We start from the raw sequence: 130,347 nt of genomic DNA, 5'->3' as shown, positions 1-130,347 counted from the left end.
TCCATACATGACCACAGGAAAAACCATAGCTTTGACTAGACGAACCTTTGTTGGCAAAGTAATGTCTCTGCTTTTGAATGTGCTATCTTCAAAGCAAAGAAATTGTTTACTTGGAATGTAGATTGCAAGAAGGAGAATTTGAGTATGATCAACTGACTAGAAACAGCTAGACATAATGAAATATCATCATTGGAGTGGAAAGAGTAGAAACCTAAACAAATCAATGTTAATTGCACATTGAATTATGATACTAAGCAAGCATGTCTGCATTAAATGGAATGAAAAGGACAGAATTAAAGAAAAATGAAACAAAGGTTAGAAAGGCTAGAGACTACAACAAATGAAACTCGAGAAAATGGGTAGGGACAAAATTAAAATGTAGAAAAGGGTAAGGGTGGTTTAAAGCTGAATTCAGTACAAGATGATCAACAAAAGTAAAATCATCTGCCTTTTAGATTGTGGGAATATAGGCAAGCTAATAAATGCTAGAAAGAAGGCTGAACAGCCAAGGTTTTCTTCTACTTCTGTCTTATCTGTCAGGGAAAAAAAATAGGTGAGAAGCTGTTGAAGTCTCAGTATAGAAAGAGAAACTGTGGTGGTAAAGGCAGGGATTTATGAAATTATTCTTTTTTGATTGATGATAATGTCAAGTGGTAAAATGCACAGATCTCAAGTGTGGGGTTTAATGGATTCTGATAAATGTGTACACCTAGGTAAACATCACCCCAATCAAAATTAAGAATATTGCTATTATTCTAGAATGTTCCCATATGCCCCTTTCCAGTCAATCTCCATCCATTCTGTCCTGCTGAGGAAATGACAGTTCTGATTTCTATCACCATAGATTAGTTGGCCAACTCCTAAAACTTATATAAATGGAACCCTATTAGCATGTACTCCTTTGTAATGTTTCTTTTGCTTAAAGTAATATTTGGAGAGTTACCCTTGTTGTTATAAGGAGAGTTGTGTTTGAGGCCCAGCTCAAGTAATCCGATTATGTGAGCACCACACAGAATTCAAGATGCATGAGGGCAAGAATTATTATCTCTTTTGTCTCTTTTGTAGGACAAAAGAGTACCTACGATAGAATCCAACACATGGTAAGTGCTCAATTTCTCAACTGCAAGATAAAAATAAAATTTATTAATCTCCAATCTCCTATATCCATACATAAAGGGATTTTTGAGGCATAAGTGCAGAAAAGTATCTTAAATTGCTTTTCAAACTCTATGGTACTAAAGGCTAACTTTTATTACAAGTAGGCCAGGGGTTCCTTGAAGACAGCAACCATATCTTACTGAACTTCAGATTTTTCACATCTAGCACAGTGTTAGATATACAATGTGTGGCCAATTTGTGTTCAATTATGTTCCTTGTCAATTTATGTTCCTTGAGTAAATTTCAGTTGTTTTCCTGAGAACCTCATTAATCTGTGCAGGTTTGGGGGCAACCAGATAGTACTGATGTTCACTGAGTATCTACTGAGAGTGAGAATGAGAGTGAAGTCACTCAGTCGTGTCCGACTCTTTGTGACCCCATGGACTGTAGCGTACCATGCTCCTCTGTCCATGGGAGTCTCTAGGCAAGAGTACTGGAGTGGGTTGCCATTTCCTTTTCCAGAGGATCTTCCTGACCCAGGGATCGAACCTGGGTCTCCCACATTGTAGGCAGACACTTTACCATCTGAGCCTCCAGGTAGACACTTTTTTAGTGAAGGTACCTCATGTGAGCAAATTCCTAGTGCCATAACCACTGGCAATAAGAAACTCTGAGGGTTCATACTAGGTTAATGTTGGACCCACTGGACTGAGTGTGGCTGAGAGATGGGCTGCCTATGGAGCTGGAGGTGCACTAGAATGAGTCCTCTAGAAATGGATGTAAAAATGGCATTATATATTAAATGTGCAAGAGATTTATTGGGGGGAACACTTGTAAAAGAAAAAGGAAAGGAAGCCTAGAGGTGGTGGAGAGGATTGTCAGATCACAGTGCAGTGTGAAAAAAGAGGAAAGGAAGAAGCGTTATTTAGGAAGAGTCTCAGACTGCAGCAGTTATAAGAAAGCTTGGGTTGGCCTCAGTATCCCCATGCTCAGTCATTGCTTGGGACAACCAGTGGGAACTGGAGTCTCAGCAGGAGCCGGGTGGTAGGTTCAGAAAGCATCACTTAGGGCCATCTGTCAATTACACTTGCCTTAGCAATAGATATGAGTGGTGCCTTTTTCAGAGCCACAGCAGGCTTTTGGTGTGGTTGAGATTAGAAGCAGTATTGACAGTGAGCTGAGACAAACCCATTTTAATCTAGCCAGCTGACCCTGAGAAGTGGGTAGAGAAATAGTAAATCAGTAAGGAAGACTGGTAATCTGGAAGCACGGGTTAAGGAAGAACCAGTCTTTTGGGGGCTGACATAAGTGAAGTATGGAGTGACCAGAAGAGACTCACATGCGTTTCATTCTGAGTGAAGCTAATTGAACAATGAGATGCAGAATATACTTAATGATAAAAAATTTGAACCTTCATATTATTTTCAGTGTGTCAAAATGATTGTGCATTAAAAAAAAAATGGTTATTGGAATGTGCTATATTAGAATCTGTAGAAAGGGCATCAAAGAGATTAAAAAGTGGAAAGATCACAAATCTATCCCAATAGTATGAGAAGAGAATTAAGTGGAAGTTTGGTGAAAAAAGTTTTAAAAAGTTAAGAGAAGTGTTTTTATTATTTCTATTTAAGTTCCTGCTAGCAGTCACTTATACTTAGTTACTTCTCACAGAAAATTAATATAAATCTTTTATATTTTATTGACATAGAAGCTCATCATTCCCTACTTTCAAACTATTTGGAGATGCAAGTTTGGTCACATCCCTTTGATTGTGACATTTATATACTCCAGGTTGTGATAAATGATTTTATAAGGTGAATTATCTAATCATATCCAGAACAGGGTATCCTCTGGTTGTACTCTTTTCCTCCAAGTACTTAAAGTAATTGTGTGATGACCTTTCTTGTCACAACCTGATTTATCAATTAAATTATTTCATTTTCAAGTGTCAATATACTAAGCTTACTCACATTTAGGAGAAAATATGTTATTATAAATTTCCATTTTCTTGACTTAATTAACTCTGTAGGTGAATAAATGACCGTAGTTTTTTGGGAGTTTAGTTCAGTTCAGTTGCTCAGTCATGTTGGACTCTTTGTGACCCCATGGACTGCAGCATGCCAGGCTTCCCTGTCCATCACCAACTTCCAGAGTCTACTCAAATTTAGGTCCATTGTGTCAGTGAGGCCATCCAACCATCTCATCTTCTGTCGTCTCCTTTTCCTCCCACCTTCAATCTTTCCCAGCATCAGTGTCTTTTCCAATAAGTCAGTTCTTCCCATCAGGTGGCCAAAGTATTGGAGTTTCAGCTTCAGCATCATTCCTTCCAATGAACACCCAGGACTGATTTCCTTTAGGATGGACTGGTTGGATCTCCTTGCAGTCCAAGGGACTCTCAAGAGTCTTCTCCAACACAGCTCAAAAGCATCAATTCCTTGGTGCTCAGCTTTCTTTATAGTACAACTCTCACATCCATACATGACCACTGAAAAAACCACACCTCTGACTAGGTGGACCTTTGTTGGTAAAGTAATGTCTCTACTTTTTAATATGCTGTCTAGGTTTGTCATAGCTTTTCTTTCAAGGAGCAAGCGTCTTTTAATTTCATGGCTGCAGTTACCGTCTGCAGTGATTTTGGAGCCCAAGAAAATGAAGTCTGTCACTTTTTCAATTGTTTCCCCATCTATTTGCCATGAAGTGATGGGACCAGATGCCATGATCTTTGTTTTTTGAATGTTGAGTTTTAAGCCAGCTTTTTCACTCTCCTCTTTCACTTTCATCAACAGGCTCTTTCGTTCTTCGCTTTCTGCCATAAGGGTTACGTCATCTGTGTATCTGAGGTTATTGATATTTCTCCCAGTAATCTTGATTCCAGCTTGTGCTTCATCCAGCCTGGCATTTCCCATGATGTAGTCTGCATATAAGTTAAATAAACAGGGTGACAATATGCAGCCTTGAAGTATTCCTTTCCCGATCTGGATCCAGTCTGTTGTTCCATGTCCTGTTCTAACTGTTGCTTCTTGACCTGCATACAGATTTCTCAGGGGGGAGGTAAGGTGGTCTGGTATTCCCATCTCTTTAAGAATTTTCCACAGTTTGTTGTGATCCTTACAAAGGCTTTGGCATAGTCAATAAAGCAGAAGTAGATTTTTTTTGGAATTCTCTTGCTTTGGGAGTTACCATTTTTCAAATTGTGGCTAACATTAACAGGGGAATGGGAAGTTTTATTTAAAAGAGTTTATGAGTTGTAAATTTTTTGTTATATGATGTTAGTCAGTCTTTTTCATATTTTACATAGCATGGTAAATTCTGGTATTTATCTGCTTTGATTATTGGCATCAAGGAGCCTGGTAGGCTATAGTCCATTGGTTTGCAAGGAGTCGGACATGACTGAGAGACTTCACTTTCTTTCTTTCTATAGTTCCTTTTGGAGAAGGAAATGGCAACCCACTCCAGTGCTCTTGCCTGGAGAATCCCATGGACAGAGGGGCCTGGTGGTCTACAGTCTGTGGGGATGCAAAGAGTTGGACATGACTAAGGAACTAACACACAATCAGAATTTATTATGTGGCTCACCAGAAGTTATTTTCTGTTACATATTTTTTATATTTAAAAAATATTTTAACTTGTGCATTATGTAACCCATTATAGTCATTTGTATGATACCATATGAATACCTAAATTGCTTATTCTAAGGATCTTAAATTGGTAAGACCCTTACAATGTTAAAGGTATTTAAAAGAATAATTGTATTATGAAATATAAAATATGTAGGCATCATTTTGATGGCCTCTGAAATTTTGATGAATATCTAATGCCCTATAAAAGGGTCTTTTTCATTGTCTTGATTGGGATGCAGGTGTTTATGAAATATAAAACATCTATAACCCCTCTCTTGCCCTCAGTCAACACACACACACACACACACACACACACACACACCCCAGTGTGTCTGCAATCTGTTGGCATGCATGGAGATTTTTGTTTTTTCCCTAAACTCTGAGTTTGTTGAAGGAGTCATAGGAAATGGGATGAGCAGGAAGATGGAAAGGATGACATGGCATATGTTCCCAGCCTGGCTCTTTGGACTAGAATTGAGACCTTGGAATTAGAAGGGAAGAGCTTGAAGTTGGAAGAACTGTTTTCTTAAAAGATGTAAAATTCTGGGTATATTAGAGTTACTTTGGGACACATGCTCTCAGGATCTTTGTGGATTCTAGTCCTGCTCTGACATCCCAATGTTTAATGGCTTTGAGAGCTTCACGATTCAGCATGTGGCACAGATGTTGGATTGCTGGGTGTTATTCATGGGAGCATTTAGTGAGGCTCAGTGAAATGTTGGGAGAGAGGATGCTGGGTGTCACTAGGTGTCTAGAGCTTAATAAACATCTATGGTCAGGTGGAAGTATTGGTGGGACCCATTGGGTCATACCCAATAATAATAATTATTATTATTTTTGAAATAATTTTGGAATAATCAGAGAACACTTTCAATAGGTTAGCATTCTTAATGGAGCTATCACAATTTGAGGATGTATAAATAAACCCTGGTGAAATAAAGTGGTGATTTGTTTGCACAATAGTAAGTTTATATGGGTGTGTGAAGTGAAATTCGCTCAGTCGTGTCCGACTCTTTGTGACCCCATGGACTGTACAGTCCGTGGAATTCTCCAGGCCAGAATTCTGGAGTGGGTAGCCTTTCCCTTCTCCAGGGGATCTTCCCAATTCAGGTATTGAACCCAGGTATCCTGCATTGCAGGCAGATTTTTTACCAGTTGAGCCACAAGGGAAGCCCATATAGGTGTGTATAGAACCTCAAATTATGAATTTATTTGGAATAATACATTTATTATACAATGACTTTCAAGTCAATTAATTTCAAATGGTTATATTTTTGTCTAGGATGAATGGGATTTTCTTTCTTTTTTTTTTTTTTTAAATTTTATTTTTAAAAAAAAAATCACATGCTCCCCATCCTGAACCCTCCTCCCTCCCAACCTCCCCATACCATCCCCCTGGGCCTTCCCAGCGCACCAGCCCCAAGCATCCAGCATCGTGCACTGAACCTGGACTGGCATCTCGTTTCATACATGACATTTCACATGTTTCAATGACATTCTCCCAAATCTTCCCACCCTCTCCCACAGAGTCCATAAGACTGTTCTATACATCAGTGTCTCTTTTGCTGTCTCGTACACAGGGTTATCGTTACCATCTTTCTAAATTCCATATACATGCGTTAGTATACTGTATTTATATTTTTCCTTCTGGCTTACTTCACTCTGTATAATAGGCTCCAGTTTCATCCACCTCATTAGAACTGATTCAAGTGTATTCTTTTTAATGGCTGAGTAATACTCCATTGTGTATATGTACCACAGCTTTCTTATCCATTCATCTGCTGATGGACATCTAGGTTGCTTCCATGTCTTGGCTATTATAAACAGTGCTGCGATGAACATTGGGGTACACGTGTCTCTTTCCCTTCTGGTTTCCTCAGTGTGTATGCCCAGCAGTGGGATTGCTGGATCATAAGGCAGTTCTATTTCCAGTTTTTTAAGGAATCTCCACACTGTTCTCCATAGTGGCTGTACTAATTTGCATTCCCACCAACAGTGTAAGAGGGTTCCCTTTTCTCCACACCCTCTCCAGCATTTATTATTTGTAGACTTTTGGATCGCAGCCATTCTGACTGGTGTGAAATGGTACCTCATAGTGGTTTTAATTTGCATTTCTCTGATAAAGAGTGATGTTGAACATCTTTTCAAGTGTTTGTTAGCCATCTGTATGTCTTCTTTGGAGAAATGTCTATTTAGATCTTTGGCCCATTTTTTGATTGGGTCATTTATTTTTCTGGAGTTGAGCTGTAGGAGTTGCTTATATATTTTTGAGATTAGTTGTTTGTCGGTTGCTTCATTTGCTATTATTTTCTCCCATTCTGAAGGCTGTCTTTTCACCTTGCTAATAGTTTCCTTTGATGTGCAGAAGCTTTTAAGTTTAATTAGGTCCCATTTGTTTATTTTTGCTTTTATTTCCAATATTCTGGGAGGTGGGTCATAGAGGATCCTGCTGTGATGTATGTCAGAGAGTGTTTTGCCTATGTTCTCCTCGGGATTTTCAAGCTTAATGTTTTGGTCAAAGGTGACTGTCCACAACCAGTTATAACATGACAGTAAATGTTTCTCTTGAAACATTCAAATAATAATTACAACACGTTGCTTCAGGTAGCAATTTCTAAAAGAAGTTTCCATAGAAACTCCACGTAGTCTGAGTCTATACCCATTGAGTCCCACCCAGGAATAAATCCTGTACCAGGGCTACGTTAAAAACCAAGTGTCAAAGACCAGCTCTAACCTCCCCAGTAAACAATTCAGAAACTGAACAAAGTAATGAAGCAACTGTTTCTAGTGTTTGGAGAATAAGCACTATAGAATTGTGATCCTTTTAAGAAAGAAAGCAACTGTGAACCATATAGTCTTGATTCTCTGCCTGGAGTCAAAACCAAGGGAAGGAACACAAGGATGGAGACTCAAGCAGATCCTGGAAGCCTTGCTGACTTGAGAAGATGGAGCTCAGAGCCTGGTGAGTCAGAGGAAGCTGGAAGTTACAAGGCAGAGTTTGGAAAGTGGGCACTTTATAAGACAAAAACTGTAAATTTGCATGGGCTCACCTGTAGTCTTAATTGAGTACTAGACTACCCACATAAAGAATAAAGCTCCAGGAAGATGGAGAAATAATTACTATGGGTCTGTAAGTAGAAACATTCAGAGCTCATGAAGGGCAGAAAGACATCTGAGCTCTGGCCATCAAGAATGGAGAGTTCTCAGTGATCGTCTGGGAAATTTGATGGAGACCCCAGGAGTCTGGCCTTAGAAGTAAAACTGAACCAATATTGGAATCAATGCTATTGTAGACTCACCCTAGCAAAATGTATAAAATAAATGTATAGACCTCAGAGATAATGGAACTGATTTGCAAGTTATTTAACTGTGTACAGGAAGAACGCAATCTGAATACTTAACAACATAGCATTCACAATATCCAGCACCCAAAAAGAAATTAATAAACAAGCCAAGAAGGAAAAGGGGACCTTTAGCCTGGAAACAAATTAATCAATTGAAAATGCATGAAATGAAAATGTTATTAGAATTATCAAAGATGTTAAAAACAGTCATAGAAAGGAGAGAAATGTAAACTATTAAAAAAGAGGTAAATGGTATTTATAGAAATAAAAAAATGCAGTATATGAAAATAAATGATGACTTCAAATTTGATGAATATTATAAATCCACTGACTGGTTCTAAAAGCACAATGAACCCAAACAGGATGAATGCACACATGCTACATGGATACATCAAGGCCCACCGTAATCCAGTTTCTGGAAATCCTTGAAAAAGAATATTTTAAAGTCAACTAGAGAAAAAAAGACATTATAAGAGAATTAAACATAGAAGTTACAGTAGATTTCTCATTTGTAATTACATAAGCTAGAGAACAGTGGAATGACATTTTTAAAGCGCTGAAAGAAAAAAAAGTCTTCAATCTAAAAGTCTGTCAACAGTGGCGCTCCTCTACAAATAAAGATATTTTACTGAAAACAGAAACAAACAAAAAAATGTTTTCAGCAGAACTGAACCACAAGAAAAGTTAAGGGAAATTTGTAGTATGAAGAAGAAATGATACCAATGAAACTGTGGAATGGCGAACACTGATAACGCTAAATATATACTTAAATATAAAGATGTTTCCCCTTAATTCTTTTTGTCTTTTAAATGTTTTTAATTGATTAAAGTTAATTGATTAAAGTAAAAATAATACAATGTATTTTGGAGTGTATAGCATACTTAGAAGTTCAGTTCAGTTCAGTCACTCAGTCATGTCCGACCCTTTGAGACCCCATGGACTGCAGCATGCCAGGCTTCCCTGTCCATCATCAACTCCTGGAGTTTGCTCAAACTCATGTCCATTGAGTCGGTGATGCCAACCAACCATCTCATCCTCTATCGTCTCCTTCTCCTCCTGCCTTCAATCTTTCCCAGCATCAGTGTCTTTTCCAATGAGTCAGTTCTTTGCATCAGGTGGCCAAACTCCAAAATTGGAGTTTCAGCTCCAGCATCAGTCTTTCCAATGACTGATTCAGGACTGATTTCCTTTAGGATTGACTGGTTTGGTCTCCTTGCAGTCCAAGGGACTCTCAAGAGTCTTCTCCAACACCACAGTTCAAAAGCATCAATTCTTTGGCTGTAAGCTTTCTTTACGATCCAACTCTCGCAATACATGACTGCTGGAAAAACCATAGCTTTGACCATACAGACCTTTGTCGGCAAAGTAATGTCTCTGCTTTTTAATATGCTCTCCAGGTTTGTCATAGCTTTTCTTCCAAGGAGCAAATGTCTTTTAATTTCATGGCTGCAGTCACCATCTGCAGTGATTTTGGAGCCCGAGAAAATGAAGTCTGTCACAGTTTCCATTGTTTCCCCATCTATTTGCCATGAAGTGATGGGACCAGATGCCATGATCTTTGTTTTTTGAATGTTGAGTTTTAAGCCAGCTTTTTCACTCTCCTCTTTCACTTTCATCAACAGGCTCTTTAGTTCTTCTTTGCTTTCCGTCATAAGGGTGGTGTAATCTGCATCTCTAAAGTTGTTGATATTTCTCTGGACAGTCTTAATTCCAGCTTGTGATTCATCCAGCCTGGCATGTCACATGATGTACTCTGCATATAAGTTAAATAAACAGGGTGACAATATACAGCCTTGATGTATTCCTTTCCCAATTTTAACCAGTCCATGGTTCCATGTCCTGTTCTAACTGTTGCTTCTTGACCTGCATACAGATTTCTCAGGAGGCAGGTAAGATGGTGTAGTATTCCCATCTTGAAGAATTTTCCACAGTTTCCTGTGATCCACACAGTCAAAGGCTTTAGTGTAATTAATGAAGCAGAAGCAGATGTTTTTCTGGAATTCTCTTTCTTTTTCTGTGATCGAATGGATGTTGGCAATTTGATGTCTGGTTCCTCTGCCTTTTCTAAATCCAGCTTGAACATCTGGAAGTTATCAGTTCACATACTTTTGAAGCCTTGCTTGGAAAATTTTGAACATTACTTTCCTAGCGTGTGAGATGAGTGCAATTGTGTGGTAGTTTGAACATTGTTTTGATTGCCTTTCTTTGGAATTTTGGGATTGTAATGAAAACACCTTTTCCAGTCCTGTGGCCACTGCTGAGTTTTCCAAATTTGCTGGCATATTGACTGCAGCACTTTAACAGCATCATCCTTTAAGATTTGAAATCATTTTACATAGAAGTAAAATGTATAATAACAATAGAATAAAATAGAAGAGAGAGAAGCAAAAGAAGACATGCAAATGACCAAGAAATACATGGAAATACACTCAAAATCAATAGTCACTAGAGAACTGTAAATTAAAGCCATTGTGAAATGCTACTACACACAAGCTAGATTGTCTGCATTTATAAAGACTGCCCATACCAAGTGGTCATCCAGATGTAGAACCATTGGAATTATCATACAATGATTTGGGCAATATAAATTAAACAAAGTTAATCACTTAAATCAATAACAGTCTATAAATAGAATAAAATAGATACAAAATATCTGCTCTCTAAATAGAACAAAAATAAAATAGTCACACTGGAAAATAGTTTGATGATTTCTTATAAAGTTAAGTGTACAGTGTACACTTTAGAAATTCCACTCCTAGATTTTTACCCAAGAGAAATGAAATTCACATTGACTTGCACATGAATGTTCATAGCAACTTTATTCGTATTGGCCAGAAAATGAAAATAATCCAGATGTCCATCCAAAAGTGATGGATAAACAAATAATAGTATATTATAACATAGCATGTCATTCATCAGTAAAAGGAAATAGAGTAATGGTTCATGCAACAACATAGACGAATCTCAAAAATACTACACTGAGTAAAAGTAAGCAGATTCCAAAGAGTATGCAGTAGTACATGATTCCATTTATATGAAGCTATAGAGAAAAAAAGACAACAATAATTTATCACTTCATGGCAAATAGATGGAAACAGTGACAGAATTTATTTTCTTGGGTTCCAAAATCACTGCAGATGGAGACTGCAGCAGTGAAATTAAAAGACATATGCTCCTTGGAAGAAAGGCTATGACAAACCTAGGCAGCATATTAAAAAGCAGAGACATTACTTTGCCAACAAAGGTCCATCTAGTCAAAGCTATGGTTTTTTCAGTAGTCATGTATGGATGTAAGAGTTGGACCATAAACAAAACTGAGCACCAAAGAATTGATGCTTTTGAACTGTGGTGCTGGAGAAGACTCTTGAGAGTCCCTTGGACTGCAGGGAGATCCAACCAGTCCATCCTAAAGGAAATCAGTCCTGAATCAGTCATTGGAAGGACTGATGCTGAAGCTGAAGCTCCAATACTTTGGCCACCTGATGAGAAGACCTGACTCTTTAGAAAAGGCCATGAAGCCTGGAAAGATTGAAGGCAGGAGGAGAAAGAGATGACAGATGATGAGATGGCTGGATGGCCTCACTGACTCAATGGACATGAGTTTAAGCAAGCTGTGGGAGATGGTGAAGGACCAAGATGCCTGGTGAGCTGCAGTCCATGGGGTTGCAAAGAGTTGGACACAACTGAGTGACTGAATAACAGCAACAAATTTATAGTGACAGAATGAAGATCAATGGATCACCCTTGGAAATAAGGTGTGAGAGTGGGGGATTCATTGACTTTGAAGTTCCACAGGAACTTTCAGAGATGATGGACATGAACTATATTTTGAGTGCAGTGGTTGTGTACTGTACACATTTGTTAAAATTGATTGAGGGACTTCCCTGGTAGTCCAGTGGTTTAGAACTTGCCTTTCCAATGCAGGGGATGTGGGTTCAATCCTTGGTCAGGGAACTAAGATCCCACATGCTGCAAGACTACTGAGTCCACACACTCTGGAGCATGTGAGCCTCAACTAAGACACAACAGAGCCAAAAATAAATAAATATTTTTTAAAAACTAATTGAAATATATACATAAAATGGATATATTTTATACATGTAAATTGTACTCAATGAAGTTGATTAAAAATGTGTCATCAATAGAACAGAAAGGAATTTAGTTCCATTTGGCTGAAGAGTGGAACCATCTTGAATGATTCCTGTGGTAGACTTGGCTAGGCCTGTTTTAAGCTTGTTTACTGCAAAAAAAAAAAAAAAAAAGGTTACAAACATCTGTAGCTACAGCAAGGAAGAAATTACGTCCATTCACTAAACTGTATCTTTGATCTTCTGTATCTTTTTAGCACTTGCTTCTGGTTGGAAGTGAAAACACCCTTGAATCAATCTGTCACTATCATTCTCGTTTTAGAAACAGGTCCCATTTTTTGTAGTCTGTTCTAGCTTAAGTGTCTATTGCAACATGTGTTTTAAAACAGTAAAATAATATGTGAACATAAGGATAGACATAGTGGAATAATTATGTAATGAAATCTTAGAACAGTAAAACACCTAGGAATTACTTTTCCCAATATCTGAAACCAAGGCAGATGAAATCACTGTCCCAAATCATAAAACTAGCGAGAGGCCAAAGCCTTGATTTTTAAGCTGAAATGGCTATTTTTAATTGATACCGAAATGGCAACCCACTCCAGTGTTCTTGCCTGGAGAATCCCAGGGACCGATAAGCCTGGTGGGCTGATGTCTATGGGATTGCACAGAGTCGGACGACTAAAGTGACTTAGCAGTTTACAGTATAATCCTTTCTCCCTGCTTCTTGTTGCTCTGTCCCTGTCCATTTTGCTCTTATATCTCCCTAGATGGAACTTCTTGCCTTTCTTGTTCTTGTTTTTCCTGTTCCTATCTCTGTGCCTTTGCTGACATTACTCCCTCATCTGGAATGCTCTTTGGATTCTCAACAAATATAGATGATGAATAAAAGTGGCCATGATGTTAGAGAACGACAGTGTGTCTTTTTTTAAGACAAATATATTAATATACTTAATACATTCATCTCTATCATTTTAACCTCAATTTTTATGCCAGTCATTTGTGTTGTGAACTGAACTTTATTCCTCCAAAATGTGTATCACCTAACTTTCAAGGTGATTGTATTTGGAGACAGGACCTTGAACAAAGTGGTTAAGGTTAAATGAAGTATTAGGAGTGAAGCCCTAATCCAGTAGGACTAGTGTTCTCATGAGAAGACACACCAGCAGTGTACATACATGGAGAAAAGGTCCTGTGAAGGCGTGATATGAAGGTAGCTATCTACAAGCTAAGGAGAGGATCTTCAGAAGAAACCAACCCTTCCAGGACCTTGATCTTCCACTTTCAGTCTCTAAAAAAGTAAATTTCTTTTTAAGCCACCTAGTCTGTATTATTTTGTGGTGGGAGTCCTACCGGACTAATATAATTACCCTTAAACACCTTCTTAGACTCCATCTACTCTAAGAAAATATTTCTAACCTATAGTTAGCGAATTTCTTCTATTCTTAGTATCTGCTTTGCAGTTTATTATGTTTTGTTAGCTTTCTATTTTTTTAAATACATAATTACATTATAAGCATATCTAAAATAATGCTTTTAGAAAATTTATTATTTGGTGTCTATGGGCATTGTAAACTAGAATTATTTACTGATTTGACCTGAGGTCTATGAAGGTCTAATTATAGGTATTGCTCTACAATTGTAAGAAAAATGCACTTAAATTGAATAGCTATGTTTGAATTGTACTATTGGTTTGCCTTTTAAAAACTCAATCTCAATCAATACTTAAAAAAATTCTCCAGTAAAACATGAGGTCATAAATAGCAAGTTCTTATTTTTCATAGTATGAGGGAGGGCCTAATTAGTATATTTTTCTTCATTAGTCATTTGTAAACAAATACTTTCAGAATTCTTTAGACTTATATAGGCATGTCTCATCTCCCGTGAAGGCACATATCATGTATTTTATTTCTTTTATATTACTTATAGAAGGGAGGAAGGAACGAAATGATAATTCTATGCAACAACAATATTTTTGTTTTTTTTTGTAAGTATGAATAAATTCCAAATCCAGAGGTAGGGGTCAGTGAAAAATCCAGCTAATGTGCAGTATTAGGTAGAGGTGCTTTCCTGGTAGCTCAGGTGGTAAAGAATCTACCTTCAGTACAGGAGACCCTGGTTCGATTGCTGGGTTGGAAAGATCTGCTGGAGAAGGGTTAGGCCATCTACTCCAGTATTCTTGGGCTTCCCTAGTGGCTCAGATGGTAAAGAATCTGCCTGCAATGCAGGAGACCTGGGTTTGATCCCTGTGTTGGGAAGATCCCCTGGAGAAGGGAAAGGCTACCCACTCCAGTATTCTGTCTTTTAAATCTAAATCTATTTCAGCTTGTTTGATGGAAAAGTTCCATGACACTAAAAGAAAACTCATCTTAATTATATTAACCTACAAAATCAGGCTTTGTTTGATGACATGCTAATGTTTGAAATTAAACAATTGTTTTAGCTCAAATATCTTTTCACTCCTAATTCATTAATGGGTTCTCCTGAAGTCAGAAATGATCCATTCTTCTTTTGTGCTCTGAAAACCCCTTTAAGATAACACTGACTTTCTTTTCTGTTAATTTGTATGTATGTATGTGTATATATATGTGTGTGTATGTATATATATATACATACACACACATATATATATCTGTTTCCACAAAAGGTTGAAGTTTTTGAGCCAAAGGCTTAATAATGTCTCATGCAGAATCTAGTTCAAAGATGTAACTTAATGAGTCAAGTTTATGCAAAGACTAAAAGTATGAGTATAGACACAGCTATTATAGAACATAAACATTACAGGAAGACAACTTGGGAACCTCTATAATGTTATTCTGTGCCTCCTTTCCCTCCAAGTCCAGAATCTCATGAATCCAATACATGTCATTATTAGAAATGCAAATACAAAGGTATAAAAACCTGTTTCTTAGCTGTGTATTAATTATCTTTGGTACTTGTTTGTATTTATGTAATTTTTACTGAACTGCTAGGGAATAATGTTTATGTCTTCCCAAAAAAGCCAATACAACTTTTATTTTTTTTCTCTTTTCTTACACTTAAGATACTTGGTTTTATTTATTTATGTTCTTATTTTTATTGTTTGCTATTGTTGGTTGAACTTTTGTTAGAGAAAATATTTTTTCCTTATTTTAAATTTTGTCTAACAAAAGCTGTATGGAATTAATTGAATCAAGTTTTTTTTTCATATGAGTGAAGAAATAATTCAATGAGAAGTCTGAAAAACATTTTGCATATGGCTGACATATTTAAAGTCTTCTTTTGCTTTTTACTTTAATCTTGGGTATAAGAAAGGCATCATAAAACCCGAGGCTTAATAGATGTATGATCTTCACATGTGGTTTATTAAGCACAGATCACTAATGACCAATATGAAATCATTTCCATTCCTTGTGAAAACTTTGATGAGTAGAAAGTTAGATCATGAGCCAATTGTAGCTTTACCCAAAATGAGAAATTTGTATTTGATACAAGAAATAAATACATAAATTTGTTTAATGCAACTACCCTGCTAAATTTGTCTTGAAACTGTTTTCTATCTACATCAGAATCCTCTTTGATAAATTTAATTGTTTAAGCAAATATCATTCTGGTATATTAGTTCAGAATATTAAAGAAGCAAATTAGGTAAGTTCTTACTCAGTATTGGGATGAAACTACAAGATTTAAACTCTCCAGTAAATTTAGAGAACATAGATGCTGATTTCATGGTGTGGGAAATTGTGTTTTATATATATATATATTTTTGTTGTTGTTGTTGAGGATATATACTTATTAACTGGAGTGATTTGGGGCAAGTTCCTACATTGTCTCTGTATTTTTACTTATGAGATGTAAAAACATGTCTGCCTCACCCACACTAGTTAATCCGGTAAATATTTATTTAGCTTTTACTATGGGACATATGGGCTTCCCAGATGGTGCAGTGGTAAAGAATCTGTCTGCCAGTGTCAGAACAGTGAGAGACATGGGTTTGATCCCTGGGTTGGGGAGATCCCCTGGAGTAGGATATGGCAGCCCATTCTAGTATTCTTGCCTGAAAAATTTCATGAACAGAGGAGCCTGGCAGGCTGTAGTCCATGGGGTCACAGAGAGTTGGATGTGACCGACTGAAAATACACACATGGGACATACACTGTCCGAGGCATTTCTATTACATAACAATAGAGAAACAAATGAGTTAGGAGACACATAGTAAACACAATAGATAAATCATAGAGCAGATTAGAAGATGAAAATTAGTAGAAAAAATAGAGACGGCTCTTGAGAAATTTGTATGCAGGTCAGGAAGCAACAGTTAGAACTGGACATGAAACAACAGACTGGTTCCAAATAGGAAAAGGAGTACGTCAAGGCTGTATATTGTCACCCTGTTTATTTAACTTATATGCAGAGTACATCATGAGAAAAGCTGGACTGGAAGAAACACAAACTGGAATCAAGATTGCCGGGAGAAATATCAATAACCTCAGATATGCAGATGACACCACCCTTATGGCAGAAAGTGAAGAGGAACTCAAAAGCCTCTTGATGAAAGTGAAAGTGGAGAGTGAAAAAGTTGGCTTAAAGCTCAACATTCAGAAAAGTAAGATCATGGCATCCGGTCCCACCACTTCATGGCAAATAGATGGGGAAACAGTGGAAACAGTGTCAGACTTTATTTTTCTGGGCTCCAGAATCACTGCAGATGGTGACTGCAGCCATGAAATTAAAAGACGCTTACTCCTTGGAAGGAAAGTTATGACCAACCTAGATAGCATATTCAAAAGCAGAGACATTACTTTGCCAACAAATGTTCGTCTAGTCAAGGCTATGGTTTTTCCTGTGGTCATGTATGGATGTGAGAGTTGGACTGTGAAGAAGGCTGAGCGCCGAAGAATTGATGCTTTTGAACTATGGTGTTGGAGAAGACTCTTGAGAGTCCTGTGGACTGCAAGGAGATCCAACCAGTCCATTCTAAAGGAGATCAGCCCTGGGATTTCTTTGGAAGGAATGATGCTAAAGCTGAAACTCCAGTACTTTGGACACCTCATGTGAAGAGTTGACTCATTGGAAAAGACTCTGATGCTGGGAGGGATTGGGGACAGGAGGAGAAGGGGAGGACAGAGGATGAGATGGCTGGATGGCATCACTGACACGATGGACGTGAGTCTGAGTGAACTCCGGGAGTTGGTGATGGACAGGGAGGCCTGGCGTGCTGTCATTCATGGGGTCGAAAAGAGTCAGACATGACTGAGCGACTGATCTGATCTGATAGGCAGAGAAATTTCCTAGTGAGAGGGGTGGGTTCATTGATGCTTAAAATAGAATTGTCAGAGTAGGCTTCATGGAGAAGGCATCTGAGAAAAGACTCAAAAGATATAAGGGAGGCAACCACTATCAGGGAACATTCCAGGCTGAGAGATTCACTAGGGCAAAGAACCTGGATCATGTTTAATGAGTTGGCAGAATAAGACCCGTGAGACTAAAATGGAGTAAGGGGAAGAGTAATAGAAATAAGAGATATAAGCAGGACTGGGGTACAGGTTGATTATAAAACATCTTGTAGGCCACTGTAAAGACTGCTTTAATTTTAGGGAGAGATGAGAAGACTTGGAAGGGTTTGATGAGAAGTAATGTGATTAGAATTGGATTTTAAAAGGACTGTTCTGACTACTGTCTTGAGAGTATATTGTAGGGCAAGAGTAGAAGAAAGGATAATATTAGGAGGCTGTTGGGGTAATCTGAGAGAGGTAATATTGGCCAATAGGCCACACTGTCAACCTAAGGTGCTACTGAAGTTTCTGGTTCAATCACTCCCACAAAGTTGTGTAATCTGAGTTTCCAGAGCTGAAAAGCCTATGGTTGTTTTGAAGACTCAAGTATTAACCTTTGATAAAAATTTCCCCTCCCCCAAAATTAAAAACACCTAAGATGCTAGAACAGGAAAGGGAGTGAAGTGCTCAAATTGTAGATATGTTTTCAATCTGTAGCCAACAGCGTCTCTTCATAGACTGGATATAGGATGTGAGAGGAAGTGAAGATGTCAGAGTGGTTCAGATAATTTGACCTGAACAACAGGAATAATAGAGCTGACATGAGCTCACATAGGGAATTTGCAGGTAGAGTAAGTTTTAAGGAAGAACATCAAAAACTTCAGTTTGATTACATTAAGATTGAGATGTTTATTTAGCGTCTACCTTAGAATAATCTAAATTATGCTAAGTCTCAAAATGTCAATGGCTTAACGCATCAGAGGGTTTACTTCTCAGTCATGGTACACATGAAATATAGGTAGTGAGGGCTCTGCTTCAGACATATACTCAGGAACTTAAAGCTGATGGAATTGCTGCTATAATATAACTGTATTGGAGACAAATGGTTTCCGGGTCATGAAACTAGAGAGAACTAGAGCTAGAGAGTCATATGTTGTGTCTTAATAAATGAACCCAGTGATACAATCTGTCAGGCCCAGAGTGCTACCTAGGATCCTGACAATCTGTTGCAATTTTGTTGCCTTAGGGATTGTCATTTTTCCTTGGGAACAAAATTGAATGGCACAGGATTTGTTTTGGTGATTGTGATAGTGGTGGTTGTGGTGGTGGTGTGTGTGTGTGTGTGTGTGTGTATTTTATTCATTAATTCAAATTGGCAATAATTGACCGATTAACTTTATGCATTATTGGAATTTTTCTAACTTTCTGGACCTATAAAAACCATTTCTCTTAAATTATTAGATGCTGTATGGTAGAACTGCTGTGTTCTGAAAAATCAAGCTATTTTTGCTGTTACAGTTCTAAAAATGTCCAAAAATAGTACTAATCGTAGAAGCACAGAATTATTCAGAGTGTTCCATAGTGTAGCAATCTGTACCCAGTTCAGTTCAGTTCAGTCACTCAGTTGTGTGCAGCTCTTTGCGACCCCATGAACCACAGCACTCCAGGCCTCCCTGTCCATCACCAACTCCTGGAGTCCACCCAAACCCATGTCCACTGAGTCTGTGATGCCATCCAACCATCTTATCCTCTGTCATCCCCTTCTCTTCCTGCCCTCAATATTTCCCAGCATCAGGGTCTTTTCCAGTGAGTCAGGTCTTCTCAGAAGTGGCCCAAAGTATTGGAGTTTCAGCTTCAACATCAGTCCTTCCAATGAACACCCAGGACTGATCTCCTTTAGGATGGACTGGTTGGATTTCCTTGCAGTCCAAGGGAGTCTCAAAAGTCTTCTCCAACACCACAGTTCAAAAGCATCAATTCTTTGGTGCTCAGCCTTCTTTATAGTCCAACTCTCATATCCATACATGAACACTGGAAAAACCATAGCCTTGACTAGAGGAGATGGGCCTTTGTTGACAAAGTTATGTCTCTGCTTTTTAATATACTGTCTAGGTTGGTCATAACTTTCCTTCCAAGGAGTAAGTGTCTTTTAATTTCATGGCTGCAGTCACCATCTGCAGTGATTTTGGAGCCCAGAAAGATTAAATCAGCCACTGTTTCCACTGTTTCCCCATCTAGTTGCCATGAAGTGATGGGACCGGATGCCATGATCTTCGTTTTCCGAATGTTGAGCTTTAAGCCAACTTTTTCACTCTCCTCTTTCACTTTGATCAAGAGGCTCTTTAGTTCTTCTTCACTTTCTGCCACCCAGAGGAGTGAAGAAAAGATTTTAGAGGCCATATAGTAGCCCACTGCCATCATCTGTACTGCCCAACAAAGGAAAAGACTGTGAAATGGAATTGCCAGTAGAATCCCTCTCTGGTTTTGTTGGCAAGTCTATGAAAAACACAAATAATTAATTCTTCCACTTCAGACCTTTTAACAGGGCAATAGTTTGCAAGCTGCCAAGCTTTATTGGCCAGAACACAAACAAACATCACTAGGTCATAACACTTATTATTATTATTATTTTTCGAACAGCCAAGAAAAAAAGAACTGCCATTGATTAAGATTCAACAAAGCATTGTACTTTTGAAAGCAACTTTCAGTGCATTTTCTTCAACGATCACATTCTGTGAGGAAAAACATTAAAAGCCACAAACTTGTCTTTTAATCTCAGCATTACAGACATCTTTAATTCAAAATAAAAGGTAAAACAAAACAAAACAAAAAAAACAAAACCCCAACAAATCCCACCCCAACAAGAGCTTCTAGTCTACATTCTCTAATTTGAAGATTCTGAATTTTTAATGCATTTGCCTAACTTTCCCATCTTGTACATCAGGCTTAAACTGGTATGTTGAACATATAGATATTCACAGCATCTTATATTTTCTTACATACATTAAAAAATCTTATGTTTTTTATTGTATGTTTATTTCCATGTTTAAAAATAACATATAGAAGAATTTAGAGTTAAAAGCAGCAGTCCCTTGCCCATCTTTTCCTACAGTTATTCTGTTTCCCAGAGGCAAATTTTTTCTTCTCTCTTGTGTTCTCATCTTAAACTTCTTTTCTAGTTCAGTTCAGTTCAGTTCAGTCGCTCAGTCATGTCCGACTCTTTGCAACCCCATGAATCACAGCACGCCAGGCCTCCCTGTCCATCACCAACTCCCTGAGTTCACTCAGACTCACGTCCATCGAGTCAGTGATGCCATCCAGCCATCTCATCCTCTGTCGTCCCCTTCTCCTCCTGCCCCCAATCCTTCCCAGCATCAGAGTCTTTTCCAATGAGTCAACTCTTCGCATGAGGTGGCCAAAGTACTGGAGTTTCAGCTTTAGCATCATTCTTTCCAAAGAAATTCCAGGGCTGATTTCCTTCAGAATGGACTGGTTAACTTCATATATCTATATACTATGTAACTATCTCTTAGTTTTCCACACAGACATTACTGACTCTGATAGATGAAGATCAGTCTATACCCTTGCTACCACTACCACCTTCTAGTTGTTTTTTTTTTTTTTTTATTATAGCACTATCTTATGACATTTGTTAGTTATTTTTGTTTTCTACCAAATGTAGACTGTCTCTCTAGACTCTTCACTAAATAAAAGAACATTAGTGCCCCTACTCTTGATTTAAATTCTCCTCCTTATTTCTGCTTCCCAAATTATGTTATTTATACTGTTAATTTATACATATCAGGTTTAAAAGCATTTGCATTCTGTTCTCAGAGAAGGCAATGGCACCCCACTCCAGTACTCTTGCCTGGAAAATCTCATGGACGGGGGAGACTGGTGGGCTACTGTCTATGGGGTCGCACAGAGTCGGACACGACTGAAGCTACTTAGCACTTAGCAATGTATATGTATATCTAACTAACATGTTGCAGCAGCAGCAGCATTCTGTTCTGGGCCCATAATTAACATCTTTCTAATGTACATTTGGGCTGATTTGAGAATCATCATATTCTGGGCTGTGACTTTTTTTCTGGCCAACTCTACTATTTATCCCATTTCATTTTGCTTGTTGTCTGCTGAAAATTCATTGAAACGTCTTATTTGCTGATGGTTCATCTCTCGTTGTCTCTGTTTTTGTGTTCCTTTGGTTTAATGCCGTCTTTATTTCCTTACTTTTAATAAGATCTAAGAAGGAAAGAGGATAAGCAAATGTGCTCAGTCTACCATCTTGTACAAGAAGCTACCTTTTTAACTGAATTTTTTCCTAATACATATGCAACCATAGAAAATGTTGCACCAACAATAATCTAGCTAAATGTTCATATTTTCGGTAATGTACTATTGAATAAAACATTTTACCCATATTGTCTTTTGACTTCTGCAGTTTAACATTTCATTATTGCTTTAAATTTGGAAGAATAACATTCTAATCCAAAACACTCTGAGAAAGCAAATTGGAAAAGCAAGTCCACACTTAGGAAAATTTAAAGAAGCCTATAAAAACTGACCATCAATTTTAATTGTCTATTTACTTTGACATTTTAAAAATATATTGAAAGCAAAGATCCTTCCTTTTAAAGTATTGGCATGATATTTTGAGCCTTTATTTATTCTTCTCTAACTACAGTTTATAATACACCTGGCAGGCAACTGCCCATTTGGATATCTTCATCTGCACTGCAGGATGAGATACTAAAGTGCTTTCCTCTTGTCTGTGTCTTTTGTAAATCCTGGTTTAGAGTTTCCATAACTCCTTGGAACAAGTAACTGTACAACATAAACATATATTCCTGTTTATTCAGAGTGACAGTTTTGTTATTGCTGTATTATGAAAACAATTGTGATTCCAAATAAAATATACTCATAAATTAAAAGCAAGAGATCAACATAACTACAATCTAAACACAATTTAAAGTCCCAAGAATTTTGTTTCACGAAATTCAGCTAGTCTGAAACATGTAACCTACAATAAAAGCAACATCTGCATGACTCATTTTTTAAGTATGTCAAATTTATATCTCCCTATTTTCTTACTATTTCTAATAGTAGTCCTCTTGGTTATTTTCATTACAGTTTTGTGAAGTTCAGGGCATGTCTTGATGTGCCAGCTTTATCCTGGACTGAAGGTGATCTTTTGAAAAGCCCACTTCAAAAACAGAGAGGCAGTGCAGCTTAGTGGTGAAGGGTCCAAGCTTGGAAAGCAGACAGTTGGTACCAGTCCCGGCTCATCCTCTTACTGACTAGGTGACCTCAGGCACTTGACTTACTCTCTTGAAGCTTGTGAAATGGGAATAATGATAGTATTTACCTTAGAGAACTGCCAAGAGGCTAAAATAATACAATACATAAAAAACATAGCAAAATGCCCACACTTATTAAATACACATTGTTAGTTATTTTTATTCTTAGTAATGATAATTACTCAAAAGTATTAATTCTGTCTGAGCACACAGAAATACCCCTTAAGTTTTTGAGGACCCAAAATACGTTATAAGGGTAGCCTTTCAATATTAGGAAATTTTCCTGTTTCACTTAATGGGCATGATTTGTATTTTGGGAACTATTTGCACTAGGTAGAAATATTAAATCCAACTCTAACTTTTCCCTCTTTTAGGAGGTCAGGTTTGTATATAGCTTGCTGCTGCTAAGTCGCTTCAGTCATGTCCAACTCTGTGCGACCCCATAGATGGCAGCCCACCAGGCTCCCCCGTCCCTGGGATTCTCCAGGCAAGAACACTGGAGTGGGTTGCCATTTCCTTCTCCAATGCATGAAAGTGAAAAGTGAAAGTGAAGTCGCTCAGTCGTGTCCGACTCCCAGCGACCCCATGGACTGCAGCCCACCAGGCTCCGTCCACGGGATTTTCCAGGCATGAGTACTGGAGTGGGTTGCCATTGCCTTCTCCGTGTATATAGCTTATTTATATCTAAATCCTGTTTTTATTAAGTTGACGTCATTGATTTAACATGTATATTAGTTTGTTAAAGTCTGTTTAATCTTCACTTGACATAGCAAACAAATTTCTACATTTCTAAGAGGCAACTTTCTTTGTCTCTAACCAGGTAAAGAAGATAAGATGAAGCAGAGGCAGGAAAATACTACACACTCAATTAAATTTTGGCTCTGCCATTAAATTTCTTTGTAACTTAAGTCAAGACACTTTATTCATCAATTCATGCATATTTATTCTCTACAATGTAATGGGTAGAGACACAAATAAAATCCCTTACCTTAAGGAAACACATAGCTTGGTTTGGAAGGCAGAGCTGGCACAATACAACATATGCACCAGTTACATACACAATGACAATACATATGCTACCAAATGATACGTATGCGTATGTGATGTGTACCAATGCATGTGGTATAATATGTATAAAGTGAAATATTTTTGTTATATTGTATTAATTTTTTTTCATTTTTTAGCTTTTTGTGTATATATCTCACTTGCTATTTGCTGAGTTTCTGAAATCTTTAAATTTATACATTTGACAAAATTTGGAAAATTTCATCATTGTTTCTTGAAATACTTTTTCTGCCCAATTATCTTTCTCCCTTCCCTTCTGGGATTACAAATACACACACACACACACAAACACACACAGGAAATCTTTGCTATTCTCCCACAGATCCTTAGGGCTCTGTTAAGATATTTTTCCTTTTCTTCAGATTAGAGAATTTCTATTATTTTATATTAAAGTTCACTGACCTCTGTAATCTAGAAGTATTAAACATTAAAGTTAATGTGTCATTTCTAATCTGCTTGAAGTTTTATTTTAGATATGTAGTTTTCACTTCTAGAATTTTCATTTCTTACATTTTTATAGTCTATTTCTCAGATAAAATTTGTTATGTTTCTTCATTCATCATAAGCATATTTTTTTTAATTGAGCATAGTTAAAATACTTACTTTAAAATACTTGTGTGCTGACTCCAATATCTGGGTCATCTCAAGGTCTATTCCCATTGACTGACATTTTTCTTGAGCCTGGGTCACGGTTTTTCTGTTTCTTTATAAACCTAGGAGTTTTGGATTGCATTCTGGACTTTACAGAAGCTGTTCTAGAGACTCTGAGATTCTCTTATATTTTTTCAGAAGATGTTCAATTTTCGGTTTTAGCAGGCAATAAACTTGTCTAGATTCAAACTTCTAACCCTGTCTCTCCTGTTACGGATAACAGTTAAAGTATCTATTTAGTTCTTTCTTGTTGTTCAGTTGCTCAGTTGTGTCCAACACTTTGCAACCCCATGGACTGCAGCACAGCAGGTTTCCCTGTCCTTCACTATCTCCTGGAGTTTGCTCAAGTTCATGTCCATTGAATTAGTGATGCCATCCAACCATCTCATCCTCTGTCGTCCACTTCTCCTCCAGCCTTCAATCTTTCCTTTTTAGCCCTAATCGAGCTGCCTGCAGTCTGCACTATGTTTGTATAGTACAGGGTTCAGCCACACATTTGGGTAGAGTTTCAGTTCAGTTCAGTTCAGTCGCTCAGTTGTGTCTGACTCTTTTCGACCCCATGAACCGCAGCACATCAGGCCTCCCTGTCCATCACCAACTCTTGGAGTTTACACAAATTCAAGTGCATTGAGTCAGTGATGCCATCCAGCCATCTCATCCTCTGTCGTCCCCTTCCCCTCCCGCCTTCAATCTTTCCCAGGATCAGGGTCTTTTCCAATGAGTCAACTCTTCTCATCAGGTGGCCAAAATATTGAACTTTCAGCTTCAACATCAGTCCTTCCAATGAACACCCAGGACTGATCTCCTTTAGGATGGACTGGTTGGATGTCCTTGCAACCCAAGGGACTCTCAAGAGTCTTCTCCAACACCACAGTTCAAAAGCATCAATTCTTCAGTGCTCAGCTTTCTTTATAGTCCAACTCTCACATCCATACATGACCACAGGAAAAACCATAGCCTTGACTAGATGGACCTTCGTTGACAAAGTAATGTCTCTGCTTTTGAATATGCTGTCTAGGTTGGCCATAACTTTCCTTCCAAGGAGTAAGCGTCTGCAGTGATTTTGGAGCCCCCCAAAATAAAGTCAGCCACTGTTTCCACTGTTTCCCCATCTATTTGCCATGAAGTGATGGGACTGGATGCCATGATCTTAGTTTTCTGAATGTTGAGCTTTAAGCCAACTTTTTCACTCTCTTCTTTCAGTTTCATCAAGAGGTTCTTTAGTTCTTCTACACTTTCTGCCATAAGGGTGGTGTCATCTGCATATCTGAGGTTATTGATATTTCTCCTGCCAATCTTGATTCCAGCTTGTGCTTCTTCCAGCCCAGCATTTCTCATGACGTACTCTGCATATAAGTTAAATAAGCAGGGTGACAATATACAGCCTTGACGTACTCCTTTTCCTATTTGGAACCAGTCTGTTGTTCCATGTCCAGTTCTAACTGTTTTGCTTCCTGACCTGCATACAGGTTTCTTAAAAGGCAGGTCAGGTGGTCTGGTATTCCCATCTCTTTCAGAATTTTCCAGAGTTTATTGTGATCCACACAGGCAAAGGCTTTGGCATAGTCAATAAAGCAGAAATAGATGTTTTTCTGGAACTCTCTTGCTTTTTCGATGATCCAGCGAATGGATCCTTAGACAAGGCAGAGGAACCAGAGATCAAACTGCCAACATTCACTGGGTAGAGTTTATAAACAGGATTTGGAGCTCTCACCCTCTTGCTCTCTCCTTTTCAGAACTTACCACTCACTTTCCAGCTTCTGTGGTTGCCTGCACTCTGTTCTCTCATCTTTACACCAGAAAGACCATTGAAATCTATGAGGGTTCTAGGCATCCAACATTGAGCCACACTGGGTCCTCTTCTCAGCTAAAAGGCTAGAAAAAATGGAAAATCCAACCAGTCCTGATATCTTCTTTGTCTAGGTCCTCTGCCTTTGCTTGTTCTCCAGTATTTTCAAGCAGTTATTTTCTGTGTGTGTGTGTTTTTCCAGAGTGTATAGTTGTTGCCTCAGAAGGATTGCTCCCTAGCCATTACCAGAAATGGAATCTTTGATTTGTATCTTCATACATAGAGCTAGAGTAATTAGTTTGCTTTTATAATTAACATTGTACTCAATGAGTAAGCAGCAAATTCTTTGTGTTCAATTTATCTATTTTATAAGTACTGAGTAAATCCTTTACAAATGGTCTGCTGCTATAGATCTAGAAGTTTAGCAATTATTAGGGTTAGTTGATTTAAATATTTACCTATATCTATGCTGGGTGTTGTAGTGTGCTATAATTTAAGAGTGATGCAAAGTACTTAAACTCGCCTTTAAAAAATTTATTTTTTTGGAGTAATGTAGAGTGGAGAAGGCAATGGCACCGCACTCCAGTACTCTCACCTGGAAAATCCCATGGATGGAGGAGCCTGGTGGGCTCCAGTCCATGGGGTCGCTAAGAGTCGGGCACGACTGAGTGACTTCACTTTCACTTTTCACTTTCATGCACTGGAAAGGGAAATGGCAACCCACTCCAGTATTCTTGCCTGGAGAATCCCAGGGTGGTGGAGCCTGGTGGGCTGCCGTCTATGGGGTCGCACAGAGTTGGACACGACTGAAGCGACTTAGCAGCAGCAGCAGAGTGATGAAAGATGTTTGTTTTTAATATATGACTTCAGTGTGCTGTTTATTGGGTGCTTCCATTGTGGTTCAAATGGTAAAGAATTTGTCTGCAATGCAGGAGATATGGTTCAGTTCCTGGGTTGGGAAGATCCCCTGGAGAAAGGAATGGCAACCCACCCCAGTATTCTTGCCTGGAGAATTTCACGAACAGAGGAAGCTGGCAAACTATGGTCCGTGGGGTCACAGAGAGTCAGACACGACTGAGTGACTAACACACACACACACACACACACACATGCTGCTTGTTTATGTCATTCTGTAGGTTTGCTATAGATTGCTGTTTTGTCTAAAACAGTAACCATAGCGCATGTGACTACTTAAACTTTTAAAAATAAAGTGAGAGTCCAGTTCCTCACTTGCACTACCCACATTCCAAATACTCAGTAAGCACATGTGGCTAGAGGCTGCTGTATTAGACACATAAAAATAAAACGTTTTCATCATTTGAAAAGGCTCTGTTACTTAACACTGTCAACAAAATGCTGCTCTATGAACAGACAAGTATATTTACTCGGAATTGCATTTGTTCAGTTTGTCATCTGAAATCCACAGTTGTAGAATCCATTACTAATTGGAGTCCTATCTTGATGGACACAGAGTTTACCGTCTTCTGTCACATTGGCTGTCCTTTCCCTTCACCGGTTGATAAACTGTGTAGATCACTGCTTGTTCCTGTGCAGTGTCTCTTAGACTTAAAGCCAGTGATAGCTTGCATGGCTTAACTGTATTCTAGGCCCTGTGCTCAGCACTTTATCTGTATTATCTCATTGAATCATTATAACAACTTCATGTTAGAGGTGCTCTAAGTCTCTCCATTTTACTGGTGAGGAAGTCAAGACAGGGAGACTAAGTAACTTGCTCACAGTCTCATAACAGGTGGCAAGTGAAACCAGGATTTAATTGTGCAAGAATAAAGAAAGTGGAAGAATATACATATATTATATTCCGTGTGAGAAACTTTCTAAATATTAAAGTTTGGAGATGACATTGTTTTACTTTCATGAATAGAAATAAAGCACAAAAGGATTACACAGAAATTAGTCATATCTTTTCAGACTCATATAAAAAAAATTCAGTTATGTGTCACTCCTTAGTCACATAAATTCCTGATCTAGGAGTGTTTGTGGAAAATATTTATACTCCCTTCACTTTTTCAGCTCTCCCAGATGCCAAATTCCTTTTCAAATTACCAGCTTCTAGATCACAGAGTATCTTTTAAATTCTAACCCATATTGCTCTTCAGGCCCTTTAAAAATTCTTTTTAAGAGTTTAATTTTTTGTTTCCTTTTATTTACCATTTAAAGATGATTAACATTTTGCTATCTCATATCAAATGCACATTTCTACATTTTAAAATTCTTTCTTCTACATAAAAGAATTTTTTAACTAAGTTAATTTATTTTCATTTAGGAGGTTTCATCATTTTATTAGCATGTATTGATTCTATTTCTTTTAAAATTGATTGCTCCTCCAACCATTAACCTGTCTTGTACTCACTAACATATGAAAAATGTCCTACTGGTTTTGAACTCTTAACTTTAATGTTAGAGTAAAAGTTTCCTTTTTTATGGAAATGATCCATGCAAGAGAGGCAGCATGGTGATCACAGTGCCCAAGCTGGAGCACAGAACCACTTTCTTGCTGTTTTCTATCTCCCCAATACTATGCCTTTCTTGCTACCATTACATGTGTCTTGGTGGTGTCACCAACTTAGATTTCATCAGCCTTCTTTGTAAACAGAATGGACTGGACTGAGCACTTAAAGCTCTTTTACATCAATATTTGTAATAAAAGAATAATATACGTAAAATATATTTGGCCCAGAAAGGAAAGCTGACATAATTATTATGACATACTTTTTCTTAGATATGAGTAGAAAAAAAAAAGCTCTAAAAGATCAAGAAAGATATTAATAAAGAGTATTTAATAAAATTGTATAAAATACTAAAAAATCTGATTATAGTTAGAAATACAAGTTTAAAAAGTTTTTATAGTGGCCTGGCCTTCGGTTTAAAGTAAATGGAGTGAACTTGTCCCTATCATCAAAATGTTCTTTGTTTATTCCATAGCCATCATATAAAAGTCTGCAGGGAGATCCTGTAGGTTCAAATCATTTAATTCTACTTATTTTTATTTAGAGACAAAATCTGGAGAACCCTCATAATTCCATCATGAACCACAAGAACAATAGTTAAAGAAACATGCAAATTTCCTTTGATATTCAGCTGCAAGGAGCTCTTTGAGAGAACTTCCCAGCCATACTTATTTTGGAGATGCAGCTCGATAATTATACACATGTGGCAGAAACAGGAAGGCCTAATTTCCTCAGCATTTTTCCACTCTGCTCTTCAAAGGGAATGTGAACATATTTTTGTTAAAGGATGGGATTCCCTGGGTTTCCTAAAAGTTGAAATTAGTTACTCCTCATTAAAGTGTTATATTTTCCTCCCTGGATGGAGCACCTGTGCTTCTGCTAACTTATTTTTTTTTTAATTCAAAGGAATTTTTTAATGATTACCTAATGAATGTGCATATTAATCTGTAACATTATAGTAGATTTTTGTGAGATTCACTGTAAATCAATTTATTACTTATTGAAAAAGTCAAAGGAAAAAGCACCTTAAACAGAAAACTAGAGGAATCAATAATTACTCTATTTAGAAATGAATTTCTACATCAAAGTAGCATCACCCAATTTAGACTGATTTGTGAATTTCTTCTTCTTCTTTTTACTTCTTTGTATTTTACCTTAGTCAATAATATTTGTTACTTGTGTGGTAAGAAGAATAAGAAAATGAAGCATTTACTTATCTCATTTTATTATAAAAATATAGTATCACTATGCTTATACCTGTAATTAATATAATATAGTAAATCAACTATATTTCAATAGGGTATTGTAGCGCTATTTATGATTACCCAAACCTGCATTTATTTACAGGTTGTTCTTTTATTTATAGAATTCAGCTTTCTCTGACACACACAAGTTCCTCATGGCATATGTGAACAAGCAAACTGAGGATGGTTGTTACCAACAGATGGAGGAGTGGATAGTAGATAGGGAGCCCCAGTGCTCACTACATCCCTCATTTTAAGTGTATCAGCCCTCAGAGATATGGTGAGTTATCACTAAATTGCTTAGAGATTCATATATCTTTGGGCTATAAACTTCTAAATTTTAATAACCTCTTCAATGAATCTTTAAAATCACTTCTTATTGGAATGCTTCTGGTAAAATAGCATTTATCTCTAGATAATTTTTATAAAATATGAAATAATCAAGATTAGCATCTTTAATTATAAAAAAGAAAACAGTCTGAAATTAAACTGATAACTATCTAATTATAATTGCATATTTAGAGATTATATATATTATATATAAAATATGTTGTATACTGTATATTACTTTTTAATGATAAAGACAATATATTATACTACTATGTAGTACAATCAGCAACATAGATTATTACTTTAATTTTAATTTTTTTGTGAGGCTATATATAACTAAAATGATGAAAAAAAAACAACTCTGGAAAGTAAGCAGTTAAGATATGTCTCAGTATCTGTTTAGTTCAGTTCAGTTGTTCAGTCACGTCTGACTCTTTGCGACCCCGTGTACTGCAGCACACCAGGCTTCCCTGTCCATCACCAACTCCCAGAGCTTGCTCAAACCCATGTCCATTGAGCCAGTGATGCCATCCAATCATCTCATCTTATCCCTTCTCCTTCGGCCTTCAATCTTCCCCAGTAGCACAGTCTTTTGTAATGAGTCAACTCTTCGCACCAGGTAGCCAAAGTATTGGAACTTCAGCTTTAGTATCAGTCCTTCTAATGAATATTCAGGATTGATTTACTTTAGGATTGACTGGTTTGATCTCCTTGCAGTCCAAGGGACTCTCAAGAGTCTTCTCTAACACCACAGTTCAGATTAATATCTGTTAATCAGATATTAATATTAACAGATTAATGTCTGTTAATCAGCCCATTGCAATCTCAGTTCTCTGTTTCACTAAAACTGTATTTACCATGTTTAAAACTGATCTCAAAGTTAACTACAATATACCTGAATTCATCTGTTCCTTCACTTAGTGAATTCTATAGTCACTGAAGTTGAAGCACTTGGGAAAAGACCAATGGATAACTGTTAGTTGTATTTGAATTTTTGTGGATTCTCAGGCTTTCTTTTCTGAGAGCTTTTCTCCTAATGTGCTCCTCTGTCCATAACTGAGATTTCTTATATTCTACCAGCAGAGTAAATGTTATAAAACTCAAATTCACTAATACTTCATTTCTGCTTATGTAACTCCAATGGCTTCCTGAGAACTATAGGAAAATGCTCAAAATCTTTAGAATGCCTTAAAAGTTTTTTCACAAGACAGCCTGCACCTGACTTCCAAGCCACATCTATGCCACTTTCTAACACAAGGGTCACCCACAGTACTGGTCCGTGGCCTATTAGGAATTCTACTGCACAACAAGAGGTGACACTTCGGGTGGCACAGTCTGACATCACCCCCAGATTGGGCCTATCTAGTTGCAGGAAAACAACTCAGGGCTTGCACTGATTCTGCATTTATGGTGAGTTGTATAATTATTCCATTATCTATCACAATGTAATAATATAGAAATGAAGTACACGATAAATCCAGTGTGCTTGAATCATTCTAAAACCATTCCCCACCCCTGGTCCGTGGAAAGCTTGCTTTCCACAAAACGGGTCCCTGGTGCCAAAAAGGTTGGAGATCACTATTCTAACACACACCTCTAAACCTGCCCTACTGTGCTTTGAGTAGAAATATTTTCAATGCTAAGGCTTTGTACGTGCTGACCCTTCTTTCTGGGAGATTCTTTCTTGCTCATCTCCATCTACCAACATCTGTTCTTGCTTCAAAACCTAGCTCAGTTACTTGTTCTGTGACTATTTCTGTAAACTCTCTAGGCAGAGTTACTTAACCTTTATTATTTTTCCATGAAACTTGATGTGATGTTATTGTTCCATTTAATATGTTGCACATTTTACTTTTGAAATGAGAAAGTAGTATTGACCTTCAAACCCAGAGTTATCATTTCCCAATGTACCAGTCTGATCAATACATTAACCAATGAGCATTTTCTTTCATTGTTTTTAAAATATGTATTGAGTACTTTGAATATTTCAGAATTTTTTCTGGACCACGTACTGACTTGGTATTTAGCTCCAAAATATGGCATAGGGTGTTTATTTTTAATAATCTATGTACTTTTTTTGACAGTTTGAGGTTTATTTTGGGCTTGGTGATCTTCCAACATGTATCAAAATGAGAATTACCACTGCCAGAAGTTGATTGTGTACTAGGTTTCCCCCTGTGTATCAGTTCAGTTCTATCGCTTAGTTGTGTCTGACTCTTTGTGACCTCGTAGACTGTAGCATGCCAGGCTTCCTTGTTCTTTACCAACTCATGGAGCTCACTCAAACTCATGTACATCCAGTCAGTGATGCCATCCAACCATCTCATCCTCTGTTGTCCCCTTCTCCTCCTGCCTTCAATCTTTCTCAGCATTAGGGTCTTTTCCAATGAGTCAGTTCTTCACATCAGGTGGCCAAAGTGTTGGAGTTTTAGCTTCAGCATCAGTCTTTTCCATGAATATTCAGGACTGATTTCCTTTAGGATGGACTGGTTGGATCTCCTTGCAGTCCAAGGGACTCTCGAGAGTCTTCTCCAACACCACAGTTCAAAAGCATCAATTCTTTGGCACTCAGCTTTCTTTTTAGTCCAACTCTCACATCCATACATGACTACTGGAAAAACCATAGCTTTGACTAGATGGACACATTTGTTGGCAAAGTAATGTCTATGCTTTTTAAAATGCTGTCTAGGTTGGTCACACCTTTTCTTCCAAGGAGCAAATGTCTTTTAATTTCATGGCTGCAGTCACAATCTGGACTGTGATTTTGGAGCCCCCCAAAATAAAGTCAGCCACTGTTTCCACTATTTCCCCATCTATTTGCCATGAAGTGATGGGTTCAGATTCCATGATCTTAGTTTTCTGAATGTTGAGTTTTAAGCCAGCTTTTTTCACTCTCCTTTTTCACTTTCATCAATAGGCTCTTTACTTCTTTGCTTTCTGCCATAAGGATGCTGTAATGTGCATCTCTGAGGTTGTTGGTATTTCTCTGGACAATTTTGATTTCAGCTTGTGCTTCATCCAGCCTGGTATTTCTTGTGATATCCTCTGCATATAAGTTAAATAAACTAGTGGCAATATACAGCCTTGATGTACTCCTTTCCTGATTGGAACCAGTCTGTGGTTCCACATCCAGTTCTAACTGTTGCTTCTTGACCTGCATATAGATTTCTCAAGAGGCAGGTAAGGTGGTCTGGTATTTGCACCTCTTTAAGAATTTTCCACAGTTTCTTGTGATCCACACAGTCAAAAGCTTTGGTATAGTCAAACAAGCAGAAGTAGACGTTTTCCTGGAATTCTCTTGCGTTTTTGATGATCCAGCAGATGTTGGAAATTTGATCTCTGGTTCCTCTGCCTTTTGTAAATCCAGCCTGAACATCTGGAAGTTCACAGTTTATGTGCTGTTGAAGCCTGGCTTGGAGAATTTTGAGCATTACTTGGCTAATGTGTGAAATGAGTGCAATTGTGTGGTAGTATGAGCATTCTTTGGCATTGCCTTTCTTTGGGACTGGAATGAAAACTGACCTTTTCCAGTCCTGTGGCCACTGCTGAGTTTTCCAAATTTGCTAGCATATTGAGTGCAGCACTTTCACAGCATTATCTTACAGAATTTGAAATAGCTCAATTGGAGTTCCATCACCTCCACTAGCTTTGTTCGTAGAGATGCTTCCTAAGGCCCCCTTCACTTCGCATTCCAGGATGTCTGGCTCTAGGTGAGTGATCACACCATCGTGGTTATCTGGGTCGTGAAGATCTTTTTTGTACAGTTCTTCTGTGTATTCTTGCCACCTCTTAATATCTTCTGCTTCTGTTAGGTCCATACCATTTCTGTCTTTTATAGTGCCCATCTTTGCATGAAATGTTCCCTTGGTATCTCTAATTTTCTTGAAGAGATCCCATTCTATTGTTTTCCTCTATTTCTTTGCATTGATCATTGAGGAAGGTGTTCTTATCTCTCCTTGATATTCTTTGGAACTCTGCATTGAAATGGGTATATCTTTCCTTTTCTTCTTTGCCTTTCACTTTTCTCAGCTCTTTGTAAGGCCTCCTGAGACAACTATTTTGCCTTTTTGCATTTATTTTTCTTGGGGATGATCTTGATCGCTGCCTCCTGTACAATGTCATGAACCTCCATCCATATCTGTAGGCACTCTATCAGATCTAATCCCTTGAATCTATTTCTCACTTCCACTGTATAATTTTAAGGGATTTGATTTAGATCATACCTGAATAGTCTAGTGGTTTTCCCCACTTTCTTCAATTTAAGTCTGAATTTGGCAATAAGGAGTTCATGATCTGAGCCATAGTCAGCTCCTGGTCTTGTTTTTGCTGACTGTTTAGAGCTTCTCCATCTTTGGCTGCAAAGAATATAATCAATCTGATTTTGGTATTGACCATCTGGTGATGTCCATGTGTAGAGTCATCTCTTGTGTTGTTGTAAGAGGGTGTTTACTATGACCAGTGCATTCTCTTGGCAAAACTCTGTTAGCTTTTGACCTGCTTTGTTTTGTACTCTAAGGCCAAATTTGCCTGTTATTCCAGGTATCTCTTGACTTACTATTTTTGCATTCCAGTCCCCTATAATGAAAGGGACATCTTTTTTGGGTGTTAGTTCGAGAAGGTCTTGTAGGTACCCTGTATATAGAAATGTACTAACAGGGCAAGAGTGATTTGCTATCATTCCAACATACTACTTATGATGATGGCAATTCAGTGCTACAGTAGTTGGCATCTCTCTCTTTTCCTCCCACAAAATTTTTATGCCTCTCATATAGTGAAAGTCTTAGTCCGTCCATCTTGTCAAACTGTTTGCAATGCCATGGACTGTAGCTGCCAGGTTCCTCTCTCCATGGAATTCTCCAGGCAAGAATACTGGAGTGGGTTGACATTTTCTTTCCAGGAGATCTTCCTGACCTAGGGATCAAACTTGGGTCTCCTATATTGCAGGCAGATTCTTTACCATCTGAGCCACCAGGGAACCTATCTCATATAGTAGAATATAACAAACTTTTAAGTTTTCATACTCCTATCTGCATATTATTGACTGGAAAATTTCAGGTTAAAAAAGTGAGAGCATATTTGTTTGGAATTAAGTCTTTAACTTGGCCTCCAGATTATAAAATTTTATTAGAAGCTTTTTAAAATTGCTTCAAAGTTTTCTGATCTATTAATATGAAAAATATATTTCATGAAAGAAAAATTGTGGTACACTTAAGTGATTTTTTAAAAATTCCACTAAAGAACAAACTTTGAGATCATAACTCCTGATTCTGAATCCATAAAGTCATGCTCCTTTTCTTATAAATATTCTTATTTTAAAATGTAAGAAGTATGAAATGATTACACCATTTCTCTATCAAAAATAATTAATTTGAGCATCATACTGAAAAGTTATTCAATGATATTTCAGAATTAGCTCAGTCATTTTAAAGTTATTATGGAGTATATTAATCTTCTTTCTATTAGTTAATAATTTTAGGAGTGGAATTGGATTTCCTTTGTTAGATTTTCTGGCAGTACTTTGTTGTTTTCTTACAAAGGGATAAGAAAACTCTTCACAATTACTGGTTTTTTGCCTAGAAGATAAATATATTGATATTCCATTGAAACATAAAGTAAAAATGCTATCCTTACCAGGTAATTTTTGTATTAAGTAAAATTAAGACAACACATGCCATGCTTTTGGAGAAATTGATATTCTAAAATAATCCAAAGCTAGATTAATGCTGAGTGATCATTTCCCAAAGAATATAATATTTCTCCAATCATCAGCAGAAAGTCTAAGCAAGGTAGTCTGAATTTTGATGTTAAGTAGAGAGAATTTAATCTTCCTATTGTTGTATCATTCAGTCATGTCTGACTCTTTGCGACCCCATGGACTGTAGCCCACCAGGCTCCTCTGTCCATGGAGTTCTCCAGGCAAGAGTACTGGAGTGGGTTGCCACTCCCTTCTCCAGGGCATCTTCCTTACCCAGGGATCAAACCTGAGTCTCCTGCATCAAAGGCAGATTCTTAACGTTTGAGCCATCAGGGAAGCCGATCTTCCTATCCCTCTGTAAATAAATTTGAAATACAGTGCCTGTTGAGTTTTGTATTTGTTAGTCCTGAATATTAGAGAATTAGGATGTGGCCTTTTGGGTCTCTGTCTCTCTTTGCCAAGTGCTGAGGAATGTAGTCTTACTGTACAAGGTGAAACATTAGGCAATGAAAATCAGTGTTAAAGGCATGATTATTTTAATTTGTCACTGCCAATTTTCACTAACAGGCATTAAACTGCACCTGTGTTTCTAAAAATTGGACTAAGGATCTCATCACACACAATAAAGAGTTAACTATGTGAAGTGACGGATGTGCTGATTATCTTGAAAATCATTTCACAGTTTACATGTACCAAATCATCACATTGTACACTCTAAATATATGAAGTTATGTTTGTCAATTTGTCCTTAATAAATCTCAAAAAATGCAAAGATATAAAATTAAAAAAAAGATACTGAGATATTGAGATAAAGGAAAGGTCCTTCCAGAAAAAAAAAAAAAATAGAGAAAAACTTAACATTATATCATTGAGTTTCATCACAAAACATCTCAGCCTTTTCTGAGCTGGCCACACTTGGCTTCCTCTAAGTACTAGCTCTGCTGTCCTGACAGGAAGACAAACTACAGCATACCATGCAGGTTGAAGTTTATGATTCCAGCCTGATTCAGACCAAAAGCCCACTGGGCAATCCTACTCAGTCTCATTACAGAGACAGGAAATGTATGCAAGATGGCATAGGGAAGTATTAATTTGTGGTAGGATAACAGTTCAAATACTAACTAATATCAACTTTGGTGTTTTCCCTGTTGAACTGCCACTTTCTTCCTACTGGGCAGTGAGGGAGGGATGTGCCTGCAACTCAGAGAAGAGCCCATGCATGAGAACAAAGAGCTTCTACATCCTATATTCTAAGCTATATCTTAAGCTTCTACAGTCAAAAGCTATCTCAGCTGAAGACCAAGAAGATTTGATGTACTTGCACATCTTGCAGCAGAGAGAACAGGTGTGTCTTTCTTTCTGCCCTTTACACCAGATAAAGAAACCTCACAGGAAGTGGAGAGTTTAGGAAATCAATTAGTTATGTGTATTGTAGGGGCCATGAGTTCTGCCACTTCCCCACATAGGAGTGTAGTATGTGTGTGGGGGGGTGGGGGGCGGTGTGGTGTGGGCAGGAAGTTATATACCTAACTTTTAAGTAGGAATATGAGGATAAATGGTCTCATGCCCACTACTCATAACATCTCTGAAGGCAGCAGCCTTATAGATGTGGTACATTCTACCTGGGCACTCTAGTAGGGACAGTGAAAGGATGTATCCACATTGGAGAGAAGGGACAAGTTGGCCAAGAGGTCTTGGGACTGGGAAATCAATAAGTAGAGATGTGATTGGACCATCCCAGCAACGGATAAGGATTGGCAGTGCTAAAGTGACAGGTGATCCACTCACCGCATTTGCCCTCTGAGTATAATATATGCTTCACACATGCCATCAAGTTTCCTTTGAATCAATTTATATCATTAGAAAAGTTCTCAACATAGGATGGAGAAAAAGAGAGACTGAGAGAAAGACACCCTGTTTCTAGACCATGACTGAGTAGCCATTCTCTAATGACCACTTGCCCTCTTGACCAAAGAGTATTGGTTAGGGATTAATCAGATCAGATCAGATCAGTCGCTCAGTCATGTCTGACTCTTTGCGACCCCATGAATCACAGCACGCCAGGCCTCCCTGTCCATCTCCAACTCCCGAAGTCCACTCAGACTCACGTCCATCGAGTCAGTGATGCCATCCAGCCATCTCATCCTCTGTCGTCCCCTTCTCCTCTTGCCCCCAATCCCTCCCAGCATCAGAGTCTTTTCCAGTGAGTCAACTCTTCGAATGAGGTGGCCAAAGTACTGGAGTTTCAGCTTTAGCATTATTCCTTCCAAAGAAATCCCAGGGCTGATCTCCTTCAGAATGGACTGGTTGGATCTCCTTGCAGTCCAAGGGACTCTCAAGAGTCTTCTCCAACACCACAGTTCAAAAGCATCAATTCTTCGGTGCTCAGCCTTCTTCACAGTCCAACTCTCAGGAGCACATATACCTTAAATGTGAATGAATTAAAATTTGAAATTGGTTAAAAGAAATCCTCGGATTGGATTGAGAAAAATAGAAGTTTACTAAATTGAGATTTTTTTTTTAACATCACATAGATATGGGAGCTCATGGTAGATAATAAAATTGTTAGTGGAAATAAAGTTATTTTTACAACACTGAGGATTTTTTTGACCTTTGTGTCTGAAAAATGTACTCACAAATCGAATGATAATCAGCAGAGTAAGATGGCAGATTATGTGTGTGTGTAGAGAATAATCCGGAGAAGGCAATGGCACCCCACTCCAGTACTCTTGCCTGGAAAATCCCATGGGCGGAGGAGCCATAGGCTGCAGTCCATGGGGTCGCTAAGAGTCGGACATGACTGAGCGACTTCACTTCCACTTTTCACTTTCATGCATTGGAGGAGGAAATGGCAACCCACTCCAGTGTTCTTGCCTGGAGAACCCCAGGGATGGTGGAGCCTGCTGGGCTGCTGTCTATGGGGTCGCACAGAGTCAGACATGACTGAAGTGACTTAGCAGAGAATAATCAACTCTGGAAAGCAAGGGTCTTGTGAAATTCATGTCAGGAATGCTGTCAGAATCAGATTAAACCCTGGCATTTTTAAAGTGCATATTTATAAAACTGTTTTTTGGCACAGCTGAACCAGTTAACTATTTTCCTTCTCCAGTGTTTCTGCTGAAATGTGAGGGCTTTTTTCTTTTTTTTTTTTTAAGCCATGTTTTCCCCCCAACAAAGGAAAATAAGCATACATGAGTGCAGAAGACAGAGAGAGACAGAGACAGAGACAGAGGGAGACAGAGAGGTCCTGGGAACAGCAGGAAGCCTCCAAACTCAAAGGATATGCACAGTGCCAGCTCTGTCCTCAGCTTGGCAGCACAGGCCACCCTTCCTCTGTGATAACTAATTGCAGAAGCCTATAATAAGTGCCTGTAATCACAGAGGGGCAAAAGGAATTCTTAAACACATCAGGAACAACCAAAAAACAGAAAAATCAATTTGAGGAAATAGAACTAATGGGAAAAAAAGAGAACTTAAAAAATATTAATACCCTTAGAGATACGCAAGAAGTAGCATATCGATAAAATAAGAACAAGAGGTTCTAATAAATAAACATAAGATTTAAAAAAATAAAAAAAATTGAGGATCAGAATATCTCCTTTAATGGATCATGGCCTTGTCATGGTGAAGGGGCTTGCTTAACTCAGTGAAGCTATGAGCCATGCTGTGCAGGGCCACCCTGGAAGGACAGGTCATAGTAAAGAGGTCTGACAAAATGTGGTCCAATGAAGAAGGAAATGGCAAACCACCCCAATATTTTTGCCACAAGAACCCCATAAACAGTATGAGAAGACAAAAAGATATCACACCAGAAGATGAGCCCCCCAGGTTGGAAGGTATCCAATATTTTACTGGGGAAGAGTTGAGGGCAATTACAAATAGGCCCAGAAAGAATGAAGTGGGTGGGCCAAACCAGAAACAGCACTCAGGTGTGGGTGTGTCTGGTGGTGAAAGTAAAGTCTAATACTGTAAAGAATAATACTGCATAGGAACCTGGAATTTTAGGTCCATGAATCAAGGTAAATTGGACGTGGTAAGCAAGAGATGGCAGGAGTGAACATTGACACCTTAGGAATTAGTGAACTAAAATGAATGGGAACGGGCAAATTTAATTCAGATGGCCATTTTATCTACTAATGTGGGCAAGAAACCCTTAGAAGAAATGGAGTATAGCCCTCATAGTCAACAGAGTCTGAAACTTGGGTGCAATCTCAAAAGTGACAGAATGATCTTGGTTGATTTCCATGCCAAACCATTCAACTTCACAGTAATCCAAGTCTATGCCCCAACCACTAATGCTGAAGTTGAACAGTTCTATGATGTTCAAGACCTTCTGGAACTAACACCAAAAAAAAAAAAAAGTCCTTTTCATATAGGGGATTGTAATGCAAAAGTAGGAAGTCAAGAGATACCTGGAATAACAGGCAAGTTTGGGTTTGAAGTACAAAGTGAAGCAGGGCAACATATTGGTCATAACACTTTTTCCAACATAACAAGAGATGACTCTACACATGGACATCCCCAAATGGTCAATACCAAAATCAGATTGATTATATTTTTTGGAGCCAAAGATGGAGAAGCTCTATACAGTCAGCAAAAATATGAACTGGAGCTGACCGTAACTCAGATCATCAGCTCCTAACTGCAAAATTCAGGCTTAAATTGAAGAAAGTAGGGAAGACCACTAGACCATTCAGGTAAGACCTAAATCAAATGCATTATGATCATACAGTGAAGGTGATGAATAGCTTCCAGGGATTAGATCTGGTAGACAGAGTGCCTAAAGAACTATGGACAGAGGTTTGTAATGCTGTTCGAGAGGCAATGACCAAAACCATCCCAAGGGCAAAGTGGTTGTCTGAGGAGGCCTTACAAATAGCTGAGGAAAGAGGAGAAATGAAAGGCAAGGGAGAAAGAGAAAGACATACCCAACAGAATGCAGAATTCCAGAGAATAGCAAGGGAGATGGAGAAGGCACTGGCACCCCACTCCAGTACTCCTCCCTGGAAAATCCCATGGACAGAGGAGCCTGGTGGGCTGCAGTCCATGGGGTCGCACAGAGTCGGACACGACTGAGCGACTTAGCAGGAGCAGCAAGGAGAGACAAGAAGGGTTTTCCAAGAACAATGCAAAGAAATAGAGGAAAACACTAGAATGGGAAATACTAGTGGTCTCTTCAAGACAATTGGAGATATCAAGGTGACATTTCATGCAAGGACAGGCATGATAAAGGATGGAAATGGTAAGGACCTGAGAGAAGCAAAAGAGATTAAGAGGCGGCAATATACAGAAGAACTATACAAAAGAGGTCTTAATGACTCAGATAACCACTATGGTGTGGTCCCTCATCTAGAGCCAGACATCTTGGACTGTTAAGTCAAGTGGGCCTTCGGAAGTATTACTACAAATAAAGCCAGTGGAGATGATGGAATTCCAGCTGAACTATTGAAAATTCTAAAAGATGATGCTGTTAAAGTGCAGCACTCAGTATGTCAGCAAATTTGGAAAGCTCAGCAATGGCCTCAGGGCTGGAAAAGGTCAATTTTCATTCCAGTCCTAAAGAAGGGCAATGCCAAAGAATGTTTAAATTACCATAAAACTGTGGTCATTTTACATGCTTGCAAGGTAATGCTCCAAATCCTTCAAGCTATGCTTTAGTAGTATGTGAACTGAAAACCTCCATATATACAAGCTGGATTTAGAAAAGGCAGATGAAGCAGAGATGTAATTGCCAACATTTCTTGTATCATAGAGAAAGCAAGGGAATTCCAATAAAACATCTATTTCTGCTTTGTTGAGTACACTAAAGCCTTTGACTATGTGGATCACAACAAACTGTGGAAAATTCTTAAAGAAATGGGAGTACCAGATCACCTTACCTGTTTCCTGAGAAACCTGAATGTGGTCAAGAAGCAATGATTAGAACTGGACATGGAACAATGGACTGGCTCAAAATTGGTAAAGGAGTACGGCAAGGCTGAATATTGTCACCCTGCTTATTTAACTTCTATGCAGACTACATCATGTGAAATGCTGGGCTGGATGAAGCACAAGCTGGAACCAAGATTGCTGGGAGAAATACCAACAACCTCAGATATACAGATGACACCACTCGAATGGCAGAAAGTGAAGACTAAAGAGCCTCTTGATGAGGGTGAAAGAGGAGACTGAAAAAGCTGTCTTAAAACTCAACGTTCAAAACTCAACGTTCACAAAACTAAGATCATGGCATCCATTCCCATTACTTCATGGCACACAGAAGGAGGGAAAGTAGAAGCAGTGACAGATTTTATTTTCTTGGGCTCTAGAATCACTGTGGACAATGACTGCTACCATGAAATTAAAAGATGCTTACTCCTTGGAAGGAAAGCTATGACAAACCTAGACAGCGTATTAAAAAGCAGAGACAGTATGCCTATGGCTGCTTCATGTTGAGGTTTGACAGAAAACAAAATTCCGCAAAGCAATTATCCTTCAATTAAAAAAATTAATTAAAAAAAAAAGCAGAGACATCACTTTGCAGACAAAGGTCCATATAGTCAAAGCTATCGTTTTTTCAGTAGTCATGTATGGATGTGAGAGTTGTACCATAAAGAAGGCTGAGCGCCAAAAAAATTGATGCTTTTGAATTGTGCCACTGAAGAAGACTCTTGAGAGTCCTTTGGACAGTGAGATCAAACCAGTCAATCCTAAAGGATATCAACACTGAATATTCATTGGAAGGACTGATGCTGAAGCCAAGCTCCAATACTTTGGCCACCTGACGTGAAGAGCTGACTCACTGGAAAAGACCCTGATGCTGGGAAAAATTGAAGACAAAAGGGAGCAGCAGAGGATGAACTGGTTAGATAGATTCATCGACTCAATGGACAGGAATTTAGCAAACTCTGGGAGACAGTGGAGGAGAGAGGAACCTGGTGTGCTGCAGTCCATGGGGTTGCAAAGAGTCAGATATGACAGTGACTGAACAAAAATAATGGCTATTTAAATAAAATGTAAAAGTGTTAATGTAAGTAAAATATAATGTAAGGAATACATTTATTTAACATTGCTTTCCATTTTATCCTGTTCTAAATTAATTTTTCACACACTGTTGTACACCATGGTACATGTTTCACTACTATATCCTAGAGAATAGCCTTATACTTAATATGTATAGTGACTATTTCTGTCATTGAATTGAATTTAACCTGACTCACAAGATCTCTCTTTTTAGAGAGCTAGACTGAGGAGGGTGACATATAACCTCAGTTTTGTGTGTGTTTGTGTGCAATAGTGAGATAAATGTTAGTGAAAATTTCAAACTCTTTTGTAGTAATTTCATGTATATAGTAATGATGTTTTTTCAGTTCTATGCCCTATCCATATTTATTCACTTTTTAATGGAGTGTCAGCTATCTCCTGGAATGCTATTTTAAATTTATCTTTGTGATTATACTCCTGAGGTCACAAGAGTCACAGCTACACTGGATCCATTAAAGCTATGGTATCATTGGCTTTAAGCCCAGATTTAAAAAAAAAAAAAATTATGCCTTTGACTTTGAGTGAATGGAATTTCTGAGTCACACATCCTTGCCCTACTTCATATGCAGATGCATCCTCAGAAGATGAGAGCCATTTCGAAGAGGCATTTCCCTGTTTTTGTGAAGAGTGTACAAAACAATTAATGAACTGTGGCTCCAGTACCTTGGCTACCAGATGGGAAGAGCTGATTCATTGGAAGAGACCCTGATGCTAGGAAAGATTGAGGGCAGGAGGAGAATGGCGTGATAGTGGATGAGATGTTTAGATTACATCACTGACTCAGTGAATATGAGTTTGAGCAAACTCCAGGAAATAGTAAAGGACAGGGAAGCCTGGCATGCCACAGTCACGGGTCACAAAGAGTCAGATACAACTTAGCAACTAAACAACAATTATTTGATTTATTCAAAAGGGTTTTTTTTTTTTTTTTTTGGCCTCAGTATTGTGTTAGAGATTCATTTTAGAGCCCTTGATATATTTATCATATTAAAAAAATAATACAGTTCAAAAGTCCTTAAGAAACTTTTATCCAGGCCTTAACTTTCTATTCCCTGGGTGGCCAAATATTACCAACATGATTGTGGGGGAATCCTACAGAAGCTAACTATGTGATAACTTTATTGTGACAATGTGCTGACTTCTCTTGAAAGCCAAATCTATTCAGTGAAATTCTATCACATACACAAAGGGGTAAGGACTAAAAACCATACCTATCCAGTAGAGGCAGGCAATCTCTGAAATCTAGACAGACTTTAAATTTATGCTTAGTGGGGCTTTCATTGCTCAGTTAGTAAAGAATCTGCCTGCAATACAGAAGACCTATGTTCAATCCCAGGATTGGGAAGATCATCTGCAGAGGGAATAGCAACCTGCTCCATTATTCTTGCCTGGGAAATCCCATGGATGAAGGAGCCTGGCAGGCTACAGTCCATGGAGTTGCAATCTAGGCAGAGTTTAAATTTAAACACTCATATACTATGTCAAAATACACTTAATAGCAGATTTGCAGGTCCCTACTCTACTGGTATTATAATTATGACCATATATATAAACAGTATACCAAAACTTTTTGACAGATACTCTTTTTCCAAATCTCTCAGACCTTGACATTTCTATTCATTAATCTAGATTTATTGAGGGTGTGCTATATGCCAAGCATGGCTGTATGCACAATGGATGCTACATTGAGTTAGAAATACCTCTGTACCAAAAAGCTCATATTCTAGGGGGAAGCAGGGAATCATAAACATACACTTAGAAACAATCCAATGGTAGTTTGTCATAGAAGTACACTCTTGGAAATATGGAACTACCAAGTAGGAAAACTTCACTTGACTTGAGAGCTTGAGGAAGACCTCCTGATAGATATAACAGAGGTGAGTTAGTTAGGTAAACAGTAGGCAGGAGGCCATTCTAGAGACAGAAGACTGTGTGTATTTGTGCATAGATGTGAGAAAGCATGGCATGTGAAGGATTTACAAGCACTTCTAAGGAATAAGGGCGGAGAAGGCAATGGCACCCCACTCCAGTACGCTTGCCTGGAAAATCCCACGGGTGGAGGAGCCCGGTAGGCTGCAGTCCATGGGGTCGCTCAGAGTCGGACAGGACTGAGCAACTTCACTTTCACTTTTCACCTTCATGCATCGGAGAAGGAAATGGCAACCCACTCTAGTGTTCTTGCCTGGAGAATCCCAGGGACGGGGGAGCCTGGTGGACTGCTGTCTATGGGGTCACACAGAGTTGGACACGACTGAAGTGACTTAGCAGTAGCAGTAGCTAAGGAATAAGGGAAGGCAGGAAGTGATGAATGATAAACTGGAAAGATGGAGGGCCATATGTGAAAAGGGAGCTTTATCCATATCTTGTGAGTCAGATGGACTAACATGATCATATTTTTATTTTAAAATATCCCCAGATTTATGTGTAGAGGATGATTTTTAAGTACAGTTCTGGAGCTAGGGAAACCATTTAAAAGGCTCCTGCGAGGGACAATGGGATACTAAACTAGAGCTAGAGAAATGGGATAGATCTGTGATATTTTTAAGGTGTTAAAACAGCAGAACTTGATATTTATATGTGGGGTTCAAGGCAGAATATGGTCTCAAGGACACTGTGATATTTTTAGTGTGGGTGACTGGATGGATTGTAAATTATGTATTTGAATATGGCGCTCTAAAGGTAAGTCTGAAATGGAATACAAGTTTAAGTTTCATAGATATTTAAGTTTTACTAGAATTCAGCACCAAGAAAAAGAAAGATATCTCTGTGTTTCAATATATTTTCTAGAATTTAGATCCACTGGATCTTGATGCTTATAATTTTAGGAAAACAAGGTTATTCTTCTATCCAACTCTCATATGCTATTGGTGGAAATATACAATGATACAACCACTTTGGAAAACTAATTGGTAGTTTTTTAAACAGTTAAACAAACTTACCATGTGATCCAGTCTTTCTGTTCCTAGGTATACCCAAGTGAAATGATAGCATGCTTGTGCTTGTGCTCGTTACTCAGTTGATCCAACTCTGCGACGCTATGGACTGTAGCCCATGAGGCTCCTCTGTCCATGGAATTTTCCAGGAAAAATACTAGAGTGGGTTGCCATTTCCTACTCCAGGAGATCTCCCTGACCCAAGGATCAAACCCTCATCTCTTGCGTCTCCTGCATTGGCAGGCGGATTTTTTACTACTGTGCTACTTGGGAAGCCCCAAAAAAGACTAGCTAACATCTGTGCAAATAAATAAGCAATCTCAGAAAAAGACGTTGGGAACACTGTTATCTGTGCCACTAAGCAATTACTTAAAACTGAAGGGAACTTTTATTTTTGTGGGAAGAGTAAAGGCGGGCAGGTGGAAAGTTGTATTTTAAGAAATAGATGTGGTGAGTAGAGAAAGAAGAGGATTCAGAAGTTGGTTAATCTTGTCTGTTCTTTGGTTCCACACCCACTCACTCACTCCTTTTGCATTTATGTAGTTTCTGTGTCTTGAGCTCAACTATCTTGCATTGCTCTATCTACTACCCACACACTCTTAAAATAAACTTTGTGTTAGCAAGTGTTTTCCTCATGAAATGATTTCTAGTGAAAACTTTAAAAGGTGACACTGGATTCCTTGCATTTCTTTTGTCTACACCCTGATTTCTTTGGCAAAGCATCAGTTCTTAGGTTTTGAATATTAAAACATATGTTAATAATCATTGATTAGACTAATCTGGCAAATATGTCAAAAGATGACTAACTTCCTTGCAAATGGGATAATGAACAAATATAGGAAATATTTAACATCTTTCTAACGAGAAGTGAAATATGTTTTGATGGTTATTTTAATCTTTCCAAATAATAGGATATTGTTAGATTTTTCAATTCTTCCTCCTCCTCTTTTCATATTTAAATTGTTAAAAGTGATTTAATGAATTTTAGTCTGAGATTTTGTTCTGGAACTTTTTACAAGACCTCTTTGAATTCCTCCCTCTTTGGAGAACTATTTTGGCAATAGTGGTTGTTCTCTGATGATAATACTTTTCTTATCTGCCTATCTCATAGTAAAATGTGAATAGTTCAGGTTAGTCCTGTCATTTAAACACAAGGATTATTCCTTTGCATGAGTACTTCTAGTGTGCCAGGCACTGGGTGAAATATGTTATCTTTCGGATATTTTTTCTTTGTTGATATCTTTTCTATGGGCTTGTTAGCAGCATCTGATTTGGAGGAAGTTTTGTTGTTGTTTTTAATGGATATTTCACTTCCTAGGACGATGGCCTTTTTAGTGGCCTTCTGCCCAAATTCCTGTGAATGATGATTTAGGCAAGCTTTATTTTTGTCTTAGGCTGTAGAAGTGACTGCAGCCATGAAATTAAAAGACGCTTACTCCTTGGAAGAAAAGTTATGACCAACCTAGATAGCATATTCAAAAGCAGAGACATTACTTTGCCAACAAAGGTTCGTCTAGTCAAGGCTATGGCTTTTCCTGTGGTCATGTATGGATGTGAGAGTTGGACTGTGAAGAAGGCTGAGTGCCGAAGAATTGATGCTCTTGAACTGTGGTGTTGGAGAAGACTCTTGAGAATCCCTTGGACTGCAAGGAGATCCAACTAGTCCATTCTGAAGGAGATCAGCCCTGGGATTTCTTTGGAGGGAATGATGCTAAAGCTGAAACTCCAGTACTTTGGCCACCTCATGCGAAGAGTTGACTCATTGGAAAAGACTCTGATGCTGGGAGGGATTGGGGGCAGGAGGAGAAGGGGACGACAGAGGATGAGATGGCTGGATGGCATCACTGACTCCATGGACGTGAGTCTGAGTGAACTCTGGGAGTTGGTGATGGACAGGGAGGCCTGGCGTGCTGCGATTCATGGGGTCGCAAGGGTCGGACACGACTGAGCGACTGATCTGATCTGTAGAAGTGGTTTGGGGAGATAGCAGGGAAAGGGTTGGGCAATAGAATCCATTGGGGCCTGTGCAAAACATGCTTTCCTCTTGCCTTCCATGGCTAGTGACTTAAGGCATATTAACAATTTTTGCTAAAGGCGCACTGGAAGACAAAACAATAACCAAAATATGTGCGGAATGCTTTTGCAATTCCATGTATGATTTAATTGTTCAGGTAGTTTGTATATGAGCTAATTACACATGTAACTGTATATTAAGACATGGTTTTCTTCTCTAATACAACTCCCCATCACTTGGTAGGATGGAATATAAACTTCTTAGCAAAATAAAATAACAGTTCCAAGATACGCTACAAGGCAGTAATATTTACAAGAGAAAGATCTGTTTCTTGTCCATGTGTCGCTCTGAAGATCATGTGGTCCTCAGGTCCCTTGTAGGGATATGCAGAATCTGCAGAATCTGATTCTCCAAAATAGAGCCAAGACCCTAGAAGAAGAAGAGAGTGGAGTCATTCAGGAGCTCGTGCTCCTTGGAGAATGATTATTACACATGGAGACACATAGTTAATTTGGCTCATGTGTTTTATATCTGTATTATTCTAACAAAGTCTCTTCCTCTTTAATCTACTTTACTGAAGACTGGTGTGGAATTGGGGTTGGAGAGATGGAAAAGAAAACGAAGTCCTTTCCACATGTTTAATGTACATAAAATAACTTTATCCAACATGGTGAGGAAATTGCTCTGACATTAAAAAAATTTTTTTTAGTTAATGTTATCATTATAATCCTGCAATTTATTTAAGTGCTATACTTATTTGGGAATAGGTTTTATACAACATGATGCATGGTTCAAGTAAGTACATACCCTGAATGCATCCTATTCTTTAACAGTCAATTCTTCTAGGAGTGTTTTGTTGCTGGTTTAACATTCAATAAGATAAGATAAATAGCTTTTATAGTATGAGATATTGGAATTGTTTGCTCTGAATACAAACACAAAAACATATTTCAAATTGGCAGAATGAATATTTACAAACACTTTGTGCTTAGTCACTCAGTCATGTCTGACTCTTTGCGACCCCATGGACTGTAGTCTGCCAGGCTCCTCTGTCCTTGGGGATTCTCCAGGCAAGAATATTGGAGTGGGTTGCCATGCCTTCCTTCAGGGGATCTTTCCAAGACAGGGATCAAACCCAGGTTTTTCCCTCATTGCAGGCGGATTCTTTACTGTCTGAGCCACCAGGGAAGCTCAAACACTTTAAAAGAAGGACTTTATGTTTTCCAAGCCTCCATCACATGAAACAAAAGCCACTTCTTTGTAAATACTGATCTGGTAGGTGGTTCCTAAGTATGATAACTGAGTGAACAAATGAATAAGATTTGAGAAACAAAGAGGAGAGTGAAAAAGTTGACTTAAAGCTCAATATTCAGAAAACAAAGATCATGGCATTTGAACCCATCACTTCATGGCAAATAGATGGGGAAACAGTGGAAACAGTGGCAGACTTTATTTTTTGGGGCTCCAAAATCACTGCAGATGGTGACTGCAGCCATGAAATTAAAAGAGGCTTACTCCTTGGAAGGAAAGTTATGACCAACCTAGATAGCATATTCAAAAGCAGAGACATTACTTTGCCAACAAAGGTCATAGTCAAAGCTATGGTTTTTTCAGTAGTCATGTATGGATGTGAGAGTTGGACTATAAAGAAAGCTGAGCACTGAAGAATTGATGCTTTTGAACTGTGGTGTTGGAGAAGACTTTTGAGAGTCCCTTGGACTGCAAGGAGATCCAACCAGTCCATCCTACATAAAGGAGATCAGTCCTGGTGTTCATTGGAAGGACTGATGTTCAAGCTGAAACTCCAATACTTTGGCCACCTGATGTGAAGAATTGACTCATTGGAAAAGACCCTGATGCTGGGAAAGATTGAAGGCGGGAGGAGAAGGGGACAAGAGAGGATGAGATGGTTGGATGGCATCACTGACTCAATGGACGTGAATTTGGGTAAACTCTGGGAGTTGGTGATGGACAGGGAGGCCTGTCGTGTTGCAGTCCATGGGGTCACAAAGAACAGGACATGACTGAGCGACTGAACCAAACTGAACTGAACTGAAGGACCTGAGTAAGTCAGAAAAGGATTTTCTTTGAGTAAGCATGCTTTTAAAAGACCCATTATCTAACTCATCTTTCATTAGCAAGTTGTTTCCAATTTTTAAAGCTATTCTAAGCAGTATTGCAAAGAATATTAGTAAGCCTTCATGCACATACATGATGATATCCTTAGAATGTATTTCTTGAAGTAGCTTTGCTGGATCAATGGGAAATTAAAATATTCTAGGTTTCAATAAAAAAAAAAAAAAGACCCATTAGTTATGCTGCTGGTACAAGTCCTCTGAAAGTGTTTTTCAGCTACAGTGGCTGCAAGGCAATACTTTCCTTTATCCTGCTTCACTTTACCACACTGTTAAAATAACCTGAAAGTCAACTGATTAACATGTTTTAAACTGAATAATGAGTGAAATAATGTACTAACTGCAACTAACTTCTCCCAGGCAATGCTTGTCTAATTTCCTAAAAAGGAGATTTGTCTTTGGGAGTGATCCTTTCCATCATTCTTTTGGATCTGTAGCCTTTTTTCCTGCTACGTTCAACCTGGCTCAGTGAATATGGAGACTATGGTGCCTGTGTCCCATCATTCAAGGTTAGCAAGTCTACCTTCCTTAGCTACCTACCTTCTTAGCTCTACACCTTCTTTTCATTCCTTGTCCATCATCTACTACTTAGCTCCGGATACAGCTCTGCCATGCAGCCATTTATGCTATTTGGGCCTTTCACCACATGATCCACCAGACCTAGGGATGATAGCTGTAGTTGCTCATCATAGGGGTGAACCCTTGAGACGTAGGTGATTGTGAAAGAGCTCAGAATTGGGGATCAGGAACATGGTTTACAATCCTGGCTTTGCCACTCACAAACCACACACCATTTGGTGGTTGTTCAGCTTCTGTGGCTTCGATATTTTCATCTATAAAGTAAGAGTTAATGCAAGGTAATTACTAAACTTTCTTCTGGATCAGATATTTCCCTATTGACATAAAATAGCTGCTTCAAAGAGGAGAAATATAATTGGAAAGTTTTTGATGCATGGGTTATGGAACATCTACTCAGGCTGCTTTTCCATAAATATTATGAAAACTGTCCTGTGCAAAATAATCTTTTGTTAAATTGTACTGCAGGCTTGCTTTAAAAAAAAACACTAATTTTTTAAAAGAAAAATGTATTTTTTAAACTCTGCCTAATATATTCTATGATTTTTTTTAGTAAAGGGGTTCAAGAGCTTTGTGTAATTAACAAATCATTTCAAATTAATGAACATCCACATCAATATAAATTAGGAGAAATGAATGTCCTTATTTATTTTGTTCCAGACTGCAGACTGAAGTCTGAAGAATACATAAATAAGTAAGCAAAATAGAACTCATTGGAAAAACCACATCTGTCCACCATCATCACACAAAAAGGCACATTGTGTGGTCCTGAGAAACATTTCACATCATCCAAGGGAGGAAGCCCTTTCTCTATGGCAGAGATAAATAACTAGAAAAGCAAAGGGTTCTATGAGAAAAATCAAAGACTGGGTGGATAGAGCCGGAATTAGAGGAAGAATTGAGACAAGCGGAAAAACTAAGGACAAATAGAATTTCTAACTGGATCTTCAGGCTTGCAGGCACCATGTGAAATTGCAAAAAGAAAAAAAAAATTGAGCTTGGGATGTGATTAGGATCATCATATTGTATATATTGAACAAAACATAATGAAAGAATGAACACAATGATTTAAGAAGGAGATGGGTTTTTTTAAATTTAGTTTCCTGCAATTTAACATTTTAATCTGAGTATAGAGTATATAGGGCTTCCCAGGTGGCGTAGTGGTAAAGAACTCACCTGCCAATGCAGGAGATTTACGAGATGAAAATCCCTGGGTTGGGAAGATCCCCTGGAGGAGGGCAAGGCAACCCACTACAGAATTCTTCCCTAGGAAATCCCATGGACAGAGGATACTGGCAGGCTGCAGTTAATGGGGTCACAAAGAGTTGGACATGACTGAAGCGACTTAGCCCACATACATGCACATAGAATATATAACATGAATATAGAATACATAACCTCTATAATGGCTGGATCATACCAACCTGAGTGGCAAGAATATCTAAAGATAAAACTGCAGACCTGCAAATTGCTCAAATTCTATGAAGCAAGGAAGATGTCCCATATGTAAGTGGACAATATTATTGGGTGTTGAGTGTTAGTCAGCATCAAGAAGGGTAACGGGCATCCTGGTTATTTCCAAATAAATGTGTATGGTTGAGCCTGGAATCCCTTCTGTGGCAGATATTGTTGATTGGCTTGCCCAGCACTTAATCTTAACTTTTTCTCCCTTTTCAACTCCAATTATAGAAACTGGAAAAGTAAAATACTTGCTTTCCCAGCTACCTTAGTACTTAGGGTGGCCTTGTGATTAATAAGAGCTAAGAGACATCTAGTGGGGTCTCTCCTTGTCCCCTTGTTCCTGCTGATTGAATGGGGACCTGTTTCCTGGGGCTGTGGCAGTTACCTCATGGACTATGATGGAAAGAGAATGAATCAGACAACGGTCATCACATCGCTGAGCCACTGAATCCATGCTACCAATCATTTACCTTCAAATTTATTATCTAATAATAATTTCCCATTTATTTAAACCCCTGATAATCAGTTTTATTCATTCTCGTGGATAAATGCATCCTAATACACCTTCCAGAGAAGCAAATCCTATGTTATGCTTCTACATTACGCACTCTGACTTCACAGTGAGATGAGACTTATTTTTCTTCTGGTCTCTTATCCTCTTTCCATGTACAAATAGAGTCTCTTCCCAGAGCATCTTGGTGGACAGACACAGGAGCTTGACGAGGTCACTCTGGCATCCTGTGTATAGAAAGGAGTAGGGGTAAAGGCTAGTTCTAGAAACATAAGCTCTTTGTTCTTTTTGCAGAAGCAGACTAGGGTGCAAAAACCTAGCATGTCTCTTCTGCATTTCTTGTCTTTTTGCATCCACAGGACAATCAGAGAAACAAATAGCTTGGAGTCTCTGTGCCTAAGAAACTGTGGTGTGTGTGTGTGTGTGTGTGTGTGTGATTCCTTCACTTTCAATAAGTAAGGCAGATAAAGTAGAAATGAAGTTCAGTATCACATTTGCGAGCAGCAAAATTCACCTTGAGATTAGCAAAAGAAAGGGGACCCTAAGTTTGCTGTGAACAGTAATAATGAAGAGAAAAACTTGATATGATTTACATGAGCCAGGAGAGTGGTTTAAATGTAGTGAATGATCCATTAAAAAAAGTTGATGACGTTTGTATAGAATAATTGTTTGAGGTGGGGAAATTGAAGGCAGTTCACAAGAAAGAGAGAAGAAAGTGTGGAAAGGTTATTCTGGCTTCATTTTCTCTTCTAGTTGCTTAGATTACATTAGCAATAAAAGTATCTGGTTATTCAGATGAAATATGTAAATGTGAAACCCGAACTGCATTGCATATGCAGCTGCTCATGGAGATCTCCCATAGATGGTCTAATTGATAGAACTGCCAAATTGGCCAGAGACTTTGCAAATACTAATGGAAAATATCTGGACTACTAGTTTGGCCTGCAAAAGGGAGAATAAATTTGAATGAAAAATAGCACGCACTGGAGACATCTGTCCTGTGTACCATCCACACATAGTCTTCACAGGGGTAAGGAAACCTTTGCCCATTTTCTGAAGTGTTGCTTAATAAAACTTATGAAATCTGTGACAGAGACTGCTGTCATCACAGAACATGCAAAACTATTTGGGTATCAAGTCATTCATATTTAGTAACATTAATATTAAATTTTAACCTGATATATTATTTGTGCTGAAATAAGCTGATATCTGATGATATTAATATGGAACATCTGATTTACTTTGATTAACTCAAACACATGGTAAACTTTTTTTTATTTAAATTTATTTAATTGGAGGCTAATTATTTTACAATATTGTATTCGTTTTGCCATACATCAACATGAATCTGCCACGGGTGTACATGTGTTCCCCATCCTGAACCCCCCTCCCACCTCCCTCCCCATACCATCCCTCTGGGTCATCCCAGTGCACCAGCCCCAAGCATCCTGTATCCTGCATCAAACCTGGACTGGCGATTCGTTTCTTATATGATATTACACATGTTTCAGTGCCATTCTCCCAAATCATCCCACTCTCTCCCTCTCCCACAGAGTCCAAAAGACTGTTCTATACATCTGTGTCTCTTTTGCTCTCTCACATACAGGGTTATCATTATATGGTAAACTTTTTTAATCGTGAAGGAAATGTCATTTCATTTGTAAAGAATTGAGTTCCTGTTATCTGAATTGGAGATCAGATTTCCTCTATAATTACGAAAATTTGAAACTTATTTATTCTAGAGAACTGAGACAACTATAGATATGAATCTTTATGCTATAGAAATGATAACTTCAGTGCTATTTTAGGAATGACTTACTAATCATTTGTTAGCCATTAGGATCCTTTTCCAGAAAGTTAGGTGGATTAATACATCTACTGGTACTGGGGGTTAGTATTGATTGAGTACTTCTCGTTTCCACTTTGGCTACCTGTCATGTTTACTATTAATAGTTCTTTCTGGTTATCATTGACTTTTGTGGAAGGAGGAGTTTATAAAGAAAATAAGCCAAAACCTAAGGAACTCTGCTGTTGGGGGCAGCACACATATTTTCTCAGAGTGAAAAGTTGAGAAGTAGAAATACAAGGCTTGGCTAATATTCTGCATAGTGTAGTTTAACAAGACCTAATTGATGGATTTTTCCATTTTCTCGCTAGAGACGGAAAATATTTCATTGTTAGGAACTTTCCTTTTGTTTATTTTTCAATTTTTTTTCATATTTTCCAATCATCACTCTTTGTTAATATCCCTTGATGGGCTACCTTAAGTGATTTCTTATTTTAACGGCATTTATGCTCTTCTACTTTCTGATTAGTTGCTATCCTGGCAAATTATACCTTTTTCTTAATCTTTTTTCATAGCTTAATTCCTCCAACAACATTTCAATGCTCATTAAACATTTCTTTCAGTATGCTTCTGTCTTTAAAATGCAAGATATGAATGTAGTAGTGTTACTAGCATTATCTAGGGAGTTTAATTTTAAGGAAATTGTGCTACAGTAAAATCCAGCATTCCATATGATTTTCTGCTACTGTATTTAACCATGTATTTGTATTTAAGTTCATCAACATTTGTTGATGGAATTCTTTCTGAACCAAATAATTTATCTTTGGTGCTGGTGGTTTGGTCTCTAAGTCTTGCAACTCCATGGACTGTAGCCTACCAGCTCTTCTGTCCATGGGATTCTCCAGGCAAGAATACTGGGGTGGGTTGCCATTTCCTTCTCCAGGGGATCTTCCTGACCTAGGAATTGAACCGAGGTCTCCTAATTTTCCCCCAATGGAAGTCTGAAATGTTCATTTAACTTTGTGTGGTGTGTGTTTTCTGTATATAAAACAGCAAAGTGAACATACCTGGACCCTTAGCATTTTTGACATATTTCAGTCTTTTGCAGTCACAGTATTTCTAAGATTTCCTCCTGGGATTATTAGAGATAATCCTGGGGAAGTTCTCTGGAGAGTACTTGTTATTCTTCTTTACAGCAAGGGTCTTGTATACCAGAAAAACCTCTGTTGGAGGATGATTTTTACTGTTTGCTCTAGTGACTAATCTCTGAAAGGAGAGTCCAATGTTTGATATATTAGATAATTTATCTGAGAAAATGTGGGGCTCCCAAAATGAGTAGGGAGAAATGTCTTTGGTCATCAATTGTATTGAGAAATACTGTGACTCATTTTAAAAGGAGTTTGGTAATAATGGTGTTATGGCAAGGAATTTGAATAAAATGGATATACATGATCTCTTTTTATTCTAGTCAGAATAACTTTAGTCTTGTTCTTCAGTGTTTTAGGTTGGTAATCATGGATTTGGGGACAAAAAAATATTAAGGTAAAATAGGACTTAACTCACTTCAAGAAACATAGAGTTAGTTTTCTTTGCAGGTATTTGTTACCCTTCTTCTCCTCAGTCCAACAATATGGTGAATGAGCTTTCTAGTCAAGACAAGTAAGAGATTATTGTGCCTGTGCCCGAGGGGTGCCTTCTAGGTCTATGGTTAGTACAGTGGCTGCTGGGATGGGAATACCAGACCACCTTACCTACCTTCTGAGAAATCTGTATTCAGGTCAGGAAGCAATAGTTAGAACCGAACATGGAACAATGGACTGGTTCCAAATTGGGAAAGGAGTATATCAAGGCTGTATATTGTCACCTGCTTATTTAACTTACATGCAGAGTACATCATGCAAAATGCCAGGCTGGATGAAGCACAAACTGGAATCAGGATTGCTGGGAGAAATATCTATAACCTCAGATATGCAGATGACACTACCCTTATGGCAGAAAGCAAAGAGGATCTAAAGAGCCTCTTGATGAAAGTGAAGGAAGAGAGTGAAAAAGCTGGCTTAAAACTCAACATTCAAAAAACTAAGATGATGGCCTCTGAACTCATCACTTCATGGTAAATAGATGGGGAAACAATGGAAACAGTGACAGACTTTATTTTCTTGGGCTCCAGAATCAATGCAAATGGTGACTGCAGCCTTGAAATTAAAAGACCCTTGCTATTTGGAAGAAAAGCTGTGACAAACCTAGATAGCATATTAAAAAGCAGAAACATGACTTTGCGGACAAAAGTCTGTATAGTCAAAGCTTTGGTTTTTCCAGTAGTCATGTATAGATGTGAGAGTTGGACCATAAAGAAAGCTCAGTGCTAAAGAATTAATACTTTTGAACTGTGGTGTTGGAGAAGACTCTTGAGAGTCCCTTGGACTACAAGGAGATCAAACCAGTCCATCCTAAAGGAAATCAGCCCTGAATATTCATTGGAAGGACTGATACTGAAGCTGAAACCAATACTTTTGCCACCTGATGCGAAGAACTGACTCATTGGAAAACATTGTGAAGCCTGGAAAGACTGAAGGCAGGAGGAGAAGGGGACAACAGAGGATGAGATGGTTGAATGGCATCACCAACTCGATGGGCATGAGTTTGAGCAAGGTCTAGGAGTTGGTAATGGACAGGGAAGCCTGGTGTGCTGCAATCTATGGGGTTGCAAGGAGTCGGACAGGACTGAGCGACTGAACTGAACTGAACTGAACTGCTGTCAACTGTGGGGACTTCGGGGGCTCTACTGAAGATGTCACCTACAATTTCTTGATACAAGGCATCTGTGATATACTAACTTATTGATTCATAACTGGTGAAAACAGAACATATATTTTTGAATGACTCCTAAGTTATATAAATCCAGAATTTATAGGAAAAAATAAAGTAACAGATCTTAAAAAAGATTTTAAAAATGTAGTGTGATACTGGTGAACTATTTTACTACGTCAGAGAGTTCAGAAATTAAGTTTTATCATCCTAAAAAAATGATCAAAGCCCCAGGAAAACCTTCCTTTGGCTTCCAAGTATTTTACAAATCTGGGAAGTCTCTGTGTCAAGTATCACTTGCTTATTTATTGAGTGTTTCCCTAAATGACTAGTGTCATCTCTCAGTGGTCATTAATATTCTTCTCCAAAGGTTCCATCTGTCAGAAATGGTGAAATGTGATCCATTGTAAATAGCATGAGGTATTTTCATTGGTTCCTGTGGTCTACTTTGGCTTGTTGCTGCTCCCAAGGGGAGACAGAAGTTCTGTTCAACATAGTTGGAAAGTTTCTAGCCTCCAAGTGTCAAAGCAGGAGCAGAAACACAGCAGTTTTCAAAGGAAAATGAAATAAACAGCTATCTCTTTTTCTCTTCTAGTACCTTTTCTTTCACCTCCCCATTTAAATTTCACTCTCCCACCTTTGTTTGAGCTAAAACTTGAGTTCATTTTGAGCGAACAAAAATTACAAGAAGGAAAATCTGTACTGTTAAGTCACTAATGCTACTATGCTAGTGCAGCAAAGTGAAAATCTAATTAAAGATCATATGGGCAAGGTTTCAGTGGGTGACGTTTTCAAGGCAGAAAAATGTTGACACTATAGTTATTAATTTAACATATGAAACTAGATTCATATTTAATTTGTACTTGTGTTATCTTATGTTTTATAATTTTAAATGTATACTATTCCATGACATTTGATTCTTGAAATAAATGGTAGGGTAGGTATGTTATATAGATATAGTTTGCAACATAAGTAGAAGAGCCAGTACAAGATTCTAGCAAATTCCTTACAGAAGTTATCTGCCTGTATTAAAAAAACACTGTTGAATTTTAAAGTGAATTATTTAAGAAACTCTCACTGATTTTCTGGTGTTTCAAATGCTTTCTAGAAGGCAATTAAAAACTTGTTTTTGTGGACAAGAAATTCCACTTCTAAGAATGCATACTAAGTAAATAATCAATGTTTGCACAAAGAGTTAGCTACAAAAACGGCTTCTGAAGCATTGTTCATATGTTATTTAGAGTAAGTAACAGTAGCGCTAGCTATAAAAGAAATTAAAAAATTTTATGACTCGACATACAGAAAAGCATATTTCTTGTTCAAACAAATTACAAAATGGATATCCTTGGTGAGTGCACATCCATATAATTATTCAAAGACCCAAACCTCTTCTATCTTTTGATTCCTGAGGCCTTCTTCCTCTGAAGGAGATCATCTGCCTTTGGCTGGCCCATGTGATAACAAGAAAATGGATGTCACATGGAAGATGCTTTATGCTGAGTATATAAATGGCATAGATCACTTCTGCTTCTATTTTATTGGCCAGACACAGTCTATGGCTACTCAACAGTATGGGAGGCTGGGAAATGTACTCCCAGCTTTGTTTTTAGACAACAGAAGAAATAGATTTTTGTGAACATGTAATAATCAAATTTTAATTGTAGATACACTTTAAAATAAGTTATACCCATATTGTAGGATACTGAGCTTAGTGAAAAGATATTCTTGATGTATTGAGTGAAAAGTGTGTTTTATAAATAGTAATTTTGGCACACAATTGTTATTGTTCATGTGGTCATCATGATTTATGAAGACCCTTTATTTATAGAAATCTGTCAGAGGAAAATTTCTGAAATGATATCATCTCACTGATGTTATAATTACTACTTTCCCAAGCTTTCCTTCTTTTTCTTTCCCTTCTAAAGCCACATGTGTTTGGTAATGAGAGCATAACACGTCATTAAGATTTCACAGTGTGGAGACTGGTTGGTGGAGGTTTGAATATGGAGTTTAGTCGTTTATTAGCTGGGATAGCTCAAACCACAATTTATCAACTTATATGAGGTTCAATTTCTTTTCTTTTTGAAAAATGAGGAAAATAATAATCTAATTCATATGTTTATTATGAAGACTAAATGAAATTTCACATGGAATACACAGCAAATTGTTTAGCATATAGAAAGAGCCTAAAAAAAATCCTACAAATGATGGAAAGATGTCACTTTCACTTGTTATTTTTGGTGTCATGTAACAAGTCCAGTTATATCAAGTCCACTTATTCTAACTAGATAGTAATTTGTTGAAAGTGTCATATTCAAATGAAATACTTTTCTCCGTCCATTTTTTCTCTTAACTTCTGATAGTTTGATATATTTTTATATGAAAGTTTTCTTGTCCTAAAACCAGCATCTTATCATAAATCTTCTAAAGTATATATCACAGACTCAATATTTATTTGTTTTTTGAATATTTTATTTTTATTATATTTGACATTGAGTGATTCTTCTGTTCTTGGCTAAATACTGAGAACTGCCTTCTCAAACTGAGGTAAGACTCCATTTTGGGAGACATGTGGATTGCCTATTAAGCGACCATTTTCTTCCTTCCCCTTAAAGCTGGAAAAGTCTGCTTATAGTTATAGACTTGAGAATGTCAGACACTGACTATCACAGTCTTTTGTGCAGCTAGGCCATGGACATGTGCTTTAATCCTGTCCAGTAAGCCACAGGAAAAACCTACTGGGGAGTTCTCAGAAAGATGTTTCTCCTGATAGTGAACTGACTATGGCCTCAGCTATCTAAACTTCCTTGTATCGAAGTCCCTTGCAATAGAAATTGTGGTTCTCCTTAATTAGAAGTGGAGTCTGTTTCCTCACTTCTTCAATTTAGGATATTTTGTAACCTAATTCTGTCAACAAAATGTAACAGAGGTGATGTAGCACAATTTGGAAGCCTAGTCTCAAGAAACCTTGAAAGACTAGACTTTCAGAATAACAGAGTAAGGATCTAGATGGCGTCTGCTGCTACTGCTGCTAAGTTGCTTCAGTCGTGTCCGACTCTGTGCGACCCCATAGACGTCAGCCCACCAGGCTCCCCCGTTCCTGGGATTCTCCAAGCAAGAACACTGGAGTGGGTTGCCATTTCCTTCTCCAATGCATGAAAGTCAAAAGTGAAAGTGAAGTTGCTCAGTCATGTCTGACTCTTAGTGACCCCATGGACTGCAGCCCACCAGGCTCCTCCGTCCATTGGATTTTCCAGGCAAGAGTACTGGAGAGAAGGCGTCTATCCCCAGTAAAATGACAATTTAACTGGTGAACATTAAAAAAAAAAAAAAGAATTATTTAAAGTCTCTGGAAATTGTCCTAAGAGGATAAAGCAAATGGAGAAACATTCATTCAATAAAATCTATTAAATTAGTATAAACAGTAAGAGTCTGTAAAATTGTTGCAGCTATTTTGAAACTATGAGAAGAAACACTGGCAACACCCTGAAAAAAGAATAGATATTATAGATAAGAGATCCTTGATAACATTATTGAATTCCTGAAGTGACTACCTCTTGAAATGTATTTACTGATTACATCTTATTATGAGAAAATAAATTCCTATTGCTGAAGAAATTAGTCTGAATATTTTATATTTTGCAAACAAGTTGATATCCCCGTGATTATTCTCTGAGTAGAAATGATTCAACATCGTATAAAGTGTAAAGTTTGCCTGTGGGTCTGTTCTTTCTAAACTGCTCTTTTTCTCACCCACTCACCTCCACATGCCTATAAAGTGTTTCATCCTCCAAAGGCTGCTTTTCCCAGCATAATAATTTTATTAATTTGTCAGACAAAAGGAGACACAGTAGGCTCCTAATCCTCAAAAATTGTGTGACCCCACCAGAGAGAATTTGGTGAGAGATTTATAGCAACAGTGCAGGGGCAGAGTGGCTGATAAGACTAGAGTGTGTGCAGGGCCTGCACCCTTTAAGCTGGCTTCAGGTAGTCCCTTGATAAATTTCTCTGGTTCTTTTAATCTAGCCTCAGATGGTCTTTTCTGTAGCAAAGACTGCCAACACTTTCCATCTGTGGGGGGTTTAGTTCTGTAAAGAGCTCAAAGACATTGTTTGTGTATCCTTGAGGCAGAACCAGGGCCCTACCCAAGACTGCACTATGACTTCTTGGCTGCTCCTCCCTTGTTGCTGCATCCCCTCCTTTCCCTGATTAGCAACTGTTTGAATTTTCCCTTTGGAACTCAGGGAAGGTCATGGAGGATGGAGTCTGTTTCTTAAAAACAAGATGTGGGGGACACAGAGAGGCTTCCATGCCCAGGAGCCCCACAGTTCTGCTCAGTTTCATTCCCTTCATTAAAAATAATAGTTTCTTGGTATAAATGCTGCATAGCCCAGTGGGTGAGCATATGAAATTTCTAGACAAGTTCTTTGAGTGTATATCCTCGGGTTTGGGTTTACTAGATATTCAACTCCAGGCAAATTACTTAAGTCCTCTGTCTCAATTTCTCCATCTGAAAAGTCGATCAGTTAGTACTATATACTGATTTGGCCAAAAGTTTGTTTGTGTTTCTCCATAAGGTTTTACAGAAAAATCTGAGTAAACTTTTTGGCCAACCCAATAATTCACTGGGTAGTTGAAAGGATTAACTGAGGTGATACATTTAAAGTTCTTAATGTAACTTCTGGCACCTTAGTAACTGCTCAGAAAATGTTGCTACACCCAGTCTCTTGTTTCAGAAAGAGATTCATCATCAACCTCCATGATGGTTGTGGAACTTAAAGGATTGTATACATTGTTCTTGTGACCCTGTTTGGGTTCAGTACAAAGGGTGATCACTGTGAATTCAAGATAGATAGGGTTTTCGGTAGTCCTGTATCTATATTCTTTATGTAAGTTGGATGTGTCTGCCACCAGCTAATTGCCATTTAGATGAATGCAAATGGAAGCCCACACTTCTGTCTCACAGTTGGCTGAGTGACTCACGGATTCCAACTCAGCAAACTGCCTGTTTGTGTAATAAATCATTGAAGGTCTCTGTGTGTGGCATTTTCTAGTTTTACCTAAAATCTGTTGCTAAAGCCAGTGGTGCCCTGAGATAGAGGTTGTGTGAGAAGAATTTAACCATGAAAAAAGCTCATCTTAATTTTTTTTCACAGGTATTCTGTGTCTTGACAATCTCAGGAATTTTATTGGCAGGTTGTCTTGAGCCTTCTGTTGCAGAGATTGGAATGCATGTACCACAAGATGAGGCAAACAGATGGTGTAGATCAGAGATTTTCCACTTTCTACTGAGAAATTTGAAAAGATGGGGGAAAATTAGAATCACCACTGAAGGAGAAAAAATTTCCAGATTCCTTATCAGTTAAAATCATTACCTGAAACAAAAGTTGCTCTGCTATAAAATTATGTTTTATTTAAAATAAATTCTTTTCATTTGTGTAGTGTCAAGTAATTCTCCTAAAGATAAAAGTGAAAATTATATAGTACATGGAACAAATGCTATTGTATTAATTACGTTATAATATTTTCCTTATAGTAGTCATTAGGTCTATTTAAGTAGTTTGTCTTAGATGTAGTACATTTAATTAGGTTTGCAAACCTCTCCAAATAGCACTGTTGATATAAAGACTTGAAGCCCCCATACAGCTTTTGTCAAACTCGTTGAATCTCAGAATTTTCAGGATCTCTTTTATTATGTGTGTGTTTACATATATGTGTGTGTGTGTGTATGTATACACACACACAATAAAATTACTGTATGAAGACAATGTATAAAACTTTGTTTAACCATTGATGGACACTTAAGTTGTTTTCATACCTTAGCTATTGTGAATAACACTGCAATGAACATATAAGTATAAATAACTCTTGGAGATAGTGATATTTACTTTGGATACATACCTAGAAATAGAACTGGTGGATCATATGGTAGTTCTATTTTAAATTTCTTAAGAAAACGCCATACAGTTTTTTGTAATGGCCGTACCACTTCACATTCCAACAAGAGTGTACAAGCGTTTAATTTTCTCCACAGTCTCACCAGCATTTGTTACTGCTTGTCTTTTTGATGGTAGACATCTACTGGTTACAAAGGTACAGCTCAAGAGTAGAACATTTGCAAATGTGATTTAAAGGAATGCAAATAAAAGTTAAAGAACTTGAGATGAGGTGATTATTCTGGATTACCTGGGTGGGCCTAAAATCATCACAAGGGTCCTTATAAAGAAGTGAGGGAGGTGGGAGAATCAGAGAAACAGATGTGAAGGACAGAAGCAGAAGTTGGGGTGATGTGATTGCTTGCCTGGATATAGGACTTGAAAGGGGACCACTAACTGCAGAATGCAGCTGGCCTTTGGAGGCTGGAAAAGATAACAACAAAAGGGTTTTTTCTTAGAACCTACAGAAGCAACATAGCCCTGGTGGAACTTTAGTTTTAGCCCTTGTAAAAACCTATTTTGGACTTCTGACGCCCAGAAGTGTAAGATAATAAATATATGTTGCTTTAAGACTCTAAATACATGGTAATTTGTTACAGCAACAATAGGAATCTAAAATATATAAATGGTTACTAGTTCATGAACTGCCCTATTGAGAGTCCAGAGTTTAGAACTCACTTGCTCTTGTGAAGATAGAAGCATCCAGCATCTATTACCACCCTAGTTCAGTTAAGTTCATTCGCTCAGTCCTGTCTGAATCTTTGTGGCTCCATGGACTACAGCATGCTAGGCTTTCCTGTCCATCACCAACTCCCAGAGTTTACTCAAACTCATGTCTATCTAGCTGCTGATGTCATACAACCATCTCATCCTCTGTCATCCCTTTCTCTTCCTCCTGCAATCTTTCCCAGCAGCAGGGTCTTTCCCAATGAATCAGTTCTTCACATCAGGTGGCCAAGCACTGGAGTTTCAACTTCAGCATCAGACCTTCCAATGAACATTCAGGACTGATTTCCCTTAGGATTGACTGGTTTGATCTTGCAGTCCAAGGGACTCTCAAGTTTTCTCCAACACCACAGTTCAAAAGCATCAATTCTTTAGTGCTCAGCTTTCTTTATAGTCCAACTTTCACGTCTATTACTTTGCTAGAGTGTGAGATGAGTGCAATTGTGTGGTATTTTGAGCATTCTTTGGCATTGCCTTTCTTTGGGATTGGAATGAAAACTGATTTTTCCAGTCCTGTGGCCTCTGCTAAGCTTTCCAGATTTGCTGGCATATTGACTGCAGCACTTTCACAGGATCATCTTTTAAGATTTGAAATAGCTCAACTGGAATTTCATTACTTCCACTAGCTTTGTTTGTAGTGATGCTTCGTGAGGCCCACTTGACTTCACATGCCAGAATGTTTGGCTCTAAGTGAGTGATCACACCATCATGGTTATCTGGGTCATGAAGATTTTTTTGTATAGTTCTGTGTATTCTTGCCACCTCTTCTTAATATTTTCTGCTTCTATTAGCGATGTTCAAAATTCTCCAAGTAATGCTCAAAATTCTCCAAGTCAGGCTTCAGCAGTACATGAACCGTGAACTTCCAGATGTTCAAGCTGGATTTAGAAAAGGCCTAGGAACCACAGATCAAATTGGCAACATCCATTGGATCATCGAAAAAGCAAGAGAGTTCCAGAAAAACATCTACTTCTGCTTTATCGATTATGCCAAGCCTTTGATTGAGTGGATCACAACAAACTGGAAAATTCTGAAAGAGATGGGAATACCAGACCACCTGACCTGCCTATTGAGAAATCTGTATGCAGGTCAAGAAGCAACAGTTAGAACTGGACATGGAGCCACAGACTGGTGCCAAATTGGGAAAGGAGTATGTTAGGCTGTATATTGTCACCCTGCTTATTTAACTTTTATGCAGAGTACATCATGAGAAATGCTGGGCTGGATGAAGCACAAGCTGGAATCAAGATTTCTGGGAGAAATATCAATAACCTCTATGCAGATGATACCACACTTATGGCAGAAAGTGAAGAAGAACTAAAGAGCCTCTTGATGAAAGTGAAAGGAGAGTGAAAAAGTTGGCTTAAAACTCAATATTCAGAAAACTAAGATCATGGCATCCAGTCCCATCACTGCATGGTAAATAGATGGGGAAACAATGGAAACAGTCAGAGACTTTACTTTTTTGGGCTCCAGAATCATTGCAGATGGTGACTGCAGTCATGAGATTAAAAGATGCTTGATCCTTGGGAGAAAAGCTATGACCAACCTAGCTGCTGCTGCTGCTGCTAAGTCGCGTCAGTCGTGTCCGACTCTGTGCGACCCCATAGACAGCAGCCCACCAGGCTCCCCTGTCCCTGGGATTCTCCAGGCAAGAACACTGGAGTGGGTTGCCATTTCCTTCTCCAATGCATAAAAGTCAAAAGTGAAAGTGAAGTCGCTCAGTCGTGCCCGACTCTTAACGATCCCATGGACTGCAGCCTACAAGGCTCCTCTGTCCATGGGATTTTCCAGGCAAGACAGCATATTAAAAAGCAGAAACATTACTTTGCCAACAAAGATCCATCTAATCAAAGCTATGGTTTTTTTCAGTAGTCATGTATGGATGTGAGAGTTGGACTATAAAGAAAACTGAGCGCTGAAGAATTGATGCTTTTGAACTGTGGTGTTGGAGAAGACTCTTGAGAGTCCCTTAGACTTCAAGGAGATCCAACCAGTCCATCCTAAAGGATATCAGTCCCGAATATCCATTGGAAGGACTGATGCTGAAGCTGAAACTCCAATACTTTGGCCACCTGATGCGAAGAACTGACTCATTGGAAAAGACACTGATGCTGAGAAAGATTGAAGGTAGGAGGAGAAGGGGACGACAGAGGATGAGATAGTTGGATGGCATCACTGACTCAATGGACATGAGTTTGAGTAAGCTCCGGCAGCTGGTGATGGACAGGGAAGCCTAGCATGCTACAGTCCATGGGATCGCAAAGAGTTGGACATGACCAAATGACTGAACTGAACTCACATCCATACAGGACTGCTGGAAAAACCGTAGCTTTGACTACATGAACCTTTGTTGGCAAAGTAATGTCTCTGTTTTTTAATATGCTGTCTAGGTTTGTCATAGCTTTTCTTCCAAGGAGCAAGTGTCTTTTAATTTCATGGCTGCAGTCACCATCTGCAGTGATTTTGGAGCCAAAGAAAGTAAAGTCTCTGACTGTTTCCATTGTTTCCCCATCTATTTGCCATGAAGTGATTATCACCCCAGTGGCTGTCAATTTTCCCAGCAAACTTGGGTCTGTTCTCTAATCTCCAGGTGTGTCTTCCCAGTCTTCCTGCCTCTTCGCTGATATCCTTACTACCTGTCCTCCTGAAATGTCCTGTTGTTTTTCTGTTCAGACTCTTTTCCAGCAGCAGTTTCACTTGTTTTATTAGATATGCTGATGTCCCTTTGTCCTGTATTACAGTCATTTAGTTGAGATAAAAATCACTTTTCTTGGTTTAGCTGTGTAAAACTGCACATTCCTTTTGTGAATAAAGGTTGTAAGGATGAATTAGTCTCAAGTTTAGTTACTGCCTAGAGTGGAGATGAGGAAATTCAACTCATAAACGTTTGGTGAAAAGCCATTATCTTCAAGTCATAGGGATAATATGAGAGGAAATATGAAGAATGAAGCCTATTCATAGGGAGCTCACAGTCCTGTGGGTATGAGAGGTGAGGACATAAGTGAGCACGCAAGGCAGTGTGCCACAAGCACTATAGGCGATGTTAAGTGGAAATAATGGAGTTTTGTCTTCAGAAGGACCTGGATTGTTTATGTCATTATTATTGATGTCACTTACTAGTTTTCTATTATCCTTGATTTCCTCATATTAATTTTTATCTGAAAGAAACGTGCAAATTAATTTCTATTTCACAAGAGGCTATGAGGATTAAATGACAGGATTGACTAGTTGGTTTACTGATTAATTTAACAAATATATGCTTAGTGCCTACTATGTGCTGGACACTCTTTAAAGTTCTGGGGATATATTTGTAAACGAAATAAATTGCCAGTGCTTGTGGATCTTATATTGTTGTAGGAAGAGTCATAGAATAAACAAATACATGGATAAAGATATTATCAATTAATGAAAAATATTATAGAATTAAGAAGAAAAAATCAGAGATGCAGAGAAGACTATCCACAGCAGCAGTGCACAGTTCCTGACATTGTATGCTCTTCAAAAAGATTTAAGATCTTGTCACTTAGAAAAGGATTCCAGTTTGTTAATTTTGCAAAATTTGCTGAGGAGGTAGTGTTTGGATTTTAAAGTTGAGGAAGATTTCAGCAGGAAGGGGTAGCAGGGAAAGGTAAAGCTTTGAGATGAGAATATATGTATGTTATTTCTGAGAAACAACATTACTTCTCTATTTATCAGACCCTATTTTACACCGGTTGGGTTCCAATTTTGAGGAAGGGGCGTTAACCTCACAGGGCTTTGGCCTAAAGTTGGGAAGCATTCTCTCCTCTGGTGAGTTAGCTGATTGGCTCTGTTGCTTTGTGTACTTTAGCCAGCTCTGCAAGTTTGGGCCAACTTGTTGACCCAGGAAACTGGACCACCAAGCAGGCTCCTAGTAATCAAGTTTTATCTCTATTTCCTCTATAACTTTCCTTCTTTCTCTCTCTTTTAAAAAATTCAGTTTCCAGTAGAATGAATCCCTCCTGGATTGTCAGAGATATTTGCCTAGCTTGTTTTAATCATCTTAATTTGCTAGGTTTGAATTTCCAAGACAAATTCAGCTTCAGGGGGGAAAAGGAGAGAGGTGGAGTGTGGGTGTGGGGTGCCTGAGGGAAGAGAGGGCAGGAAAGGTCAGGGATGCCTTCGGTTCACCACAGGATGTTCAGACTCTCTTACCAAAGGAAAGGCAAACGAATAGCAAACTGCCTGCGTTGTCCTGGGCTTAAGTCTGCGCTGTTACAGGAGAGGGAATTCCTAAATGCTGACTGGTGTGGCCTGCTGGAGTGTGTACAGGAACAGCCCAAACCTTAATTTTTGTTTCTTTGGAATCTTAATTTTTTAAAATAGACTTTTTCCCCTTGAGGACAAAAGATTCCTATCCTTTTTCAATCTCTGTTCAAATTTCACCACTTGAGTTTTTTTTTTTTTTTAAGAGCAGGAATCTTCCCTCAAGGTTTCTCCCCTCTCAAATGTTCTGATTTTTACCCATTAAGTTTTTGAATGAACTATCTATTCATGTTTCCTCCATTGCCTAATCATGTACTCATTTGCAGTCAGTTCTTTTAGCAATCTAGCTTCTGCCCTCAGCAGTCTACTGAAATTGTTGTCTCTTTGTCAAAATCTATGCCAATTTTGATGACCTGCATCATTTCCTGGTCACCTCTAGGTTTACATAATCTCTTGGTTTTTCTTTTTATTTACATAGACATTAATAAAATTAGTTGTTTTCTTCTCTCTTCATTTTTCAAATACTCATTTTTTTGAGACTTTGTTTTTAACCTTCTTATCTTTTCTCTCCTTTGGCATTTTTTTCTTGTTTCAGTAGCTCCGATGGTCTTTGTCTGAAATGCTAGGTCTAAATCCCCAACTACCTGATAGACATCTCTGTCTGTGTTCTCTCATCAGCTTCTCAGTGTAGCACATCATAGATATGGTTCATTTTCTTCCTCTGATGCCTCCAATCAGATATATAAACAAAAATCTCATAATTCATGCATTTTTTTCAAGCAGTATAGATGAAAAATGATCCATGAAAATAAGACATTCAGTGTTTCATTGCTGGTGCTTTTCATTTTAAGTTTTGCCCTGATAATGTTATTAAGACAGTTTGGTACATATTTTTAAGAACAATTTTCAAAAAGGGGTCCAACACAGTTTTCTAAACTTAACATAAAAATTCAAGCATTTGAAACCCATTTCTAGAAGGTCCTTTAGAAAAGCTACTTCATTTTAAAACATTTCTCATTCTTTTATGGAGCCTTACCACGTCTCTTTACATATGAAGTTTCTAAGTTCCTAGGTGTCTTAAACTGAAAATAATTTTATTTTGAACTTATAAGTTCTTTTGTAAATATCATAGATCTGTATACAGCAGAATTCTGGGGAAGACTGTGGTGATATGAGTATTTAAAACAGATTAGCCTTTCCGTCTCACCACCATCTGATACTTTATTGCACAAACACCAGGTTTAAAAATTGTTTTTCTTCCCAGCTCTGGAGCTGCTGCCCTGCCAGCACTGAGCAAGGCTTGTGCAGCTAGTCACAGGCAGGGTTTCCTGTCAATAGGCGAGAGGAAGCTGTGCTTTTGGATGAACCCTCATTGTCCCAGCTGGAACAGTGATCAGCAGGCAGTGATAAGGACCTTTTACAAACCTACAGGATCTGCACGAATCTGACTGACCTTGTTAAGAAGAAGAGGAAAGAAGGGGCAGTCACAAATAGTCCTGGGAACATTCTTCCTTGGGCCCTCATATTTCAGCCACCAAAAAAAAAAAAAAAAAAAATCTAAAACACACTGAGTAAGATTCTCTTCAATAGTCAGAATATGTATCTTGCCAAGGATTTGGATCTTGTTGCTTTGCCAAGTGAATATAAAATTACATCATGCCATCAATTACAAAAAAGTAGTTAACACGCCATCTTAATTTTTAATTAAAAATCAGATATTGTAAAGTGTTCTAGAATGTGTTTGACATCTATATTGTTTTATTTGTAGTAATTCATGAGTTTAGCATCCTCCACTTAAGAAGGCTATGTTGCAGAGTCTCCTTTTGTTTCACCTATATTTATTCCTCACTCTTTCTGTCTCAAGGGATCTTACATCTAAAAGATGCTTCTTAAATATCTGTTGAATAAATGCTTGATACAATGAAATACGTATCATCAGCTTATCTTTCCTTCACCTAAAACTTGACATATGTGTGATATCTTCTGTTATTTTAAAAAATTGCTTTTAATATGTTAAACCAAAACCATTATGCCCATTTATCAGACAGCAAAGCTAAACTTCAGAGAGGTTATGATTTGCATGTGTGTATGATATGGTGAGTCAGGGAAGTGGCTTGTAGATAGCAAGTACAGTTACAATAGTCCATGACTTTGTTGTTGTCAGTGGCCTATGATTCTAAAATAGAATGAAAAGACTTCTACAATTTAAATCTGTAAGGAATGTTAACTTAGTAATAAGCTAAGAGGAAAATTTAAGCAGTTAAATGGTGATTTGGTATGTCTTCATTACCCAGAGACTGACAGCTAGCATGACTCCATTGATTCTGTCACCTTGCTGAGGATATATCCAAAATACTCCCTATCATGAAATCCTATTTAAAATTTATAAGGGCTAGAATGGGCTCCTAAATCTAGGTGAACTGGAATTAAAAAGCATTTTCTAAGCAAGTGTAGGAAAGCAAAGCAAAAACAAAAGTTCTGTTTTATTTTTTAGAATCTCTATGAGAATGAAAATGAAAGTGAAAGTCACTCAGTTGTCTCTATACTTTAAAATACTTTGAGCTCTTTTCATAGACAGTTCAGTACAGATTTGAGGGCTTTGGATTTAGATAATCTAGGTCTGAGTTCCAGATGCAATATCTTGAAATTTTGTTTAATTACTCTGAACCAAATGACATGATTTTTACAAAGTATAAAAGAGCAATAGTGCATGATAAACATATCAGTAGTAGTAGATGATTAAAAATAGTAGCTATTATAATTATTCATTTTAAATTTAAAGTTTGTTCTCATTATTAATTTACATATGTTCATACTGTTTGTCAGTCAAAAGTTTTTCCTCTCTATACCAACTTAAGTACTAACATTTTTTTCACCAGTAAATGTCAATCATTGAATGAATATACTAGATGCCATTCAGATTGATTGTCTGAGAATAATGTCTTTGTAAAAGACTGCTTTTCTGTTATTGAAAAATCATAGAAATGTGTGATAGATATATGATCTTATTCACTAGGCGTTCTTCACCTGAATTTATATCATAAAATAGATTGTTACTTTATAGAATTGAGGACTCACATTGTGTGTATGGGTATATGTGTTTTTGTTTGTATGTATTTATGTGTGTGTTGAAGGTAAACCAAGATGAAATATCATGCAGATAAATGTGCTGTGATTGGTTGCTCAATTGTGTCTGACTTGTTTGTGACCCCATGGACTATAGCTCGCCAGGCTACTGTGTTCGTGGGGATTCTCCAGGCAAGAATACTGGAGTGGGTTGCCATGCCCTCCTCCAGGGGATCTTCCCAACCCAGGGATTGAATCCAGGTTTCCTGCATTGCAGGTGGATTCTTTACTGTCTGAGCCACCAGGGAAGGCCATGCAGATATATATCTTGCATGATATATGTAGAAGGTAAAATGTGATTTAAGTGAAAGGTGTTTTATTTAAGTCAAATTTCTGGAATTCCCAGAAATATGTATAAATTATCTAATATAAAAAATAGGATGTGATACTAGTATGACAGACTTCTTAAAAAAAAAAACCACCTTCTTAAAATTTGTTACAAAAATAAGTATAACACCATATAAGGCAGAATTTTCAGTTCATATTCAACATCTGGAGAATATTCTGAATATGTTCAATAGATATTCCACAGTACAGGGGCATATATTTTCAAATTCACTTGAATCTAAGAAAATGTTTTGGTCAAATAGTTGAGTTTTAAATAGTTTTATAAGGACGCTAACACAATGCTATGAAAAGTGACATATATGGTAGTATGTTATTTGGGAGTATATATTTGAAAACTGTACCCCCAAGCCCCTGTTAGGGGTATATGTAAGTATTTGGTATAATTCCAGATTAGGTGCTCAGGCTTAGCTGGATGGTGTATATCTGCTGGCCTTCTTCCCCTACAGCATTCTGACCTACCTTATCATCATTTTCCATCTCTCCCCTCCTCCACTCTCTTACACATAGAATAAGACCAGCTCCAGAGGGTGACATTTACATTATAGTTTATGTATGTAAATGGTGTTCCCTAGAGTTGTGCGATTCTCAGCATGTTGACCATGGGCAGTAGACCCTTCAAAAACCAGCTAAAATACACAGCTAATAAAAGCAGCTTAGGAGTCCAAACTCATGATGCAAATATTCTTTTCGTAAGAAACCTAGGTTTTGTTTGGTGGGGTATACCACTGTTAACCTTTATGCCCTCCTCCCACCTGGCTCAACCTACTTGCACCTCCAGGTGTAAGTACAAGCAATTACAATGCTGACCACTTGACTTCTTTAACTATTGTCTTGTTATTTTATGATGTATTTTTGGAAGCTTACTTAGTATAAAAAGGTTTTTACCTTTTTCTACTTCTCTGATTTTTGAATAGTGAGGAATATTCTATCTAGACCTCTTAGTACTTCTCAAGATTAAAGATGACTTGTCATACAATAGAAAGAATCACTATTCTTCATTTGGTTTGTCCAGGAGAAAGTTCTGTCACTGACGATAGAACTGGCACTTGTAGAAGGACCTGAATAAACTCTATGACACCAATCTCAAAAGCTAAATGTTATTAGCTAACATGTTATAGTTTCTATTAATATTAATAGTCTGATTATAATTTATTATTTATGAGTTGCCTAAAATTTTCTTTCTTTTTTTTTTTTAAAGTACAACCAACTAGAGAAATAGGTTCTACAAACTTGGATTCATTACGTAAAGTAGGCGAATAGTACAATCATCTTGTGGGATGGAAGCCATAAGGCCAATTTTCTGATTTTCTTATTCTTGCTGTATATTGATACTTAACAGGATAGCATTTATTCTTCCAGATAAGTGGACTATTTTTAGAATGGGATTACTTGAGCTCAGGGTCTCTGCTTTATTTACCTCAATTTCCTTAGTGCCTAACAGAGTGTTGGGACTACTATAAGCACTGAATCTGTGTTTGTTGAAGTTTAATATACTTTTTTTTCAATCTATTCTAGTTCCATTGTATCTTTGAGATAGAGTAAAGGGATGCATGGGGCTTCTCTGATGGTTCAGTGGTAAAGAGTCCACCTGCAATGCAGGAGATGCGGCTTTGATCCCTGGTTTGGGAAGATCCCCTGGAGAAGGAAATGGCCACCAACTCCAGTGTTCTTGCCTGGAGAACCCCATGGACAGAGGAGCCTGACAGGCTACAGTCCATGGGGTCGCAAAAGAATTGAACATGACTTAGCAACTGAACAGCAAAAACTAAGGAGATGTACAAACTGTATCATGGATTTAGATGTTGATTATTTTAATTCATGTGTTTCCAGGGGCATGTAAATTCTTTTTACTTTTCAGCCAATAGAAGATTATGATAAATTGGCACCATTTTAATTTTTTTGAGTCATAGAAGTAAATTGATCTAAAGCCTTAGTTCAGGTATATATTAGAATTTCAGTAGGATAATGTCACATTGTTATGTTGTATTGTTACTGAGATATTTTTTATCTTGTTAGTTGGAATAGTGTACATTGTAGAGGCTTAAAAATCTATGTGCTGGTTATATATAAGTTATAAGAGCAGTTCTTATATCTGGATGATGCTTTACAATTTCATGTCTAGTAGTTAACTTTATCAAGACAACAACCTAATGAGATGGGTCCTTTTTATCTCCTTTTACATAAGAGGACCCTGAGATATACAGAAAGTAAGTCATTTGCTTATGATTATATAGCTCACAAGGTTTTAACAGACTGCATGAATGCATGCTAAGTTGCTTTAGTCATGTCCGACTCTGCAACCCTATAGACTGTAGCCCACCAGGCTCCTCTGTTCATGGGATTCTCCAGGCAAAAATACAAGAATGGGTTTCCATGTCCTCCTGCAGGGGATCTTCCCTACCCAGGGATTGAACCCGCATCTCTTATGTCTCCTGCATTGGCGGGTGGGTCCTTTACTACTAGCACCAACTGGGAAGCCCCTATAAAAGATTATGTGATTCCAAATTCAGTGCTTCTTCCTAGACTTGGGTAAGTCATTGATCTCTCTCAACCTCTATTTCTGCATCTGTAAAATGGGCATCTTAATATTACATCTTTCAGGGTTATTATAAAAAATAAAAGTAATGAACGTTAAATATTTGGCACTCAATAAATAGTGGCTGTGCTCTTAATTTGAACATGAAGGGCATATATAGTAGAGTTGATAATAAAACCAGCTAGTCAGAAGCATTTACATTCCTACCAATAGTAGGAATGAAAGTGCCAAAAAACCTCACGGGGTATCCTTATAGTGAGAGATTGGAGGTGAACATATTTGAATGTGGTCACAATGACATTCAGTCACTGCTAAGGAGTTACCTAGAAGGAGCATGCAACACTGTCATAACAGGAACCAAAGCATAGTTACCTAGAGAGCTTGAGAACTGGGACTGCCTTGGAAGTCTTGAAATCCCCTCAGAGAGTGAGACACCCAGTAAACACTGATGGAAGGAATGAAATAATCATGCACTGCACTGTGACCTCTTTTATAATGCTGTCTTGGGTTGATGAATCAGTTTTGTCTTCATAAAACATTTTCTGTGCTTACATTTCATAAGATGTCAAGTATATTCTCTTGAGCATAATACATTTTTCAATAGATATTATTTTTTTGACTGTCAAGAGACTGGTAGAACACTTTTGTCTTTCTTGCTTTGGACTGTCCTTTAAGAAGTTAGGTTGCCTCATCTGTAGAAAGTAACCTTGGGTGGCCTATGTTTTCTTTCAGTATAGATGCTCTCATCACAAAATTTAGAAGTGTTAGTTAGACCTACACTAGACAGATGCATCTTCCTTTGGTCTTTGGTCTGATTCTTAGGAAAGTACTTAACTGGCCCACTGTTTTACTAGTAGCTGGTCTATTATTAGACTAGATCGCGATATTCCTATAAATACAAGATCTGAAAATTATGCCAAAGGAAAATGGAGATGGGAACAGTGGTCCAAAAATCTGATTATTCATTCTCTTTTTTATGGAAATAAGAGAATGAGTTTCTATGTCTTTTTTTGCCATAATTATTCCCCAGTGGCTCAGTGGTAAAGAATCTGCCTGCAATGCAGGAGACATGGGTTTGATCCTTGGCTTGGGAAGATCCGCTGGAGTAGAAAATGGCAACCCACTCCAGTATTCTTGCCAGGAGAATCTCATGGACAGATGAACCTGGTGGGCTACAGTCCGTAGGGTCGCAAAAAGTTGGATACTTCTAAAGTGACTTAGCATGCACGCATGATTATTTTATTTAGAAAGACTGAGAACTTTTAAAAGAATAATTTCGAGTAACTTACTCATAATTGCTGTCTAAAACAAAACAAGATCGACTGGCAGGGAGCAATGTCAACAGGAACATTCAAACATACTTCAGAGGTAGATCTATAAGATAAGGTTATTTACTGAGTCCAATCTATGATTGTAAGCATGGTCTTTCCCTTTATGTTACTATGAATGAATTGATCTAAAAACCTTTATTTAGGATGTTATGAGAAATTGACCCTTAGTGAAAATCTCCTGAGAATTAAAACTCTGTAACACTGTAACTTGTCAAGATCAGAATGCTAGAGAAAAATGAACAACTGCAGTCTGGCCTAGGTCACGTATGACTTTCCTTCTTGGTGAAATGCGTGTGAGGGGGTAAGTCACTTCAGTTGTGTCTGATTCTTTGCCACCTTATGGAATGTAGCCTGCCAGGCTCCTGTGTCCATGGGGATTCTCCAAGCAAGAATATTGGAGTGGGTTGCCAAGCCCTCCTCCACAGGATCTTCCTAACCAGGGATCAGACCCATGTCTCTTACGTCTCCTGCATTGGCAGGTGGGTTCTTTATCACTAGAGCACCTGGGAAGCCCATTTCTTGGTGAAATGGATGGTACTAATTCTCAGCGATTTAATTTGTAATCATTGTAGCTGGAGGAGAGAATTTTTCTCAGAAGGCTTCTGGAGTTTTTTTCCACATTAGGAAAAATAATAGGATTAACAGTTAAATGACAATTTGTCAGGAGTTTAAGTCAGTTTATATTTGTGATTGGGATGCGATTTTAAGACATTGCATCAAGGGACAAATAGCTCAGTTTGTCAGGAATCTGATGCCATTTTATTTTTTCTTTCTGTCATTGCAAAATATGAAAATTTCTTTAGGAAAAGTGATTTAAAATGACCTAGGTTACCCATTAAACATCATGTAAAAAGAAAAATATTAGTACAGACCGAACCAAAGCACATACAAAAGAACAGTGTATTAAAATCCTGTATTAGTTTTCTACTGCTGCCTTACAAATTGCCACAGACTCTGTGGCTTAAAGCAACACAAAGTGACCAGCTCACTGTTTCCATGGGTTACAAGTTCAGATATGGCTTCCAGTGTGGCACAAGACTGCAGGCCAGGCAGGTGTTGGCTGCGCCTGGACTTCCATCTAGGATTCAGAATACTCTTCTAAGTCCACAGATTGTTGGAAGAATTCAGTTCCTTAAGAAGTGAGGACCTCAGCTCAAGTAAGCAAGTGGGAGAAGTACAACGGTCTGAGAATGGTCAAGGGGACAAAAGTGGTCAGCAGAACATCATGGGAAACATGTGACGAGCTGAGTGCTACAGAGAGCATGAGCAGATACCCATAGTCACTGGGTGTGATATTTCAGAATATGTTCACGAGAATTTTGATACCCGTAATAATTATCCATGTCATTCTTTGAGGTGTCTGTTTACAATTGCTGAGAATTAAGAAGCTAATGGTACCAGGAAATGAGGCTAAAAGACAGAAGAGACTTTTTTCCCAGTGTCATCGTGTGCTCCTCAGTTGCAGTTATTTTTCACAATAATACATTTGCCATCTCTGCCATCTTCAGACTAGAAGACACATGCAGTGGGCTTGATATTTTCACAGGTCATAGCTCGCTTCTACAAAAATTAATTTTTTTATAAATGGAATGTATTTCTGGTGCAAATTTACTTTCTACCTGTTGGTAGGCAACTCAGTTATCGTCAAGTAAATTCAATCCATGTGATGACTCTTTTCATTTCAGGTCTTTAACTTGGTCAAGGAAGAGCTCAGTGACTTTCTCTGGGGATTCAGGTGCACATGTGACAGCCAGGTTTTTCTGTCAGGAGAGTGCATTTAGGCCTCAGCTGTTCTCTGACATGTGCCAGCATGGGCAGTGGTGAAAATCATCTGCTTTGCTTGTGGGTATATTTCCACTGCATTCACTGAGATGTTTCAGTCCTATGAACTCTACCATCAGATTTATGTATGGCTATTTCTACCCTGCTTCCCTCTGTCTATCCCCTAACCCCGTGTTTGGTGTTGTTTAGACGTGTCTGACTCTTTGCAGCCCCATGGACTGCAGCTCTCCAGGCTTCCCTGTCCTTCACTATCTCCTAGAGTTTTCTCAAATTCATGTTCATTGAGTTGGAAGCTATTCAACCATCTCATCCTCTATCATCCCTTCTCTTCTGCCCTCAACCTTTCCCAGCAGCAGGGTCTTTGCCAAATTGGAGCTTCAGCTTCAGCATCAGTCCTTTCAATGAATATTCAGAATTGATTTCCTTTAGGACTGACTGATTTGATCTCCTTGCTGTCCAAGGGACTCTTAAAAGTCTTGTCCAGCACCACAATTTAAAAGCATCAGTTTTCAGTACCCAGCCTTCTTTATGGTCCAACTCTCACATCCATACATGACTATTGGAAAAACCATAGCTTTGACTATATGAACTTTGTGAGCAAAGTGAGGTCTCTGTTTTTTAATATGCTGTCTAGATTTGTCATTGCTTTCCTTCTAAGGAACAAGCATCTTTTAGTTTTACCAGACCCATCTGGTATTAATAGTTCACTCTCAGTCTTTTCCAGCTTCCCCTTGGGAGCTCAGGGTGAGGGCCAGTGTGAGGTGGGTAAGGATAGCACTTCTTTTGTCTCAGGTCCTCCCTGCCCAGACCTACCCTGTGGTCATTTCTACCTGGTGGCTACCCCACAAACTGGGACAGATGCATCTCTAAGGAGTTCATTATCTTTTTGGACTTTTCCTCTTTCTTCAGACTGCCCCAAACATGTCTGGCTGGATTATCCAAAATCAGCCCCTGTCCCCAACCTGTTGTCCTCAGTGTAGGATATCAGGACACTTTTCAGGATCTCAGAGACTTTTAAGCTGTCTTCCATCCTCCACAGAACTCTTTCCAATCCCTTTATGTTGTTTTTTGGGTCAGGTTGTGTAGCTCATCATATTTTTTCTTTTCAGACTATTTCTTTCAGACTATTTGTTAAATGATATAAAATTTATGTTAGACCTTGTCTCCTCTAGAGATTAGTCCTTTGATTTCAAAATACTCAGATCTTCTGAATTAGAATCCTTGGCTTTCACAACAGTGACCCCTGCTATGAGTTGCAAGAACTTACTTAGAGCTAAAGCCAAGAACTTGCCTTTGATTCTTCATGCAGCTGTATTAGTCATGCCCCAGGCCCTGTGTGCTGCTCATTTCGTGAGGCACTGGTCACAGGAAGTGTGTGTTGGGGGTTGGGGTGGGAGTGGGTCAGGGTGATACCATGGAATGGAGAACCTAGTATCTCAAATTCTTACCCTCTAACACATTTATGCAATATATGCACTTTAAGAAACTGCCCTTTGACTCCTCATATGAAGAATTTTCAAAGGACTTGGGGCCTTTTAGTCTAGAGAAAATGAGCCTCTAGAAATTGTTGACTGTGTTTCACTGAGCTGTTATTGGGTGGAGGAGCCACCGAAAAGAAGGAGGAAGGGAAATCTCATGTATTGAATCCCTATTTGTGTCAGTACTTTACACATTTTGCTTCTGCTGTTCGAGTATTCTTTATAACACCCATGTGAAGATAAGTCTTATCACCCTCTTTTTATAGTAGAGAAACAGAGGCTTAGGAAAAGTTAAGCAACATGCCTTAAGAGAAGCTGTAAGGTAAAGTGGTCACAAGCAGCCAGATTGTCGGATGTTAAACTTGGCTCTGCCACTTGTCAGCTGGGTGACATTGGACAATTATGCTTAACTCCCTGTGTCCTGGTTTTCCTAACTGTAAATGGGATAAATGGTCTTATATACTCTTAGGGTTGTTGTGAGAATTAATGTGCTAACATATACAAAGTAATTAGAAGAGTGTCTAGAACTCAGTAAAGGCTATAGAAAACTTTTATACTGTTAGTATTATTTTAAATAATCCTAGCCATAAAGCTATTAAGTAGCAGAGCATGAATTTGAGCACAGATCAGTCTGTTTTAAAGCAAATATATATTACCATATATAATATAATACCACGTATTCATATGTGTCAAGTTTTATAATTTCTTCAAGAATTTCTTTTCATAAATATTTATTAAGTTTTTCCTTTATGTTGGAACTATACTACATAGCTCTGAGGAAACCATCCCTCTATATACAATTACATGTAGAGTCATACTGTATCAAGATAATCAGATTTTGGATTATCTCAAATTTAGAGGTTATACTTTAGGTGGGCTGACTTAATACATGGGTTCCAACAGGGTTCTTGGGAGAAGACCTCAGTGTTCATTTCTTCTCCCAACAAGAGAGAAACCACCAAATTGTGAGAACACACCAAAAATATTTAGAAACTTGAAAAATGACCCTAAATAAAAAGTCAATGAGTACAGCCTCCACAAAGCAGGCATTGATTTATAACCAAATTACCTCTTACATGGATAATGCTATACTTGTATGGGTCAATTTATTCAATGATGGTGTTACAGGGTCAGCTATACCTGCAGTCAAAGTCAGATACACAGAAAGAATCATAATTTCTAATCTTTTATAACTGAGGTAATTGGATGGGGAGTGAAGGAAGTGAAACAGAGGACTTAAAATTGTCCATTGACATTATCTTATCTTCTTCTAGTTTAAACTAATCTTACTTAAGGTTAACACAGTCTCTCTTTCTGGTAAATGCTTCATCTTTCAGGGTCTATATCTTATTTCAAGGGGAAATCTCTATTTCTTTAGTCATAAAGGAAAGGGTTTTCGGTCCATGTACCGTTCCTGGGGTTAACAAATTTCATTTTTGAGTAATCAAAACAGAGAAGGTAATTCTGAGTGCAATTTCTAAATTCACATATTCATAAGAGCTTTGAAAAATGTTAGTACATTGATCTGACACTCGCGATTTCAGATTGTGGCTGCTACTTCATTTATGGCTTCCCAGGTGGCGCTATGGTAAAGAACCTGCCTGTCGAGCAAGAGATGCAGGCAAGAGAGGCGAGTTCAATCCCCGTGTCGGGAAGGTCCCCTGGAGGAGGGTATGGCAAACCACTCCAGTATTCTTGCCTGGAGAATCCCACGGACAGAGGAGCTTGGCAGGCTACAGTCTATAGCATTGGAAAATCGTCTAGTTTATTTTAATAATACTGGCTGTGGCCTTAAGATCACTTGTATATATTCAAGCTCATGTCTCATTATTTTACACATATTTTAAAATCTAAATACTTTTGCTTGATACCCAAACTGCTTGTGGAATAGCAAAGAAAGCTGTTTAAATACCTTGTGACCTGTGAGAAAATGTCAGGCCAATTCTTATAGTGGCATCTTGCTGATTGGGGCATTGCTTAGGATAATTAAATGTGAAATAGAATAGCGTGAGTAAGTTTTTTCTCTCTGCTTTTAAGTTCGAGTAAATGAATGCCCCAAATAACAAGACATTTCATTTATAAATGATCTAATCTTATACTGAGCAATAGGGGAAGGCATCAACTCATAGCGTCCTAGGAGAAAATTTAGAAGATATTGTTGAATATTTACTTCCTCTTTATAAGGAAAAAAATATTCTTTTGTGGTAGAATTTTTTTTACTTTATATTGGAAGTGAAATGCACATCATTCAGATCTTTCTCAAATGCTTTAACTGTTTAATCTATTGAGAAATATTTTTCCTTACTCTCCAACTTTAAATAGTGGTTTTCTTTTCTTTTCTTTTTCTTTTTGATAAATCAGAATAATTACAAGTGTCCTTTTGTGAAGAATAGAATTAAAGTAGCAGATCTGAGACTTCTATCCTTACAAAGCCCTACTTGCAAAGTTGGCCTTTGGTTGATGTCTGATCATCTGAATTTCAGGAGTTTACCTACCATTCCCAAATTGATAGCAACACAATGTGGTTATGCTGTAATCCTGCTTTCTCTCTGGGGGTCTGGAATTCTGGTACATGCTAAGCGAGGGTGCCTACACAACCTGTCCGTAATAAAAGCCTTGGATGCTGAGTCTTTAGTGAGCTCCCTTGGATAGAAACTTCACACATCTGTTGATGTATTTTCTTTTGGGGGAAGACCATGCAATGGCACCCCACTCTAGTACTTTTGCCTAGAAAATCCCATGGACAGAGGAGCCTGGTAGGCTGCAGTCCTTGGGGTCGCTACAGTCGGACACGACTGAGCGACTTCACTTTCACTTTTCACTTTCATGCATTGGAGAAGGAAATGGCAACCCACTCCAGTGTTTTTGCCTGGAGAATCCCAGGGACGGGGAAACCAGGTGGGCTGCCGTCTATGGGGTCGCACAGAGTCGGACACGACTGAGGCGACTTAGCAGCAGCAGCAGCATGCTCTGGGTGACCTCTCTTGGGAGGAAGTCAGCACAAGGAAGTCTGCACATGGATTCCCCTAGAATGCCTATGTCTTTCCACCCTTATGATTAAGTCCTAGCTGTGAACACAGCTTTATGCTGAATCCTTTGTCTTTTTAGAGTCTCTAAACATGAAGTGGTCTTGGGGATCCCAAGATAGCTTTGCAATATTTTACATTTTTTAAAGAAACAACAAACTGTATAAAAGTTAAAAAGTGAAAATGTGCCATAACTGCTGATTTGTAGGGTTTTTTTTTTAATCACAGAGATTGATTAAATTTTACCTCATAATCCTCACAAGGAAACGGGTCAAACTTTCTTTTTCCAGTGTTATAGTGGTACCATTTCACAGTCCCTAAAATACGATAGCACATCAGAGATATCTGGTTTCAATATAAATGCCAAATAAAGAAAATGAAAAATTTGAAAAGAAACCCTCTTGTGTGAATGGTATAAATTTTAATCCAAATAAGGTTAAGAGTGGCCCTTTATAACTACTCAGCCCAGAGAGGGGAGAAATGTAGCTGGGCTGGTAAAAGTGTAACAGCTGGCAAGCCTCTGTTGCAAGCCCTTATTTTAGATTCCTCAGAGTCCTGGCTCTATGAAGGGTAACTCTGAATGTCAAAGAACCTTTCTGAGAAGATTTTTGAAACATCATTTCTTTTTCATTTTCTTGGGTTCATTAAGTTAGTCAGTGCAAAAGGAAGTGTGACTGAAAAGGAAGGTATGTCTGATGAATAACAAGTCAGAAAAGCAGAGAGCTGTAGCTCTTGGCATAGTGAGTTTTAAGCTGATGCCTTAATGTTGTTAGTTAAACTATTGTGAAAATTCACTGTTGACTAATTGCATGCTGGCTTATTTGGAAGAGAAAGTCTGAAAGCCAATTAAATAAATCTTATATTCCCTGTGCTGTCTCAAAGTACCTATTTATAAGTATGCTGGGGCTTAGGTTACATTTTTTAAATGTTTGTAACAGATTTCAAAATCCTATGAATTTTATTATTATTTCATTGAAGGGAATAAACTGCATTACAGATTTGCCATGCTAGGCAGTAGAAATTAAAAATAAAAGCTCAGTTTGCAGAATGCAAAGTGCTTTCTCTAGTTGCAGACTGGTTGTTTTCCCAGGCTTCATGCCTCCTGTCTCTCTTCCACCCTATAATAGTATTAATTATCATATTATCAAAGGACCAGAATGACAGTGCTCAACTAACTTAACCTGACCTGGGTGTAAATGGAAAAATAATTGTCATCTTAGCATAAAGCATTTTTACATTACTTTAGTGCTTTGGAGTGTTAAGTATAACTATAAAAACCTATTTTATTGCCCTTAGTGCAAAGTAATTCAATCAGTCAAAATGTACCCACTGATTATAACCAAAAATATAACCATTTATGATCAATGCATAGGATTCCAAACTTTTTTCCTAACCAGTGAGAATTCTTGCCTTTATTTTCATAATTTACTGCATAAAAATTCTTTGCTTCTTCCTTGAAACTTATGGCTCCCTGATCTCAACCTATTTCTCATCTTGTGCTTTTCTCCAGTGGTTTACAAAAACAACAGCTTTCTATTGTGTATCCTCTCCCTAATTTCCTGGCTACTCTAAAGAAAAGCACCATCTTGCAGAACACTTGGCCACTACTCTGATTTCTAAGTGTTGTATGATCCATTCACCATATACAATGTTCTCCTTTCTGTTCATTTGTAGGAGAATATACTTCATGGTTCTAGCAACTTCATGGCTCCTCCCTTTACTCAGCTTCTCTCACACTGACTGATCATATGTATCTTGCCACAAAAATTATTTCACATAAAAATATATATTCTATTTTTTCCTGCTCAGAAACTAAGAAATCAACACCAAATAAACATAGGTGTATATTCTCTTTCCTTCTTTCTCATTTTATCATCCATAGTCTATAGACAAGGTCTACTGCTCTAGTCCAGAAAGCCCCAATATTCAGTCATTTCAGTAGGGCCTTCATGATTGTTGCTTTATCTCTGTTCCTCCTTTCCTGTTAGTTTTATAGTGATTTTATTTAAATCAACTCCATAGCTGGGATGGCATATTTCTAATTTAAATAAGCTCACTACCTCTTATAACATTTGTCTGATAATATTTGTACAATTGCAAAGTTAATGTCCTCATATAATTTAATTTTAATTTTTAATTTTATTGACTTATAGTTGATTTATAAGGTATTAATTTCAGATGTACAGCAAACTGATTCATATATATGTGTATATTAATATATATGTGTGTTAATATATATATAAATATATAGTGTGTGTATATGTATATGTATACGTATATTTTTCCAGATTCTTTTCCCATATAAGTTATTAAAGATGTTGAGTATAGTTCTCTGTGCTATACAGTAGGTCCTTATTGTTTTATCTATTTTATGTATAGTAATGTGTACATGCTACTCCCAATTTCCTCATTTATCCCTCCCTCCTGTCTTTCCCTTTTGGTAACCATAAATTTGTTTTCTACATCTGTGAGTCTGTTTCTGTTTCTGAGTCTGTTTCATTTGTCTCATTTTTTTTCAGATTCCACATCTGAAAGCACCATCATATGATGTTTGTGATATCATATGATGTTTGTCTTTCTCTGACTTATTTCACTCAGTGTGATAATCTCTAGGTCCATCCATGTTGCTGCAGATAGGATTATTTCATTCTTTTTTATGGCTGAGTAATAGTTCATTGTGTGTGGGTTTATGTGTATATGACATCTTCTTTTTCCATTCATCTATTGATGCATATTTGTTTCCATGTCTTGACTATTGTAAATAGTACTTCAATGAACATTGGGGTGAATGTATCTTTTCAAATTATAATTTTTTCTGGAGATATGCCCAGGAGTGAGACTGCTGGATAATATGGTAGCTCTAGTTTTAGTTTTTAAAGGAGCCTTCATACTGTTCTTCATAGTGACTGCATCAATTTACATTCCTACCACCCAGTATAGGAGAGCTCCCTTTTCTCATACACTCTCCAGCATTTATTATTTGTAGACTATTTGATGATGGCCATTCTGACTAGTGTGAAGTGATAAACTCATTATAGTTTTGATTTGCATTTTGCTAATAATTAGTGATGCTGAGCATCTTTTCATGTGCCTTTTGGCCATCTGTATGTCTTCTCTGGAGAAATGTCTATTTAGATCTGCCCATTTGAAAAATTTTGTTTAAATATTGAGTTGTATGAGCTATTAGTGTATTTTGGAGATTAATCCTTTGTCAGTTGCATTTTCTCCCATTCAGTAAGTTGTCTTTTCATTTCATTTATGGCTTCCTTTGCTGTGCAAAATTATTTGCTTAAATAGGCCCCATATGTTTATTTTTTGTTTTTATTTTCATTACTCTAAGATATTGAGCTAAAAGATATTGCTTCAATTATCCCTCAAAGAGTGTCCTGCTTATGTTCTCCTCTAGGAGTTTTATAGTATTTGGTCTTACATTCAGGTCTTTTAATTTTCTAATATACATTGACTTAAGTAAAGTTTGAAATGTAAAACTATCTTATACAACTCTAGTCGCACTTAAGTTTATTGATCCTTGTGTATAAATTACCCATTTAAAACTTTGAGTCTTCCAATTTTTCCCCTTATTTGAACTCTTCTTTCCCATCTCCTTATCACAGACACTCACTCACAACCCTTTGAACCTACATAGTTGGCTCCATTCAACTCCTCTGACCCTACTCTATTGACTCTTTCATCCTTTTACCTTCTTTAACTCATACTTGCCCTCTATAATAATCTAAATTCCACTTATTTTTATTTTCCAGTGGTTTAAATGTTTTACATAAATATTTGTGGATTTTCTCCCCCATTCCTCAAATATTATATCCTTTCTCAAAAGTCTGAGCTACTTGGGGAAAGAAATGGTTATTAAATGGTTCTATGATGTCTCTCCCCTAGCTAATACCAGAATCTATACCTCCATAGACTTTTAATGATGTTGATAGGCTACTAGTTGTATAATGGATGGATGGATGGACAAGCCACAGTGTTTGATCCTTATATTTTTAAGCCTTATTTGGGGAAGTAGAATCATTTCTATGGTATACAAATTAGAATTCTGATTTTTTTTTTCAAGCCAGAGTAACAAAATATATAAAAGGCATAAAAGTAAAGGGAAAACATGGAGTGCTGGGGAAATGGAAAGACTCTCAGAGTATCTGGAACACAGAAGGTGAGACCAAGTGGTGGAAGGTGTCACTAGGGAAGACAAGTGGGAGCCATGTCAGACAGGACCTTGGAAGTTTCACCAAAGATCTGAATTTGATCCTAAGAGTTAGTGATGAGCAATCAAAAGGTGACATGCTGCACAGGGGATGGATAGAAGGCGGCCCCACAGAAGAGCCAGAAATGAAAACTGATAAGGCCTTCAACATCCTGAGGCCTCAGGAAGCATCTAGGCTATAACACAAAAACACAGCATATCCAAATCCTTTAGTAAGAAACTGAAAGAAAATATTATTAGAAAGTGAAACTAAGAACATTGAGGTCAATCTTCTCATCTCAGTCTAGTCAGGAACCTCAGATAATCAGGGAGATAATCATTATTGGAATTTTTATCACATTTAGAAGCTATATTATATGCCAAAATATCTCAGAGAAAGCACTAGTATTACAAAAAATTATTAAATTTTGTTGTTGCAATGATATACAAGTCATTTAATAGTGAACATGCTATCAAAGAGCAAGTGTTATGAGTATCTATTCAGAAGCTGAATTATTAAAAAAGAAAACAGAAAGCTTATTTATGATTGAGATAGATTGGTTAAAAAATAGTCCCTAATGTAACTGGGGTAATGTTTCACAGAAACTCGTTATTTGGAGATCTTTTATGACAAGTCTATGGAGGCACTTGTGATGAACTGATAATTCATGTAAAGAATTGACACTATTATTGTTGTAAAAACCTTGCCACATAAGCTGCTTTTTTGAACTACATGCAATAGCATATAATTTACATTAATCAAGTATGTAAATAAAAGGATAAGTTAGATACCCTTTTAAGCTCTTTCCTAGACCTAGGGTTTTATGATATTTGCAAAAATAATTATTATTACCACTCTGGAACAGAGATAGCATAGAGAGATTATTCTACTAGTACATTATACTAAAGAAGGAAGAAAAGCAAAGCAGAGGAAGGGAGGAAGGCAAATGGGGTGAGGGGTGCTGCTTTATTTGCTTCCTATCACTGGTTACGGGCTGTCTCACACTGAGAACGCGAAGGCTAAAGCCAAGGACAAAGGAAGCCTTCGTCCACCAGCAGGAACAAAGCTAAGGACAGCTGTGACCTTTCTGACCACAGAATCAAAATGGTGTCTCTGCTACATCTATTTTGTGCCAAAAGGGTGGCAATTAATTTTTAAACCCTGCTTTCATAATAGCAAAGGTTAGCACAGTTTTGTTCATAGTTTTATAATACATATCTTATTATTAGGTTTTGAAATAATTGTATTTAGAAATAGTTGAATCTGTTCAAGATACTAATTAATATTTTATTAAATGAAAGGTAAAAAATCAAGTTACCTGAGAAAGTACAAAATCATCAAACTAGTGGAGAAGGAAATGGCAACCCACTCCAGTGTTCTTGCCTGGAGAATCCCAGGGATGGCAGAGCCTGATGGGCTGCCGTCTATGGGGTCGCACAGAGTCAGACACGACTGAAGCAACTTAGCAGCAGCAGCAGCAACAGCAGCAGTCACACTTTATACTTTGTTTTACCTGGTATTTTTCAGTAAAGACTTCTGGACATATTGTAGGTACCCAATAAACAGTTTAAAGGGAATAAATGGAAACCTGTAATTCAGAAATCTACTTTATATCTTGTTTATAAATTTCTTCATAGGATATATTTTTAATATGTCACATACAAATTTTAAAAGAAATTTTGATTGCTTGCCAACCTCAGAAGATACCAAGTCCAAACTTTCTAAAGTGCATAAAAATACACAATTTAATTGTATTAAAAATATTAAAATTTATTACATGTGGTCTTAAATTCAGACTAATTGAGGGCATAATGCCTCCTTTCAGAGGCTTCTTCTGACGGCTCAGGATGCTAAGTTTCTAGTTTCTGTGTTTGATGCTTTGCCCTCTTAGGACCTTACTGACCCTGGAAGAACTGTCCCTCCCATGCATGCGTGCTAAGTTGCTTCAGTCATGTCCGACTCTTTGAGACCCTATGGATAGTAGCCCGCCAGGGTCCTCTGTCCACAGGATTCTCCAAGTAAGAATACTGGAATGGATTCCTCCTCCAGGGGGATTTTCCCGATCCAGGGATCGAACCCATGTCTTCTGTGGCACCTGCATTGCAGGTGGATTCTTTACCACTGAACTACTGGGGAAGCCCCTGTCCTTCCCAGAGCTAGTTAATTCCTAGAGATAGCAAACAACTCATTTGGAAGTGTGCCTTTCACATGCAAACTGATCAGTTCAGAACCCATTCACCAACCACCTGCTTTAAAGGGCTCTCACACTCTGGGCCACCTAATCACTTCAGGGTCAGATATGAGACTGCAATGGACAGTCCTTTTACTCCAGAGCTTGCTGAAATTATTCAAACCAGCCAATTCTGAGTCTAACCCTGCCTTGCTTGTTTCTTCCCCTTGAAAACCACAATAAAGGCTCTTGCTTCCATTTTCTCTTTGTTCCTTCTGCCTCACTGATGCTAATGCTTTCCCATGTGGCCTTATATGGTGTGGTATGCCCCCTCTTCTTGGGACCCATAGTTATAACCAACTATCTTTTCAGTGGCAAGTGTCTCCTGATCTATTGGCATGACATACTAAAATTAAATAATCAAAACCTACATTTTAAAACATAGACTCATTATAAAAATTCTCTTTAGTATAAATATTAAGAGAATTGATCAGATCACAATATGTAATATCTAATACCTGTTAATTAATACTTTTGCCTTATGAGTTAATTGTAGTTTTCTAAACGATTACAGTGAGAAAGCCCTCTTATTGTATTTCATTTAGTCAGATCATTACACAGAAGGTTTTCAATAATTTGTTTTTTTGCCAAGTTTTATTTTTCCAACTAATAAAATTTATTAGTTTTTATAGAAATAAAGATTTCAGAAATGAACTAAAATTATAATGACAGATATGAAGGATATTTTATTCTGTTACTGTATTTTTGTAAGAAATAATAATGTCTTATTTCAAATCCAATTTGGAGTACATTTAGAGTGGGAAACTTCATGAAACCCCAAATTGATTTTATTATCCATGTCCATATTCCTTTATTGATTTTAGTTCCAAAATCTAAATAAAGTTCTGAAAATCAAAACATTTTTCATAAGTTTGTGGCAAACTGATGGTGGACAAACTTATGGCAGACTCAGTTGGTGGCAAACCTATTCTGAATTGATGAGGTCATTTGTGTCTTTACTTATTCTCCTTGAAGGTGAATATTCATACTTATGCTACAAGAATGTTAATGTGTTTTGGGGGGGATGCTCAACCAAACACGGTGGAAATATCAAATAATGTGCAGTTTATATGCATCATACTCTGAAATTTATTTAAAACTCTGAATTATGAATACAGCTATCTCCAAAAGTTTCAGATGAGGGATGTGGGCCTAATTCAGTGTGTAGTGTGTTCATATGGCTTGCATTTTTGGTCACAGGGACATGAACTGTTAATCTGTCTTTATTTAATATTTAATATAATTAACTATTGTGACTCATATTAATCTGTAATTAATTTGAAAGAATGTAAAGAAGCTATTGCATCAACATTTTAAGACTAAACTTGATGGTTTCCTCTGTAAGGGCCACTGAAGTTACACAGATAACTAATACCCAGTTACTGCACTCCAGTGAGGACAGATACGAGATAAATAATAGTGACACAGTGTGACAGATGCTGCTAAAGTGGTGTTCAGTGTGCTTTTGCTTCAGAGAGAAGGGAACCACTAATTACCTGGGAGAATATGGGAAGGCTGCAAGGAAGAGGAAATCTGGGAGAAGGAGAGAAAGAAAAGGCAGTTTACCAGGTAACAAAATGGGAAAGAGTTACTCAATGCCAGCACTACTGAATCTCAAAAAATGAGAACTATAATATGATCCCTTAAATAGCTTGACATACTGTAACTCTTGCCAGTGTTAAAACTCTTCTTATTAGTATCGTTCTGTCAGCAGTGAGAGACATCTTTAAGCTTTTCAGCATCAGTAGAAGTTCTTAAAAAAAATCAGCCTGGGTTTTGATATGTTACTGCATTGAAGCAGAATATAATGCTATTTGTAGGATTTAATAAAATGCCATTGCAGCTTGGATTATCTTTAAGGAACCATCCTCAATAAAATGCCAAATATCCCTGTCCCACAAGGCAGTTTCTTGGACAGAATGACTGTGACAGAGCACATTTTGTGTGCTCAGCTGCTCAGTCGTGTCCAACTCTTTGTGACCCTATCGACTGCAGCACACCAGGCTTCCCTGTCCTTCACTATCTCCCGAAGTTTGCTCAAACTTTGTTCAGTGAGTCAGTGATGCTATCTAACTATCTCATCGTCTGCTGCCCCCTTCTCCTCTTGCCTTCAATCTTTCCCATCATCCGGGTTTTTTCTAATGAGTTGGCTCTTCACATCAGGTGGCCAAAGTATTGGAGCTTCAGCTTCAGCATCAGGCCTTTTAGTGGATATTCAGGATTGATTTCTTCTAGGATCGACTGGTTTGATATCTTTGCTGTCCAAGGGACTCTCACAAGTCTTTTCCAGCACCACAATTTGAAAGCATCAGTTGTTCAGTGCTCAGCCTTCCTTATGGTCCAACTCTCACATCTGTACATGACTACTGGAAAAATCATAGCTTTGACTACATGGATCTTTGTCGGCAAAGTGATGTCTCTGTTTTAATATGCTGTCTAGGTTTATCATCAGGCTTCCCTGGTGACACAGGTGGTAAAGAATCCACCTGTGGTGTGGGAGATCTGGGTTCAATCCCTGGATGGAGGAGGGCATGGCAACCTACTCCAGTATTCTTTCCTAGAGAATCCCATGGAGAGAGGAGCCTGGAGGGTGGGGCTGCAGTCTATGGAGTTACAAAGAGTCAGACACAGCTGAGCAGCCAAGCACAACACAGCTCACAGGTTTGTCATAGTTTTCCTTTCAAGGAGCTAGCATCTTTTAATTTCATGGATGCGGTCATTGTTAGTGGAGCCCCCAAAAATAAAATTTGTCACTCTTTCCACTTTTTCCCCTTCTATTTGCCATGAAGTGATGGGACTGGATGCCATAATCTTAGTTTTTTGAAATTTGGGTTTTAAGCCAGCTTTTTCATTCTCTTTCACCCTCATCAAGAGGCTCTTTAGTCCCTCTTCACTTTCTGCCATTAGAGTGGTATTATCTGCATATCTGAGGTTGTTGATATTTCATCCAACAACCTTGATTCCAGCTTGTAATTCATCCAGTTGGCATTTTGCATGACGTACTTTGCAAATAAGTTAAATAAGCAAAGTGACAATATACAACCTATCACACTCCTTTCCTAATTTTGAACCAGTCCGTGATTCCATGTCTGGTTCTAACTATTGCTTCTTGACCTGCATACAGGTTTCTCAGGAAACAGGTAAGGTGATCTGATATTCCCATCTTTTCAAGAATTTTCCATAGTTGTTGTGATCCACACAGTCAAAGGCTTTAGCACAGTCTATGAAGCAGAAGTAGATGTTTTGTTGGAATTCCCTAGCTTGAGGGATTTTGAGCATTACTTTGCTGGCATGTGAAATGAGCACAATTGTACAGTGGTTTGAACATTCTTTGGCATTGCCCTTCTTTGGGATTGACATGAAAACTGACCTTTAACAGCATCATCTTTTATGCTTTGAGATAGCCCAGCCAAAATTCCATCACCTCTTCTAGCTTTGTTCATAGTAATGCTTCCTAAGGCTCACTTGACTTCACCCTCCAGGATGTCTGGCTCTAGATGAGTGACTACACCATTGTGATTATCTGGGTCATTAAGACGTTTTTTTATAGTTCTTCTGTATATTCTTGCCATCTCTTCTTAATCTCTTCTTCTGTTAGGCCCATATATTTCCTGTCCTTTTTCTGTGCCTGTCCTTGCATGAAATGTTCCCTTGATATCTCCAATTTTCTTGAGGCAATCGCTAGTCTTTCCCATTCTATCTCTAGTCTTTCTCTTTGCTTACACAATATTTCTAATGTAATAGGCAAGTTGAATCATAGTAGTGGGTTGTTAGAAGCAATCATTCCTTGCTTGTAAAAAAAATAAGTAAAATATTATAAATATGTGAATATGGAAAAATAGTGTTTTGAGTTCTTACGCTGTAATATCCCAAACCATAGCTGAACACTTCAATTTTTTTTTTTTTACACAAACTTAGTCACTATTAGACTTTCCAGATAATCCCACTATGAAGGATAGGTTTGTGAACCTCCAAAACCTAGAGCTGCACATCACTATTTTTTTGAATGTTTCTCAAATATTTTGCAAAGTCTACCTCTTTGGTTGTATATTGCTGAATTTCACAAAACATAAAGCTTATCTTTGGTTAAAAAAAAGCAACAATATTTGTATTATTTCCTCAACCTTTATCCTCCTGGCAGGTCCGAGTTGTGAAAGTAAAGTATACTACTTTTATCTGAAAATATCTGTTTCATACTTTATTGGTAATTTTATATGCAATTCAAAATAATACCAACTTGGATTTTGAAAGTTGCAGCTATTAGTAATACTACCATGTTGCTGCTGCTGCCGCTAAGTCACTTCAGTCGTGTCCAACTCTGTGCAACCCCATAGATGGCAGCCCACCAGGCTCCCCCGTCCCTGGGATTCTCCAGGCTAGAACACTGGAGTGGGTTGCCATTTCCTTCTCCAATGCATGAAAGTGAAAAGTGAAAAGTGAAGTCGCTCAGTCATGTCCGACTCTTAGCGACCCCATGGACTGCAGCCTACCAGGCTCCTCCGTCCATGGGATTTTCCAGGCAAGAGTACTGGAGTGGGGTGCCATTGCCTTCTCCATGCTACTACCTATTATTGATAGTGAGGAAAATCAGTACTATGTAATAGTATGTATATGAAATGTGTATTTTGGTTTAACTTTACTTAGGTTATATATTAATATACTCAATGTTTTATGTTAAAGCTTCTTAGTCTTAAAAGCACTTAACTGTGATCCAAGTTTTTAAAAAATAAAGCAATATATTTCCTTTTATTCATATGATATCTACAAATTAATAAAACTTCCCAGGTTATACAACTAAGCTCAGAAACAAAAAGCCAATTATATTCAAAGATGAGAAATGTTTGGCAGGCATCCCACCTTTTTTCCTCCCAAACTCATGACAGACATTACTCATTGATCATGGCCAGAGGCAGCCTCAGACCTCTCCTCAAAACAGTGCTCTAGGGAGCCACAGTCAGTCAGTCCAGGGTGGCTGAAGGAGCAGACCTATCTAACACCAACTGGTAAATAAGGATAGAATGTGACATCTTATCATCTGTAAGTCTCTCCTATCTGTATCTGTAAACCAATATGGATCCATTATATACAAATTTAGTGAAGGAAATGAGCCCTTAGTTTGTAACAAAGCAAATGGAGAGACACGATCAACCAAAAGTTATTTTAATTTTTCTACATCCTTTTGGACCTGCAGAACCAGAGAAAGCAGGTCCCTGTATGAAGCAAGCAGTTTTGTAAAAGGAAGTTAGCAAGGATTTCAGCCACAGGAATTCCTTCTCACAGGAAATATGGCCTTGCAAACTTTAGGGCTGGGCTACTCAGAGGAAGTCTGCCGCTGTGGTGTTTCCATATGCCAGGGAAGCAAACCTTCTATGGAAGACTGGGACTCAGGCCAGCTATGAATAGAAATCAGCTGTGTAGCAGTGAAGCTGAAAATATTTTCTTGTTCTTATTTATTCAGTTTTAAGGGGGCCTTCCTTTTATAAATTATACATTCTTGATTGTAATTTTCAGTGGGACCTATTGACAAGTATTAGAAATTTAAAACAGCTATTAAATTTGAAAATATTTATATATATATATTGGAGACAAGTAGGATAAGCCTACTAGGGAAAGATATAGTATTTGATCTAAACCATACAATCCAAAACAAGCAAGCAAACCATAATTTCAAAGCATAAAATCTGTAAATTTCACAAGAGTTACTTGCTTTCTTATGGGGTCCCAGTAATACTCCCAGCATGCCTAGAATACCATCAACTTTGTGTCTTAGTCAGCTTGGGCTGCTGTGAAAAAAATACTATATATTCAATGGCTTAAACAATAGAAGCTTACTTTCTCACAATTCTGAAGGCCGGAAGTCTGAGATCATGGTGCCAGCATGGTCCAGCCTGGTTGGGTTCTGTGAGAGCTGTGTTCCTGCTTGTAAATGGCCACCTTCTTGCTGTGTCTTCGTGTGTTATTTCCATGGTACACACATTGGGAAGAACAAGAGGTCTCTCTCTCTCTGTCTTCCTATTCTTATAAAACCACTAATTCTATTATGAGGACTCTACCCTCACAACCTCATTTAACCCTAGTTACTCTTTTAACACTCTATCTTCAAATACCATCACATTGGTTGTTAAAACTTCAAATATGATTTGTGGGAGATGAGCACAGACATTCAGTCTATAACATTCTCAAAGGATGACTTTGATTGGTTGATCTTAAAAAACATGAGTTTGAAGTCTTACTAAAATCACAACAACTGATTTGAGAAATATATAGTTTTCTACCAAGAAAATAGAGGATAATAAGAAAAACTAATAGAATTTTAAGAGAGTACTTTAAGAGTATAGTAAGGTGATCAGATACAGATGTCACTATACAAAAATCAATAACTTTCCTAATATTGTTGTTGTTGTTTAGTGACTGAGTTGTCTGACTCTTTTGCAACCCCATAGACTGTAGCCTGTCAGTCTTCTCTGTCCATGGGATTTCTCAGGAAAGAAGACTGGAATGGTTGCTATTTTCTTCTCCAGGGGATCTTCCTGACCTAGGGATCGAACCTGTGTTTCCTGGTTGGCAGGTGGATTCTTTACCACTGAGCCACCAGAGAAGCCCCAGAAAATGTAATAATAAAAGGGATCTCTCATTAATAATAGCAACAAAATCTATTTTATTCTATGCTATGCTAAGTCACTTCAGTCCTGTCCGACTCTGTGTGACCCCATAGACGGCAGCCCACCAGGCTTCCCTGTCCCTGGGATTCTCCAGGCAAGAACACTGGAGTGGATTGCCATTTCCTTCTCCAATGCATGAAAAGGAAAAGAGAAAGTGAAGTCCCTCAGTCATGTCCGACTCTTAGCGATCCCATGGACTGCAGCCTACCAGGCTCCTCCTTCCATGGGATTTTCCAGGCAAGAGTACTGGAGTGGGGTGCCATTGCCTTCTCCGATTTCATACTTAGATATAAATAGGAAATGTGATTTTTATGAGAAAGGTATTTAAAAATCTACATAAATAAAACATTATTCCATATTTCTCAGTGGGAGAACTCAACACTGTAAAGATGTTGATGAACTGGTTCTCAAGCATATATGAAAGAAAGACCAGCAATACTTAGGAAGTTACATTTTTGAAGAAGAGAATCATGGGATTTGCTCTACTACTAATAATCAGAACATGATATAAGGCATTTTGGCCTAGGAATAGGCAAACACTATCAATAGAAAACATAGGATGAAAAATGAGGAATAAAGTTTATAGTAAAGATGTCATCTCTAATTAGTAAAAATGTTCAAAGCTTCTCAATTAATCACACTATGACAACTGATTCTCCTTTTGGGGAAAATATTAAACTCATAGTTCATATCATAAACAAAGGTACATTTTGGAGAGCGTAATTAGAGTAAGTGTTGAGAACAAATTATAAAAGTATTTGAAGAGGATATAGAAAAATTATAACTCTGAGAATTAGGAAAGTTTTCCTAAATAATAGATAAAATTTATATACCATAAAAGAAATTATGTAAATGTATAAATAAAAACCTTCTGTGAGATGGCAATTTGAAATGAAGTTAAATGATATGCTACAAACTAGTGGAAACATTTGCTTTTGTACATGTTGTACAAAAGATTTGCAATATATAAAGGGTGCCTCCATATGAGTATGCAAAACACAAAGAACCAGATAGAACGCAGACAAAGGATAAAAAATACCCTTTGCAAAAGAAACGCATGTGGCATACATATGATGCTCAGCATATATAAATTAGACAATATTTATCAGAATTTAAACTAAACCTAGTCTCTGACCTTGCAGTCTATTTCTGTGAATCTGCCCCACAAAAATACTCACTCACAGTTAAGTACATTTATAAGAATATTCTCTTTTATACTAGCAAATAATAGAAGCAATATCATCAACAAAGAAGATAGTAGTAAACTTACAGAACATTTTATTATTATAAAAAAAGAGTAATATCTGTATATATTAAAGTAGGAAATTCTTTAAGCCCCAGGTGAAAACAAATTGACATAGTATAATAGAATCATGTATAAATGTATATGACCTATATATATACAAATACTTTGTTTATATTTTTTATTCCATATGCTTTTGTATGGATTGATTCTTCTACTGTGAGAATATAGTCACGTGTTTCTTAACTGAAAACAATTTTTTTTAATCAAAGAGGAGTATTCAAGGAAGATCATGCCCAGTGGCGCAAACTCTTTCACATGATAGAGAACTGCTTCAAGGAGCATTTGAGAATCACATGTCTGTCACTGTTGTGGTTTGGACCTTTCTCTAATTATATTTTCTCTTGACCTCTGGCTTTGCTACCAGTTTTCCTTTTCTGGAGCATGTTGAAATGGACATAAAAGGAAATTCTTTAAGAATGTTCAGATTCTCGTTATGCAAAATTGTGTTTCTGGAAGGGGTTTTAGATATGATCTAATACAACTCTCAAGTTTTGCATGGAATCCTCATTTCCGAGATGGCCAGGAAATGTTAATGGGAATGTCACATTTCTCATGCTTGAGTCACATCCCCTTGTCCAGAAACCTGGGAAAACTTTACCACTGAAAACTCAAATAGGGTGGTACTATTCTCCCAACTCTTAAGCCAACAAATATAAGAAAACAAAAAGATAATTTCATTCAAAAGAATAAAAATTAATAAATATTTTTTCAGCAAACAAATGAGTACTGTGCTGCTATCTGATGACCCACAAAAAATGACTCCTAATATTATTTAAATTCTTTGTATTAGTACCCTTTAATCCATGGTTTGGTTTGGTAAGTCTTGTCCAACACTTGCAAACCTATGGTCTGTAGCATGCCAGGCTCTTCCATCCATGGGATTTCCCAGGCAAGAATATTGGAATGGGTTGCCATTTCCTTCTTCAGAGATTCTTCCTGACCCAGGGATCAAACTCTGGTCTCTTGCATTTCAGGCAGATTCTTTACCACTGAGCCACCGGGGAAGCCCTTTTTAACCCATTAACTCTGCCGTGTAACCATCCATCAACTCTGTCCATCACTAGCCTGGTTGTTTTATCTCCATTTGACACATCACTCTAGAGAGGGCCAAGTTGCTATGTTTAAGCCATGTAATATTCTCTTAGTCAAGCCCTGTGTGTCCTAAGAGCCCTTCAAGAAGCTCACTTATCATTAGACGTTAGCAAGGAAAAGTCATAAATCTCTCCTTCCAATTTGGTGATTTTTGTTCTTAGCAAGAGCACTACTTTGGCAATAATGTGCCCAATACCTTTGCTCAGAGCCTAATGTGCCCAATACCTTTGCTCAGAGCCTATCTGATTTGCATCCAGCTAGACTGTGTCTGTTCACTCAGATGTATTTCCCTATAAGGAGACATCTCTCCACTTTTAGAACTCCACTCTACCTTAACTTATGCTTGAATGGACTATGTTGTTGTTCAGTCGCCAAGTCGTGTCTGACTCTGTGATCCCATGGACTGCAGCTCGCCAGGCCTTCTCCTGGACCATAGCTTCACCTATAAGATCAAATAGGTCCTTAAATTCCCTAAGCCAGTGAATCGCTTTCATTTAGCCCTCAAATGAATAATATGCTTTGTGCAAAGGTGATTGGAAAGTCATAATTCCTCACTGGCGCTCCAAACTGGTTTCCCATAGGGACTCATGTTCCATTTTAACTGAGTTTATCAACCTGTAAATTCCTGATTAAAGCCCAGAACCTTGAGATACAAGGAGGTTAGCAGAATGACTGCTCCAACTCCCATCACCCAGATATTTGTAGAATGTAACAAGGACCTTGGACTCCTGAATCTAAAGCCATTATAATAAATTTGTAACTTAAGAAATGTGTTTTTATATTTTAAAGATTTCAATGTAAAAATGAAAATCAGTATGATGGAAATGTTCTTTTTTTCCTAAGTTCTTTAATGTTGTATTATCTTTATATATTTTCAGTGTAAGGAAATGATCCTATTGCCTATCAGTGAATGAGGGAGTGGAATAGAGCTGATGAAACAGAGCTAATATTCAGCATAAATGCCTATAGTTTTGTTTGTTTGATGTGGTGGCTCTTGGGCCTACAGAAATACACCTTCTGTTTATGCTTCCAAGTGTTCCTTTTATCTTCAGATAAAAGTGTACAGGGGAAGTTGCCAAAATTATCCCACTTTTTGGGCCCAAGCCACAGTTAAACTTAGATGTAAAAGAGATCAAAGCATTTCCATTTGATCCAAATAGCTGCAGCCCAACATTGTAGCTCCTGGTGGTATGGAAATGGCTGAACACTTTCTGATTTGGAACATCTAAGTGATACATTCTAGCCTGCAGGGCAGAAAGAGAGGCAGCATGCATGTCTGGTTTTGAAATGACTGCCTGCCTTCTAGGATTTGATAAAGAAACACTTGTTTGGAGGTTGGTATGTAATCTAGTGAGAAGCTCCTAGTTACTTCTAAAAGTTGCCTCAGGGGGGCTCTATGGGTGGGATATTTTCTCTCCGTTCCCCTAGAATGATTTTGTTCACGGTCCTTCTGTGCTTCTTTTAGGTGAAGCCACGCTACTGAGAATTCCTCTCTGCAAGATGACAGCAACTCTCCTTTCCTCTCTTTTTTATATACATTCTTTTAGGTTCAAAGATCGATAAAGCATCAGACTGATATCCATGGAAGATAGACTGAAGACTCTTGGTCTCTGTAGGAGTTTGGTCACTAAATTATTTGTTATCCAAACCACTGTTGTGAGTGAAAGGGGCACTATTAGTAACTAAACCTAGATAATTGGAGTAAACTGAGACTGTCTTGGCAAATTGGAATGTATGGTCACCCGTTGTGTAGGGGAATGTGTGACGTCTGCTATCTAGAACCTCAATTCTAATACTTCTTTACCTGTGCAAAACTGGACATTTTCTAGTTACTCCCTTAAATTATTAGGTGATCATTTTCTGCTGTTGATAGCAGATATTTAGTAATAAGATAATTTCCATATAACTTAAAAATTACTTCACAGCCCTCATGTTAAGTAATATAGCTCTGGAACAGAATTTGTTGCAAAGCAAATATTCTATACAAATTCTTTAAAGAAGTCTTTCATGTGTATCTCTCTCTCTCTCTCTTTTTTTTTTTTTGGATGCCACCACCCGCTGTTTACAAAGAAAGTCTTTAAGGGAAGCAGCAGGCCCCTCAGGCCATTTCTAGCAAAGAGATGTACATTTAGTACCAAGAACACAAAAGCACTGTTGTAACTACACACAAACTATTTTTTGTGTCCAACGTATTTTTGTCTTCAAACTGCAGTCAGATTGCAGTGTTTCCCTTCTGTTTGTTTTACCACTTCCCTTCTAAATATTTTGCATCATCCTGGAGATTTTCCCAAATGTGGTCTGCTCACTGGAGGGCCACATTCCTCTAACTTGTGGCATTAGTCTTCGTCACCATGGCAAGGCTTGTTTATCATAAGGGAATACATTACGGGATGGGCACCTCTCACAACAATTTCAACCTCTTTTCCTGTTCTCCCACATGCTCAGATATTCTGAGACAGTAGCCCAGATATGGCTTTCTCTAATCATAAGCTGCATTCCTAGAGTGTGAACTTTTCTTTGCTCTGCTTTCAAGATAGGGAAATTTTTGGCTTTGTTTATTTCTTTCAAACTGGGCAGTGCCCTCTTGACTGTTATGACTAATTCACTTGTCAGGACTGGAATCTCCTAATAGTTTTCTCCAGGTAAATCCCATTGCTCAAACTTATGGGGAAAAAATTGCCATAGAGGTCAAAGGGTGACCCTGTGGTGGCCACAGGCTATCCACTGGACAGAGGTCTCTGTTGACCATGGAGATTTTTTTCCATTAGAAGGAGAGGTTTGTCAGAACCTGACAGTTCTTTTAGTCCAACATTCCTGCAGAGGAACCCGCTTGGGGAGAGATAAGAACCATAGGTTGACACCCTGATTATGCCTACCTTTTTATTTGTTAAATGTGGAAATTGACTTCATCCAATTAATAAGAACAGGAAACAGTTTTTGTTTTCTTTTTGTAGGAAAACATGAAGTAACAGTTTTATCTTAATTTGTCAGGCATTGCCCAAGAGACTACAGCCGTGTGGGCTGCTGGCCAAAAAATTGCTCTAAGTCCCAAGTATTAACACTCAGATATAAAAAGAATGCTAATTGGTTTTCCAGCTGAAAAATAATAAGGTGCTTGGTGCCAAAAATGCTGTATGGCATGGAAACCCCATGTTTATACAATAGGGCCTGATTGCAATCTGGGGTCTCCATTTGTACTCGTACGTAGAGCTAAACAAAGAGAGGTGTTTCGTTCCTCTGCCTTTGTAGAAAGCCTCTGCTCCAGATCTCAGCCTGGTGTTGCACCAGGCTTCCCACAGTCTTCCTGCCAAATCTCCAAGTTTTTTCCTGGCTGCTATTCAGGAAAGTACAGCTCCGTCCGTAGGATGGAAAGTTAAAAAGGCCTTGCTTGGATACGCTGAAATATATACAAACACTGCTTGACGTATGGAGCAGGCAGGGTTTGCACAAGCTGCTCCTGCCTACATTCTAAGCAAAAAGAGTGCAAGACTTTAAAAAGCCATTTTAGTAGAGCAATGGAGATATGAGATGGAAAAAAAAAAATTTTTTTTTAAAGCAAATTCAGCATTCCCCTTTAGCCCAACAAGTAACTATCTTAGTTTCATTAGTAAAATATCAACTAATTTACAAGAACCTGTCCAGCTTGGGCCATCTTTAACCTGAAGACATGCATACATATAGAAGATACTGAATGTAGATACTTTAGTGAGAAGATCACTAAAAATGATCTGGTGAGAGTCACTCCAGGCTATGGGTACAGCTCAGGTCGGGGCTGGCACTGTGATGCTTATTGGCTGATTGCCAGCCTTGCTGTGGCTTAACACCTTGAAGTGAAGTGAAGTGAAGTCGCGCAGTCATGTCCGACTCTTTGCGACCCCATGGGCTGTAGCCCACCAGGCTCCTCAGTCCATGGGATTTTCCAGGCATGAATACTGGAGTGGGTTGCCATTTCCTTCTCCGGATGATCTTCCCAACCCAGGGATCAAACCTGGGTCCCCCGCATTGTAAGCAGACGCTTTACCGTCTGAGCTACCAGGGACTCCAGATCTATATCACTGATGGGAAAGTACTTGAATTAAAAAAGATCTCTTAATACTTAGAACCTTAATCTCATTATTTACAGTTGATGGTAAATACCGCTGCTGAAGTCTCAGCATTTAACCAATATTATCCAGGCAAGAATACTGGAGTGGGTTGCCATTCCCTTCTCCAGAGGATCTTCCCCACCCAGGGAACAAACCTAGGTCTCCTGCACTGCAGGAAGATTCTTTACCATCTGCACCACCAAGGAAGCCCATATATTATCCAAAATGCTTTCAAGTTACGTTATTGTTGTTTATTTGCTAAGTCTGATTATTTTGCAATCCCATGGATTGTAGTCCACTAGGCTCCTCTGTCGGAGAAGGCAATGGCAACGCACTCCAGTACTCTTGCCTGGAAAATCCCATGGAGGGAGGAGCCTGGTAGGCTGCAGTCCATTGGGTTGCAGAGTCAGACACAACTGAACGACTTCACTTTCACTTTTCACTTTCGTGCACTGGAGAAGGAAATGGCAACCCACTCCAGTGTTCTTGCCTGGAGAATCCCAGGGATGGTGGAGCCTGGTGGGCTGCCGTCTATGGGGTCGCACAGAGTCAGACATGACTAAAGCGATTTAGCAGCAGCAGCAGCAGCAGGTTCCTCTGTCCATGGGATTTCCCAGGCAAGAATATTGGAGTGGATTGCCATTTCTTTCTCCAGGGCATCCTCCCAACTCATCAATCAAATCTGCATCTCCTGCATTGGCAGGCAGGTTCTTTACCACTGATCTACCAAGGAAGTCCTTATAGTTAATACTGAAAGTAAAAGTGTTAGTTGTTCTGTCTTGTCTGACTCTTTGCAACCTAATGAACTATAGCCCACCAGGCTCCTCTATCCATGAAATATTCCAGGCAAGAATACTGGAGTGGGTAGCTATTCCTTTCTCTAGGGGATCTTCCCAACCCAGGGATAGAACCCAGGTTTCTTGCATTTCAGGAAGATTCTTCACCATCTGAGCCACCAGGAAAACCCATAGTTAATACTAAAATTCACTATTTCTTGTCACCAGTAATGATTATAGACTATGACCATTAGGCTAACCATGTATATAAAAGTGAAAGTGAAAGTCACTCAGTCATGTCCAACTCTTTGCAACTCCATGGACTGTACATGAAATTCTCCAGGCCAGAATACTGGAGTGGGTAGCCTTTCCCTTCTCCAGGGGATCTTTCCAACGCAGAGGTGGAACCCAGGTCTCCAGCTGCAGGTGGATTCTTTACCAGCTTAGCCACAAGGGAAGCCCATGTATATAAACATGCAACAAAGTTTAAAATTTTGTTAAAAAAGAATTACTTTGTTAATAGAAGTAAAACATTGTCTCAAAATAACCAACTTTTGCCAAAGTATACAGAAAATAAAACAGGCTATAAGGGTCCACTGATATGTAAAAAATAAACATTTTTTTAACAGAAACTGGCAAGCATTGTCTGTTCCTTTCTATCAGTGCCTTTCTTTTGTTTATTTATTTATTTATTTTTGGTTGTTATTATGAGAGTGTTTCCCCTAGAATAGTGAGATGGAATGGGATGTATTTAGGAGTTTAAAAGGCATTTATTTAGAAGTATTGAGCATTAGGATTTTTTTTCATGCAGGAGAAACCAAGAAATAGAAGACCATTGAATTATTATGTCTGCCCTTTAGTTAGGTTCATCCCCACCAAGCTAAATTAATTTCCCTGTGTTCCTCTTTCTTCTTTGGTGAATTTCTGCTTCTGTTGCTTTGTGCTTGCTCTTTCTCTCACCTGGAGTGAGCTCTCTTTTCCCCTCCATCTTCTAGATCCCAGTTCAGTTCCCACATCATCTGTAAAGCCTCCCAGACCACTTCAGGACCCTTTACTTCCCATCTTAAAGTTCTTACTGTTTTCATGAGAAAAAAGAAGGATGTTGAGGGTTCACAAATCATGTGGGAATCCAGCTGGGACCCAGAAAATGAAGAGGAGGAAGGAGCATTTTTTTTTATTGCAAGAAGCAGAGACTCACGCAACCAGCCTAAAACAAGGAGAAGGTATTATAAACCTACAGCAGGTCTTGCAGGGTATGCAGTGGAACCTGTCTGAAGGCTAAATGGCTCTTTCTCTCCTGTTATCAGGATCATATCACCCCTCTGACTCTTTCCCAGGGATATTTACTTTCATACTCTTCTCTTTTCTCTCTGCCAAATTTTCCTGCCTTATTTCAGTTTTTTTCAGCTCAGCTACCCACAAATGGCTGAATTAGACTTTGGGGATCTTAATTCCAAACTTCCAGAGATTTAGTTTTCTTACCTTGAATTCTATATGCAGATCTTCATTTAATCAGTGTAGTTAGCAGGAGCAGCAGTGATTTTTTGGTATAGACAGTTGCCTAAGCCCATTCATGTGGCAGCTTATGGGTGATGTTTCAAGGAAGGATGCAATGAGTAGGTAGCCATAAGATATACTGTATTGTTCCTTCAAGGCAAATTCCTTAAGGGCAAGGAAAGGTTTCTAGTTGCTTATTTCCATTACTGTGTTTAGCACAGTGCTATTCACCCACCACAGTGATTCATAAGCCTGGCTGCCCAGTAGAATCACCTGGGAAACTTTCAGAAGCATTTCCATGTCCAGTCCTCCCCCTTGCCACCACCAGAGATTCTGATTTCGCTTGTGGTGGGTATGGCCCAGACACCAGACGTGGAACACTACTGTGCTTTCCAGATGCCAGGTTTATTTTATATTTATGGCTCTGAGGTCAGAGCCATAAAAAACTTTACTCCTGTAGGTGAAAAAGTGATTACCCTCATAACTAAAACAAGACCTGTTAAATAGCTTAAAATTCGTGCTTGGCCTTAGCAGGAGGGTAATTATTTTCAACTATATTCATGTTGTCTTAGGTAAGGCAAATAACAGTAATATTGGTGACTTTAGAAAGAGCATAGAGATTTTTGATTTTACACTTTTAATTTTCTCCGATTCATGTAACTGATTTCATTAAATCATCAGTAATTATTTCTGCAAGATTTTTTGATTATACATCTACAAAATGCAGGCCTATTCATGGATTCTTTGAAAATAAGTCTCACTGTTGTTGTTCAGTCACCCAGCCATGTCCGACTCTCTGTGACCCTCTGGACAGCAGCACACCAGACCTCCCCGTCCCTCACCATCTCCCACAGTTTGCCCAAGTTCATGTCCACTGCATTCCTCATTTAATTAGGAAAATTTAAGATTTAATAGTAACTTCTGAACTGATGACAACTCATACTGCCACTTGGATGATAATTGTTTTTGTGGTAACTCTGAAATTGGCATTTGATTAATTGGGACTGGGAAAAGTTTGCCTCCAGGATAGTAAGGAGCAGTATTATTGCAGACGCTATACAAAGATGTTCTTTCAGCATACTCTTGGTAGTATCTTTGGGGTTGCTAAGGTTTGCCTTGAGCTTTCTAACCATAGTTGTGGTGACCATTAATAGTTGGAGAACTTCTGGGGAATAGTTTCTGGAATTCTTCAGTATAATCAGTGAAACCAAGGGGGATAATGCAAGCTTTCAAGTAAATGAGCTCAATTACTATGTCCTGAGGAACTCACAATTCCTGGCAGTTGCCTCTGAGACCACCTTAGGATGTTTGCCAACAACTCCTAGAAGTCAAACTGTCTCAGTCTTATGAACACATCGGGTATTGATTTCTGTAGAGAATGTGATTCATGGATCTTCACATTTCCTACCCTGTTTTCCTTCTCTAACAGGAAGCCATTTTGCCCAATGCATCTGATGTACTCCTAAGGAAGACCTGGTAACATCCACCTCTTTGGCAAAGAGTCTAGAGAGAGAATACTGTGGAAGACATCGTTACCAAGTTTTGACTGAGCATAATCAGACTAGTTTCCTTCTTGTATCATGGCACAGACCAGTGCAGTCGAACACTTTGTTATCCAGAGCATATTGTCCTGCCTGGACCCTCTGGGTATGAGGATCCCTTCATGGAATTGCCACCATACATCCAAAGGTCAGTAATGTAAATTGTGATGCTCATTCTTAAACTTCATTTGGGGGTGATGTGAATGGTTTACTCTTTTTCTTGTAAGATATCAGATTTGCTTGGAAAGGAGCAGAAATGCCACTCTTGCAGGATAAACAGGCTGGTGTGTCTGCACTGAGTGGCAGGTACTCTGGAGTATTAAATTGCTATGCAACAGACCCCAGTGACCAGCTTGGCAAGAAAGCTGTGCTTTATTGAGGCATACAGGAGTTAAGCAAGAACTTGTGTTCTTACTTACTGTTTGCTTGTCTGTATCATTGATTCTAGGACCTTTGTCAGATTGTCAGATTTGATCCCAGTCAGATGGTCCAAAAAGTGGTCATTAAAGGTTTCATTGTAAAATCCTTCTCTAAAACTATTGTGCTATACAGTGTCAAAGTGGTCCCTTGAATTGTGCAACTCAGAATTATAAATATTTCTCTAGTTCTGCTTTAAAAAAATCTAAATTTGAAAAAATTTGACCATCACTGATGAAAGCTGTATCTCTATTCTCTTGACAGGCACAAGGCTGTCAGTTATGCTTATAAAGCAGGAACAAAATAGTTGAATATAAATTACATTTATGTAATGTATAAATGTATAAATTACATTTATGTAATGTATAAATTACATTATGGCTTCACAACTTTTCAGAACAACATGCTTTGATTTTGTTGCCTCAAGATTTGAATTCTTATCATCATATGGCTCCCAGGGTGCAAATTTCTGAGCAGAAAACTTTCAATGTGCCCCCTGAATAGAGTTTTAAATGCCTTAAGTGGAGGTTTGAGTCAGTTGTTTTCCAGAATTATTTGTTTTTCAGCTTAATTTTGAAGAAGAGCTCCCCAGTGTTTCCTTCTTGACCCCCTCCCTCACTCTCTCCCATCCTCTCTTCTATGCTTTCTTCATTTCCTGTCCTTCCTTCCCCCTTCCCTCTCTCTTACTTCATTTTTCTTTCACCAAAACTTTTTGAGTTATTTACATTATGATGGACTTTTTCTGAAGATGTAAGTTTTAAAATATGATCATGATCCTCAGAAAACTTTCTTCTTGGTGAGGAGGGAGTGGAAAAGTAAGCATGAAGAGCATCCTGATAAGGTCTTGATGTTTAAGGTGTTGTGGGGAAATGTAGTTGGATACCTAAGCCATTCTGGGTGGAGGAGGGCAATCTGAGACGGGAGAATTAGGGTTAAGTAGTGTGAGGAAAGGTGTCCTGGAGGAGACAACTTTGAGTCTCTTTGGTAAGTGGAAGAAAACCTGTTTCAAGATGTAGAGGTGGAGAAAAGAAGAAGACAAACAATTGGGCATAAAGGCTAGAGAGTATGGGGCAGTGAGGGAGTGACAAATATTTCTGTGTTAGTGAAATGTAAGGTACATGGGGTGGGGGGTGGGTGGAGAACAAGAAGTGACTCTAGGGAGGTTGGCAGAAACTAAAGCAAAATTAGCATTACATTTTTGTTAAGGATTTGGGATTTTCCTAAAGAAGTGTGGATACCTCAGAGAATTTTAACGATTAGATTGTCCTGTTACCTAGATCATTCTAGTGATATGTAGAGCATAACTGGAGGATTGAGACTGAAGGTGAGTAGATCTGTTAGAAAGGTATTGCTATAGGCCAGGGAAGAAATGATGAGGGTCTGACATAAGGCAACGAGAGTGCAGTAGAGGTGAGGATATACATTGGAATAATTTGAAAAGGCACAATTGACAGGACTTAAATAGATTTAGTGAAGAAGAAAGCACAAAACCTTCATCAATGAGGTCCTTATTGCTGCAAAGACCATCTATTCCAAATATATCTAAAGTCACTGAAGATTCAACCAGAGAAATTCACACTGAACAACTGCAGCCAACATGACTGCTGAAGTTGTAATTCCTTGATACACACATCACGCACCCTCTGCTTTGTTAGATGCCTGCTGAAGACCATGTTGGAGATTCCGTCAAGTTATCTTCTAGTTTTTCTCATGGAAATCCTCTCTAAACAACTCTTGTAGATACCACAATATATTTTTCTAGCATAGAGTCTCAGGGTTACCTTTCATATACTTTTCCTTCTATAGGTAATTTGTTCTTTTTCAAACTCTGTCATAAACTATGCTTCCCTGATGACTCAGCCATAAAGAATCCTCCTGCAAATGCAGGAGACATGGGTTCAATCCCTGGGTCAGGAAGATCCCCTGGAGAAGCAAATGGCAACCTACTCCAGTATTCTTGCCTGGGAAATCCCATGGACAGAGGACCTGGTGGGCTACAGCCCATGGGTTGCAAAGAGTCAGACTTGACTTAGTGACTAAACAACAAGAACAAATCACAAACTGTAGCTATTAAATAATTATTTCATAACAAAGACACCTGTCTAGTGAGTCATGACAGCCAGCATAATTTAAACTACTGACTTCCCTTTTTGCATCTCTTTTGCTCTTCAGTCAATTAAAGCTAATTAAAATGGAAACTGAAATATTATTTTAGTTTCTAAATTGCCATGTAACCTTTATTGATTTATTTTCTTCTCATTCTGCAAAAGAAGGTGTCCACATGTGGTGGTGAAGGCTGCCACTGAACTGTTGTTAGCTATTCTTATTGAGCCTTGAAGAGCTTCCATGCTCAGAGTGAGCAGCTAAGGTGCGCAGGAGGGGCATGCAGACAGAAAACATGGTGACTGGTCACAGGACTATCTTGGGAGAAGCTAAGCCAACTGCAAGTTTTCCTTGTGGAAAGTGAATGGTGGTAGTGACTTATCATCCCCACTCTAAAACCCAAGTTGCAGCTGTCTAGAGGAATGGAATAATGAACCTAAGGACTATGGCTTCTTGCTCAAATATTTATTAAGAAGCCAGAATGTGAACATTCGTACTTACTGGGTGTAAGAGAGAAAGGCTCCCACACATCAGAATGACTACTGGGAAGCTCAGAGGCTAAGTCTAGGCCCTTGTGCTAAACTTTGCTGCCTTGAATCTAACTTATCTTACATATAATTCTTAGACAGCTCAGTTATCTATTTTCCAAGCCCAGAAAAGATTAGAAGCAAACTAAAGGCAGGCATTCTGGCATAAGCAGACAGATTTGAGAACTAACAATCTGATAGTGAGGGAAAGGCCTAAAAATGGAGCGTAGGTACAAAATTGTGTTTTGCATTATAACATAGTGTAAAAAAAAGATGAAATTATGGACCACTGCTATCAAGGAAATTAACTATGACTTGTGTTTTTTATTTGGAACACAGGAAGATTGCCATCAAATTTTGTTAAAATAAACAGAGCTTAGGAATTCAAGATTTTCATTGCTTAAGGAATTAATGACATAAAACATATCTTTCTCCTATAGTTTCTGCCATTAACCTTTTAGAGAAATCACAAAAAGACCATGGAAGTGAATGTCTCTCTTTTATGAGCATTCTCAAAACTACCCATTTCACTTTTTAGTTGCAACCTTACTTTCTCTCTTACCTGCTATCCTCATCATTTTTTCCTATAATTCGTATTTCATACTCTATATATTTCCTTAGCTCCTGTGTTGGTAGTTGAGAACTTAACAGCTATGCTTTGAGTATCTGTGTCCTTCAAAAATGCATATGTTGAAATCCTAACCCCAAAGATGGTGGTATTGGATGTGGGGCCCTTGGGAGTTGCTTAAATCATGAGAGTAGAAACAAATTCTCAAACATTTACAACTAAAATGCTGAGAGATAATCAAGAGACTTGAGCTTCAAGTGTTATAATTATTATTAATAACTTGGCAAACTAACTTCACTAGAATAGATATGTCATTTGGGAGTCATTTGAGTATGTCATTTGGGAATAGCTCAAATAGCTTCATTCTATATCAAAAAGCAGCCCTCTCACCAATTCTCATAAATATCATTCCACTTTGTAGCAGGTGTTTCTACTATATATTTGTGGTTAAATGTTAAAGTTAATATATCCATTTATTCAGAAATCATAATTCTGTAGAAACAAAGCACTCAAAGTTGCAAATATACTCTTAAAATGACTCAACTGTTATGGAATGAATGTTTATATGTGTCACCCTTGTGTTGGAGATGCCTGGAGCAGAAGGACTGTGATTAATTTATATTGGTATCATGCTTTAATTGGGTTGAGTTCCTACTTAAAGGTCTGGGAAAAATCTATTCACTGATCAGTCAGTCCAAAAAATTGTCATCAGCTTCCATATTTGGAGGTTTAACCAATGTGACAAAATATCAGAAGGAAGTCATATCAGAGAAAGAAAGCTAACAAGTACTATGGTTAGTTACTGGCTATTCCCAAATGACATACTCAATTCCTTCTGCAAGCTCTGTCCAAGGGGTTTCTAACACTAATCCAGGGTTTCTCACCTCAACATTATTTGTATTTTTGACTGAAAATTCTTTTGTATTGTGGGGGCTACCTTATGCATTTTAGGATGTTTAGCAACATCTCTGGCCTCTGCCCATAGATGCCAGCAGCATCTTCTAAAGTTAACAACCAAAAGTATCTTCCTACATTGACAAATGTTCTCTGTGTGTGTGTGTGTGTGTGTGTGTATGTGCCTGTGTGTCTGGTGTGATAGAAAGATAGAAGGGAAGACAAATTAACCTCAGTTGAGAATCACTTCCTTTACCATAACCCTACCCCTTGAATTAACACCCTATTATTGCTCTTGAAACATAATATCCAAGAAAAGTTTCTGTTGTTCATTGAGATAACAAAAGGGATACTGTTCTCTAAGCTGTTCTACTTGATTGTAACTCCATTCATTACCTGTAAGATATCCTGGTGGCATCAGATCCAAGGTACCCAGGAGGATATTTTATATCTCCTCACAGAATGGTATACTTCTCTTATTTCATTTTCTTTTCTTTGGACTAAAGTCTTTTTGCAACTGATCCTACACCTAGTTAAGCTTACCTTTGTGGGGTGAGCATGCATCCTGGTTTATCCAAATCAGTCCCGAAGCATGCCTGTTAACCAGGCATCATTATTGCTAGAACCCAGAGAAGACTCTTGAGAGTCCCTTGGACTGCAAGGAGATCAAGCCAGTCAATCCTAAAGGGAATCAATCCTGAATATTCATTGGAAAGACTGATTCTGAAGCTGAAGCTCCAATACTTTGGCCACCTGATATGAAGAGCCGACTCATTGGAAAAGACCTTGATGCTGGGAAAGATTGAGAGCAGGAGGATAAGGGGGCAACAGAGGATAAGATGGTTGGATGGCATCACTGACTCAATAGACATGAGTTTGAGCAAACTCCAGGAGATACTGAAGGACAGGGAAACTTGGCATGCTGCAGTCCATGGTGTCACAGAGTCAGACATGACTTAGGGACTGAGCAATTCAGTCTGAAAGTGTCCTGGTTTGGATGATTAATCAAAGTTATCTTTTTATGCTTCTCTGGAAAATTTTTCATTTTAATTTTATCCAAAAAAGTGTGAGATAAAATTCCATTTATAAGAGAATGTATGAGAAAGTACATTTACTGCATCCCCCCCCCCCCAACACACACACCATTTTCTTATTCCATTATCCTGAAGAGAAATCACTTAGGGCAGAAGGGTGCTTGTGAATAGACCCAGAAGTTTGAATACATTCCAAGGCAGAAGCATCTAAATAGTTACTGAGAAGGCAATGGCACCCCACTCCAGTACTCTTGCCTAGAGAATCCCATGGACAGAGGAGCCTGGTAGGCTGCAGTCCTTGGGGTCGCTAGGAGTCAGACACGACTGAACGACTTCACTTTCACTTTTCACTTTCATGCATTGGAGAAGGAAATGGCAACCCACTCCAGTGTTCTTGCCTGGAGAATCCCAGGGACGGGGGAGCCTGGTGGGCTGCCGTCTATGGGGTCGCACAGAGTCGGACACGACTGAAGCGACTTAGCAGCAGCAGCAGCAGCAGCAGATAAATCAGAATGGAACCAGAATCGGGATACAACTGGCAGTAGAAAAGGAAGCCCTTTTTTCTGACAAGTCTCTGTGGAGTTTTCATGTCCTTTCAGCAGCTGTTCTGCCAGGCAGAACTGGGAAAGAGGAATTGATGGACTACCCATGGAACTGAGTTACAATTCTTGCCAAAAGTGAAATTTCTTTTTATGTGTACCATCTTTCCACTCCATGACTATGTATTAATTACTTTTACCTTGATGAATGCTATATGTGTTTCATCAAATGTACAATAGATTCCGTTTAGAATGTGTATGTAATGCACTTAGTTATGACAACAAAGTATTTTTAGTATGCAAAAAATTAGCAGCTTTCAACCCATCTCTTACAGCCCCTTTCTAAATCAGAGGACTGATCTCCAAAGAAATTGACCAATCATCCCAAGTCCTACAACTTCTAATATGGATTTTAGCACTTCAGAACAAAATGTAGGATGATAGAGAACCCAACTTGCACCACTTTCTCCCCCATTCCTTCCTAAGGTGTAGACACTGTACACTATAGAGAAACAGAAATCCTGAAGAAACTCATACCAACTATATATGCTAATTTAGTTTTTTGTTAGCCAATATGAATAGCCAACTGTGGACCAATAATTATTAAGGAAAATCTGTAAGGCAAGAAGCATAATACAAATGAACAAACAGAGTAATTGGCTTCAAAGGAAACAAGTGAAAAAAATAAAATTATTTTTATCAGAAAGATCAGACTAGTTGCAGTAATAAAATAAGATTAGGTTGCCATAGAGGATGAGCACTTAAGGAATAAGCAAGAGATTTTGGAAATTGAAAAACAGTTACCCAAATGTAAAAAGTGAAAGGAAACAGAAGACAAAGTCAGTTAAATATGTCAAGATACAGAGCAAAAAAGATATAAAAGTTAAATACGAAGAGCCAATTTAGGACCGTGAGTACCTATTAGAAGTTCTAAAAAGAGTGGAAAATGGAAGAATTAAAACAATCAAGGATGTAATAGAGGAAAATTATCCAGAGTTGAAAAAAGACACAAGTCTGATGAACGAAAAAACCCAACCTGGACATATCCAAGTAAAATTCCAGAAATGTGAAAACTTGAAAAGAATACAGAGAAACAGCAGACTATTTACTTCTACAGTAAATAATACTGCTAAAAACATATTGTAAATGTTGCTTATTGTTTTTTACCTATAATGAATCACTTATAGGTAAGGCTTTAAAGATTAATTATAGATATACAAGAATAAAATGTAAATATGATTAAGGTATCTATATGAACCCACGTGGTTGTACACTGCCTAACTCTAGGAGGCATTGACTATTAAAATCTTTGCTGATAGAAAGTAAAGATGCTACAGAGGATGAAGAGAGGGAACAATGGAGAGCATAATGTTGAGACAATATGCAGGACCTGAAGTTGAAACAGGGCTTCCCAGGTGGCTCAGTGGTAAAGAATCCACCTGCCAGTGCAGGAGACATGGGTTCAGTCCTTGGGTTGAGAAAATCCCCTGGAGAAGGAAATGGCAACCCACTCCAGTATTCTTGCCTGGAAAGAATACTGAGAGCCTGGCGGGCCACAGTCCATGGTGCTGCAAAGAGTCAGACATGACTGAGTGACTAGACAACAACAAAGTTGAAACAAGGACTCGTGGTTTGCTATGTTATTTAACAATTATTAAACTGTAGAAGGGCTAAAAGAGCATGTGTGTGGGTATGTTTATTTGTGTTCATATGTGTGCATAAAACAAAACTCAGAAGAAAGGACAGATGGGAAGCAGTGTGTTTTCTGAATGTCTTCTATTGAGAATTCAATGATATTATCTAAACTTTATTCATCAGAAAGTGGAAGTATAAACATATCAGTCAGAATGAAGAACAAAGAGAAAACCACCAGAACTAAAAATGGAAACTTAGGGAAGGAGGATAAATGGCAGCAGGTAGGACAGGAAATGTAACTTTCTGTTTAATTCCATTTGAATTTTTCTATATATGTATGTTGTTAAATTAATTAAACAATGAGGCCATTATAACTGAGATGGCTCTGATGCCATGGTGGCCTACAAGTGCAAACCAAAATCTAAGCCAGTAAATGCCTTGAGGTGATGGAATCAAAATGCTAAGGACAACCAATCACAACCAGCCAACTAGGCTTTAAGTTACAGTCAAGCAACAGTATCCTTTCTTTGTTTCTGCACTTTCTCTGTGGAAGTCATTCCCTGGGTCCTGTCAGGCAGAGTGCTCTTAAATACTTCTAATCTGGCACTGTCCCATTGGAATCCGCCTTTGCTCAAATAAACCCTTAAAATATTTAATATGCTTTAGTTTATCTTTATCGATGTATTATTTGATAATAATAATGTAGGGGGAGGGGGCGTCAGTCTGTTGTATTTTTTTTTTTCACATCATCAGCAGTCACCCAGTTGCCAATGACTTTGTGGAATGATGCTAGTCGCTCAGGTGTGTCCAACTCTTTGTGACTCCATGGACTGTAGCCTGCCATATAGGCTCCTCTGTTCATGGAAGCCTCCAGCAAGAATACTGGAATGGGTAGCCATTTCCTTCTCCAGGTGATCTTCCTGACTCAGGGATCAAACCTGGGTCTCCTGCACTACAGGCAGATTCTTTACCGTCTGAGCCATGGCATGTACAAATGTACAAAAATCAAACAGACCTCAAATCACTTCAGAATTACTATGCCTCATGTTTTTTTGGCCTTGATGAAATTGAGGCATGGGGTACTATTTTTATATTATAATTTTGTGAACAAATTATCAATGGGTCATACTTCTCATGGGGCATAGAACTCTTTTCTTTTTGGATATTGATGAATTTATCTATTTCAAATATAACTTAGTACTAACACTTCAAGATCTTTATTACATATTGATTCCTCAAATATAAAATATATACATTTTAGTTGAACCTCATCAAAATTCTGTGACTATTCAAGCCAGCCCTGACTATTTCCATTTTATTGATAAAGTTGAGTAAGGTTAAAAAGCTCGTCTTAGGTCACTGAGATTGATGGGGAAAGAACCTGCAGTTAATCTGTCCCCCTTCCTCTGCACAACATGGTTTCTTAAGGAGAAGGGAAGACTGATAATATTAAAACAAAAAGGTAGCTTTTTTAAAATGTCAAAAACACATTATCACAGAGCAAGAGCCATCAAAACCAGGAAATCCTTGTGAATGTCTCAGCTGTAATCTTTCTCACCCTGAACTCTTTTTGACATTGAACAATACAGTAGTTAAAATGTATCTTGCAAGACTTCCCTGGTGACCCAGTGGTAAAGAATTCACCTGCCAATACAAGGGACATGGGTTCAATCTCTGGTCCAGCTTCTGCATGCCTCAGAGTAACTAAACTCTGAGGCACAGCTACTGAGCCTGTGCTCTGGGGTCTGTGAACCACAGCTACTGAAGCCTGCATGCTCTAGAGCTCATGCTCTGCAACAAAGAAAAGCCACTGCAACAAAGAGAAACCCACGAACCAAACTAGAGAGTAGCCCTCATGGGCCACAGCTAGAGAAAACCCTTGCAATGAATACCCAGTGCAGCCAAAAATAAAATTAAATAAATAAATTGTTGTTTAGTCGCTAAGTCGTGTACAACTCTTTTACGACCCCACGAACTGTAACTTACCAGTCTTCTCTGTCCATGGGATTTCCCAGGCAAGAATACTGGAGTGGATTGTCATTTCGTTATCCAGGGGCTCTTCCTGACCCAGGGATTGAACCCATGTCTCCTGCGTTGTCAGGTGGATTCTTTACTGCTGAGCCACCAGGGAAGCCCTAAATGAATAAACAAATAAAATGTATCTTGTAAAAAAAGCTACTGAAAAACACTAAAAGTGAAGAGAAGTAAGTTAGAGGAAGAAAAGCAAAAAACTTTTCTTTTTTTTTTTAAATTAAAAAAAAAATTTTCTTTAAAAAAATTTTTAAACTTTACAAAATTGTATTAGTTTTGCCAAATATCAAAATGAATCCGCCACAGGTATACATGTGTTCCCCATCCTGAACCCTCCTCCCTCCTCCCTCCCCACACCATCCCTCTGGGTCGTCCCAGTGCACTAGCCCCAAGCATCCGGTATCATGCATTGAACCTGGACTGGCAACGGGCCATAAAGCTAGCCTTGGTAAATTCAAAAAAATAGAAATCATTCCAAGCATCTTTTCTGACCACAATGCAGTAAGATTAGATCTCAATTACAGGAGAAAAACTTAAAAATTCCAACATATGGAGGCTGAACAACACGCTGCTGAATAACCAACAAATCACAGAAGAAATAAAAAAAGAAATCAAAATTCACATAGAAATGAATGAAAATGAAAACACAACAACCCAAAACCTGTGGGACACTGTAAAAGCAGTCCTAAGGGGAAAGTTCATAGCAATACAGGCATACCTCAAAAAACTTTTCTTAAAATCTATAATCTTTTTAAATTTCTGTGCCAATCTCAGTACTTGCCTTTGTCTTATGAAGCATCATATGATTTAAAATTAAAATTTGGTTGTAATGGAGATTAAAAAAAAAACAAACAGTATGGGGTTAATCTACTCACCTCCCTTCCTACATTCCTTAACCTCTTCTTTCTTTGCTCAGTATCTATGCAAAAAAAAAAAAAAAAAATGGGGATGGATAAAATGGGTAGGGGACATGGGAATAATAGGAGGTTATTGACTAGGAAGTATAAATTATCTCACACATTTGACTTTGTTTAATATATGCAAGCATGGAGAGAAGTGATTAAACCATAGGTATGAGAGTGCAGACACTGATGGATTCTTTTCCATAATGCTGTCTGATTATGTAAAAGTTAAAATTTTATTAGAAGATCAAAAATCTAATCAGAAAATTTTAGGGAATATTCTGTTTCTGTTTTTCTATTACAGATTGGAAGCTTTGCCTTCATAATACAGAACGTTTGACTTAAATTCAATATAAAAAAAACTTAAAGCAATTCAGTGCAGGAAAGTCACTTTTTCTGTGTGAACCTTTGATGAACTTTATCCAAATTCTAGTTCTTCCCACATTGACTCAGTTTCTGTCCAATAGAACAAGGTGACCTGTAAAAGTAGAAAGGACAAAATTCAGTGACTCACAGAAGTGTTTTTTCTTTTATTCCTAAACAAGTGCAAAGGCCTTTGATAAGAGTGATTTTAACAACCTTGTTATCAGTTTGTAGTGAGGCAGTTCCTCTTCCTTCCTCCCCTCCCAGCCACCCCCAATAATAAAGTGCTCAACCAAAAGAAACATTCTACAAAACTTTTAAAGATATGCTTGTTGGTTTGAGTGTAGATATTAATTCTTGGAATTACTTTGAATTTGGAGTGCTTAACTAAATTGTTACTGAAGTATACTCTTTTTTCCTTGACAATTACCATTGCAGACAAGGCAAAATGATTCTTAAATTGGTACCCAGCCATAAAGAATTCAAGTGTAATTTAGCTTAAAGCCTCACTGACTGCTTCAATCTCAATGTCATAAAGAGATGTGTTTGGATCAGGAAGTGATTTACATTACTGGTGTTTAATTGGCCTGATGAGATATGCATAATTAGGAATTATATAACCTCATTGTATCTACATTTATCAAATACAAGTGAAAATAATGGGGCTCATTTCTTCCATAGATTTCGGTGTCTTTGAAAAAAGTGGACTATCAGTTGCTGTATAATAAAACAGCACAATGCTACTGTTTTCAAAAATCTAGAGTGATTAATAATATCACTTAAAAAAAATCTAAAGCACTTTTCCCTGGAGGAAGGCATGGCAACCCACTTCGGTATTCTTGCCTGGAGAATCCCATGGACACAGAAGCCTGGCTGGCTACGGTCCATGGGGTCACAGAGTGTTAGACATGACTGAAGCGAAGGAGCACGCATGCAAAACCCTTTTAGTAAAGGCCAGCAGAGTATAAATTTTAAGACAAGGGGAAAGAAATATAGTTCAATGTTTTTCTGTATTTAATATTCAGTATGAATGCCACTGTCTTTCAGGTTTCTTCTTCCCTAAATTGGCATTGATGACAAAGATTGAGTTTTGTATAGTCCACTAATAAAGACCTTTCCATTCATTTTTTTGGAAAAGATTGAAGTTGTTTAATGAAATATAGTGTTTTCTTCTTCCTTTAGTAACTATTTTCTCAGCACTCTGTATTACTCAGATAATGCTGGAACCTCCCACTGGTCAGAATTTTCAACGCTGAAGATCAAAGCCTTTCAAAATCACATGCTTGTGTGACATGCAATTGCCTTTCACCTAGAAAGAGCAGATTATCAGGTCCCATGAAGGATCTGGGTGTTACTTTACTTTCATGTTAACAAGTTAGCCTGACATAGTTTCATGATGCTGGCAGAAGACACAAGACTCCTGGTTCAGAGAAAGTACATTGTAACAGCATAGCAGGCAGCATGAGATTTATATTTGCATTGATTCTCCCTCTCCTGAGATCCCCATGGGTTTGATATGAAGAGGGCTAGATGGATTCTGTCTATACAGTGGTGCTCTGTCACAACTAAGAAACTCCAACCTTAAGGAATTTAATTATTTTAATAAGATAAAATTTGCCCAACTTTTGTTCTGGGAGAGAGACACTATCTTTATTATAATAGACAATATGCAAAGTTTCTCTGTGATCCAGAGGAAGACCTATCTCCATATTCCAAGTCTATTAACTATACAAACATTCTTGAAAAGATAAAGTCAGTCAGTGCCACTGCTCACAAGACATTCAGAAAATTGAGAGACCATAGAGAATTGCCTCCCAACACTGGTAACCAATGTGGTATGACTTCAGGGGACTGGCTGATATGTGAACCAGCTGATATACAAATATTTAGTGTAATTGATTTTATCTTAGTTTCATCCTTTCAGCAGGTGATTTTTACATACACCCCGCATTTTCCTTGCAGCACTTCTCATCTGTTACGTTACCTAGAGCTGTGTGTTGTCACTACCAGTGTCCCATAAGTCACCGTTTCAGCAACCATGGTGGCTTGGCTTACTACAAATCTGTATTCTTACCCTATTTTTATTCCTATTTTCTTCATTCTTCAGAAAATACTGCACAATGAACTTTATAAACACCTGGTACTTCCTTTAAGCTTTTCTTCTCTTTGATCATATAACTTGAGATACTTAAAGACATGAGGCATGTTAGCACTTATATTTCTTCTTTTATCTCTTTAAATAGTGATCTCTAGATTCATTTTATATTCTCCTCCTTCTGCATCAGAGTAAGTTATAACAGAGGAAATGAGATCTGAGAGCTGGAGGAGAAGACAAAGCTTAGGGCACACGTACAAAAGTAGGAAAACCCAATTACACCTGTATTCTCTTCTTTTGATATTGGATTTTAATCTCTATAAGCATACATATCTATTGTTTTCCTATTGTCTTACTGAGTATGCTTGATTACAGTATAGCAGGAATTACATATGTTCTCTATAACCTGTACATACAAAATATTTTGTAACTTCCCTTATTTTACTTAGCTGATTTCATCCTGCTTACACGATTCAATTCCAGGAAAAGATTCAGTTCCAAGTACAGCCTTTCCAAGTGTAGATACCTCAGACTCTTTTAAGGAAATATACTCATTTTCAATAATTTAGAACCCAATTTTGACTGTATCCTCTGTTAGCAAATGCTCTCCCCTTCTCATCTTTCTTCCCAATGTGAAAGTGGAAGTTGTACCTGTCTTCACATGGCAAGATATGGGACCACTGTTTTGCCTTTTTTTTTTTTTTTTTTTGTCCTTTGCCATAGAAAGGTTGGTCTGGTCCCCAAGGGTTCAGTGCTAGTGTCCTCTGCCAATGTGGCTGGTTCTACCTGAACCTGTTGACTATTTTGCTGGTGCTAACTTCTGTCTTGGTTTCTGCCAGTTGCCTCAACTTGCGTGCCTATACTATGTGGTCTCCTTTTGCCAATCCAGAGTCCCTGCTATGTCCTTGAAGCATTTCTGCATTCCCTCACTGACCCACATAGGAGCTGCGGGGTCTCTGACAAGACATGCGGAGGCTGAGGGAGGTCTGGTGCACCCTCTTGGATATGTCACAGTGTTGAATGTCTCCCTCTGCAATCCTACTATACAGCTCTTTGACCTATTGACAGAGAAGCAGAGCACCAACCTTTCATTTAACCTATTTCTGCTTTCTATGGACATTTTGAGTTTCCTTGTTCTCTCCCTTTGGTGGAGGCACAGGGAAGGCAGTGTGGCTGTTCTGGTTCTGACAGGCATCTCATCAGCTTAACTGCATTCCCTCTGAGAAGTGTGCTTTCCTTTCATGGCAAAGACTTTTTTCCTTTTCTCCTTTTCATACAGAATATATCCCTTGCATAATATACTTCATCATTTCACTACAGTTCTAATAAAACTCGAGGATTAACATCTATTAAGCCTATATCCTTATATAAGAATTGGAATTTAGGGGATTTAGAAAAACCTTATCCCTTTAAACAAAGCCTCGGTTTCAAGAATATCACTGGGTGGAATTTCCTAGTGGTCCAATGGTTAGGACTTGGTGCTTTCACTGCCATGGCCCATGTTCAATCCCTGGTCGGAGAACTAAGATCCCGCAAGTCACACATCACTGCCAAAAAATATATGTGTGTATTTCACCAGGGATTCAAAAATCTAATTTTGGTCAAAAGCTGAGTATGGTTACCTTTTCATGTTACATTCCTGTTTTAATTCCAAACTTGCCTAAGATAATGACCAAGGTTCCACTAGCTGAAGAGGGGAGGGTATCAATACAAGGAAATGTGAGAAAGAAAAGCACATATTAACATATTTTGAAATAGTCCCATAAAACTGGCTCTGGCTAACTTAGTCAAAGGCAACATTTTGGAAGGCCATTGAGTTCCCAGAAAACCAGAGGGAGGCTGAGGGATAAGTAAGAGAATAAGCTGGATCCTAGGGTAATGCAGAGTACTAAGATGTGGAAAGCATGAAGTATAGCTAGGATGCCACAGTTTAAGATCCAAAGGACTGGCAGAAAGCTGAGCTTATGGGGGAGTCTATTCTCTGCCTTTGCTAGGGATGGGGAGAAGGGGTGTCTGTCAGGTTCAGCTTCCATAGTAAGTTGCATGCACCTGGATCACCATCAAAATCACTGCAGATGGTGACTGCAGCCATGAATAAAAAGTCGCTTACTCCTTGGAAGAAAAGTTATGACCAACCTAGACAGCATATTAAAAAGCAGAGACATTACTTTGTCAACAAAGGTCCATCTAGTCAAGGCTATAGTTTTTCCAGTAGTCATGTATGGATGTGAGAGTTGGACTACAAAGAAAGCTGAGCACCGAAGAATTGATGCTTTTGAACTGTGGTGTTGGAGAAGACTCTTGAGACTCCCTTGGACTGCAAGGAGATCCAATCAGTCCATCCTAAAGGAGATCAGTCCTGGGTGTTCATTGGAAGGAATGATATTGAAGCTGAAACTCCAATATTGGCCATCTGATGTGAAGAGTTGACTCATTGGAAAAGACCCTGATGCTGGGAAAGATTGAGGGCAGGAGGGGAAGGGGATGACAGAGGATGAGATGGTTGGATGGCATCACAGACTCAATGGACGTGGGTTTGGGTAGGCTCTGGGAGTTGGTGATGGACCAGGAGGCCTGGTGTGCTGTGGTTCATGGGGTCGCAAAGAGTCAGACACGACTGAGCGACTGAACTGAACTGAACACAACTATTGCTGGTGGATCCTGGAGTCTTGGTCAGCCTCCAGAAAGGAAATTAGGGTACTATTAGGGAACCTTTCTCAGGAAGCCCTAATTGGCAAATATATATAATACCTAAATGAAAACAAGAAAAGATAGGGAGGAAGGGCTAAAAAAATAGAAGATGGGGGTCTTCAAAAGTGAATTTTTTCTTTGGATTCCATCAAGGATATTATCAAGAACTCTGGGGGTTGATGCATGGTCTTGACCCTAGCATGCACTCAATACCTCCTCTACCCTCTGCTTTTCTCTGCTTCATTCTTCTCTGGAGACTGCTTTCTCTCCTTCTCTGTGTGTCACCTCTACAGCACTAGAGTTCACAGGTCTTCCATTTAAGTAAAGTGCAGATTTACTCAGTTCAGTTCAGTTCAGTCACTCAGTCATGTCCAACTCTTTGCAACCGCATGAACTGCAGCATGCCAAGACTCCCTGTCCATCAAGACTCCAACTGATGGAGTCTATCCAAACTCATGTCCATCAAGTCGGTGATGCCATCCAACCATCTCATCCTCTGTCATCCCCTTCCCCTCCTGCCCTCAATTTTTCCCAGCATCAGGGTCTTTTCAAATGAGTCAGCTTTCTCATCAGGTGGCCAAAATATTGGAGTTTTGGCTTCAACAACAGTCCTTCCAGTGAACACCCAGGACTGATCTTCTTTAGGATGGACTGATTGGATCTCCTTGCAGTCCAAGGGACTCTCAAGAGTCTTCTCCAAAGGGGCTCTTAATTCCAATTCTAAACTTTTAAGAGAACAAACCTGATTGGACTAGTTGGTGTATCTACAGCTTATTAGCTATCGATACAGGGGGGAATGGGTAGGTACAAAGGGTTATGAAGCACAAATGCCCCTGTGTATGGTGCGAGGATGGCAGTGAGGAGAGAATGGGACATGGAGTGATAAGACAGGCTAAAGTGTCTATTGCAGGTTAATAGTATGTTCACAAGTGACTATATCATAACATTTTGGTAACCCCTTATTATTAAATATTCTTTCATCCCAGGTTTATTCTATTATAAAAAAAATGTGGTAGGCTATACTCCAATATAAAATGGTTTTGGTTCTAAAAAAATAAAAATAAAATTTAAACAAACTGTGATAAAAATACTTGGAGGGGTTTGGGGGAAAATGGATACATGTATATGTTTGGCTGAGGCCCCATCAATGTTCAATGAAACTAGCACAACATTGTCAATCAGCTATACCCTAATACAAAATAAAAAGTATTAAAACAAAAAAGATTTGCTACATATTTACAATGGAATACTACTCAGTCATGAAAAAAGAATGAAATAATGCTATTTGGAGCAACACAGATGCACCTAGAGACTATCATACTAAATGAAGTAAATCAGAAAGAGAAAAACAAATATCATATGATATCACTTATATGTGAATTCTAAAATATGACACAAATGAACTTATATATGAACTAGAAACAGACTCATAGATACAGAGAACAGTCTTTTGGTTGCCAGGAGGTAGGGGTGATGGGGGAGGGACAGACTGGGAGTTTGTGATTAGCAGATACAAACTAGTCTACAGAGAATGGATAAACAAAAGGGAACTATATTCAATATCCTATAATAAACTGTAATGGAAAAGAATATGCAGAAAAGTATGTGTGCATATAATATGTATGTATAATGGCATCACTTGGCTGTATAGCAAAAATAAACACAACACTGTAAATCAACAAAAAGGTAAACTGAAAAATATTTACTTGAAGGTAAGTCCCTTTTGATCCCCTTAAGATTAATTCCTAGAATTACATATTAGAATTTTTGATATACGTTGAGATCATCTTCCAGAAAGTTTGCGCCAATTTGTGCCACCTCCAGATACTTAAAAGTACTAATTTCTCTGCACTCCTGCTTGGGTATGTTAATTTGGTTATTAAATATATTAAAATAGTTCATTGCTTAAGTTTGCATGGTTTTAATTCCAAATGAATTTGACCCCTTTTAAATAAGCATATTAGTCATTGTATTTCTTCATCTTTTATTTATTCACTTATTGTGTAAATCTTTACTGATTTTGAAGACTCTTTAGTTGTAAAAAAAATAGCAATCCTGTGCCTTATATATATCAAGTATCTCCCCAAGTTATGGTATGCTTTTTGAAATTTTATAACTAGATTTTTAAAACATAGCTTTGAATAGCTTAAAAAAACAAACAAACCCATGATTGCATAATATAACTCAAAATTTAGGCAGAAGGAAATTATTCTTTATAGAGTTATTTAATTTATTTTTTCCTTTGTGGAATATACTGATCTTTTGTTCTGCTTTCTGCCTTTAGGGAACAGAGTATCTGTTGGCCAAAGCCACCAGAAATGAAAGATAGGGAGAGTAAAGCTGTATTATGCACAAGTGATGTTGCTGACTTGTTGATAGATTTTGTCACATAAATCCAAGATATAGATGATCTATGCTCATTTTATTTAGTCACTTAGGGACAGGAGAAGCAGGAAACAAAGAGAGTGGGTGGTAATGAAGCACCAGTTTTTAGCATATTGCCTCTGTTTCTAAATCTCCTTTCAATTTTCCAATGATATTCAAAGGTCAAGATTTTGCTGAGAGCTGACCAGAATTAACTTCTATGTGTCAAATGGAAATTGGCTCAGAACCTAGAGTGTAGTGGGAGGTATTACATTTTATTCCAAGAGATGTTGGCTGAGAGGCTGCCTATTTATGTGCTATGGAGCTTTTCAGATTAGAAAATTAAATTATTTTATCTTTGGCTTTAAGGAATAAATGTGTATTTCCATGCTTTCCAGCCCTAAGTGACACCATACACACTTTCCTAAGTTATATTTTCACCACCACCTGAAAAATATTATTTCATTTTTTGTTGTCACAGTAAGAATTAGTCCTCTTGATGTTAAAGACATTCAGCATTCAGCACAATCTGGATAAAGAGTATTATGAGAATGTAGTAGTTTAATTCAAATTGCTATGGAAAGTTCACTAAGGACAGAACTTTCTAGATGTACACTGTCTAGTGATGACCTTTTCACCAGACAGCTCCTGTAACACCTCAAACACAGTGCGTCAGAACTGTGGCAATACACCGTAAGATGACTTCCAGTAGGTCCTTCTCTCCTATTACCCTCTCTTTTTGAACACTGGAAGAACTTGTGACGTGCTCCTAATCAATCAAGTATGACAAAGGCAATGGGATTTCACGCTTCTGATTAAGCTATATCATACGCCATGTTGTGCAAGATAGAGCTAGAGAATCTTCCATTAACTTTGAAGAAGCAAATGGCCACGTTTTGAACTTCCTGTGGAGAGCGCCATACGGCAGGGAACTCTTTCTAAGATCTGACCTGAAGGCAACCTCCAGCTAGCAACTCGTTAGAAGATGGGTTGTTGTTGCATTGTTCAGTCACCTGCCCAGTCATGTCCAACTCTTTGTGACCCCATGGACTGCAGCACGCCAGGCCTCTCTGTCCCTCATTGTCTCCCAAAGTTTGCCCAAGTTCATGTCCATTCCATCAGTGATGCCATCCAGTCATCTCATCTCATTCTGCCCTCAATCTTTCCCAGCATCAGGGACTTTTCCAATGAGTCAGCTCTTCACATCAGGTGACCAAAATACTGGAGTTTCAGCTTCAGCATCAATCTTTCCAATGACTATTCAGGGTTGGTTTCCCTTAAGATTAACTGATTTGATCTCCTTGTCGTCCAAGGGACTCTCAGGAGTCTTCTCCAGCACCACAGTTCAGAGACATAAAATTCTTTGGTTGGCAACCTCAGTTATTTAGCCGCCAAGAAACAAATTCTGTCAGAAACCTGAAAAAGCTTGGAAAAGTGAATCTTCCACAGGCAGGCCTCCAGAGGAAAACACAGCCCGATCAACACCTCAGTTATAGCCTTGTGAGCGCCTGAGAAGAGAATCTACTTAAGTCATGTGCAGACTGCTGATCACAGAAACTGTAAGATAATAAAGAGAAATTTCTGCCGGAGTCCAGTTCCAGCAGCCAGGGAATCAGCCTGAAGGGATGAGCGGTGTCGGTGGACAATGATGTAGCCTCTGACTCGAGGTACGGGACTACATGCTTATTTCAAGCTTCAGGTTCTCTTTTATACTTTGACAAAAGCATTAGGCCAGAGGTTTGACATTTTTAGTTTCCCCCACCCAGACTTATTGTCTCCAGAAATCATTGTTGCCCTACAAACAGAGTTCCTGCTTCAGCGATACTCTCAGAATCAGCTTTACTATCTGTTATCTACTTTCTTTTATGTGTCCTATACTTAACTTGTGATTGTAACTCACGCTACATTCCTCAGTTTATTTCTTATCTTTCTAAATCCTGTTTGCCCCTAGCATCTTAAGATCACTATCTCCTAAAAAGGCTTCTAGCTATTCTTAATTATTCCTAAACCCTAAACTCAGCAAACTTCTTTGACCATAAATATTTCCCTCACAAACAGGTCTCAGAAAACAATCCTCCCCATGACCTCAAGCTGCGGCCTACATGCTCATCCTGGGACATTCTTTATAAAGATCCTTGAACAAATGTCAATGGTTACTTTATTGATTATTTTCTGGGCACAACTGCAGAAGGCATTGTGCTTTCTCATGCTTCTCTCAAGACCAATAAGCACCTTAACATTCCTTCCAGCCAACTCAACTGAAGAAAGGAAAGAACAAGTCAGAATCACAAGGCCTAACTCTTTCATCTCGGAACTGTGCCTGCGGGATGAGGAGAGGGGGTTGGGGCCATGCCTCCATTTTGTCAGTAACGCCTAACGCGGCTCCTGACAAATTTCTTTAAACTACCAAGCTTATAGGAATTTTGTATATAGCATATAAAACTAACGTACAAACCTAAACTCATTACTATCTTTCCCAGGCTTTATACAGACATACATACAGTACAACTTTATTTTACCCATGAAATTCACCTTTGATTCCCAAAGTCAAGCAGCTACCAAATCCTGATGATTTTATATTTAAATTATTTCATTTATGACTCTACTTGTTAATTTCCTCTTTTGTTTTTCTGATTTACATCCTCTTTATTTCCTATCTAGACCACTGGAGATCTTTTCCTTCCCTGGGCCTTTACTGTATCTTTGTCCTGTGCAATGCTGGCACACTACTCCACCCAAAACTGTGCTTCCCAATGCATCTTCTACAGATACCAGTTCCACAAAATTCTCACAGGAGTATAAACTCCAGGAGGGGAAGAAAGGAGGCTACTGGTCCACCACTATATATCCCATTTTAGGCTCTCTTTTTTACTCAAAGTCTTCTTGACTGAGATAATTTGAAGTTAGTGGGTGGTGGATAAGGTGCTAATGTGTGAGAATACTAGCTCAGATAACCAGGTAGTTTTCATAATTCAAGCTTCCAGAACAACAAAGGAAGTGAACTGGGAGGAAGCTTATAAACTTGTGAAGTTGAATATTCTTGATTTTTTTGTTATTATTAAACCACTGTAGTTTGCCAAGTCCTTTCACCCTGATTATAAATCTCAAAGGGAATCCAATCCCATGTGTTTCTGATTAGTTTGCAGCTGAATTATCCAAAAGTTTTGTAAGAACCATTTGAAGTACAAAAAACTTTGTAAAATAAATCTTTATATTTAAATTTTTATTCATTTATTTTTGTTTGCTCATGGTTTTAAGGGGAGAAAGAGTTAGCGGTCTACTGAAGAAGAGTATTGAGAAGGAATATTTTTAATTAGAATCAGTCTCATGAAGAAATCTTAAAATCTCACAAAATGATCAAATTAATTCTTAAAACTTAGATCTGTTGTTCATATCAATATTGAGTGACAGTAAAATTTCTTGATTTTTGGAAATTTTCTGCCTATAATTAAAATCCACATATCTTAGGTAAATATAGCATTTATATAGTATTAGATTTCAAAATATCTTTGTTTTTTTTTTCTAGATTAGAGATTACTTTAGATGCTTGGTTGTGTATCATTGACTGTTAATGTGATCTTTTCTTCATTAAATGAGTCATGAGAATGTCCAAGAGCAGAGAAAGCAAGACAGTATTAAGCAAAATAGAGATTACCAAGGTTATCAATCTGTCTAAAGGGCTTAAAAGTTAAATATAAAATTATAATATACATATCTCAAATTGATATTATATATAATCAAATTATGATATGTGTGCAGTAATATCTACTGAGTAAATTTGAAATTGAATGACTGTTTATAAAAATAAAATAAAAATTTGTAGAATTGATACATTTAAAGTGAAAGTGAAAGTCATTCGATCATGTCCGATTCTTTGCAACTCCATGGACTGTACAGTACTGTACATGAATTCTACGGACCAAAATACTAGAGTGGGTAGCCTTTCCTTCCGCCAGGGGATCTTCCCAACCCAGGGATCAAACCCAGGTCTCCTGCACTGCAGGCAGATTCTTTACCAGCTGAGCCACCAGGGAAGCCCAATACATTTAAAGAAGCATTGCAAATGTATTTTATCATACAGAAAGCACATAGACTAGTGAACTGTTCTCAAAAACTCCATTTTATCCCATTTGTTTGCTAAGTTTCAGTATCTCAGATTCCTGACTGAGGGTGCTTATCTTAGGGAGTGGTCATATCACCCCATTGACTGGAACTTAGGGAGTGGTCATCTCACCCCATTGACTCTGTTATAGAATGTATTTGGTCTGGATTTACACCATTGCATATTGTATCTAAATATAATGGCAGATTTCATGTATAATGAGAACAATAACTTAAAATTATGAAATGGAATTCTTATGAAACATTATTTCTTAATGTTCTGAATTTTATGCCAGTAAACATCCAGGATTGGAGCATACTTCTTAGTGCACAACTCTCTGTTCTTATTGTGAACCATCACCCACTACATTCAGTACCTCTTAATCTGGCACAAAGGATCTCAGTGCTATCATTAATTTTCTATGAAATTCATGCTTACCATATTCTATGAACAGACCAGGATTTTATAGAACATGTTTGATTCCTTTAGGAAACATGTTTATTTTGGGGTTTCTGAGCAGATACATTTCTGCAGTTGACTAGCAGTTTGCCAAGTAGTTTCTGAAACCTAGCTGTTTTTAAAAGGCCAAAAGAGTGGTGTAAATTGTTGACCACCTGTTACTGTTCTTATGGAGAAATTACTATCTCGGGTAGAGCAAAGTAGACAATGAATTCTTAGGTGCCATCTGGTTCTAGTATTCTATTATTCAAGCACCTCAGATTCATTTATTATTTCATGTAACTTATAGAAGTTTACTTTGGGACTAGCTATGCATAGATTTGTGTCTTTTGGGATACATAAATAGACTTTTCATGGCTACTTCTCTAATTTCGCTAATATTTCTTACTAATATCTGATAATCAAATGTTTTTTCAAGAATAGGAAGATAATACTTTCCATGTCACATTAGGCTTAAAATATAAATCCCTTAGGGAGAGAATATACACCAATTTAAATTTCCACTGAAGTAACAATGACTGAGCCTGTTCAGTGAGCAGATTGTGATAGCAGTTGCTAGATACCCCTGAAGGTGTGAGGAGGGACAAACACCTCACAGGGGAAGGGGAGCCACAGTGAAGAGTATGGGGAGCTTTTCTCTTTTAGAGTTGGTCTGTCTAGTTTTATGCTCCCTACAGACAGAAAAGTATTACATTCCATCCACAACTTTAGACTTTGATAGTTAAGTACTCCCAAAGTGTAGGAGAGTACCCTTAAGTGGATAGAGTACAATATTATTTATCTCTACAAATGTTAACATTCTTTCATTATTTTCATTAGGTAAAAAAGGGTGATCAACCTACAGATATTTAAGTTTAGCAATGAATTGCTACAAGAAATGTAAAGAAGTATAAAAGGCAACAGCTATTTTAAATAACACATAAGGAAAGGGAAAGCTAATCTTGAAAATAAATTGCCATTCTAATGAATTAAAACCAAAATTGTATTTTTTGCATCAAATTAAAAAATGTTTTATCCAAATTAATTTGTCACAGCATCTACCTTATTGACACAAATTAGGCTATTGTTTAATCAGAAAAAAATGATAGTAAATACTGATTTTTCATGTACAGTAGTAATATTATGGACATAGGGACAAATTGGTTTATGTTTGTTTCAGCAGGCCATTTATGACCCTATTAGGAGATGTTTTAAGGGCGTTTCTTAGCATTTTGAACAAAATATTTGTACTCCTACTGAAAATAGCTTAATATGAAGTCCCAAAGGAATCCTGTCTGCCTTATAAAGTTGTTTTTAGAGTTTTGAATTTCTGGCCTCCTCCTTCCAAATGCATAGTGGATATACATTCTAACTCCAAATTCAAGTTTTGGAGAAACAGTATATTTCCCTTCCTAAATATTTGCCCAACTCTTTTAATTGGTCAATTTGCTACATTGAAATGCATAACCTCTTCATCCATAGTTTTTAAATGGTGAAATATAAATTAATTTCTTATTCTGTAATTCCTAATATAGTCTCCACAACTTCCCTTTTCATACATAAAGACACATGCACATTCTTTTACCACCATCTATATATCAACCTGAGAGGCCATGCACTAAGTTGAAAGTGTGGCATCAAATTCTTCCTCTACAACTTGCCAACTGTACACAACCTTTCAGCAAATTACTTACCCATTATAACAATTCCAATTCCTGGTCTATGAAATTGTATCATAATAGCAACCACCAGATACAGTTGCTGTGAGGACAGTTGTTATCAGTGAGCTGTGAGACAGTGAATGTGAAGTTGGCAGCATAGCCCCCTGCGTGTATAGTAAAATGTGCTCTCTGACTTTTAGAAATTTTTTCCCTAATATTAATTCATCCCTCTCATGGAGTTTGTTAACTACATCCTATTTTGCTAAAACAACTTCTCTGTTTACTTAATAAAATATAATCTGGTGCAAATATAAGAGTTACAGACTGAATGTCAATTTGTGACCAAGTACAGGATATACTGAGGCCATTATCTGGTGAATACAGTGTATATAGATAATATAGGTAGCCAAACTAAACAATTTATTGAGATAAGCATAAATAAAATGAACTGTCTGGGAAAGTGTGTTTAATATTTTTTTTGAAATTTAATACTATGTAATGTCAGGCAAATCATAGATCCAAGTCTAAATAACTTCTAAGATCCACTTTCTACAGTTCTCATATGATATACATATTCCTCATTTTCCTTTTACTTTTAACTTTTTGTGTCCTTATACTTAAAGGGGTTTCCTTTAGGCAGCATACAGTCTGTCAGTCTCTGCTTTTTATTTAGAGTGCTTATATCACTTGCAATTAAGTCTACCTGGAGGCCCCTCTATACTCTGTACAAGGATCTTAACTGGCACGGGCATCATTGGAGAGTAGACAGTGACAAAAATTTTGCTAATGTGTTCTTCAATAGCAATATTTTACAGCAGAAAAAAGTCAGAGGCAGTAGTGAAGTCATTGAGCTTTCTAGTAATCTTTCAAACTGGCATTGGGAAGCAA

At 38.0% G+C, this 130,347-nt stretch overlaps 1 long non-coding RNA gene across 1 annotated transcript; it reads right to left on the bottom strand.

Annotated features, from left to right (window-relative positions):
• Positions 1 to 48,038: 48,038 nt before the first annotated feature.
• On the bottom strand, positions 48,039 to 103,848 carry LOC147374295 (uncharacterized). Its single transcript, XR_015162604.1, has 3 exons — positions 103,540 to 103,848; positions 52,695 to 52,824; positions 48,039 to 48,343 (listed from the first exon to the last, which is right to left on the bottom strand). It is a non-coding gene; the product is annotated as an uncharacterized LOC147374295 (long non-coding RNA).
• Between the last annotated feature and the right edge of the window lie 26,499 nt (positions 103,849 to 130,347).

The sequence above is a fragment of the Bos grunniens genome, chromosome 4 (genome assembly GCF_055505025.1).
Source record: "Bos grunniens cultivar Pamir isolate PY7600 chromosome 4, Bosgru_T2T1.0, whole genome shotgun sequence".
NCBI classification, from domain to species: Eukaryota; Metazoa; Chordata; class Mammalia; order Artiodactyla; family Bovidae; genus Bos; species Bos grunniens.
The sequence above is the reverse complement of the archived record's forward strand: the minus strand, read 5'-3'. Positions and strand labels throughout refer to the sequence as shown.